Here is a 144,179-nt window from a genome sequence, read left to right as displayed (position 1 = left end):
CAACCGCTAGAATTGCAGGGCGCCAAATGCAAAAATATTACAAACAATATTTATAATCATGCAATCACAAGTGAAATATACCAAAACACAGCTTAGCTTGTTGTTAATCCACCTATCGTATCAGATTTTGAAAATATACTTTACAGCGAAAGAAATCCAAGCTTTTATGAGTGTAGCTTTCAATGCTACAACAGCTAGCCTTATATTAGCTTGGTTAGCTTGGTCACGAAAGTCAGAAAAGCAATAAAATTAATCGCTTACCTTTGATAATCTTCGGATGTTTCCACTCACGAGACTCCCAGTTACACAACAAATGTTCTTTTTGTTCGATAAATATTACTTCTACCACAAAAATATTACTTCTATCACATTTGGGTTGCGCATTATGTTGAGAAAACCAAAGCCGTGTTCCGTTCGACAAATTCCAAAAAGTATCCGTAATGGTCGTAGAAACATGTCAAATGTTTTTTATAATCAATCATCAGGTTGTTTTTAACAAACATAATCGATAATATTTCAACCGGACCATAACCTATTCTTTAAGAGACAAACGGAAAATGGAGAGCTCCTCTCGCGCGCGCAGGAACTATTCGGAGGACACCTGACTACTTATGAAACATCTCCCTKATTTTTCYAAATAAAAGCCTGAAACTATGTCTAAAGCCTGMTCACAGCCTGAGGAAGCCATTGGAAAAGAATCTGGTTGATACCCCTTTAAATGGAAGAAAGACGGGCCAGGAAACAGTTGTTGTTTTTTAATATCCCTTCCGGGTTATATTTTCTCAGGTTTTCGTCTGCAGAATACGTTTTGTTATACTCACAGACAATATTTTGACAGTTTTGGAAACTTTGGAGTGTTTTCTATCCTAATCTGTAAATTATATGCATATTCTACTATCTGGGCCAGAGAAAATGTCCGTTTACCTTGGGAACGATATTTTAAGAAGAAAAAAATGCTGACCCCTAGCGTCAAGAGGTTAAATAGTACCCGCAAAACACCAGTCTCAACGTCAACASTGAAGAGGCTATTCCGGGATGCTGGCCTTCTAGGCAGAGTTCCTCTGTCCAGTGTCTGTGTTCTTTTGCCCATCTTAATCTTTTATTTTAATTGGCCAATCTGAGATATGGCTTTTTCTTTGCACTTCTGCCTAGAAGGCCAGCATCCTGGAGTCGCCTCTTCACTGTTGATGTTGAGACTGGTGCAGAAGGCAGACGTTGTCTGTGCCCTCAACCAATTGTGTTTTTTTGTTCATTTATCTGCTTTGTTTGTATCTTATTTTTAAACTTATTTTGTACATAATGTTGCCGCTACCATCTCTTATGACCAAAAATAACTTCTAGACATCAGGACTGCGACTACTCACCACGTACTAGCAGAATCCTTTTTCTTCTTTCACGACTCTGATGAGCCCGAAGAGGAGGACATATGGCTCCCTCGGGAACAGGCCCCCGACCCCCGTGATCTGCGTGAAGAGGAGGCAGAGAAAGAGGGGCCGGAGTGCGGGCTGCCTTCTGAGAATTCGTAGGCGATCGAATAAACCCCAACTTCTCTCAATTCTGCTAGAAAACGTGCAATCTTTGGACAATAAAATCGTAGAGTTACGTGGAAGATTAAACTACCAACAGGACATTAAAAACTCTCACATCTTACGCTTCACGGAGTCGTGGCTGAACGTCGACAATATCAACATACAGCTGGCAGGTTATACAATGTACCGGCAGGATAGAACAGCGGCGTCAGGTAAGACAAGGGGCGGCAGACTATATATTTTTGTAAATAACAGCTGGTGCACTATATCTAAGGGAGTCTCTAGCTATTGCTCGCCTGAGGTAGAGTATCTCATGATAAGCTGTAGACCACACTACCTACCGAGAGAGTTCTCATCTGTATTCTTCGTAGCTATTTACATACCACCTCATTCAGAGGTTGGCACTAAGATAGCATTGAATGACCTGTATTCCACCATAAGCAAACAYGAAAACTCTCACCCAGAGGCGGCATTCCTAGTAGCCGGGGACTTTAATGCAGGGAAACTTAAATCAGTTTTAACAAATTTCTATCAGCATGGTAAATGTGTAACCAGAGGGAAAATAACTCTGGACCACCTATACTACACACACAGAGACGCATCAAAGCTCTCCCTCACCCTCTATTTGGCAAATCTGACCATAATTCCATCCTCTTGATTCCTGCTTACAAGCAAAAATTAAAGCAGAAAGCACCAGTGACTAGATCAATAAAAAAAGTGGTCAGATGAAGCTGATGCTAAGCTACAGGACTGTTTTGCTAGCACAGACTGGAATATGTTCTGGGATTCCTCCAATGGCATTGAGGAGTACACCACATCTGTCATTGGCTTCATCAATAAGTACATCTATGACGTCATCCCCACAGTYACGGTATGTACATAACCCAACCAGAAGCCATGGATTACAGGCAACGTCCGCACTGAGCTAACTTCTTCTATGCTTCAAGGCAAATAACACTGAAACGTGCACGAGAGCGTGATTTTGTGATCACGCTCTCCGCAGCCGATGTGAGTAAGACCTTAAGACAGATCAACATTCACAAGGCCGCAGTGCCAGACGGATTACCAGGACGTGTACTGGGCACATGCGCTGACCAACTGGCAAGTGTCTTCACTGACATTTTCAACCTCTCCCTGTCAGAGTCTGTAATACGAACATGTTTTAAGCAGACCACCATAGTGCCTGTGCCCAAGAACACTAAGGTAACCTGCCTAAATGACTACCAACCCGTAGCACTCATGGCTGTAGCCATGAAGTGCTTGGAAAGGCTGGTCATGGCTCACATCAATACCATCATCCCAGAAACCCTAGACCCACTCCAATTTGCATACCGCCCCAACAGATCCACAGATGATGCAATCTCTATTGCACTCCACACTGCCCTTTCCCAACTGGAGAAAAGGAACACCTATGTGAGAATGACTACATTGACTACAGCTCAGAGTTCAACACCATAGTACCTTCAAAGCTCACCAATAAGCTAAGGACCCTGGGAATAAACAACACACTGCAACTGGATCCTGGACTTCCTGATGGGCCGCCCCCAGATGGTAAGGGTAGGTAGCAACACATCCGCCACGTTGATCCTCAACACAGGGGGTCTTCAGGGGTGCGTGCTCAGCCACCTCCTGTACTCCCTGTTCACTCATGACTGCATGGCCAGGCACGATTCCAACACCATCATTCATTTTGACGACGACACAACAGTGGTAGGCCTGATCACCGACAACGACCAGACAGCATATATGGAGGAGGTCAGAGACCTGACCGTATGGTGCCAGGACAACAACCTCTACCTCAACATGATCAAGACAAAGGAGATGGTTGTGGACTATATTGTTATTTTTTTTACTGCTGCTATACTTGTTACTTTTATCTCTTATTCTTATCCGTATATATTTTTTAAACTGCACTGTTGGTTAGGGGCTTATAAGTAAGCATTTCACTGTAAGGTCTACACCTGTTTTATTCGACGCATGTGACTAATAAAATTTGATTTGATGCTCCAGATCCTCAACTAGTCGACAGAAGGCCAGTTGTATTCCTTCTTTAATCAGAACAACAGTTTTCAGCTGTGCTAACATAATTGCAAAATTATTTTCTAAAGATCAATTAGCCTTTTAAAATGGTAAACTTGGATTAGCTAACACAACGTGCCATTGGAACACAGGAGTGATGGTTGCTGATAATGGGCCTCTGTAAGCCGATGTAGATATTACATAAAAAATCTGCCGTTTCCAGCTACGATAGTCATTTACAACATTAACAATGTCTACAAAGTATTTCTGATCAATTTGGTGTTATTTTAATGGACTTTTTTTTATTATTTTTTTTACTTTTCTTTCAAAAACAAGGAAAGTTCTATGTGACCACAAACATATATATATATTTGCCGAAGGATATATGGGGGATTGGAAGTGATGCAGAAAATMACATTGATGGAAGCTACAATCTACCTGCAATATTAATATTGATCTTAGCCCTAAAAAATTGAAAATAAATCCCCCAAAAATCATTCAACATGTTGACAGATTATCACAGGAGCTACAGTGGGAGAATGTTGGGAGAACAGCGAACAGCTGTTTTAAACCTGCTATACTGGGGTGTTGAGAGAACAGCAATTTTTTACCTGCTATATCAAATCAAATCAAATTTATTTATATAGCCCTTCCTTACATAGCCGATATCTCAAAGTGCTGTACAGAAACCCAGCCTAAAACCCCAAACAGCAAGCAATGCAGGTGTAGAAGCACGGTGGCTAGGAAAAACTCCTAGAAAGGCCAAAACCTAGGAAGAAACCTAGAAGGAACCAGGCTATGAGGGGTGGCCAGTCCTCTTCTGGCTGTGCCGGGTGGAGATTATAACAGAACATGGACAAGATGTTCAAATGTTCATAAATGACAGCATGGTCAAATAATAATAATCACAGTAGTTGTCGAGGGTGCAACAGTCAGCACCTCAGAGTAAATGTCAGTTGGCTTTTCATGTCGATCATTAAGAGTATCTCTACCCCTCTGCTGTCTCTAGAGAGTTGAAAACAGCAGGTCTGGGACAGGTAGCCCGCCGGTGAACGGGTCAGTATTCCATAGCCGCAGGCAGAACAGTTGAAACTGGAGCAGCAGCGGCCGGTGGACTGGGAACGCAAGGAGTCATCATGCCAGGTAGTCCTGAGGCATGGTCCTAGGGCTCAGGTCCTCCGAGAGAGAGAAAGAGAGAATTAGAGGAGCATACTGAAATTCACACAGGACACCGGATAAGACAGGAGGTACTCCAGATATAACAAACTGACCCTAGCCCCCGATACATAAACTACTGCAGCATAAATACTGGGGCTGAGAACAGAGGGGTCAGGAGACACTGTGGCCCCATCCGATGATACCCCCGGACAGGGCCAAACAGGAAGGATATAACCCCACCACTTTGCCAAAGCACAGCCCCCACACCACTAGAGGGATATCTTCAACCACCAACTTACCATCCTGAGACAAGGCCGAGTATAGCCACAAAAGACTCTGCTACGGCACAACCCAAGGGGGGGCAACGCAGACAGGAAGAAGCACGTCAGTGACTCAACCCACTCAAGTGACGCATCCCCTCCTAGGAGACGGCATGGAAGAGCACCAGTAAGCCAGTGATTCAGCCCTGTAATAGGGTTAGAGCAGAGAATCCCAGTGGAGAGAGGGGGAACCGGCCAGGCAGAGACAGCAAGGGGGTTCATTTCTCCAGAGCCTTTCCGTTCACACTACTGGGCAGACTACACTCAATCATATGACCTACTGAAGAGATGAGTCTTCAGTAAAGACTTAAAGGTTGAGACCGAGTCTGCGTATCTCACATGGGTGTTGGAGGACAGCTTTTTTATACCTGCTATACGGGGTGTTGGGGAACAGCTTTTTTGACCTACTATACTGGGGTGTTGGGAGAACAGCTGTTCCTTGTTCATCATGACCTTAGTCTACGTATCCACTCCTGGTTCATCCCTGAATCCTAGCCTCACATCACTAGCAGATGTTCTGTGTTATTGTAGCAGCACAGGTTAGCCAGGTAGCTGAGGTGTTTTGGGCAGAGGTGACTAACATTTGGCCTGTGTCAGGCCTTGTTTCTGTGCAGTGGGGTTCTGAAATGTGCCGAGGGGTGTTAAAGAGGTGCCAGCCAGCAGGAGAGTAGGAGGGCAGGGGGTAGAGTGGGAGTTGTGATGGTGGTTTGTTGTTGTGTGTGTGTGTGTGTGTGTGTGTGTGTGTGTGTGTGTGTGTGTGTGTGTGTGTGTGTGTGTGTGTGTGTGTGTGTGGTGTGTGTGTGTGTGTGTGTGTGTGTGTGTGTGTGTGTGTGTGTGTGTGTGTGTGTGTGTGTGTGTGTGTGTGTGCGTGAGGTGGTGCAAGGGTTGGACTAGGGTGTGGTGAAGTGCAGGTTTGAAATGTTTTCAGGGCTTGGCCCGAGGCTGCATGTCTGGCGGATTTGGCCAGGTGAGCATCTAGAATGTGTGGGCGGGTGCTGGGAGCCAGAGGGTTGATGGAGCGCGGAGGAAAACAAACGGTGTCATGGACAGGCAGAGGGCTCTTGAAAAGGCTGGTGAGAGAGATGGAGGGAAGAGAGACGAGAGAGAGAGAGGAGAGAGGAGAGGAGAGGACAGAGAAGAGAGAGAAAGAGAGAGGAGAGCATTAGCCAGATGCAGTCCTGCACGGCCCCTTGCAGTTGAAGTCTTTAAACATGTTCCTCTGTGTGTATCTGAGCCAGCTTAAAGTAATATGTGAATGTAAGATAGGTAATCTTGACAGAATATAATAATTCATAATTGAAAAATGTCATATGGTTTGGAGGCAGTTGGGCTCTCCCCAAGTGTAACAGTTTCAGACCAGATGCTGATAAACACAAGCCCAAACAGTCCTCACACACACTCCACAACCACTCCACACACACACCCACACACACACACACACACACACACACACACACACAAACACACACAACACACACACACACACACACACACACACACAAACAACACACACACACAACACACACAACACACAAACACACACACAATACTGTACTTATCTATCTCCTGCCGCAGATATACCGCACATGCTTCCAGTGTTGACAGGCTACACGGTAGGGTTATATAACACATGGCCATGTCAAGAACTCTTATTTTTTCAGCTGATGACGTTGATCCACGCTAAATCATTTCAAAGCATGCAATGGGGACCGCGGTCTCGACTGGTGCATATTAATGTATTTTTAGCTTGTGGGAGCTGCGGTTAAAAAAACTGAGGCGGCTCCGGCCATCCTCTTGATAAAAATACTTGAAATATGATGTGTCCCTAATGCAAAACATACAGCCTGTCCCTCTGTACACACTCTCTTCCAGGAGAGAGAGTAAAAACATCTTCAATCTTTAAAACACAAACCCCTATTGATGCCTTCAACTTGGATCTCCAGTTAACTGCATTGAATATAACTTGGGTTCAATCTGCAGGCACAGAGTATTTATTAAGCCACATCTGCGATTGTCATCAATGCTGAGTCGGCGGCGGAGAGAGAGAGGGAGACGGAATGGGAAAGGACGTGTGGATGTGTGGCTGAGGGTTAAGAGGAAGAGTGGAGTTGGGGGACTGGGGATAGGAAAGATGGATCTGTCTTAGGTTAGACCTCTGCAGTACTGGCATGTGACAGAGAAACAGAGAGGACCCATCTGAATTCAGCGCTCTTATAGGGCAGAATTTGGTGATACTTTCCCAGAAGGTACAAATTGTTGTTGATCTGGCCCATATTAACACACCTGGTTAAACTCATCAGTAATTAACCTGGTACATAAACTACACACCCTGGTTCACCTATCCAGCTAATTAACCTGGCCCCATAATAACACACCTGTTTCAACAATCATCTAATTAACCTGGCCCATAATAACACATCTGGTTCAACTAATAAGCTATTTAACTGGCCCCATACAAAACACCTGCTTCAACTAATCATCTAATTAACCTGCTGCCCTTAATAACACACCTGGTTCAACAAATCATCTAATTAACCTGGCCATAATAACACACCTGGTTCAACTAATAAGCTATTTAACCTGGCCCCATACCAACACACCTGCTTCAACTAATCATCTAATTAACCTGGCCCCTTAATAACACACCTGGTTCAACTAATCATCTAATTAACCTGGCCCATAATAACACACCTGGTTCAACTAATAAGCTATTTAACCTGGCCCCTTAAAAACACACCTGGTTCAGCTAATCATCTAATTAACCTGGCCCCTTAATAACCACCTGGTTCACCTATCCAGCTAATTAACCTGGCCCCATAATAACACACCTGGTTCAACTAATAAGCTATTTAACCTGGCCCCATACCAACACACCTGCTTCAACTAATCATCTAATTAACCTGACCCCTTAATAACACACCTGGTTCAACTAATCATCTAATTAACCTGACCCCTTAATAACACACCTGGTTCAACTAATCAGCTAATTAACCTGGCCCCATCCTAACACACCTACTTCAACTAATCAGCTAATTAACAAGCCGTTAATCAGTTGATTCAGGTGTATTGATGCGCGGCAATAACAAAATGTGCAGTCCTATCCCAGGGTGAACGATGTGTTTAAGTCTTAGTAATACATTTGCTTTTTCCTCTGTGGTCCCTTCCTGAAACATCCCAGGTTCTTGGAGTTGGCCCAAGTCTGGAAGCGTCTCTCATGTCCACTGGTCATGTGATTCCAGGCTACAGAGAAGGAACAGGGTACACAAACATGCTGAAAGTGGCTCAGAGTACAAACCTATTTGTTTATATTTGCTGGGTACATTGTCAGACATTTCCGGTTGTTAACAATGCTTTTAGATTTTTTTTTATTTGACCATGAACTAGTGATTGGAATTTCCCAAAGAAGAGCACCGAAAGCAAGATTATGAAGTAGTAGAGGGAAGGAAGATCATACTGTTACACGACCAGATTACACCACTGGAATGAATAGACATAATGACGGTCCTTGTTAAATTAAACATATTTGTCAGTTCCACTGAAGACATCCATAAGTAACCATTGTCCAGAACTGTATGACTGCATTCAGGAGTCAGGAGATAAACTAGAAGCCAGGCAAACAGAGCTTAACCACACTCCAATATCAGTTTGACAGCAAGCCTGAGGGAATCCCCTCCTGGATCTTCGGATGGGACAGACGAGTTACAGTAGCTTTCTAAACAAGCAGGCAGGCGTGGCCCTGGCTGGTTCTGACCTTGTTAACGACAGCCCTGGACTCTTCGGAGATGTGTCACGTCGAGCTCCAGCCTTACTGGGCCAACTTTCTGTCAGCAGGAGCCAGGTTATGAGGACTGAGTCCGAAACCCTCTGGTCACCTCTCTGGGCCTCGCCTGGGACTCCCGGGACCTCCCTGGACAGTCAAGTGTGTTTGTGACTCTGTGTGTGTGTGTGTGTCGTGTGTGTGTGTGTGTGTGTGTGTGTGGGTGTGTGTGTTGTGTGTGTGTGTGTGTGTGTGTGTGTGTGTGGTGTGTTGTGTGTGTGGAGGTAAGTAGTCCATGCAGAACACATGTATATTGGTTTACCACACGCTATACAGTATGTGTGTGTCTGTGTGTTCATGTGTTGTTGATTGAACATACGTGTCATATTGTACATTGGGTTTCCCTGACTGTGAAGGGGATCAGTGGTTAGCTGTGAGGGAAAGATAGAGGACTCTTGGGTGTTATCAACTCAGGGAATGTTTCCATCATTCTGTCAGATGCTTCTCAGCCAAGTCCACTACTACTTCTTCCAACGTAATAATCGTTTAACCATGAAAAAGAGAAAACTTGCGCTCTCATTACAGAAAGTGTTATGGTTCCAATTACGTAAAACAGCAACATTTAATCATCTGCGGTGGCGGCGGCGTCAGCAGCATGGCRGTCTCTGGAGACCATAGATTTCTTGTGCCTTGGGGGTTGCACCTTGGTCCTCTTCTCCTTCTCCCGACGACGTTCATTACATTTACAAATGAAGCATGTGTGTTTAGTGAGTCTGTCAATTCAGAGGCAGTAGCGATGACCAGCGATGTTCGCTTGATAACTACGGGTATTGGACGATTTTCCTGTCATGCTAAGCATTCAAAATGTAACAAGTACTTTACCGTGTCAGGGAAAATGTATGGAGTAAAACATACATTATTTTCTTTACGAATGTAGTGAAAAATATAAATAGTAAAGTAAAGATACCCAAAAACCACTGGGTGTAATGCAATTTTCATGCGTCTGTCAAGCTAGTTCCCTTCATTGCAAAGAATGCAATGAAGGGAACGTGGGGAAGGGACACATTTACTACAGCCAATGAGTAATGTTCTGAATTGTAAAACCACATAGCTTTTATGATTTTTATTATTACCATGTATCTGCACTTCATTTTAACCACATAAAATGGTTATTTATGTACAGCCAAACCCCACTAAAATGCACATTTTAATATATTACATGTGTTTTCATAGAGAAGGAGAGAGAATGATTTTGGATGGTGTTCAAGATGCTTCTCGTGAGGTGTCAAAGTGCCTTACATTGTGACTCATTGAACTCATTTTATTCAACACCAATGTAACACCCACCAGAGTTTCTTCAAAACCCTTTCTGGCAGCAACTAGATACTCTGAGGGGGCCAACTTCCCATCTGGCCTAATACTGCTTTATTTCAGACAAAACCTAGCAGATAGATGGACGGTGGTAAGACTTCTGGCAGAAGAGAAACACTTTTCCAATTTGAGATTAGTGGAATAGATACCGACTGGAATGTGCTTTTAATCAATCAGAATTCAGGATTACACCCACCCGTTGTATAATGCATAATAAACTATTATCACTGGAAACATCAACCGTTTACATCATGTTTCCATTGCTTGTACTGAGCAGATTCCATGTGTTGCGACATACTTTGATCAGCGAAATACTTTACTGAGGTGAGATGAAATAAATATCTTCATCAAGCTTCAATGAAATGAAATGTTGAAATAAAAGATTCATGTAGGGATATACAGTTGAAGTCGGAAGTTTGCATACACTTAGATTGGAGTCATTAAAACTCGTTTTTCAACCACTCCACACATTTCTTGTTTACAAACTATAGTTTTGGCAAGTCAGTTAGGACATCTACTTTGTGCATGACACAAGTAATTTATCCAACAATTGTTTACAGACAGATTATTTCACTGTATCACAATTCCAGTGGGTCAGAAGCTAGGAAAATTCCAGAAAATGTCATGGATTTAGAAGCTTCTGATAGGCTAATTGACATAATTTGAGTCAATTGGAAGTGAACCTGTGGATGTATTTCAAGGCCTACCTTCAAACTCATTGCTTCTTTGCTTGAAATCATGGCAAAATCAAACAAAATCAGAAAGACCTCAGAAAAAAAATTGTAGACCTCCACCTCCAAGTCTGGTTCACCCTTGTGAGCAATTTACAAACGCCTGAAGGTACCACGTTCATCTGTACAAACAATAGTTTGCACGTATAAACACCATGGGACAACGGGATCCCAAATGGGATTGAGGTCAGGGCTTTGTGATGGCCACTCCAATACCTTGACTTTGTMGTCCTTAAGCCATTTTGCCACAATTTTGTAAGTATGCTTGGGGTCATTGTCCATTTGGAAGACCCATTTGATACCAAGCTTTAACTTCCTGACTGATGTCTTTAGATGTTGCTTCAATACATCCACATTGGGTTCTGGTCTATGACTGCCCACAACAAAATTTGTGGGCAGAACTGAAAAAGTGTGTGCGTGCAAGGAGGCCTACAAACCTGACTCAGTTACACCAGCTCTGTCAGGAGGAATGGGCCAAAWTTCACCCAACTTATTGTGGGAAGCTTGTGGAAGGCTACCCCAAACGTTTGACCCAAGTTTTTAAAAAATAAGGCAAAGCTACCAAATACTAATTGAGTGTATGTAAACTTATGACCGACCCACTGGGAATGTGATGAAAGAAAAATAGCTGAAATAAATCATTCTCTCTACTATTATTCTGACATTTCAAATTCTTAAAATAAAGTGGTGATCCTAACTGACCTAAGACAGGGAATTTTTACTAGGATTAAATGTCAGGAATMGTGAATGTACGACTAAGGTGTATGTAAACTCCCGACTTCAACTGTAAACACAGCATCCCATTGAACATTCTGTAAACTGGAYAGTTTGAACATTCTGTAAACTGGAGAGAGTGCGGTCACCATTATTATATTTTTTGAGGACAGTTTTGTGTAAGCTGTCGATTCCCACATGGTTTGCCTTTCCATGGCAGCCCATGGGTTCTGGTCTACGACTGGAGGGAATCTTTCCATGGCAGCCCACGGGTTCTGGTCTACGACTGGAGGAACTTCTCAATGGCAGCCCATGGGTTCTGGTCTACGACTGGAGGAACCTTTCTATGGCAGCCCATGGCGTTTCTGGTTCCATACCGACTGGAGGGAACCTTTCCATGCAGCCCATGGGTTCTGGTCTTGACTGGAGGAACATTTCTCATGGCAGCCCACGGGTTCTGGTCTACGACTGGAGAGAACCTTTCTCATGGCAGCCCACGGGTTCTGGTCTACGACTGGAGGGAACCTTCTCATGGCAGCCCACGGGTTCTGGTCTACGACTGGAGGGAACTCTCATGGCAGCCCACGGTTCTGTCTACGACTGGAGGGAACTTTCTCATGGCAGCCCATGGTTCTTGTCTACGACTGGAGGAACCTTTCTCATGGCAGCCCACGGGTTCTGGTCTACGACTGGAGGAAATCTTTCTCATGGCACCCAGGGTTCTGTCTACGACTGGAGGAACCTTTCTCATTGGCAGCCCACGGGTTCTGGTCTACGACTGGAGGAAATCTTTCTCATGGCAGCCCACGGGTTCTGGTCTACGACTGGAGGAACCTTTCTCATGGCAGCCACGGGTTCTGTCTACGACTGGAGGGAACCTTTCTCATGGCAGCCACGGGTTCTGGTCTACGACTGAGGAACTTTCTCATGGCAGCCCAGGGTTCTGGTCTACGACTGAGGGAACCTTTCTCATGGCAACCAGTTCTGGTCTACACTGGAGGAACCTTTCTCATGGAGCCCACGGGTTCTGGTCTACGACTGGAGGGAACCTTTCTCATGGCAGCCCACGGGTTCTGGTCTACGACTGGAGAACTTTTCCATTGGCAGCCCACGGTTCTGGTTATGACTGGAGGAACCTTTCTCATTTGGCAGCCCACGGGTTCTGGTCTACGACTGGAGGGAACCTTTCTCATGGCAGCCCATGGGTTCTGGTCTACGACTGGAGGGAACCTTTCTCATGGCAGCTCACAGGTTCTGTTCATGATCCTTATTATGTGCTTTAGCTCCCCGTAAGGTGTGAAAGATGTGTGGCCTTCAGCTCTACTTCAGCTCCACCCCTATCGCTAATCAAGTTACATATGCATTGTACACACAATAGACAGACACACCTTATCTACAGCACCTGTAACCTGCTGGTTTTACCTCTACCTCCCCATCTCCTCCTCTCTCCCCTTCCGCTCCACTTCATGCCATCCTGGATCCAAAATGGGGGCTTTGCTCTGCTCCAAAAATAACTCATTCAAGTTAATTGGCATTGTTTATTGCATACGTTCTGTTCTATATGAGCTGAGTTCAACATAGTGAGTTCATTTAGAAAGTTGGCTACCCAGGAGCCAAGGTGAAATTTGCTAAGTCTTACAACTCAGTACATATCCATGGATGCACTTAAATTCACCCCAAAACACATTTGTTTTTATATAAATTCATCGTCGTCCCAAATCCCAAAATTGGGGAAGCTATTAACAAGGTGAGAAAACTGGACGGGGAGCTGACTCAACACATATCTCAGAATGAATAAAGACAGCCTTCTCTTCTTAATAACTTGTTAACATTTCTATGAAGGACCGGGGACAGCGGGAGCAGTAAAAGGAAATTGAAAGATTTTTTGGCTTGGCAATTTTGGAGGTATTTGGCACAAACTATTACATGGAGGCAAGGGCATAAACACACTGGAAGCGATACAAAAATACAACCCCAACTTTCTCCTTGCCCTGATATAATGAGAAATTGATTACATTTTGAAATCTGTCTGTCTGTTGCCATGATACCATATCTGAAAACCACAAAAATAAAGACTTTGAAACCTTATGAACAATTTTACAACGTTCTATAACTGAGCTCCATTCACACCTGTCTTAATCCAAAACAAAGTCTACATTTCTACAAAACATAGGATCAGACAAAAAGTCCTAACTTCTTTTTTTCATATACCACTAAAGGGGACAGGAGGACCTGCTTCCAATGGAGAAGGTCCAGGACATGCAGCCATTGATGATGCCAGCAGCACTGTAGTCAATGGAGTCAGAGGAGCAGGAGCTGTCCCCACACATTCCTGTCACCTCTGTATTAGGACCTGCCCTTGGACATTAAAAGTGAAGCCTCTTCCCTAGTCATTGGAACCCTGTGCTGCAACTTCTACTCAACACTTTTACTTGTATTATACATAATTGTATTGCTGTTTTAGCCTAGTGGTTAGAGCATTGGGCCAGTAAACAAAAGGTTGCCAAATCGAATCCCCGAGCTGACAAGGTAAAAATATGTCGTTCTGCCACTGAACAAGGCAGTTAACCCACTGTTCCTAGGCCGCCATTGTAAGTAAGTATTTGTTCTGAACTGACTTGCCTAGTTAAATAAAGGTTAAATAAATGTTATTAGGCTACTTTTTCAGTTTTTAACACACTTAGTTGCCAAATTATGAAGGAAATAGTTGACTGTAACCTTAGGGCTTGATTCAATCCGTAGTGCTGAAGATCCGCGCTGTAGCACGATTGAAATTTAAAGCGACGTTCCACCATTCGCGGAGACTGCATTTACGGTAAACGGTTCATATGTTGGCTCAATCGGAAATTACTTTTACATTTCAATTGCGTGGATCTTCAGCTCTATGGGTTGAACCGAGCCCTTAGATTAAAGTCGGGCAGGTTTGAATCCTGGGCTGGAAGATGGTCATAACCTCATCACAGAATTCAGACTGTGGTATGTTTTGCACCGCTGACCCTGGCTCTCCTGGTTCTCTCACAAGCAGTGCTTATTTACATTTCAGTCCAACCCACAACGGTACTGGCACTGTGCACTTCTTGTGCCGCTGTTGTTCCTCCGTCCCTCCCCTCCTCCTCCTTCCCTCTCCTCCTTCTCATCCCCCATCCCCCATCCGCTGTCCTCTCTCTGCCTTGCCAGCAGTGTCTATCATTAGCTATGTCCTGGGAACCTGTAACACACAGTTGGCCTTGGCCCTCCAACGTCCCATGTCTAGACCCAGAACACCCCTTTCTCCCTCTTCCCCTGCCCACCTTTACCCTACCCTGGCTGGGACCCCGGCGGCGACTGTCTCCTTACGAGTCTGAACGGCTGGTAGGGAGGAACCACGCCCGAACCGTGATTTACGGCTCTTTCTCTGCACTCCTGACAAGCCCTCAGAGTGATCTCGGCGTGGGCTGAGCTGAATCCACCGGGCCCATTTGGTTTTGGTTTCCTCCCGCTGCCACCCGGGCCACACCTATAGCATGTTGGAGTCAATGAGAGCAGTGTGGCTCTGGGGCTTGGGAAAAGGCAGACACGCAATGCAGGCAGGCAGGCAGACACGCAGGCAGGCAGGAGGCCCTAGTCCCACTTTCTGTCTGTCAATTTGACTTTTAACCAGTCCTACACCCTTTCCTTTCCACCTTCTTTATATTAAGTGGTTCTAAAACCTTTATTGTGAGAAACAGTAGCGAGGCTATAAAAGTAGCGAGGCTATAAAAGTAGCGAGGCTACATACAGACACCGGTTAGTCAGGCTGATTGAGGTAGTATGTACATGTAGATATGMTTAAAGTGACTATGCATATACGATGAACAGAGAGTAGCAGTAGCATAAAAGAGGGGTTGGCAGGTGGCGGGACACAATGCAGATAGCCCGGTTAGCCAATGTGCCGGAGCACTGGTTGGTCGGGCTAATTGAGGTAGTATGTACATGATTGTATAGTTAAAGTGACGATGCATATATGATAAACAGAGAGCAGCAGCAGCGTAAAAGAGGGTTGGGGGGGGCACACAATGCAAATAGTCTGGGTAGCCATTTGATTACCTGTTCAGGAGTCTTATGGCTGGGGGTAAAGACTGAAGCCTTTTTGTTCTAGACTTGGCACTTCGGTACCGCTTGCCCTGCGGTAGTAGAGAGAACAGTCTATGACTGGGGTGGCTGGGGTCTTTGACAATTTTTAGGGCCTTCCTCTGACACRGCCTGGAATAGAGGTCCTGGATGGCAGGCAGCTTGGCCCTGGTGATATACTGGGCCGTTTGCACTACCCTCTGTAGTGCCTTGCGGTCGGAGGCCGAGCAATTGCCATACCAGGCAGTGATGCAACCAGTCAGGATGCTCTCGATGTTGCAGCTGTAGAATCTTTTGAGGATCTCAGAACCCATGCCAAATCATTTTAGTTTCCTGAGGGGGAATAGGCTTTGCTGTGCCCTCTTCATGACTGTCTTGGTGTGTTTGGACCATTCTAGTTTGTTGTTGATGTGGACACCAAGGAACTTGAAGCTCTCAACCTGCTCCACTACAGCCCCGTTGATGAGAATGGGGGTGTGCTCGGTCCTCCTTTTCGTCTTGGTGACGTTGAGAGATAGGTTGTTATTCTGGCACCACCCYGCCAGGTATCTGACCTCCTCCCTATAGGCTGTCTCGTCGTTGTCGGTGATCAGGCCTACCACTGTTGTGTCGTCTGCAGACTTAATGATGGTGTTGGAGTCGTGCCTGGCCTGGCCATGCAGTCGTGAGTGAACAGGGAGTACAGGAAGGGACTGAGCACGCACCCCTGAGGGGATCCAGTGTTGAGGATCAGCGTGGCAGATGTGTTGCTACCTAACTTCACCACCTGGAGGAGTCCCGTCAGGAAGTCCAGGATCCAGTTGCAGAGGGAGGTGTTTAGTCACAGGATCCTTAGCTTAGTGATGAGCTTTGAGGGTACTATGGCATTGAACGCTAAGCTGTAATCAATGAATAGCATTCTCACATAAGTGTTCCTTTTGTCAAGTTGGGAAAGGGCAGTGTGGAGTGCAATAGAGATTCCATCATCTGTGGATCTGTTTGGGCGGTATGCAAATTGGAGTGGGTCTAGTGTTTCTGGGATAATAGTGTTGATGTTAGCCATTACCAGCCTTTCAAAGCACTTCATGGCTACAGACGTGAGTGCTACGGGCCTGTAGTCATTTAGGCAGGTTGCCTTRGTGTTCTTGGGCACAGGGACTATGGTGGTCTGCTTGAAACATGTTGGTATTACAGACTCAATCAGGGACATGTTGAAAATGTCAGTGAAGACACCTGCCAGTTGGTCAGCACATGCCTGGAGTACACGTCCTGGTAATCCGTCTGACCCCGCAGTCTTGTGTATGTTGACCTGTTTAAAGGTCTTACTCACGTCGGCTACGGAGAGCGTGATCACACAGTCGTCCGTAACAGCTGATGTTCTCATGCATGCCTCAGTGTTGCTTGCCTCGAAGCGAGCATAGAAGTGATTTAGCTCGTCTGGTAGGCTCGTGTAACTGGGTACCGAAGTGCAGCTCGCAGCTATGCTTCCCTTTGTAGTCTGTAATAGTTTYCAAGCCCTGCCACATAAGACGAGCGTCGGAGCCGGTGTAGTATGATTCAATCTTAGCCCTGCATTGGCTCTTTGCCTGCTTGATGTTTTGTCGCAGGGCGTAGCAGTATTTCTTGTAAGCTTCTGGGTTAGAGTCCCGCACCTTGAAGGCGGCAGCTCTACCCTTTAGCTCAGTGCGAATGTTGCGTGTAATCCATGGCTTCTGGTTGTGGTATGTATGTACAGTCACTGTGGGGACGATGCACTTATTGATAAAGCCAGTGACTGATGTGGTGTACTCCTCAATGCCATCGGAAGAATCCCAGAACATATTCCAGTCTGTGATAGCAAAACAGTCCTGTAGTTTAGCATCTGCTTCATCTGACTACTTTTTTATAGACCGAGTCACTGGTGCTTCCTGCTTTAGTTTTTGCTTGTAAGCAGGAATCAGGAGGATAGAGTTGTGGTCGGATTTACCAAATGGAGGGCGAGGGAGAGCTTTGTACGCGTCTCTGTGTGTGGAGTACAGATGAGCTAGACTTTTTTCCCCTCTGGTTGCACATTTAACATATTGATAGAAATTTGGGAGAACTGATTTAAGTTTCCCTGCATTAAACTCTCCGGCCACTAGGAGCGCCACCTCTGGGTGAGTGGTTTCCTGTTTGCTTATTTCCTTATACAGCCGACTGAGTGCGGTCTTAGTGCCAGCATCTGTCTGTGGTGGTAATTAAACAGCCACGAAAAGTATAGCTGAAAACTCTCTAGGCAAGTAGTGTGGCCTGCAATTTATCACAATATTCTCTACTTCAGGCCAGCAAAATCTAGAGACTTCCTTAGATTTCATGCATCAGCTGTTGTTGACAAATATGCACAGACCGCCCCCCCTCGACTTACCGGAGTGTGCTGTTCTATCTTGCCGGTGCAGCGTATATCCTGCTAGCTGAATATCCATGTCATCATTCAGCCACAATTCCGTGAAACATAGGATATTACAGTTTTTGATGTCCCGTTGGTAGGATATTCGTGATCGTACCTCGTCTAATTTATTGTCCAATGATTACACGTTGTCGAGTAATATTGACGGTAAGCGAAGCTTTCCCACTCGCCTTCTGTGGGTCCTCATGAGGCATCCGGCTCTGTGTCCTCTGTATCTGTTCCTCTTCCTCTTGCAAATAATGGGGATGTCGGCCCTGTCTGGTGTTTGGAGAATGTCTTGTGCGTCCTGCTTGTTGTAGAAAAAATCTTTGTCTAATCCGAGGTCAGTGATCACTGTCCTTATATCCAGAAGCTCTTTTTTTGCCGTAAGATACGGTTGCGGAAACATTAAGTACAAAATAAGTTACAAAAAACTTGAAAAAAACACACAATAGCACAATTGGTTGGGCGCCCGTAAAACTGCTGCAATTTCTTCCGGTGCCATTTTCACTAACAACTCAAGCCAGTTGTGTTTGGGCAGGAGCATCCTCCTTGTCTGATTAGCTCAACACACATCAACACTCCACTGGAGATGGTCAGGCCATATTATCTCTCACCTGGGGCACACAGAAGAAATGATCAGTATTTTTGGATCTCCTTCATGTTCTCTCGGTTGCCCCTCAGGCTTGGTAATTCTGCAGTAACTGCTGATTTCCTCTTGAAATATATTATGCAAATACAATGTGTATGTGTGTGCATGTATGTGTGTGGCTCCCGCCACTGGCTGTTGGCATGGATTTGCTTGACAGAAGTTAAAACTTGACCCTGCCCCTCCGAGATACAGTATGTATACAAAAGCATGTGGACACCCCTTCTAATTAGTTGATTCAGCTATTTCAGCCACACCCGTTGCTCACAGGTGTATAAAATCAAGCACACAGTCATTCAATCTCCATAGACAAAAAAAATGTTGGTAAAGAACTTGACTGGCCTGCCACCGAGCCCTGACCTCAACCCAATCGATCACCTTTGGGATGAACTGGAACGCCGACTGCGAGCCTGGCCTAATGACCCAATCACAGTGCCCAACCTCACTAATGCTCTTGTGACTGAATGGAAGCAAGTCCCCGCAGCAATGTTCCAACATCTAGTGGAAAGCCTTCCCAGAAGAGTGGAGGCTGTTATAGAAGCAACTCCAACTCCATATTAAGTGCAATGATTTTAGAATGATATGTTTAGAATGAGGTGTCCACATACTCTTGGTCATGTCGTGTGTGAAATAATTTTCTCTGAGGGTCCATCCCCACAAGGTGGAGTGGTGGTGCTGTGGCTGTCCCGGAGGTCGAGATAATGCTCCCTGAAAGGCCCAAATTAAAATATACAGTCATGTACCGGAAGACRGGCTCGGGATAGAGCTTGATCTCAGGCACAGATCTAGAATCAGCTCACCTTCTGGGAATCTGATGTTCTGTGTGACGTTGTATGCATCAAATTGTATGTGTAGTAGACTTGACAGAAAAAGTAGTAAAAAGTGAATGTTGTACTTTTGTTGGACACATTCCACAAAAAAAGTTTGACTTCAGAATTCATTACACAGCATCTTAGTTCTATCACTCTTTTGCTTCTGAGAATTTTCCTGCACTGTAGGAAATGCAGATGAGCTTCACTGAAAACCCACACTAAAACACGGTTATATACACTTTTCATGTAGCCTGCATTTGACAAACTAATAGCCTAACCACCAATCAAACAACATTATGGACTAAACGTTCTAATCCCATTTCTGCAGGATTGTTTTGCTGTGAAAATACTGGTCAAATGAAGATCCTACACCTGTACTTCTCTAAGACTTAACCAGGCTGTTGGCTTGACTTGATTGGCAGTCCTCGGAGCATTACCTCTCACTTTGAGACTTTTGTCTGTCTCATTTTAAACAGAGCAGAAAATTCCTCAATGACAATATAATTAGGCCACTGTTTTAATTCACAACCTGAAGCAAAGTATCAACTATCCATTTATTTGAAATAGGTCACCCCTGTCGAGAAGAATAAACATTCTCTATAGGTTTGTTCTGTCATGGATATTAAACATTCTCTATAGGTTTGTTCTGTCATGGATAATAAACATTCTCTATAGGTTTGTTCTGTCATGGATAATGAACATTCTCTATAGGTTTGTTTCTGTCATGGATAATAAACATTCCCTATAGGTTTGTTCTGTCATGGATAATGAACAATTCTCTATAGGTTTGTTCTGTCATGGAAAATAAACATTCCCTATAGGTTTGTTCTGTCATGGGAAAAATGGAGAAGGTTGTATATATATAAAGATATTTTTCTGCTTTTATATTGTGTGTGTGTTTGTGTCTCTGTGTGGGTGTGTATGTGTTAGGTCTGTATGTTTACAGCAGGGTTGAGTCTTCATCCACGGGGCACACTTAGAAGGAGTTCTTGGTGTTCTGGAATGTCAGTAATCCGTTCTGCATGTGTGTTGTGGATGAGACTGTGAAGAGTATGACCCAGAAGAGTGCTTGTGAGAGTGAGACAGTTAGCGTGTGTGTGTGGTGTGTGTGTGTGTGTGTGTGTGTGTGTGTGTGTGTGTGTGTGTGTGTGTGTGTGTGTGTGTGTGTGTGTGTGTGTGTGTGTGTGTGTGTGTGTTGTGTTATGTGTGTCTGTGTGTGTGTGTGTGTGTGTGTGTGTTGTGTGTGTGTGTGTGTGGTGTGTGTATGCAGGTATGTATACATACAGACTGTCTGCGGCTGAGCTGTATGTCTGAAGTTGTGGGAGTGGTGGGGGTTGGTTTGGGGGGGGGGTAAGCACTGTACTGACACAACTTGTTTCGGGACGATTCCCAGTTAATCTCCTGCCTGACAGCTCCTGTCATCTCCCAGTCCACATCGCATCGGCACCTCAGAGACAGGTTTAGTGATGCCCAAGGCTGGGCCTGGATTACCATTAGTCAGGCTTTTCACTTAGGAAAAACCTTCAACCACACAAACAGGCACGTCGAGTGTACTTCCATATGTTTCTGTGTGTGTGTGTGTGTGTGTGTGCAGTGGTGATTGTAAATTTTGGTAGGGCAACAAAAAAAAAATCTGTGGGATGCATGACAGCAAAGCCATTGCGCAACACAAACTAAACAATACATGAATTGCACCATAACGGTGACAAAAGATGCCCACAAACTGTTAGGGCCTACATAAAGCCGTCCCAACACCTGGCGATCAGCGGAGCCTTGTCTGGCAGCGAAACAGTTCATTCAGCCTCATTTACGGCCTTTTAAAAAAACATAGCTGATATGGGTGATTGCTTAAGCTGTGGTTACTACTGACAATTGAGATGTACAAACTATGGCATAAGGGGACAACAAGCGGATAAGAGGCAATCGATAATTTTGATTAAGACATTAATGAGCGAATGTGGTTATGTTTTTTTAAAGGCAGTAAATGAGGCTGAATGAACTGTTTCTTTGCCAAACAAGGCTCCGCTGATCGCCAGGTGTAGCAGAGGTAAGGTGTTGGCCAATGACCTTGAGCCTTCTTGGATGGGCACTTCTAATGTAACACTATGGCAGCACACAGGGGGCTAGAATTTTCGAGGTCTAACCTTAGACTTGGCGGTGACGTAGTGTCCCCATGAGTGACAAAACACTAAGCCAATCACGGCGCAACACTCTGTATTTTCTGCTGGCTTGCCACACCACCACAGAAAGCACTGAGCTAGGCTGAAACATCTGCATTTTGGAGCTGCCTTACTCAAGAAAACAAAAAAGAGACAATATTTTTATGTAACTTTATTTACTTAATGATAAATATTATTTTTACATTGTTTGCAAACTGATATGTGACACGTATTAATGGCAAAATAACATGCAAAACAGGCAAGCCCACCTGTACTGAATGACGGGTCGCCACTGTGTGTGTGTGTGTGTGTGTGTGTGTGTGTGTGTGTGTGTGTGTGTGTGTGTGTGTGTGTGTGTGTGTGTGTGTGTGTGTGTGGTGTATGGGTGTGGTTGGTCCATCATACGGAATTAATGATACCAGAAAGTACGTTATGAGTCGGTTATCCATATAAAACCCAAAGCCACTGCATTTTTGTTCTCTGAAGTAGGTCAGACTTCCTGACGGGCCACCCCCAGGTGGTAAGGGTAGGGAACAACACATCCGCCACGCTGATCCTCAACATGGGGGCCTCTCAGGGGTGCGTGCTCAGCCCTCTCCTGTGCTCGCTGTTCACTCATGACTGCACGGCCAGGCACGACTCAAACACTATCATTAAGTTTGCTGATGACACAACAGGGATAGGCATGATCACCGACAATGATGAGACAGCCTATAGGGAGGAGGTCAGAGACCTGACCGTGTGGTGCAAGGACAACAACCTCTCCCTCAACGTGATCAAGACAAAGGAGATGATTGTGGACTACAGGAAAAGGAGGACCGAGAATTCCCCCATTCTCCTTGACGGGGCTGCAGTTGAGCAGTATGAGAGCTTCAAGTTCCTTGGCGTCCACATCACCAACAAACTATCATGGTCCAAGCACATCAAGACTGTCGTGAAGAGGGAACGCCAAAACCTACTCCCCCTCAGGAGACTGAAAAGCTTTGGCATGGGTCCTCAGATCCTCAAAAGGTTCTACAGCTGCACCATCGAGAGCATCCTGACTAGTTGCATAACTGCCTGGTATGGCAACTGCTCGGCCTCCGACCGCAAGGCACTACAGAGGGTAGTGCAAACGGCCCAGTACATCACCGGGGCCAAGCTTCCTGCCATCCAGGACCTCTACACCAGGCGGTGTCAGAGGAAGGCCCTAAAAATTGTCAAAGACTCTCAAGCAGTACTGGAGCACCAAGTCTAGTTCACCAAGTCCCCCCCAGAACGCTGCTGCTACTCTGTTATTGTCTATGCATAGTCACTTTAATAACTCTCCCTATATGTACATGTCACCTGCACATTGACATTGACTCTGCACCAGTAACCCCTGTATATAGCCCTGCTATTGTTATTTACTTCTGCTCTTTAATTATTTGTTATTCTTCTCTCTTACTTTTTTTTGTGGGTATTTTCTGAAAAATAGAATGTTGGTTAAGGGCTTGTCAGTAAGCATTTCACTGTAAGGTGTTGTATTCAGCGCATCTGACAAATAACATTTGATGTGATAAGGATAACTTAACTACCGCTTTCGAATACATTCACGTTTTGTTTTGTTTTAGTTTGAAGGGTAAGTTCCCATCTGATACAGAAAGAATTGATGCTCTGGTTTGTTCAGGTCAGCAAAAGCAGGGCTATAAAAAGCAGCAGCTCAGTGACCCTTGGTGTAGCCACAGCTCTGGCAGTCATCCCAATGCACAAGACATGAAGGGAAAGTACTTGTCTTTAGGAGGAAAGGACAACATTGGAGGCATGTTGTGCTTGAACGCTGTGCCAATGGAACAGAGGAGTTGAAATCTAAAAATACCACCGCAACACACTTGCGTTCCCAACACGCCAGTGCCCTTTGCCATGAAAGTCCTGAAACCTTGACTGCAATTACACAAAATGACTATATATTTTTGTATTTTTCARAATTTCCAGTCAACTTGTAATTCCTCAGTTTGTGTGTGTCAGCATCAAGCACGGCAGAAAGGGAAACGGGTAACGCCTTGTGCTATTTAAAGCCAAAGGTATTCCAGGTATACTTCCAGACTTTGCTTACTCTACCATGCCAAACATTTACCAAAAGCCTCAATGCTTGACACCTGTGACCAAGTCACGCCAGCCCATTAGTTTAAACCAAACATAGACCATAACAGTTACTCAATGGTACTAGTAAGGAGTAAAAACATTACATGACAATTAGAAAACTCTCCGAAAGAAAACATAATCAGTTTTTCCATAAACGTACTTAATGTGTGTSGAAAGATCGGTTCCATTTAAGTAAGGTTTTTTATGGTTTGAACTGGTTGTAATTTTAAAGTGAGCACAAATACCAGTGTACTGAAAAGCAGGCAGTTGTTTTGTGTCCAGAGAAACAGAGCAATTTATCAATGGTTATAAGGACAGAAATATATATGGACCCCACTGACCCCAATGTGGTTGTGTCTGAAATGACTTAAATGTGCATAAAAACGTGAGCACAGGAATTGTGCAGGCTAATGCCAAAGAAGTGCTGACAAGGCCAATATGTAGCAAAATTTGAAATCCAAAATACACCATGGTGAAATTCCATGTCTGAAGCGGACGTTCCCAAGCTTTGAAAGCAGATACAACAGTTAAGAAGAAATAACAGCACTTTAAAATATGGGATGGATTTTCAACCATCTGGATGGGAATCAGACATGGTTCACGAGACCATCCAGCTGACGACAACAGCACCCTGCAATGAAATGTAATCTAATTCAAAATTCTTGAAAGTGTTTCTGGTCAGCAGATCTATTCACTTTTCTCTCGTTCTTTCACTCTCTCAGACTCCTTGACTTCCTCTGGTGGCAAACACCAGACGGCTGACAGAGGGATCACTTTTGATTGTGGTGGACCAAAACCCAGACTGTCGACCGACAGATATTATGAACACTGACTAGAAGGCTCAGAGGTAAAGAGATGTTGAAGAATGGAAGTAGGCAGAGCCGTGTGGGCTGAGCTGGCAGCCACAAGAAAAGGTTGTGAAACACTTCCACAGGGGTAGAGCCAACTGAACTGGCTTCCGTCTACAATTCCATGGATCAAAACGAACCAGTTCGCCAAGCCTCCAAAAAACATGTAGCTGGAGGTGTACATATTTAGAAACTCTAACCAAGACTAACTAGACTATAAGATCATATTTAAAGAAGGTGTTTATTAAAGAAATGTGAATATATATTCAATTTCACAGCATACATATTGTTTGTGTTAATAAGAAAAAGCAGTGTGGTTTCATTTCTTTAATGGTCAATGGTGAAATCTGTAAGAGGGCACCATTAGAGGTAGTAGATAATAGACAGTCCATCATGTCTAGGAGTAACTTTTACTTCTAGCAGTGTCTTTCCTGTGTGCTCAAGCTCTGTCAGGTTGAAATGGGGAGCGTCGCTGCACAGCTATTTTCCGGTTCATGTCCGGGCTCTGGATGGGCCACTCAAGGACATTCAGAGACTTGTCCCGAAGCCACTCCCTGCGTTGTCTTAGCTGTGTGCTTAGGGTTGTGGTCCTGTTGGAAGGTGAACCTTCGCCCCAGTCGGAGGCCCTGAGCGCTCTGGAGCAGGTTTTCATCAAGGATCTCTCTGTACTTTGCTCCGTTCATCTTTCCCTTGATCCTGACTAGTCTCCCTTTCCCTGTCACTGAAGAACATCCCCACAGCATTATGCTGCCACCTCAATACTTCAAACGTAGCGATGGTGCCATGTTTCCTCCAGAAGTGACGCTTGGCATTCAGGCCAAAGAGTTCAATCTTGGTTTCATCAGACCAGAGAGTCAGTTAAATGTAACCTTTATTTAATAACTAGGAAGTCAGTTAACCTTCTTTAGGGCAGGGGACAGCATTTTTCACTTTCGGGAAAAATATCATGCCAAAATTCAACTGCTTGCTACTCATCCCCAGAATATAATATATGCATATTATTAGTAGATTTGGATAGAAACACTCTGAAGTTTCTAAAACAGTTTGAATCATGTCTGTGAGAATAACAGAACTTATGTAGCAGGCAAAACCCTGAGGACAAACCATTCAGAATTTGAATTTTTTTGATGTCACTGTCTTTTCAATGAAATTTTTTAGAGACCCGATTTCTAATGGACTTGCTTGCAGTTCCTACCGTTTCCACTGGATGTCACCAGTCCTTGGAAATCGGTTGAGGTTATTCCTTTGTGTAGTGAAGAAGTAGGACTTCGTAAATGAGGGTCACCTGAAGTAAATATTTTGAGAGAGTCACGTTACGAAAAAAGTTGCGTCAGATTGTTTTCTTTTTGTATTGAACCACAGATCATCCCGTCTTCAAATTGATCGTTATTAACGTTTAAAAATACCTAACGTTGTATTACCAAAGTAGTTTGAAATGTTTTGTAAAGTTTACATGTAACTTTTGATATATTTTGTAGTGACTTGGCGAAAGTTGGAAGCTGTGTTTTTCTGGATGAAACGGTCCAAATAAATTGACATTTTGGATATATATCGACGGAATTAATCGAACAAAAGGACCATTGGTGATGTTTATGGGACATATTGGAGTGCCAACAAAATAATTTCGTCAAAGGTGATTTATATATTTATATATGATTTATATTTTATTTCTGCGTTTTGTGTCGTGCTTGCAGTGATGAAATATGCTTCTCTCTTTGTTTACTTTTGTGCTATCATCAGATAATAGCATCTTATGCTTTCGCCGAAAAGCTTTTTTGAAATCTGACATGTTGGCTGGATTCACAACGAGTGTAGCTTTAATTTGGTATCTTACATGTGTGATTTAATGAAAGTTAGATTTTTATATCATGTTATTTGAATATGGCGCGCTGTATTTTCCCTGGCTATTGGCCGGTGGGACGTTTGCGTCCCACCTGCCCCAGAGAAGTTAAGGACAAATTCTTATTTATAATAGCCGAACCCGGACGACGCTGGGCCAATTGTGCGTTCCCCTATGGGACTCCCAATCATGGCCGGTTGTGATACAGCCTGGAATCACACCAGGGTGTCTGTAGTGATGCCTCAAGCACTGAGATACAATAACTTAGACTGTTGCAACACTCGGGAGCCCGAGTCCTTTAGGTGCCTTTTGGCAAACTCCAAGCGGGCTGTCATGTGCATTGTACTGAGGAGTGGCTTCCGTCTGGCCACTCTACCATAAAGGCCTGATTGGTGGAGTGCTGCAGAGATGGTTGTCCTTCTGGAATGTTCTCACATCTCCACAGAGGAACTCTGGAGTGATCATCGGGTTCTTGGTCACCTCCCTGACCAAGGCCCTTCTCCCCTGATTGCTCTGTTTGGCCGGGCGGCCAACTCTAGGAAGAGTCTTTGTGGTTCCAAATTGATGGAAGCCACTGTGTTCTTGGGTACCTTCAATGCTGCAGACATTTTTTTTACCCTTCCCCAGAACTCTGCCTCGACACAATCCTGTTTCTGAGCTCTTCAGACAATTTCTTCGACCTCATGGCTTGGTTTTTGCTATGACACACACTGTCAACTGTGAGAACTTATGTAGACAGGTGTGTGACTTTCCAAATCAAGTCCAATCAATTGAATTTACCACGGATGGACTCCAATAAAGTTGTAGAAATATCTCAAGGATTATCAATGGAAACAGGATGCACCTGAGCTCAATTTCGAGTCTCATAGCAAAGGGTCTGAATACATACAGTTGAAGTCGGAAGTTTACATACACTTAGGTTGGAGACATTATTAAAACTCGTTTTTCAACAACTCCACACATTTCTCGTAAACAAAATATAGTTTTGGGAAGATGATTAGGACATCTACTTTGTGCATGACACAATTATTTTTCCCAACAATTGTTTACAGACAGATTATTTCACTTATAATTCACTGTATCACAATTCCAGTGGGTCAGAAGTTTACATACACTAAATTGACTGTGCCTTTATACAGCTTGGAAAATTCCAGACAATTATGTCATGGCTTTAGAAGCTTCTGATAGGCTAATTGACATAATTTCAGTCAATTGGAGGTGTACCTGTGGATGCAATTCAATGCCTACCTTCAAACACAGTGCCTCTTTACTTGACATCATGTGAAAATCAAAAGAAATCAGCCAAGTCTGGTTCATCCTTGGGAGCAATTTACAAACGCCTGAAGGTTCCACGTTCATCTGTACAAACAATAGGACACAAGTATAAACACCATGGAACCACGCAGCTGTCATACCGTTCAAGAGGAGATGCGTTCTGTCTCCTAGAGATGAATGTACTTTGGTGGGAAAAGTGCACATCAATCCCAGAACAACAGCAAAGGACCTTGTGAAGATGCTGGAGGAAACAGGTACAAAATGATCTATATCCACAGTAAAACGAGTCCTATATCGGCATAACCTGAAAGGCCACTCAGCAAGGAAGAAGCCACTGCTCCAAAACCACCATAAAAAAAGCCAGACTACGGTGGGTGCAACTACACATGGAGACAGAGATCGTACTTTTTGGAGATATGTCCTTTGGTCTGATGAAAGAAAAATAAAACTGTTTGGCCATAATGACCATCATTATGTTTGGAGGAAAAAGGGGGTGTCTTGCAAGTCGAAGAACATCATCCCAACCGTGAAGCACGGGGGTGGCAGCATCATGTTCTGGGGGTGCTTTGCTGCAGGAGGGACTGGTGCACTTTACAAAATAGATGGCGGATCATGAGGAAGGAAAATGATGTGGAAATATTGAAGCAACATCTCAAGACATCAGTCAGGAAGTTAAAGCTTGGTCGCAAATGGGTTTTCCAAATGGACAATGACCCCAAGCACACTTCCAAAGTTGTGGCAAAAAAGGACAACAAAGTCAAGGTATTGGAGTGGCCATCACAAAGCCCTACCCTCAATCCCATAGAACATTTGTGGGCAGAACTGGAAAAGCGTGTGCGAGCAAGGAGGCCTACAGACCTGATTCAGTTACACCAGCTCTGTGAGGAGGAATGGGCTAAAATTCACCCAACTTTTTGTGGGAAGCTTGTGGAAGGCTACCCGAAACGTTTGACCCAAGTTAAACAATGTAAAGGCAATGCTACCAAATACTAATTGAGTATATGTAAACTTCTAAACCACTGGGAATGTGATGAAAGAAATAAAAGCTTAAATAAATAATTCTCTCTACTATTATTCTGACATTTCACATTCTTAAAATAAAGTGGTGATCCTAATTGACCTAAGAGGGACTTTTTACTAGGATTAACTGTCAGGAATTGGGAAAAACTGAGTATAAATGTATTTGGCTAAGGTGTATGTAAACTTCCGACTTCATCTGTATGTACTTATATTTCATGCATTTGCATAAAATGTCTAAAAACCTGTTTTCGCTTTGTCATTATGGGGTATTGTGTGTAGATTGATGATGAAAACAATTTAGAGGTCTGAATACTTTCCAAATTGACTGTATATACTGGTATTTGTGGCCAAYGCATTATTGGAGAAAAAATCGCAAACAGACCTTTTCAAAACTATTTCCTCATAGAGAATGATGTCATCTTCCTCAGCTGGCCAATCAGCGGTCTACTCACATAATTTTTCTTTATGACCTGTAGACGCCGACACCATTCTATTGTTGGGGTACACCCACACCATTCCATCACAGAAAATCTGCTTTTTAACATAATATCTATTTCACTCATAATGTAATTCATTATAGGTCATATTTCATAGAAATATGGATACACTGGACAGTAACTTTAAAGGTTGACTTTGGGCAAAAACACAAAACATAACAGCTTTAACCTGTATAACTGATCGATGCACCACCATACCAGGTCATTTAAGGCTAAAAAACTAAAATGGTGAAAAAGTGATTTGCTCAAAGAAGCAGCAACTCTTACAGTTTCATATCAGAGTTAGATATTCATGTTTCCCAAACATCAAATTTCGAAGTTGTTCCAAATGTCATATGTTTGTTTACTTCTCTGTATCATTCCAACGTTAAGTTTAGGCATTAATTCCAAATTCTTAAGGTTAGGCGATAACTCCGAATGGTTAAGGCAAACGTTAAAGTTTGGGATAGGCTTACATTTTWTTTTATATAAACATGCAATCTTTGGAACCAGAAGCAGATGCTTACACCCATCCATCATCCCTATCCACAAAGCCTACTTGAAGGTAACGGTGCTCACTGTTGGCCCTTGTTGCTGGGTTCCACGTCATCTCTGACTTGTATCTGACTTTCATCACGAGTGACCAGCCTGTATTAGAAGTTCCATTTCTTACAGATCTCCACAGCTTCCATCCYAAAACAAATCTTGTGAAATTCCATCAACAGATACTGGAGGTGTTACTGGCTAGCTAACAAGTGGCTATTTTATCTAACGAATGAGGAAAATTAAGAAAGATGAGGAAATTGACAGTTTTTGTGCCCAAAGTATACCGTTAAAGCTAATTTCCTGCTATTCTACAAATTTTGACATTGCTTATGACGTGMTCATATGTCATCTGGGGGGTGTWAGCTAACATATTTATGAACAAAAAAGAAAGCAGTTGTCTCATGCAAATCATTTTCCATCACTTGTTTAGATAACTGGGATCATGATCCTGTTGCTGTASCACGTGTGCTAAACTATGGGCGTGCATCATTTTACATTTTAGTAATTTAGCGATTTACAGGAGCAATTAGGATTAAGTGCCTTGCTCAAGCGCACATCAACACATTGTTCATCTAGTCGGACCGGGGATTCGAACCAGCAACATTTCAGTTACTGGTCCAACGCTAGGCTACCTCCTAACTGTGAATTAGCTTTGCACATACAGTATGGCAAAATCCTGTTTTGTCAGAAAATGGATATGCCTTCAAAATAGGTACTTTTCTAGAAAATACTGGTACATTCTAATACCTGGATCAATATTATGCATACCACTGCTGGCTTGCTTCTGAAGCTAAGCAGGGTTGGTCCTGGTCAGTCCCTGGATGGGAGACCAGATGCTGCTGGAAGTGGTGTTGGAGGGCCAGTAGGAGGCACTCTTTCCTCTGGTCTGAACAAAGATCCCAATGCCCCAGGGCAGTGATTGGGGACACTGCTCTGTGTAGGGTGCCGTCTTTCGGATGGGATGTTAAACGGGTGTCCTGACTCTCTGAGGTCATTAAAGATCCCATGGCACTTGTCGTAAGAGTAGGGGTGTTAACCCCGGTGTCCTGGCTAAATTCCCAATCTGGCCCTCAACCATCACGGTCACCTAATAATCCCCAGTTTACAATTGGCTCATTCATCCCCCTCCTCTCCCCTGTAACTGTCCCCAGGTCGTTGCTGCAAATGAGAACGTGTTCTCAGTCAACTTACCTGGTAAAATAACGGAAAAAAATAAATAAAAATAAAATAAAAATATTATATGTACTCATCCAAGATGGCACAGCAGTCTTTTGTCCTCGTCTTGTCGTGTTCCGTATATATACTGTATATATTTACACCTTTCTTCGCATCTTTTATATATTTTCTTTTCCAAAAACTCAACTTCAAAACACTTTCCTGCAATCCCGACTCACCAATTAAAAAAAATAAGTATTATTTACCTCAAATCTGAAATCCGCAATAGAAGCTAGCCAGAACCTAACCAGTAGCTAACCAGAACATAGCCAGAAGCTATCCAGAAGCTAGCCAGTTTACTGGCTAACGTTAGTATTTCAGCTAACCACGGTTTGTGGTCATCAGCTATTCCTTTAGCTCGAAAATCTATCGCCACTTTTGTACAACGCGACTCAGACCAGAACATACCGGACCTATTTCTCTCCATATCCCCGGATTTCAACCGCAAGCTCTGGACATTTACACCTGGATTTCGCAGCTAGCTAGCTGCTACCCGTCTGACTATTGGCTTACGTCGATCCCGGAGCAAGCATCAATTATTCCGGAGCTAGCCAGCTGAAGAGTTCCATCAGCCACTCCTGGGCAACAATCACCTATCCGGACCCGTTTTTTTACTGCCAATGCGGAYCCCCACCGGGCCTTCACGACTGGACTACCGACGTTATCTGCCCGAGGGAGTTATCCAACTGGCACCTCCGTCGTGACGTTACCTGAACGCCCATCTGCGGCCCGCTAATTGTTAGCTGTCTTATCGGCTGCTATCTGAATAAGTCTATCGGACAATTTTTCTTGGGTCACTATAACTATATCTATTTTGCCAATTGGATTGATCCCCTCTACCACACAGCACCCCACTAACCTACCGATGGAAACGCATGAGGTGGCTAAAAACAGACCTCCATCCTATGCTAGCTTGCTACCGATGGCCCGGCTAGCTGTTTGAATCGCCGTGCCACCAACCAACCTCTAGTCACTGGACCCTTATGATCACTTGACTAAGCAGGCCTCTCCTTAATGTCAATATGCCTTGTCCATTGATGTTCTGGTTAGTGTTTATTAGCTTATTTCACTGTAGAGCCTCTAGCCCTGCTCACTATACTTTATCCAACCTTTCAGTTCCACCACCCACACATGCGATGAGATCACCTGGTTTCAATGATGTTTCTAGAGACAATATCTCTCTCATCATCACTCAATACCTAGGTTTACCTCCACTGTATTCACATCCTACCATACCTTTGTCTGTACATTATTCCTTTAAACTATTTTATTGCCCCCAGAAACGTCCTTTTACTCTCGGTTCTAGACGTTCTAGACAACCAATTCTCATAGCTTTTAGCCGTACCCTTATCCTACTCCTCCTCTGTTCCTCTGGTGATGTAGAGGTTAATCCAGGCCCTGCAGGGCCTAGCTCCACTCCTATTCCCCAGGTGCTCTCTTTTGATGACCTCTGTAACTGTAATAGCCTTGGTTTCATGCATGTTAACATTAAAAGCCTCCTCTTTAAGTTTGTTTTATTCACTGCTTTAGCACACTCTGCCAACCCGGATGTTRTAGCCGTGTCTGAATCCTGGCTTAGYAAGACCACCAAAATATCTGAAATTTTCACCCCTAACTACAACATTTTCAGACAAGATAGAACGGCCAAAGGGGGCGGTGTTGCAATCTACTGCAAAGATAGCCTGCAGAGTTCTGTCCTACTATCCAGGTCTGTACCCAAACAATTTTAACTTCTACTTTTAAAAATGTACCTCTCTAAAAATAAGTCTCTCACCGTTGCCGCCRGCTATAGACCACCCTCTGCCCCCAGCTGTGCTCTGGACACCATATGTGAACTGATTGCCCCCCATCTATCTTCAGAGCTCGTGCTGCTAGGCGACCTAAACTGGAACATGCTTAACACCCCAGCCATCCTACAATCTAAGRTTGATGCCCTCAATCGCACACAAATTATCAATGAACCTACCAGGTATCACCCCAAAGCCGTAAACACGGGCACCCTCATAGATATCGTCCTAACCAACTTGTCCTCTAAATACAACCAAGARCTCAGCGATCACTGCCTCATTGCCTGCATCCGTAATGGGTCAGCGGTCAAACGACCTCCACTCACTGTCAAACGCTCCCTGAAACACTTCAGCGAGCAGGCCTTTCTAATCGACCTTGCCGGGGTATCKTGGAAGGATATTGATCTCATCCCGTCAGTASAGGATGCCTGGTTATTTAAAAAAAATGCCTTCCTCACCATCTTAAATAAGCATGCCCCATTCAAGAAATTTAGAACCAGGAACAGATATAGCCCTTGGTTCTCTCCWGACCTGACTGCCCTTAACCAACACAAAAACATCCTATGGCGTTCTGCATTAGCATCGAACAGCCCCCGTGATATGCAACTTTTCAGGGTAGCTAGAAACCAATATACACAGGCAGTTAGAAAAGCCAAGGCTAGCTTTTTCAAGCAGAAATTTGCTTCCTGCAACACAAACTCAAAAAAGTTCTGGGACACTGTAAAGTCCATGGAGAATAAGAACATCTCCTCCCAACTGCCCACTTCACTGAAGATAGGAAACACTGTCACCACCGACAAATCCACTATAATTGAGAATTTCAATAAGCATTTTTCTACGGCTGGCCATGCTTTCCACCTGGCTACCCCTACCCCGGTCAACAGCACTGCACCCCCCACAGCTACTCGCCCAAMCCTTCCCCATTTCTCCTTCTCCCAAATCCAGTCAGCTGATGTTCTGAAAGAGCTGCAAAATCTGGACCCCTGCAAATCAGCCGGGCTAGATAATCTGGACCCTTTCTTTCTAAAATTATCTGCTGAAATTGTTGCCACCCCTATTACTAGCCTGTTCCACCTCTCTTTAGTGTCGTCTGAGATTCCGATTTGGGAGCACGCTGCGGAAACATCCCCCTCTTCAAGGGGGGGCCACTCTTGACCAACTGCTACAGACTAATATCTCTATCCTACCCTGCCTTTCTAAGGTCTTCGAAAGCCAAGTCAAAAACAGATTACGCGACCATTTTCGAACCAGCCATACCTTCTCCGCTAATGCAATCTGGTTAGTAGCTGTCCCATGGGTGCACTTCAAGCCACGCTCAAGGTCCTAAAACGATATCTTAACCCGCATCCGATAAAGAAACGATACTGTGCAGCCGTATTCATGACCTGCCAAGGCTTTCGACTCTGGTCAAATCACACATCCTCATTGGCAGACTCGACAGCCTTGGTTTCTCAAAATGAATTGCATCGCCTGTTTCAGCCAACTAACTCTCTCTGATAGAGTAGTGTGTCAAATTGGAGGGTCTGTTGTCCGGGCCCTGGCAGTCTCATATGGGGTGCACAGGGTTCGAATTCTTGCACTGTAATACATCATGATGTTGCCTCTGTGCTGCTGGTGAGTCCCTGATCCACATCTACGCAGAGTGCCGATACCATTCTGTATCTTCTGGTCTTCTTTGGGACACGTGTGTTAACACCCTCCAGGGCGAGCTCATGCCATACCCACTTCTCCTTCCGTGGCTCCAATTGCTCTTAAATACAAGTAAAACTAAATGCATGCCTCTTCACCGATCCTGCCTGCAGCACTGCCCGCTGTCCAACATCATACTCTGGACGGATCTGAACTTAGAATATGTGGTCAACTACAAATACCTAGGCGTCTGGTTAGACTGTAAACTCTCCTTCCAGAGCTCACATCAAACATTCCAATCCAAAGTTAAATCTAGAGACTTGCTTCCTATTCCGCAACAAAGCAATCCTTTCACTCATGCTGCCGAAAATACCCTTGTAAAACTGACCATCCTACAATCCTCGACTTCGGGTGATGTTATTTACAAAATAGCTCCAATACCCTACTCTATAAATTGGAGTGCAGTCTATCAACAGTGCCATCTGTTTTTGTCACAAAGCCCCATATACTACGACCTGTACACTCTCGTTGGCTGGCCCTCGCTTCAAACTCGTTGCCAAACCACTGGCTCCAGGTCATCTACAAAACCCTGCTAGGTAAAGTCCCCCTTATCTCAGCTCGCTGGGTCACCATAGCAGCACCCACCTGTAGCACGCGCTCCAGCAGGTATAATCTCTCTGGTCACCCCAAAACCAATTTTCCTTTAGCCACCTCTCCTTCGAGTTCTCTGCTGCCAATGACTGGAACGAACTACAAAAATCTCTGAAACAGGGAACACTTATCTCCCTCACTAGCTTTAAGCACCAGCTGTTAGAGCAGCTCACAGATTACTGCACCTGTACATAGCCCATCTATAATTTATCCCAAACAACTACCTCTTTCCCTACGGTATTATTTATTTATTTATTTTGCTCCTTTGCACCCCATTATTTCTTCTCTACTTTGCACATTCTTCCATGCAAATCAACCATCATGTTTTACTTGCTCTATATTGTATTTACTTTGCCACCATGGCCTTTTTTTGTGCCTTCACCTCCCTTATCTCACCCCACTTGCTCACATTGTTATAGACTTATTTTTCTACTTTATTATTGACTGTTTGTTTTACTCCATGTGTAACTCTGGTTTGTTGTTGTATGTGTCGAACTGCTTTGCTTTATCTTGGCCAGGTCGCAATTGTAAATGAGAACTTGTTCTCAACTTGCCTACCTGGTTAAATAAAGGTGAAATAAAATAAATAAATAAAAAATATTGAGAACCAACTGCACAATATATGCATGAGTTAGCATCCAAACCATACACTTATACTTATAACAGCAAGGCACATATTCCTCTCTAGTATCAAAAACCAAGGCCTAGAAACTTTTGCACATGGCGAATGCTATCCACCAACATTTAGACAGCACTGCTTGCATGATTTACACCCAGATAATGTGCTCCACCTTGTGCTCCACCTTGTGCTCCACCTTGCCTAATACAGTGGATTGAGTCAGTCATATTTTGACGTAAGCTTTTAAAAAGGTTGAAACGCTGTATCTCAAGGTGACCTCAATGAATATCTACACAACAATATATAGTTCCTACAGAAAGTAGTCCCTTGACTTATTCCACAACTCTTTTGTGTTACTGCCTGAATTCAAAATGTATTTTTTTTCTCACCGATCTACACATAATACCCCATAATGACAAAGTGAAAACATGTTTTAATTTTCAAATTTATTTAGATATCTAATTTATATAAGTATTCACACCCCTGAGTCAATATTTTGTTGAAGCACCATTGCCAGCGAATACAGCTGTGAGTCTTTCTGGGTAAGTCTCTAAGAGCTTTGCACACCTGGATTGGGCCATATTTGCCGAGTATCCTTTTCAAAATTGCTGGACAACCATTTTCAGGTCTTGCCATTGATTTTCAAGTAGATTTAAGTCAAAACATTAACTCGGCCATTCACGAATATTCAATGTCTCATGATAAGCAACTCCAGTGTACATTTGGCCTTGTGTTTTAGGTTATTGTCCTGCTGAAAGGTGAACTACTCTCCTAGTGTCTGGTGGAAAGCAAACTGAACCAGGTTTTCCTCTAGGGTTTGCCCGTAATTTKTTTTATCCTGAAAAACTCCCCAGTCATTAATGATCATAAGCATACCCATAACATGATGCAGCCACRACTATGCTTGAAAATATGGTGAGTGGTACTCAGTAATATGTTGCACTGGATTTGCCAAAACCCAACACGTTGTATTCTGGACAAAAAGTAAATTGCTTTGCCACATTTTTTGCAGTATTASATTAGTGCCTTGTTGTAAACAGGATGCATGTTTTGGAATATTTTTTATTCTTTAAAGGCTTCCTTCTTTTCACTCTTGTCAATTAGGTTTTCATAATGGAGTAACTACAARGTTGTGGATCCATCCTCAGTTTCTCCTATCACAGTCATTAAACTCTGTAACTGTTCTAATGTCACCATTGGCCTCATGGTGAAATCCCTGAGCGGTTTCCTTCCTCTGAGGCAACTGAGTTAGGAAGAACGCCTGTATCTTTGTAGTGACTGGGTGTATTGATACACAATCCAAACTGTAATTAATAACTTCACCATGCTGAAAGGGATATTCAATGTCTGCCTTTTTACCCATCTACCAATAGGTGCCCTTCTTTGTGAGGCATTGGAAAACCTCCCTGGTCTTTGTGGTTGAATCTGTGGTTGAAATTCCCTGTTTGATTGAGGGACCTTACAGATAATTGTATGTGTGGGGTACAGAGATGAGTTAGTCATACAAAAATCATGTTAAACACTATTATTGCACACAGAGAGAGTCCATGCAAAATGATTATGTTACTTATTATGTTATTACGTTACACYATAGATACCTTCCCCTACCGCGGTTGAGATTTAATTAAGAGTGGCTCTGCGATGATGTCCATTTTTATGTACACAGGGACATGTTAGGAAGCAGTGTGGGAGGTGAGTCGGACATAACACCTTTGCCATCTCAAATACGAAGTAAACATTGAATTCCAGGCTTTGTGGTTCTAGTCCCCCACATGGTCAGAAAGATCTTTAGTTATGAACCTTTCAGTCGTTCAATTGTTTCCTTCTCCCCAATTCTTAGATTGGAATAGATGGGTAGTGATGAAATGTTAGCTAATATGTTGTGCACAGTCGCACCCAATATCTAATGATGTTCCAACGATGTGTAATGAAACGATGTGCTTAAATTCATACAAAAGCTTCCAAAGGCGATCAAATTCTGCATGACATAATAGATGCAATTTCTAAGCTTCTTCTTGGGAGAGATATTTTCACCCTTAACGGGTGGGAGTGCTGCTCTTAACACGAATAGTGAGCACACCCAAAATCAAATCAAATCTATTTTTATTWGTCACATACACATGGTTAGCAGATGTTAATGCGAGTGTAGCGAAATGCTTGTGCTTCTAGTTCCAACAATGCAGTAATAACCAACGAGTAATCTAACCTAACTGTTTCACAACAGCTACTTTATACACACAAGTGTAAAGGGATGAAGAATATGTACATAAAGATATATGAATGAGTGATGGTACAGAACGGCATAGACAAGATGCAGTTAGGTGGTAATAGAGTACAGTATATACATATGAGATGAGTTATGTAGGGTATTGTAAACATTATATTAAGTGGCATTGTTTAAAGTGGCTAGTGATACATGTTTTACTGTACATGTTGGCAGCAGCCACTCAATGTTAGTGGTGGTGTTCAACAGTCTGATGGCCTGAGATAGAAGTTGTTTTTCAGTCTCTCGTCCATGCTTTGATGCACCTGTACTGACCTCGCCTTTGGATGATAGCGGGGTGAACAGGCAGTGGCCTCGGGTGGTTGTTGTCCTTGATTATCTTTATGGCCTTCCTGTGACATCGGGTGGTTGTAGGTGTCCTGCGGGCAGGTAGTTTGCACCGGTGATGCGTTGTGCAGACGCTCACTACCCTCTGGAGAGCCTTACGGTTGTGGGCGGAGCAGTTGCGTACCAGGCTGTGATACAGCCCGACAAGATGCTCTCGATTGTGCGTCTTGTAAAAGTTTGTGAGTGCTTTTGATGACAAGCCAAATTTCTTCAGCTCCTGAGGTTGAAGAGGCGTTGCTGCGCCTTTTTTCACCACGCTGTCTATGTGTGGGTGGACCAATTCAGTTTGTCCGGAATGTGTACGCCGAGGAACTTAAAACTTTCTACCTCTCATACTGTCCCGTCGATGTGGATAGGGGGGTGCTCCCTCTGCTGTTTCCTGAAGTCCACGATCATCTCCTTTGTTTTGTGACGTTGATTGTGAGGTTATTTTCCTGACACCACACTCCGAGGGCCCTCACTCCCTCCCTGTAGGCCGTCTCGTCGTTGTTGGTAGTCAAGCCTACACTGTAGTGTCGTCTACAAACTTAATGATTGAGTTGGAGGCGTGCATGGCCACACAGTCTGGGTGAACAGGGAGTAAGGAGAGGGCTCAGAAGCGCACCCTTGTGGGGCCCAGTGTTGAGGATCAGCGGGGTGGAGATGTTGTTACCTACCCTCACCAACCTGGGGGCGGCCCGTCGGATGTCCAGTACCCAGTTGCACAGGGCGGGGTCGAGACCCAGGGTCTCGAGCTTGATGACGAGTTTGGAGGGTACTATGGTGTTTAATGCTGAGCTGTAGTCGATGAACACATTCTCACATAGGTAGTCCTCTTGTCCAGATGGGTTAGGGCAGTGTGCAGTGTGGTTGCGATTGCGTCGTCTATGGACCTATTGGGGCGGTAAGCAAATTGGAGTGGGTCTAGGTGTGCAGGTAGAGTGGAGGTGATATGGTCCTTGACTAGTCTCTCAAAGCACTTCATGATGAGCGGAAGTGAGTGTTACGGGCGATAGTCGTTTAGCTCAGTTTACATTAGCTTTCTTGGGAACAGGAACAATGGTGGCCCTCTTGAAGCATGTGGGAACAGCAGACTGGGATAAGGATTGATTGAATATGTCCGTAAACACACCAGCCAGCTGGTCTGCGCAAGCTCTGAGGATGCAGCTGGGGATGCCGTCTGGGCCTGCAGCCTTGCGAGGGTTAACACGTTTAAATGTTTTACTCACCTCGGCTGCAGTGAAGGAGAGTCTGCAGGTTTTGGTAGCGGGCCGTGTCAGTGGCACTGTATTGTCTTCAAAGCGAGCAAATAAGTTGTTTAGTCTGTCTGGGAGCAAGACACCCTGGTCCGCGACGGTGCTGGTTTTCCTTTTGTAATCCGTGATTGACTGTAGACCCTGCCACATACCTCTTGTGTCTGAGCCGTTGAATTGCGACTCTACTTTGTCTCTATACTGAGCTAACAAGCTTAGCTTGTTTGATTGCCTTGCGGAGGGAATAGCTACACTGTTTGTATTCGGTCATGTTTCCAGTCACCTTGCCCTGATTAAAAGCAGTGGTTCGTGCTTTCAGTTTCGCGCGAATGCTGCCATCAATCCACAGTTTCTGGCTGGGGAATATTTTAATAGTTGCTGTGGGTAAGACATCGCCAATGCACTTGCTAAAGAACTCGCTCACCGAATCAGCGTATTCGTCAATGTTGTTGTTTGACGCAATGCGGAACATATCCCAATCCCAATCTTGAAGCGTGGAATCAGATTGGACAGACCAGCGTTGAACAGCCCTGAGAGCGGGAGCTTTCTGTTTTAGTTTCTGTCTATAGGTTGGAAGCAACAAAATGGAGTCGTGGTCAGCTTTTCCGAAAGGAGGGCGGGGGKGGGCCTTATATGGGTCGCGGAAGTTAGAATAACAATGATRCAGGGTTTTACCAGCCTTGCTTGCGCAATCGATATGCTGATAGAATTTAGGGAGTCATGTTTTCAGATTAGCCTTGTTAAAATCCCCAGCTACAATGAATGCAGCCTCAGGATATGTGGTTTCCAGTTTACATAGAGTCAAATAAAGTTTGTTCAGGGCCATCGATGTGTCTGCTTTGGGGGGAATATATATGATTATAATTGAAGAGAATTCCCTTGGTAGATAATGCGGTCGACATTTGATTGTGAGGAATTCTAAGTCAGGTGAACAGAAGGACTTGAGTTCCTGTATGTTGTTATGATCACACCACGTCTCGTTAATCATAAGGCATACCCCCCGCCCCTCTTCTTACCAGAAAGATGTTTGTTTCTGTTGGCGCGATGCGTGAAGAAACCTGCTGGCTGTACCGACTCCGATAGCGTGTCTCGAGTGAGCCATGTTTCCGTGAAGCAAAGAACGTTACAGTCTCTGATGTCTCTCTGGAATGCTACCCTTGCTCGGATTTCATCAACCTTGTTGTCAAGAGACTGGACATTGGCGAGTAGTATGCTCTGGAGCGGTGCGCGATGTGCCCGTCTCCGGAGCCTGACCAGAAGACCGCTTCGTCTGCCCCTTTTACYGCGTCYTRGTAWTGGTTSGCCYGCTGGGAWCCGATCCATTGTCCCGGGTGGTGGGCAAAACACAGGATCCGCTTCGGGAAAGTCGTATTCCTGGTCGTAATGATGGTGAGTTGACGTTGCTCTTATATCCAGTAGTTCCTCCCGKCTGTATGTAATAAAACCTAAGATTATCTAGGGTACCAATGTAATAAATAACACCAAATTGACACGTGGATTGACGCAGTACATCTGCAATCTCTTTCACTTCATCAGCTTTGTTGAAACGCGTGGAGTTGCATTGCATAACCCAGTTGTCTGTAAAGCCTGATTGAAGACAGATGCAGGCAAGATGGCATCAGCTAAAAATGTCACCCAGGAAGACGTCCCAGATATGTGCGATAAGTAGAGTACCAGTCTCTCTGATCATTGGTATTTGCACCATAATTATTATTCCTCTCAGGGTCCAGGGCACCCATTATTATAGGTCAAAGGTCAAGAGTTGGACAGAATTGTGTTATGTTGATTTGGTCACACTATAACAAAATGTTTCACAACAGAACACACAAATGATGTAGATCAGTGTCACGAATACCACCGAAGGTGGCTCCCCTTCCTGTTCGGGTGGCGCTCGATGGTCGTCGTCGCCGCTCTACTAGCTGCTACCGATCCCTTTTTCCTTTTCGTTTGTTTTTGTCTAATTGTTTTCACCTGTTCCTGGGGTTTTGGGAGGGGTGTTATTTAAGTTTGTGTAGCCCGCTGGTGTTTGTGCGGGCGTGTTGTTGTTTTACGTTAGTGGTGTTTGTGCGGGCGTGTTGTTGTTTTACGTTAGTGGTGTTTGTGTACTTTTGGGTTTTCGCTGTCCGGTATTTTTGTAACTATGGTTTTGGGTTTGTTGCACCTGTGTTTTGGGCTTCACCCATATTTGTACTAGTTACTTTGCTAAAAGGACATTAAAGCGTTTTTTCCAGTTCACCTTCTGCTCTCTGCGTCTGACTCCACACCCATCACTCTCCAGACGMTACAATCAGATAGCTTCTCCCTGTTTTAGTCTGTTTCTGGACGTTTTTTTCTTTAGTTTTGTGCCTACTGAACATGATACAAGACTTGCACAAATGACCCCTGCTCTAACCGTTGACCAACGACATGGCCCAGTGTTGGTAAGACAGAAACTGTGACCAATGTGAAGGATATTGGTTAGGAGAGGGGAAGTGGTTGGATTTGTTCATTTGGCTGGTAGAGAAAGTTTGAAGAGTAATCAAGAAAAAGACACATCCTTTTTTTGGCGTTCCATTTCTATGTTCCGCATGATCTACATATATAATTAAAACACAGAATAAAACATTGTGCCAAAAGCAATATACATTTGTGGGAAAACATTATGACTACTTAACATGCAAGCATGGAAAGGGAAAAAAGTTGTCAGACATTGACATAACTAATCATTTTTTGGACTGTCTTTAGAATAAATCTTGTTTATTGCATTTTTGTATTCCCTGGGGTAAGAGGGCTGTGTCCTGATGCTGTCATCTAACTACAGCTGAGATAAAGTCATATAATATAGAATGTAGGGTACTACAGGGTACTACAGCCATAGATCTAATGGAAGTACTGCAAGTTCAACAAAGTCTCATTGTACCTCTGGAGGAGTGACATGATTTAAAGGAGGAACCACTGTATGTGCATTATGAGTCACGAGTCTTGGTTCTACTGTCATGTAGCATGCTGTGGTTAAAGTGTGGGACGGAGTAGGTTGAAGTGTAATATGGTTTAGACTGTTAAGTCTGCTGTGGTGTAGGGGTTTACCAATGCGTGGCATTGGGGCTGGCTAAGGTACAGGATGAATACATCTKTGGTCTAGTCAGATGTCAAGTCACAGGATCGAATTGGAGTTTCACAGTACCTTGAATTTGGAGAGAATGTAGTCATGAAAATGAAGCCTTCCAGTTAGAGGCAGCAACCAGGCTGCTGGTTCCAATCCGGGGACTGATTGCATGTCAACTGGTAACCTGAGTGACCTTGAGCAAGGCATTTAACCCCTAAAACTGAGAAAGCTTCAGAACTCATGGTACTGACAGACTAGCCTATAAATAGCTACAGTATCATAGCAGTCCATTTTATTSCATTAGTACGCTAGACAACTTTGGCTAGATGATCAGCATACCAACTAGCCAACCCCAATGACTGTGTTGTGACCGCGTGGCACGATTATTCCTCACTAACTTAGATCACTTGTTATGACTGCTCTGTGCTCGTGACGAGTTGTGCCAATCCCTATGGCAGCATAAACAAGCTTGTGTGCTGTGTTAACGGAATATCCACGTGCTGTGTCACTGCGTTTCTGTGCTTTAGGAGCTGACAGCAACTGGAGGGCCCTCACACCAACAACAGACACGCTCTTGTTTTGAGTCGCTACGTCGCGCTCCTCCGCCTCACCTCCAGTCGTCTGTTTGCTAGTGACCAGGATGTTTACGGGGGCACGGCACAATGTTTGGCCCCGACCAGGTGTTTACAAACCCAGGATATCACAGACAACATTTAGCTCTGACCTTTCATTGGTTCCCACGGTTACGAGGGGTAGGGGAAAGATCTGAATAGATTGGGTKCTGGTAGAACCTGTATGTATAATGACTCTGCAACTACTCCAGTGGATTTGTCTCTTGATACTCCAGGGCTTGGACAAGAATTTTGTCAACTGTTCCAAATGGCTGTTTACTGTACACTGTACAGCAGAAGACCCTGCATGGCATGATGTGGGTGGCCTTACCACACAGTGACCCTGACTTCCACTGAAAATACTGTAGTCACTCTGGAAACTGCACCCTGGGGCTCTTGAAATCTTCAAGTTCCTTAGCGTCCACATCACCAACAAGCTAACATGGTCCAAGCACATCAAGACAGCCATGAAGAGGGCACGACAAAACCTATTCCCCCTCAGGAGACTGAAAAGATGTGTCATGGGTCCTCAGATCCTCAAAAGGTTTTACAGCTGCACCATCGAGAGCATCCTGACTGGTTGCATCACTGCCTGGTATGGCAACTGCTCACACTCCCACCGCAAGGCACTACAGAGGGTAGTGCGTATGGCCCAGTACATCACCGTGGCCAAGCTTCCTGCCATCCAGGACCTCTACACCAGGCAGTGTCAGAGGAAGGCCCTAAAAATTGTCAAAGATTCCAGCCACCCTAGTCATAGACTTCTCTCTGCTACCGCATGGCAAGCGGTACTGGAGCACCAAGTCTAGGTCCAAGCCATAAGTCTCCTAAACAGCTAATCAAATGGCTACCCAGACTATTTGCACAACACCCCCCCCCCCCCCCCCCCCCCCCCCCCCCCTCACCCACGCTGCTGCTACTCTCTGTTATTATCTATGCATAGCCACTTTAATAACCCTACCTGCACCTAGATATTTACCTCAATTACCTCGACACCGGTGCCCGCACACATTGACACATTGACTCTGTACCGGTAACCACTGTATATAGCCACGCTATTGTTATTTATTGCTGCTCCTTAATTATTAGTTTTTCTCTCTTACTTTTTTTAATGTTTTTTTTTAAAACTGCATTGTTGTTTAAGGGCTTGTAAGTAAGCATTTCACTGTAAGGTCTACACCTGTTGCATTCGGCGCGTGTGACAAATAACATTTGATTTGATTTGATCTTGTCTTACCCACACCATTAAGCTCTTGTCTTACCCAGTCTCAGGGCCGAAACATCCTACCCTGCTCTCAATATTTACCCCACACAGTTAAAGTTAGAGCTTCTCCAGTTGTCAAACAAACAGAATACGTTTATTTAATTTGCACATCAGCTTGTCCCTGATTGAGGGAGTTACACACATGCCAAGGTTCTGCTGATTTTTAAATCAGCAACCAAAGCACTCGGCTGTGCAAATTAAAGAAGAGTGTGACATGTTGGCAATTAAGCTAACTGTTTTGTTCTAGACTTCCAGTCACTGCCCTAATGCTAGTTACAGTGCCTTGCAAAAGTATTCACCCCCTGTCAGGGTTTACTAGGAGTGGTGGGTAGGAGGCAGGCGCAGAGAGCAGAGGGTTCGGTGAAATGTAATATTTATTCTCCGGCACAGATGGTCACGCCAAATACAGGGCGCATAACACTGACCAGCCCAAACACAGGACAARKAGTCCGGAGAAAACAAAACGAAAACACATCCACAAACAACAGAGTAACAAATAATCCCGCACAAACCTAAGCGGGCCTAACAGGTTTAAGTAGACAAAAATCAAGAAACACAAAAAGGAACAGGTGCAACTAATAAGACTAAACCAACAGAAAAGGAAAAAGGGATCGGTGGCGGCTAGTAGACCGGCGACGACGACCGCCGAGCAKCGCCCGAACAGGCAGGGGAGCCACCTTCGGTGGGAGTCGTGACACCCCCCTTGGAGTTTTTCCTATTTTGTTGCATTACAACCTGTAATGTAAATGGATTTTATTTGGATTTCATGTAATGGACATACACAAAATAGTCCAAATTGGTGAAGTGAAATGAAAAAAATWGTTTTATAAAATTWAAAAAAATTTAAAACGGAAAAGTGGAGTCCCTAAGTAAGATCTGGTGCAACCAATTACCTTCAGAAGTCACATAATTAGTTAAATAAAGTCCACCTGTGTGCAATCTAAGTGTCACATGATCTGTCCCATGATCTCAGTATATATACACCTGTTCTGAAAGGCCCCAAAGTCTGCAACACCACTAAGCAAGGGGAACCACCAAGCAAGCGGCACTATGAAGACCAAGTTGCTCTCCAAACAGGTCAGGGACAAAGTTGTGGAGAAGTACAGATCAGGGTTGGGTTATAAAAAATATCAGAAACTGAACATCCCACAGAGCACCATTAAATCCATTATAAAAAAATGGAAAGAATATGGCACCACATCAAACCTGCCAAGAGAGGGCCACCCACCAAAKCTCACAGACCAGGCAAGGAGGGCATTAATCAGAGAGGCAACAAAGAGACCAAKGAGAACCCTGAAGGAGCTGCATAGCTCCACAGCAGAGATTGGAGTATGTGTCTATAGGACCACTTTAAGCCGTACACTCCACAGAGCTGGGCTTTACGGAAGAGTGTCCATAAAAAAGGTTATGTGGGAGACTCCCCAAACATATGGAAGAAGGTACTCTGGTCAGATGAGACTAAAATTTAGCTTTTTGGCCATCTAGGAAAATGCTATGTCTGGTGCAAACCCAACACCTCTCATCACCCAGAGAACACCTCCCCCACGGTGAAGCATGGTGGTGGCAGCATCATGCTGTGGGGATGTTTTTCATCGGCAGGGACTGGAAAACTGGTCAGAATTGAAGGAATGATGGATGGCACTAAATACTTGGACATTCTTGAGGGAAACCTGTTTCAGTTTTCCAGAGATTTGAGACTGGGGCGGAGGTTCACCTTCCAGCAGGACAATGACCCTAAGCATACAGCTAAAGCAACACTTGAGTTGTTTAAGGGGAAACCTTTAAATGTCTTGGAATGGCCTAGTCAAAGCCCAGACCTCAATCCAATTGAGAATCTGTTGTATGACTTAAAGATTGCTGTACATGAGCGGAACCCATCCAACTTGAAGGAGCTGGGGCAGTTTAGCCTTGAAGAATGGGCAAAAATCCCAGTGGCTAGATGTGCCAAGCTTAGAGACTTGCCAAGAGACTTGCAGCTGTAATTGCTGCAAAAGGTGGCTCTACAAAGTATTGACTTTGAGGGGGTGAATAGTTATGCACACTCAAGTTTTCAGTTTTTGTTTGTTTCACAATAAATAATATTTTGCATCTTCAGAGTGGTAGGCATGTTGTGTAAATCAAATGATACAAACCCCCCAAAAATCTATTTTAATTCCACGTTGTAAGGRAACAAAATRGGAAAAATGCCAAGGGGGGTGAATACTTTCGCAAGCCACTGTATTTTTTGATGTGTGTATTTTCTGTAATTTATGTATTTCAGGGCTCATCTGTAAAAGAGARCTTAGTCTCAGTTTGACTCCCTGATAAAATAAAGGTTAAATAAATTAAATAAAAATGGCTCGTAATTCTATCTTCAACCTTCTTCCAACTGCATGCAGAGAWACAAAAATGGTACCCATTAAGTCATTTCACACTATCCCATTAGACACACTTATGAAAATGCATTTCAGAAACATTGAATGTGGCTCCATTGAATTACAGCTCAAGTATCAATGTCTCAGMGTTATCTGTACTTTGCTGCTGGCTAATATGATTCTGAGGTATTTCTTAATAGGTGTTCTGAGGCTAGTCAATGCAGCCCCAGCCTAAAACTTTCAGGCCTGCAACCCGGACGTCGGGATCAATATGAACACAGCCACTGCAAGTGCAGGGCGCGAAATTCAAAATCTATTTTTGTAAAATATTTAACTTTCACACATTACAAGTCCAATACAGCATTTGAAAGATAAACATCTTGTCAATCCAGCCACATGTCCGATTTTTTAAATGTTTTACAGAGAAAACACCACATATATTATGTTAGCTCACCACCAAATAAAAAGGGACAGACATTTTCACAGCACAAGTAGGATGAAGTAGCATGCACAAGCCAACCTAACTAACCTAAAACCACCTAAAATACCCAGAAAAAACTACCTCAGATGACAGTCCATAACATGTTACACAATAAATCTATGTTTTGTTCAAAAAAAATGCATATTTTTATATAATCAGTTTTACATTACTGCTACCATCTTAGCACCATCATAGCTCCAGTCAGAAATCGCACGGCAGTAGCCAGAGAAAACAGACACCAACGTCAACTACTAATTTCACATCAGAAAAAGATTTCAGAGAAATATAATGGTGGATAGCTAATGAAAGAGAAGATCTTGTGAATACGACAATATTTCAGATTCTTTAAATGTTTTACAGCGAAAACACCACATATATTCATTGTTAGCACCACCAAATACAAAAAGAGAGACAGATATTTTTCACAGCACCGGTAGCATGCAGCTAGCATGCAGCTAGCATGCAAGCCAACCTAACTAACCTAGAACTAACCTATAACCAAGAAAAACTCCCTCAGATGACAGTCCTATAACATGTACACAATAAATCTATGTTTTGTTCGAAAAGTTGAATATTTTAGCTATAAATCAGTTTTACATTGCTACCATCTTAGCCACCATCATAGCTCCAGTCAGAAATCGCACGGCAGTAGCCAGAGAAAACGACCAACGTCAACACTAATTTCACATCAGAAAAGATTTCAGAAAAATATATGGTGGATAGCTAATGAAAGAGAAAGATCTTGTGAATACAGACAATATTTCCGATTTCTGAAGTGTTTTACAGCGAAACACAATATAATCGTTATATTAGCTTACTACATTAACACACAGAGCCATTGATTCTAGTCAAAACGCTAGCGATAGCACAGTTCGACAGATAATGAAAAAGCATCCCAAATTGGGTCCTTATCTTTGTGATTTCCATCAGAATGTTCTCCAAAGGTCCTTTGTTCAGAACCGTGTTCATTTGGACCTAGAACGAACGATTGTCCCTGTTGAATTAGCTGACACACTGGCCATGCCATGCTAACCTCTGTCTTGACAAAATTCTTGCGTCGCATCACGTCTAAAGTCCAGAATAAATTTCAATATATAATTAAAGTATATTGAAAAAACATACTTTAGGATGATTTTGGTGACATGTATCAAAGAAAATCGAAGCTGGAGTGTCAATTACCTATAACGAGTGTTTTCCAGGAGCGCAGTCCATTTCCTACCTCGCGCCAGAAAAATATATAAAGTGCGCACTTATCACACAAGAGGTTCCTTTAGTCCCTGACAGAGATAATCAAGTCATTTTTTCTCTCACTTCCGCATGACAACCAGGGAAGATGTGTGACGTGTTTGTACAGTCCAAGTGAACAGGCCTTTTATAGAGAGTATCTTGAAGAGAGACATAGCTTCTTGGAATTTCACTTTTTCCAGAAAATGGGCTGTAAAAAGAGTTATGTTTCACTTAGAGAATAATTAAACCTGTTTTAGAAACTAGAAGGTGTTTTATATCCAAAGGTAATAAATATATATCATATTGTACGAGCAAGAATTGAGTACGAGGCCGTTTGAAATGGCACCTTTTTTCTGGCTACTCAATAATTTCCCTTGCAGCCATAACGGTTATAAGGCCTGAGAGCAACATTGTCATTTTGCAACAGACAAGCAAAAGAACATGTAGCGTCAAGCTAACTTCACAGTACTTTCTTGACACCTCATGTCAATGTGTGTAAGGACATAATGAAATCAACTGATGAAACTATTTACACAGTTTTCACTTGACAGTTATATTTTTTTAATATTATGTCAGGTAGATGTGGTCAATCGGTCAGGTCAGTTGGTTTGATCAGTGCACTTGGCTTTAACTTTAAGTACAGCTAGCTATTCTTGTCTGCTGGTTGCTACTCGTTTCACCTGACACCTGACAGCTTACTGTGTTAGGTCTCATTTCCACAGCCCCCCCCCCCCAAAAAATCAAATTAAATGTATTTATATAGCCCTTCTTACATCAGCTGATATCTCAAAGTGCTTTACAGAAACCCAGCCTAAAACCCCAAACAGCAAGCAATGCAGGTGTAGAAGCACGGTGGCTAGGAAAAATCCCTAGAAAGGCTAAAACCTAGGAAGAAACCTAGAGAGGACCAGGCTATGAGGGGTGGCCAGTTCTCTACTGGTTGTGCCGGGTGGAGATTATAACAGAAACTGGATGTTCAAATGTTCATAAATGACCAGCATGGTCAAATAATAATAATACAGTAGTTGTCGAGGGTGCAGCAAGTCAGCACCTCAGGAGTAAATGTCAGTTGGCTTTTCATAGCCGATCATTAAGAGTATCTCTACCGCTCCTGCTGTCTCTAGAGAGTTGACAACAGCAGGTCTCGGACAGTAGCACGTCCGGTGAACAGGTAGGGTTCCGTAGCCGCAGGGAGAACAGTTGAAACTGGAGCAGCAGCACGGCCAGATGGACTGGGGACAGCAAGAAGTCATCATGCCAGGAGTCCTGAGGCACGGTCCTAGGGCTCAGGACCTCCAAGAGAGAGAAGAAAGAAAGAGCGAAAGAGAGAATAAGAGAGAGCATACTTAAATTCACACGGACACTGGATAAGACAGGAGAAGTACTCCAGATTAAAAACTGACCCTAGCCCCCGATACATAAACTACTGCAGCATAAATACTGGAGGCTGAGACAGGAGGGGTCAGGAGACACTGTGGCCCCATCCGATGATACCCCCGGACAGGGCCAAACAGGAAGGATATAACCCCACCCACTTTGCCAAAGCACAGACACCACTAGAGGGATATCTTCAACCAACTTACCATCCTGAGACAAGGCCGAGTATAGCCCAGAAAGATCTCCACCACGGCACAACCCAAGGGGGGGCCAACCAGACAGGAAGATCCCGTCAGGTGACTCACCCCACTCAAGTGACGCACCCCTCCTAGGGACGGCATGAAAGAGCACCAGTAAGCCAGTGACTCAGCCCCTGTAATAGGGTTAGAGGCAGAGAATCCCAGTGGAGAGAGGGGAACCGGCCAGGCAGAGACAGCAAGGGCGGTTTCGTTGCTCCAGAGCCTTTCCATTCACCTTCACACTCCTGGGCCAGACTACACTCAATCATATGACCCATGAGTCTTCAGTAAAGACTTAAAGGTTGAGACCGAGTCTGCGTCTCTCACATGGGTAGGCAGACCATTCCATAAAAATTGAGCTCTATAGGAGAAAGCCCTGTCTCCAGCTGTTTGCTTAGAAATTCTAGAGACAATTAGGAGGCCTGCGTCTTGTGACCGTAGCGTACGTGTAGGTATGTACGGCAGGACCAAATCAGAAAGATAGGTAGGAGCAAGCCCATGTAATGCTTTGTAGGTTAGCAGTAAAACCTTGAAATCAGCCGTTGCCTTAACAGGAAGCCAGTGTAGGGAGGCTAGCACTGGAGTAATATGATATTTTTMGGGGGTTCTAGTCAAGATTCTAGCGACCGTATTTAGCACTAACTGAAGTTTATTTAGGGCTTTATCCGGGTAGCCGGAAAATAGAGCATTGCAGTAATCTAACCTAGAAGTAACAAAAGCATGGATGAATTTTTCTGCATCATTTTTYGACAGAAAGTTTCTGATTTTTGCAATGTTACGTAGATGGAAAAAAGCTGTCCTTGAAAGAGTCTTGATATGTTCTTCAAAAGAGAGATCAGGGTCCAGAGTAACGCCGAGGTCCTTCACAGTTTTATTTGAGACGACTTTACAACCATCAAGATTAATTGTCAGATTCAACAGAAGATTTCTTTGTTTCTTGGGACCTAGAACAAGCATCTCTGTTTTGTCCGAGTTTAAAAGTTGAACGTTTTCATCCATCCACTTCCTTATGTCTGAAACACAGGCTTCTAGCGAGGGCAATTTTGGGGCTTCACCATGTTTCATTGAAATGTACAGCTGTGTGTCATCCGCATAGCAGTGAAAGTTAACATTATGTTTTCGAATGACATCCCCAAGTGGTAAAATATATAGTGAAAACAATAGTGGTCCTAAAACGGAACCTTGAGGAACACCGAAATTTACAGTTGATTTGTCAGAAAACAAACCATTCACAGAGACAAACTGATATCTTTCCGACAGATAAGATCTAAACCATGCCAGAACTTGTTCGTGTAGACCAATTTGGGTTTCCAATCTCTCCAAAAGAATGTGTTGATCGATGGTATCAAAAGCAGCACTAAGGTCTAGGAGCACGAGGACAGATGCAGAGCCTCGGTCTGACGCCATTAAAAGGTCATTTACCACCTTCACAATTACAGTCTCAGTGCTATGATGGGGTCTAAAACCAGACTGAAGCATTTCGTATACATTGTTTGTCTTCAGGAAGGCAGTGAGTTGCTGCGCAACAGCTTTTTCAAAAATTGTTGAGAGGAATGGAAGATTCGATATAGGCCGATAGTTTTTTAAATATTTTCTCGGTCAAGGTTTGGCTTTTTCAAGAGAGGGTTTATTACTGCCACTTTTAGTGAGTTTGGTACACATCTGGTGGATAGAGAGCCGTTTATTATGTTCAACATAGGAGGGCCAAGCACAGGAAGCAGCTCTTTCAMTAGTTTAGTTGGAATAGGGTCCATTATGCAGCTTGAAGGTTTAGAGGCCATGATTATTTTCATCATTGTGTCAAGAGATATAGTACTAAAACACTTAAGTGTCTCTCTTGATCCTAGGTCCTGGCAGAGTTGTGCAGACTCGGGACAACTGAGCTTTGGAGGAATACGCAGATTTAAAGAGGAGTCCGTAATTTGCTTTCTAATGATCATGATCTTTTCCTCAAAGAAGTTCATGAATTTATTACTGCTGAAGTGAAAGCCATCCTCACTTGGGGAATGCTGCTTTTTAGTRAGCTTTGCGGCAGTATCTTAAAGAAATTTCGGACTGTTCTTATTTTCCTGAATTAAGTTGGAAAAATAGGATGATCGAGCAGCAGTGAGGGCTCTTTGGTACTGCACGGTACTGTCTTTCCAAGCTAGTCGGAAGACTAGTCGGTGTGGTGCCATTTCCGTTCCAGTTTTCTGGAAGCTTGCTTTAGAGCTCGGGTATTTTCTGTATACCAGGGAGCTAGTTTCTTATGACAAATGTTTTTAGTTTTTAGGGGTGCAACTGCATCTAGGGTATTGCGCGAGGTTAAATTGAGTTCCTCAGTTAGGTGGTTAACTGATTTTTGTCCTCTGACGTCCTTGGGTAGGCAGAGGGAGTCTGGAAGGGCATCAAGGAATATTTGTGTTGTCTGAGAATTTATAGCACGACGTTTGATGCTCCTTGTTTGGGGTCTAAGCAGATTATTTGTTACGATTGCAAACGTAATAAAATGGTGGTCCGATAGTCCAGGATTATGAGGAAAAACATTAAGATCCACAACATTTATTCCATGGGACAAAACTAGGTCCAGAGTATGACTGTGACAGTGAGTAGGTCCAGAGACATGTTGGACAAAACCCACTGAGTCGATGATAGCTCCGAAAGCCTTTTGGAGTGGGTCTGTGGACTTTTCCATGTGAATATTAAAATCACCAAAAATTTGAATATTATCTGCTATGACTACAAGGTCCGATAGGAATTCAGGGAACTCAGTGAGGAACGCTGTATATGGCCCAGGAGGCCTATAAACAGTAGCTATAAAAAAAAGTGATTGAGTAGGCTGCATAGATTTCATGACTAGAAGCTCAAAAGACGAAAACGTCATTTTTTTTGTTGTACATTTAAATTTGCTATCGGAAATGTTAGCAACACCTCCGCCTTTGCGGGATGCACGGGGGATATGGTCACTAGTGTAACCAGGAGGTGAGGCCTCATTTAACACAGTAAATTCATCAGGCTTAAGCCATTTTTCAATCAGGCCAATCACATCAAGATTATGATCAGCGATTAGTTCATTGACTATAACTGCCTTTGAAGTGAGGGATCTAACATTAAGTAGCCCTATTTTGAGATGTGKGGTATCACGATCTCTTTCAATAATGGCAGGAATGGAGGAGATCTTTATCCTAGTGAGATTGCTAAGGCGAACACCGCCATGTTTAGTTTTGCCCAACCTAGGTTGAGGCACAGACACGGTCTCAATGGGGATAGCTGAGCTGACTACACTGACTGTGCTAGTGGCAGACTCCACTAAGCTGGCAGGCTGGCTGGCTAAAAGCCAAAATAAAATTATAACGAACTCAGTGACTCCAACCAGGAGGGCTGGATCTTGTTCATTAGGGCACACCGTAGCAAAAACATTTAAACAAAAACAAGCATTTCATGTTGGACAGGTTCAGATAGAACCTCCATGATTTGGGCCATTTTCTTCCATTCCGTACCTACTGAACATGACCCATGGATTGCGTGATGTATCACATGATCCTTGTCTACCAAGGCCAAGGTGTTCTGTTACCCAAGACACCCTCTTAATAACCTTTTACACAAAAGGTAGACACCTAAGCATTGGTGTCAATGTCAATTAACATTGAACTGTCTCACCTAGGCTTTACAGGCCTTCAATGACCACATCGCCACCTGAACAAAACAATATGTCATAGGTGCTGTGCTATGTTTCTATGGCCTGCCATGCATTTTGAATGGGCAGCCAGGAAACCTTTCCATTATGGATGAGACATGTTATACCCTGCGGGGCACAGTAAAGCTTACACCCTGTTTCCTTCTTGGTGATGTCTGTGTGGCGCTGTGTACTGGCAAAGCATGATGTTTTCAGATGTTTGCCTCAACATCTGTGTCCCCCATCAGCTCACACAACCACCTTCATCTCTGTACTCTGTTCCAAGAACCAATGTGGTATTTTACAATGTGGCAAAGTTATTTAGGTGGCCTGAATTGGTCTTATAAATACCTATTAAAGTTCCAAACTGAGGAACAAGAATCCCTGCTCTTTCTCACCGAGGTCTCAGCCAGCTCCTCTACCTTACTGCTCTGTCTGCACAAGGGAATGAGACTGAGTCACAAAGCATCATTGCATGTGTCCCAGTCCCTGCAATTCATTCATGTGTACTCTTTGAGTGACGGTCGGCATTAGCGATGTTTTCCTAAGATGCTGTAACAACTGTCAGAGAAGAGTAATTAGGCAGGGGAGTGACACGAGGGGGTGCATGCATGCACACCCTTTTCCATTCCCAAAATCCAATATCCCTTCCACAGAAGTCCTGTTTGTGAATCACTATATTTACATTTTAGTAATTTAGCACACACTGTTATCCAGAGTCACTTACAGGAGCAATAAGCGCCTTGCTCAAGGGCACATTGACATATTTTTCACCTAATTSGCTCGGGGATTAGAACCAGCAACCTTTCGGTTACTAGCTCAATGCCCTTAATCACTAGGCTACCTGCTGCCCATCATCACAACCTGTTAGCTGTTTGATGTGGTGTTGCATCTGCTCAGGCAGCCTCTTTGCCCAATCAGGCTTCTTCACTTCCTGTATGGGCTTAGCTTGGAGAGGTACATAGGCCCCTTTGGATGAACTGTTGCCTGGGAGAGGGTTTGGGGCGGTAGGTTTAGTGTGAAGGCAGTGGGATACATGCATCTCAATCCCCACATGTATAGACGGGTAGTCTGCCTTCCAGTCTCGCTGTACCCATTAGCGCTAATCTGGAGCTTCCGATGCATTCTTCTAAAGCTCTGTTGGGTGAGCTTGGTGATAAACTGCCAAGCAGTCTTCCTCTTGGGGGACATGGTGGTTTAGCAGACATACCATTTCCCATCGCACCAAATCATGACACATTCCACACAGGGAATTACTCATACCAAGGGTACAATTGATTTATTAGCATACTCTATTACTCAAATRACAGACAAAGTGAATTTGTGTATGGAGTGATAATAGTGCCAAAATAAATTTAATTTATTGGCATTTAAATCACTTCATACGTGTCATAGTGGAAGTCTAACAGTGATCTTGTGGAAAACACATGGAGAGAGATTTCACTTGGAGCATTCACAAATAGCTTCGCTTCCATCAGCATCTAGCTATGGCAATGCTAACAAGCTACTCCCTACCTCTGTTTGTTTGTAGAAGACACCCTGATAATGTTCTGCCCGACTCATTATATGAAATATGCAGGGAGAAAAATGCCTGGAATTAAATTCACATGACATAACGTGGCAGTCAGTCAGGTCTACTTCAGGCATCTWGGAGACAGAGGCTCTCTGTGTTGAATGGGTAAGTATAAACATGAAATTCATGGCAATATTAATGATTGTAATGATAAGAAGGAATGTTGGAGGGGGTAGTCAAAGTTGGAGTTGCCATTTTTCATTTCTAAAGGAGTCCGGTTATGTGAGTGTGTTTCACTGAACTATTAGAAGGATACTGGTGGTTGCAGAAATAGTAATGKCCCCCCAAAAAAATATTTAGTGCTTGTCTGGCCTAAGAATCAGAGAATACTCATTGCTTAATAAAGACTCAAATGCTAAAAACAAACAAGGCAAAGTTGTTGAAATGAACATCAACTGACACTTCTCAAGAGCTCTTTTCCCCAATATAATGTGTTTTTAAATTGTTAGGCAAACTAGATACAGGTGTGTGTGGCGTGGACAATTTGCTTTCTCCTGCCTCCACTCAACTTTCTTAAACGTATAGAGAGGTTAGGGGTTAATGGTTAGGAACGCCACCTTGACAATCTACTGGCTGCTTAACTACACCAGGAACGTTGAGTTCACGTTCCATTAGATTAGGTTTTTCTACTGCTACACCAGGAACGTTGAGTTCACGTTCACATTAGAATAGGTTTTTCTACTGCTACACCAGGAACGTTGAGTTCACGTTCCATTAGATATAGTTTTTCTACTGCTACACCAGGAACGTTGAGTTCACGTTCCATTAGAATAGGTTTTTCTACTGCTACACAGGAACGTTGAGTTCACGTTCCATTAGAATAGGTTTTTCTACTGCTACACCAGGAACGTTGAGTTCACGTTCCATTAGATTAGGTTTTTCTACTGCTACACCAGGAACGTTGAGTTCACGTTCCATTAAGATTAGTTTTCTACTGCTACACCAGGAACGTTGTGTTCACGTTCCATTAGAATAGGTTTTTCTACTGCTACACAGGAACGTTGATTCACGTTCCATTAGATTAGTTTTTTCTACTGCTACACCAGGAACGTTGAGTTCACGTTCCATTAGATTAGGTTTTTCTACTGCTACACCAGGAACGTTGAGTTCACGTTCCATTAGAATAGGCGTGTCTACTGCTACACCAGGAACGTTGAGTTCACGTTCCATTAAAATAGGTTTTTCTACTGCTACACCAGAGTTGTAGCGCAGAACTCAGAAGCTTAAACGACATTCAGGTGTGTATTAAGAGATGATAGTCTCTTCATAGGACATAGACTCAAAGCAGAGAATCACACTAATGATTTATAGAAACTATAATGGGAGTGTATCATTTGTGTCTCCCGTCCATCAACAGATACAGTATACAGCTGATGTAACATCCCCATAAATATCCTAAGGCATAGTACACTAAAAGGTTGTCATACCCATCAGTATTAGGTCGTATCATTCTCTAATATGAAGATGGCCTCATGAAACATTCTATCCTTCATATTTACTGTATCTATATACAGAGCAGGTCAGTTTATTTGTGATTCTTTAGCTTGTTTCCTCATGATATATCATGTGAGACAGTGGGATCTGACAGGGAATGTATATCATGGAGAAAGAAGAGGATAAAGTCCACCAGAAAAAAACACAATCTTTGTCCACCAGCTGTTGGACGACTTTCAAAAGTCTGGAGGGAAAAAATACAGCAGTGGTGCGGCTTTGACAACGTACCGTATGACAGCGGCCGTATGTCCATCCATTCCTTGGTGTTTCTTGACAGTCCAGGCTAACGACACCTCTAAAGGCTTGTCTGTATACAAGGCAGGAACACAACCTACTCAATTCCAACCTTAACAGGACAGGGGTGGACCGAGGGGAAATATGACATTTTAATATGGTCATGACTTATCATTTTTATAGTATTGTTAATTTAAAAAGTATCTGGAAGGGGCTTCTACGGGGAATCTATGTGCGGGTTGCGCCAGCGATGGCTCAATCTGTAGGGCGTGTGAGACCCCAATTCTAATCTGTAGGGCCTGTGAGACCCCAATTCTAATCTGTAGGGCCTGTGAGACCCCGATTCTAATCTGTAGGGCCTGTGAGACCCCGACTCTAATCTGTAGGGCCTGTGAGACCCCGATTCTAATCTGTAGGGCGTGTGAGACCCCGATTCCAACTCCCTGTGTCATCAGAAGGATGTCTCTAAAGGTGCTCACTACATGGCTTGGCTTTGCTGCAATGATAATTAATAATTATTATCATGTGATTTCTACTCAACCTGGACTCAGGGAAAGATGTAACATAGTTAAGGTAAATCCGAGACAATTAGTGTGATATGTTACATTTGCGTATGGTATATTTTATTTTGTCCATCATACATTTCATATGATATTTTACGAATTACAATTTGTATGATATGTTACAAATTTGCAAAACATATGATATGCTACAAATTTCAATTAGTTGTGTCTAACTTTAGCTAGGTTTCTCCGTGATTAACACTAAGGTTAGCTAAGATAGGAATTAGGGTTAAGGTTAGAGGAAGGGTTATCTAACATGCTGAGTAGTTGCAAAGTATCTTAAAAATAGAAAGTAGTTGCAATGTTGCTAATCAGCAAAAATTGTCTGTGATGAGATTCGAACACGCATCTTTTCGGTTGCTAGACGTTTGTGTTATACYCCTAACCATCCACCCCAACCAATCACCCTACTGTTGTTTATGCCTTAAGTAACCTTCTGTCTTATGTAACCATACCAAACGTAACATGTCAAACTTATTTGAGTGTCCCAGATTCACATGTACTATGTTATGTCTAGTCTATGAGATCAGGCTGTTTTGCTGTAAGGGCTTCTAAATGAGAGTTACAGTATATTGCTGCCTAAAACTCCCTATTATACTAGACATTGTGGATATGAAAATGTACATTTCCTCCATCATCATGTTTCTGTAGGACTACACAGGGACCCTCAAAACAGCATGGTTCTTGACTTTTCATTAAAGACCCACCTCAGGGGAAGTTGCCGAAACAATTACGTGTAATTCCTGTCCTAGAGCGGAAATGTTTGTTTAGGTTCCGCCTCGAAGACTGGGCTGTTAATAAATATTCAGGAATTGGGGGTGGGATTTCCATGTGTAGCAGAGAAAAAACAACAAATATGCCACTGACTAAGCCACTACAAACCGATGCTGGCACAAAGAARGCACTCAATGAGCTGTATAAGGCCATAAGAAAACAAGAACATGCTCATCCATCTGCGGCGCTCCTGGTGGCCGGGAACTTTAATGCAGGGAAACATCCGTTTTACTTCATTTCTACCAGCATGTTACATATCCAACAAGAGGGGAAACAAACTCTAGACCACATTTACTCCACAAACAGAGACGCACACAAAGCTCTCCCTCGCCCTCCATTTGGGAAATCTGACCATTACTCTATCCTCCTGATTCCTGCTTACAAGCCAAAACTAAAGCAGGAAGTACCAGTGACTTGCTCATGGTCAAACACGACTCCAACAACATCATTATGTTTACCGACGACACAACAGTGGTAGGCCTGATAACCGGCAATGATGAGACAGCCTATAGGGAGGAGGTCAGGGACCTGGCAGTGTGGTGCCAGGATAACAACCTCTCCCTCAACGTGATCAAGATAAAGGAGATGATCGTTGACTACAGAAAAAGGAGGGCCGAGCACGTCCCAATTCTCATCAACGGGACTGTAGTTGAGCAGGTTGAGCGCTTCAAGTTCCTTGATATCCATCATGGTCTATCATGGTCCAAAACACACCAAGACAGTTGTGAAGAGGGCACGACAATGCCTATTTCCCCTCAGTAGATTGAAAAGAGTTGGCATGGGTCCTCAGACACTCAAAAGTTATACAGCTGCACAATCGAGAGCATCCTGACTGGTTCCATCACTGCCTGGTATGGCAACTGCTCAGCCTCCGACTACAGAAGGTAGTGTGTACGGCCTAGCACATCACTGGGGGCAAGATTCCTGCCATCCAGGACCTCTATGCCAGGCGGTGTCAGAGGAAGGCCCTAAACATGTCCAAAGACTCCAGCCACCCTAGTCATAGACAAGTGTCAAGCAGTACCGGAGAGCCTAGGTCCTAAAGGCTTCTTAACATTTTCTAACCCCATGCCATAAGACTCCTGAACAGCTGAACAGCAAACGGCTACCCAGACTATTTGCATTGATGACAGCTTTGCACACTCTTGGCATTCTCTCAACCAACTTCACCTGGAAAGCTTTTCCAACAGTCTTGAAAGAGTTACCACATATACTGAGCACTTGTTGGCTGCTTTTCCTTCACTCTGCGGTCCAACTCATCCCAAACCATCTCATTTGGGTTGAGGTTGGGTAATTGTGGAGGCCAGGTCATCTGATGCAGCACTCCATCACTCTCCTTCTTGGTCAATTAGCCCTTACACAGCCTGGAAGTGTGTTGGGTCATTGTCCTGTTGAAAAACATATGATAGTCCCACTAAGCACAAACCAGATGGGATGGCGTATCGCTGCAGAATGCTGTGGTAGCCATGCTGGTTAAGTATGCCTTACATTCTAAATAAATCCCTGACATTGTCACCAGCTAAGCACCCCCACACCATTACACCTGCTCCTCCATGCTTCATGGTGGGAACCACACATCATCCGTTCACCAACTCTGCGTCTCACAAAGACACGGCGACTGAAACCAAAAATCTCAAATTTGGACTCATCAGAACAAAGGACAGATTTCCACCAGTCTAATATTCATTCCTCGAGTTTATTGGCCCAAGCAAGTCTCTTCTTCTTATTGGTGTCCTTTCGTAGTGGTTTCTTTCCAGCAATTCGACCATGAAGGCCCGATTCACGTAGTTTCCTCTGAACAGTTGATGTTGAGATGTGTCTGTTACCTGTACTCTGTGAAGCATTTATTTGGGCAGCAATCTGAGGTGCAGTTAACTCTAATGAACTTATCCTCTGCAGCAGAGGTAACTCTGGGTCTTCCTTTCCTGTGGTGGTCCTCATGAGAGCCAGTATCATCATACCGCTTGATGGTTTTTGCGACTGCACTTGAAGAAACTTTCAAAGTTCTTGAAATTTTCCAGATTGACTGACCTTCCTGTCTTCATGTAATTATGGACAGTCGTTTCTCTTTGCTTATTTCAGTTTTTCTTGACATAATATGGACTTGGTCTTTTATCAAATAGGGCTATCTCCTGTATACCGCCCCTACCTTGTCACGACACAATTGATTGGCCGCTTTAAGAGTGAAAGAAATTCCKCAAATTAACTTTTAACAAGGCACACCTGTTAATTGAAATGTATTCCAGGTGACTACCTCATGAAGCTGGTTGAGAGAATGCCAAGAGTGTGCAAAGCTGTCATCAAGGCAAAGTGTGGCTACTTTGAAGAATCTCAAGTATAAAATATATTTGATTTGTTTAACAGTTTTTTGGTTACTACATGATTCCATATGTGTTATTTCATAGTTTTTATGTCTTCACTATTATTCCACACTGTAGGAAAACCCTTGATTGAGTAGGTGTATCCAAACTTTTGACTGATACTGCATTTCACCCCATGTTTTTGGCATTAAACAGTCTCCATGAATACTTCCATACATTTTTWAAAAAWWWTCTATTTTTTCACCTCCAACTGATACCAGCGGAGGCCTGTAGGTGTCCTAGAGCAAAACAACATGTTTGTGAGAGTCTCTTTCCATAGAGGGATGATAATAGTTTGTAGGCCAAACCGATCGGACTCTACAGACGATTTAGTGAGAAGACAGATTTTCGGGAGGTCTTTATGATCTGACAAACATCGCTCTACCTCTGTCAGGTAGATGTGGAAATGTGACATTGTAGGATACGGTGGATTTGAGACGTATCCAATGCATACATCTCTAGCTTAAACTGGACGATTTTTATGGGGATTTTTWAATTATGCTAATTCGATTTCTCGATTTCTCGATTTCTCCACATCGACCTTAGGGGGCTAACATGATTTTTAGTGACTACCTCATCTCTGTACTCCACACATACAATTGTCTATAAGGTCCCTTAGTCAAGCAGTGAATTTGAAACCACAAAGACCAGGGAGGTATTCCAATGCCTCAAAAAATACACATATTGGTAGATGGGTAAAAATGAAAACAGCAGACATTGAAAATCCCTTTCAGCTTGGTGAAGTTATTAATTACACTATGGATGGTGTATCAATACACCCAGTCACTACAAAGACACCGTTGTCCTTCCCAACTCAGTTGCCGGAGAGGATTAAGTCTTTGAGACCAGTGGTGACTTTAAAACAATGGCTGTGATAGGAGAAAACTGAGGATGGATCAACAACAATGTAGTTACTCCACAATACTAAACTAAATAACAGAGTGAAACTGCAAAAAATGTGGCAAAGAAATACACTTTATGTCCTGAGTACAAAGCATTCTGTTTGGGGCAAATCCAACACAATACATCACTGAGTACAACTCTTCATATTTTCCAACATGGTGTTGGTTGCATCATGTTATGGGTATACTTGTCATCGGCAATGACAAGGGAGTTTTTTAGGATAAAAATACATGGAATAGAGCTAAGCGCAGGCAAAATCCTAGAGGAAAACCTGGTTCTGTCTGCTTTACAACAGACAATGGGAGACAAATTRCCCTTTCAGTAACCTAAAACACAAGGCCAAATATACACTGGAGTTGCTCACTAAGATGACATTGAATGTTCCTGAGTGGCCTAGTTACAGTTTTGAATTAAATTGTCTTGAAAATCTATGGCAAGACTTGAAAATGGCTGTCTAGCAATGACCAACAACCAACTTGACAGAGCTTGAAGAATTTAAAAAAGAATAATGGGCAAATATTGTACAATCCAGGTGTGCAATCCAAGCTCTTACAGACTTACCCAGAAAGACTCATTGCTGTAAATGCTGCCAAAGGTGATTCTAACACGTATTGACTCAGAGGTATGAATACTTATTTCAGCAAGACTAGCAGCCTACTTGTCAAGAGATGAGTCTCAGCTAAACCATGGCTATACTAGCTGTTGACATGTTGAGGGTTGACCTTTGACTCTTACCCTTTGTTAATTTCAATGAAACCGTGTCAGATTCCATTCGTAAATGAACATGCACACTGTTACGTCCGTCGTTCGAATGAGACCAAGGTGCAGCGTGGTAGGCGTACATTTTCTTTAATTATACATTTTCCACCAAAAACAATAAACAACTCAACYAACGTAAAGCTAGGAGTGTAAACACATGCAACACAAACAAGATAAGATCACACAACAGAAGGTGGGAAAAAGGGCTGCCTCTGATTGGGAACCATACTAGGCCAACAAAGAAATATAAACATAGATTTCCCACCCTAGTCACACCCTGACCTACCAAATAGAGAATTTAAAGAATCTCTAAGGTCAGGGCGTGACACACACGGACATGATCAAATAGCTATCATTTCTGTTCTCTTTTACCATTTCAGAAAGCTAGCTAACTATATATCAATGTATTATCTAAATTGTTGCTGCGAGTCCGCCGTAAAAATAGAATGACTATAAGCTCCGGTAATATGGATAGCCTAATGAAAGGTTTGTACGTGTATTGAAGCAATGTGCGAGTTCGATTTTGCATGGCCCGGTGCCCCGGGTGGTTGGAGATTTCTCTTTTGGATCAATGTAATGGTCGAAAATGAGCAAACCCTGCACACCAGGTGCACTGGGCCATGCAAAATTCAAACTTTAGTTTTAGACCAAACCTTTCATCTTGGGGTGACGGAGGGGTTCTAAAATGCAATCATACCACACAAATTTGCCATTTTATAAAATTGTATATATTTTTTCAATACAGACTTAAGTGAAACTTGACAAATTATAAAATGGATTATGATAATTTACTCATAAAAGAAGGGGAGGTGCAAAAACATTTAAAGCCCAAATATAGCATAATTTGACTAATGCATTTACTTTTTTGAGTTACATCGTTGCGCAACACCATGGTTAAGCTTTGGCCATCGTCTTTCAGCTCGAAGAAGTGGATTTATACCTTTGCGGACATTTAATCACTGTGAAACATGTACTGGTAGGAGCTCAATAACAGTGAAAGGAAATAGAGAGTGAAAGGTAGAAAAGGTACTGTGTCTAACCTTCTTATCTATTCTGTGTAAGGGAWTCCATTTTATGCAATGTAGCCATTAATCAGGTGAATCAAGGAAGGCTCCAAACAGGTGGACTATGTGCATATTGCAAATGGAGGCTGACACATTCAGCAGTTTGCTTTCCTGTTTCAATGCTAACACATCACTTTTTCAATGGGTATTCAAACTGGGACTCAAAGAGAGAGGGGCCAAATCAAGAGGATCAGAAGTACAACGTTTGGCAAGCTGCTCTGGAAATAAAAGAGACTGTCTCTTTAAACTTCTTAACGGGATGAGGGTGAAGAAAAAAGATGCACCGATTGTAAAAAAAAAACTACAAAATGTTCTCTCTGTGACACAGATCTAATCTGATCTCCGCAGGTCTGCTGGCTCTGGTGCACAATTTCACTGGACTTCAAAGTGCTCCACTGTCCCCTCCACAGAGGGAGCTGGGCTGAACTCCTGTCAAGTGTTGTCAAATAGCTATTGCTCCACCTCATCCATACTACAAATCACCAGCTGGGAACTCTCTTTGAGAACTCTCCTTGGGAACTCTCCTTGGGAACTCTCCTTGGGAACTCTCCTTGGGAACTCTACTTGGGAACTATACTTGGCTTCTGAAAATGTGTGATTCCAAATCAATTAAATAAAATGTTATTGTCACATGCTTTGTAACAACACGTGTAGACTAACAGTGAAATGCTTACTGACGGCCCTTCCTAACAATGCAGAGAGTAAAAAGAAACATTATAACACAAGGAATAAATACACATTGAGTAATGATATCTTGGTTATATACACAGGGTAACACTACTGAGTCGATGTGCAGGGGTACGAGGTAATTGAGGTAGATATGTACATATGGGTAGGGGTAAAGTGACTAGGCAACAGGATAGATAATAAACAGTAGCAGCAGCAAACTCAAAAGAGCTCAAAGGGGTCCATGCAGATAGTCCAGTTTTATGGCTTGGGGGTAGAAGCTGTTCAGGGTCCTGTTGGTACCAGAATTGGTTCCTTGATAGCGCCTGCCGTGCAGCAGCAGAGAGAACAGTCTTATGGCTTGGTGGTAGAAGCTGTTCAGGGTCCTGTTGGTTCCAGACTTGGTGCCTTGATACCGCCTGCCGTGCAGCAGCAGAGAGAACAGTATATAACTTGGGTGGCTGGAGTCTTTGACAATTTGTTGGATCTTCCTCTGACACCGCCTGGTATAGAGGTCCTTTAAGGCAGGGAGATAGGCCCCCGTGATGTACCGGGCCATGTGCACTACCCCCTCCGTAGCGTGTACTGTACAATAGGTATTACAGACAGAGTCAGGGAAAGGTTGAACATGTCCGTGAAAACACTTGCCAGCTGGTCAGCGTATGCTCCCAATGTGAATCTTAAGTGAACTGCACTTTTAAACCCAGGAAATTAGTTGTGTGATCATTCAGTGATCATTTAGGACTTTTTTACTTACTAAATATGTATCAGCTAACCATCTGCTAACTGAGGAGCAGATTATCAACATCCTAAAGACCAGTGCTGGTCCACGGACTGGAGGTTGAGAAACACTGTTGAGTACACACATCTAGGCAAAGCACTGTCAAGCGCCATGCACACACTAAGGCTTGAGCTCCAGTAATATTAATACAAACCTAATATAAACCTCTTTACTCCCAAGAGTTGTTACACTGGATGTGCATACAAGATAATAATATGCAGTATTGAAGGACATTAGTTGGTAATACACAGTTTTAACACAGTTCCACCATGGACAGCAAGCTGCTAGTTCTTAACAACGCTATGTCCCATATTACGAGTTTATACCATATTCCCATGGATGGATTAAAGACAACGAGTTACCGCCTTTTCACTCCTTTGCCAAGCAGCACCAGTATGCCAAAAGCACAAATATGATTGCACAGATAAACCAGACTCATGGGACGGACAGATGACAGGAAATCCAATGCAAATACCAATGTTTTTCTGCAATCTCCCATGTGAATGCAACCACATGATTTATTCAGAGGAAGAGGATAGATCTCAACCACATGATGTATTCAGAGGAAGAGGATAGATCTCGACATTGAGATCTCTTTAACGGTAAGCTTCTGGCGTGGATATATGCCATGCATTTCTACCCAAAGCCAATGCCAATAGGCCTGGAACTGAATCCAAGTCTCAAGCACTTCCTTTTCTCGTTTAAGTGGCTTTGATTCTAGGGTACATACAGTACATACTGTACAATCCATATCCTCCTTCATTCCTGCTCTCTTTATAATCACAGACTTGTATTTTGTCTGGCCGAAGCCTTAGCATTTCACCCGAGGTTGGGTCCCAGTCAATCCCAAGGTCTTGGGTTGTTCTTAACAAGAACCTTAAGGTTCTATTACCTCTACCGGCAGGCAGTCCTATCGGTCCCTTGATGTCTGCAGACTCAGCCAAGTGCACACGGTCCATGTAGCCTGCCCTACACCCTTCCTCTGCTCTCAATTCCGTCCATACCACCCCCTCCTTTCATTGAAATATTTAGGTTGGTAATTAAAGAAATGAGACGCAAAACAGTGTCTAAGATGAATGGTCTGATTTTGGTGTGTTAGGCTGTCATGAGCCAAGTCCATTTGCGTGAGAGCCTTGAGAAACTGGCATTGGAGGTAGAAAGGAAAGTAAAAGACCAGAGAAGTTCCCAACGGCAAGACAGACATTTTGGGCCCAGATGGAGGTACACTTGCTTTTTATTCCGTGCTGGGAACATGTAATCATTTGAAAGGAGATCGCGTTGAAGTGGGTACTTGAATGGAACCACACCTTATCTAAACAAAGTACCCCATTTAGACATTGGCATTTAAACACATTCCTAGCTGGAGAAAAAAGGGGAGTCTTGGAGTTTGAAGAGCCCCATCGTAAGAGCGCTTCGATGAAGCAGAAGAAAAACTGAAGAAGCAAAATGAAAAGATCTGGAAAATATGATGAACGTCACTCCAGTATCTGTGAATAATAAATAGCGAGTGATTGAGACAGAACCGAGACAAGTACACAGGACTATAAGGTTACAGAGTGCAGGGTCTGGCACATTTCAAATGAATACGGAGGGGGGAAGGTATGTCCTGTATGACTTGTTGAAGCCAACACTCTGCAACTGTTTATCTGTGTAGAGCATAAACAGAGATATACGTCCATAATGTGTCGCCAACGCCATTTGCATTTCAGCTTTGTCCCATGACTTTTTCCCCTCTCTCCAACTTCTGGAAAGATCCACAGTGAAACATGCAGTGTAGCAATAGGTTGTTGTGGCAGTTTCTCTCTACATGCCGGATCTACTAACAGAACAATACTGCATTAATTAGGTAGTATTTCCCATTTAAATATACAGTATTATAACATTTATATTGGGGACAGGGAGTACATCAGAGAAAAAACAAAGGGTAGGACTATATCAGCAATGGAGTGTGCCTCAACGTTTGGTTGGTTTATAAGGGTGTAGCAGGTGTCACACTAACGAGCTATCAGAGCTAACATGGCAACCCTCATAGAGAATGAATACTGTGGGCTACGGGCTATAACGTATAGTGTTGTCAGACATAGATCACATTCTGAGGAGATATGTTCATTTGAATGTGTTTTGTATCCAAGAACGGTGCTATTATTTCATTTGTTTGGACATTTGACTCGTTTGACTCATCCTTCTCAACCATTGTTATTTACTATTCTATCCCTTTCACATAGTTGGCTTATACTAGTATAGAGACTTCCCCTGTGAGTAGTGATCTTTTTATATAACAGAGGAAAAAAGAGAGGAAAATGGAGGTGAAATGCAAAGTGGGAGATGTGAAAAGACCCACACGGTTGAGCGTGACAGGCCCGAATATAATTGGCAAAATGTTAGCCATCGGCAAGGAGCAGACAAGTAGTAAAACCACAGTGTATCTGAATGGAAATCGGCACAGAGCCGTTTTAAACATTGCCTCGTCAGTAATTTATGGCTTTCTCCCCTCAGGATGATCCAACCTTGGCATACTCCACCTCTCTATCCATCTGCACAGCGTTATTTGAGGAGCAAAGACACAAACAATTACTTGTTCGTTTCTCAGGGTCAAATAAACATGGATAGAATTTCATCAGAGCAAGCAGATTTCTTGGAGATGGAGGAAGAGGTGGGAGGGTTGGAAGACAGCAAGAGATGGGAGGGTTGGAAGACAGCAAGAGATGAGAGGGTTGGAAGACAGCAAGAGGTGGGAGGGTTGGAAGACAGCAAGAGGTGGGAGGGTTGGAAGACAACAAGAGATGGGAGGTGTGGAGATCAGCAAAGAGGTGGGATGGTTGGAAGACAACAAGAGATGGGAGGGTTGGAAGACAACAAGAGATGGGAGGGTTGGAAGACAACAAGAGATGGAGAGGGTTGGAAGACAACAAGAGATGGGAGGGTTGGAAGACAACAAGAGATGGGAGGGATGGAAGACAACAAGAAGAATGGGAGGGTTTGGAAGACAACAAGAGATGGAGGGTTGGAAGACTACAAGAGATGGGATAGGGGTTGAAGACCAAGGGATTGGGAGGGTTGGAAGACAACAAGAGATTGGGAGGGTTGGAAGACAACAAGAGATGGGAGGGTTGGAAGACTACAAGAGATGGAGGGTTGGAAGACTACAAGAGATGGGAGGGTTGGAAGACAACAAGAGATGGGAGGGTTGGAAAAAAACAAGAGAGGTGGGAGGGTTTGGAAGAACAAATGGTAGGAGAGTTGGACAGACACAGGTGGAGGGTTAGGAAGAATAACAAGAAAGGATAGAGGGTTGGAAAGAACAAGGATGGGAGGGATGGAATACAACATAGTGTGGGACGGTTGGAAGAACAAACAAAGATGGGAGTTTGGAAAACAACAGTGGGAGGTTGGAAGACAACAGGTGGAGGGTTGGAAGACAACATGAGATGGGAGGGTGGAAGACAAGAAGAGATGGGAGTTAGGAGCTGTAGGGTTGGAAGACAAGAAATGAGATGGGAGGGTTGGAAGACAAATGAGATGGGAGGGTTGGAAACAAAAAGAGATGGGAAGGGTGGAAGACAACAAGAGGGTTGGAAGACAGGTGTGGAAGACAACAAGAGATGGGAGGTTGGAAGACAACAAGAGATGGAGGGTTGGAAGACAACAAGAGATGGGAGGGTTGGAAGACAACAAGAGAAATGGGAGGGTTGGAGACAACAAGAAGATGGAGGGTTGGAAGACTACAAGAGATGGGAGGGTTGGAAGACAACACGAGATGGGAGAGTTGAAGCAACAAGGTGGGGGGTTGGAAACAACAAAAGAGATGGGAGGGTTGAAGACTACAAGAGATGGGAGGGTGGATAGACGAAGGTGGAGGGTTGGAAACAAACAAGAGATGGGAGGGTATGGAAGACAACAAGCAGATGGGAGGTAGGAATAAACAGAGAAGTGGGACGGTTGAAGACAAACAAGAGTGGGAGGGTTGGAACACAACAAGAAGGGATGGTTGGCAAGACACAAAGAGATGAGGGTTGGAAGACAACAAGAGATGGGAGGGTTGGAAGACAACAAGAGATGGGAGGGTTGGAAGACAACAAGAGATGGGAGGGTTGGAAGACAACAGGTGGGAGGGTTGGAAGAAAACAAGAGATGGGAGGGTTGGAAGATAACAAGAGATGGGAAGGTTGGAAGATAACAAGAGATGGGAGGGTTGGAAGATAACAAGAGATGGGAGGGTTGGAAGATAACAAGAGATGGGAGGGTTGGAAGAACGTTTTGATGGTGAACATGCTTGGTTTTTAGTGGAGCACCACTCCATATGGCCAATTGAATCAGTTTATTCCTGGCTTTGCCATGGTGATTATTTAAAAAGGCAGTGAAGATGATGACTGCACAGCTTTGATCCTCCAATTTCACCTTTCTATTATCTGTAATCAGACGGATATTGTATCGACCAGGCGGCTATTGTACAGTATTAAAGTCACCATCCTTAATTTATTTTCACAAAAACAGCAGCCCCGCTACTTAGTTTTCAGTCAAGTTGAAAATCAAAAATATATWTTTTTTTATTGGTCACATACACATGGTTAGCAGATGTTATTGCGAGTGTAGCTTAATGCTTGTAAAGTTGAGGGATGCGACCGTAACTATGGAGTGGTAAAGGTTGTCCTCAGTTATAGTCTTGAAAAATAAATGGGTTATATGATTAAGCTAAATAACCACTGAACAACAGCAACTTTCAGATGGTARCTTGAAGTCCATCTCAACATGCTTAGGGGCCTAACAGTTCGGTTTCACGCTCTCATCATTATTAGTCTTTGTGGTCTGCCAGTCACAGGATACTTCCTCACGTCACACGACACAGTGATTCATCTCCAAAGATAAAAAMAAATCTGATATTTAATTCGCTGGGCTTTGAAGTCAACTGGCTTTTATTCCTTATAGTTAATCCATACATGGGTCTGGTGGAAGCGGCCAGGACAGTAAAAGCTGTCATATTGATTTAGAGTATTATCTCTGATGAGCTCTGGAAGAGGAGTCCGGAGGAGCTTCATGCCAGGGCCCYTTTTCTCCACATCCCGGAGGGAGGGGGAGGGGGAGGAGCGGGGTGACGGGTAAGGGCCTGGATGGGATGGGCGGCTGGCTCAGGGTGAAGTGGTAACCAGTGTTGTGGAGCCCAAACAGAGAAGCAGCAGCAGGAGGTGAGTATCTGTTTTCATAATGGGATCACTATAAAGACAAGTGTACATCATTTTGAGAAACATTAGTGCAGCTTTCCAGTAGTGCAAGAGTGATTGAATGTGGCCCACAGTCATAATAACCCTGTGTAGAAAACCTTGTTGGCAGTGAGGGCCAGAGGGTGCACCTGTTTTTAATCTCTTTATGGAGTATGAAACAGGCTGAAAACAGATTGGCGTTTTAACTGTGGATACGCCCGTACTCTCCTTTAATGCCTGCCAAGGAGTGGGCAGGGTGTGTTAACCGGGTCTGGCTCTTTACATCTCACCCTCTATCCCTGATGCCTGTCATAATATGGTTGGCAGACACTGCTTTTCTAATGTGAGCCTAAGACTAACCTGTCCTGAAGCATTTACCCAAGAGAAAGAGATCAAGGGTTTGTGAGAAATCGATGAATATCCAATCTAAAGAAATCCATAAAACAATCGCTTTCATTTATAACATTTTGTCTACTCTTGGCCCCTGACTTTACAGCATCAAGACCTATCCAGTCACCTCTGCTGTCCTTTAGGTAAATACAAGTCTACATGGACCTTTGCTAAAGTTTGATGTTCTCTCTGGTACCAGAGTGCCAAGTCTAGGACAAAAAGGCTTCTCAACAGTTTTTGCCCCCAAGCCATAAGACTCCTGAACAGGTAATCAAATGGCTACCCGGACTATTTGCATTGTGTGCCCCTCCCCAACCCCCCCAACCCCTCTTTTACGCTGCTGCTACTCTCTGTTTATCATATATGGATAGTCACTTTAACTATACATTCGTGTACATACTACCTCAAATGGGCCGACCAACCAGTGCTCCCGCAAATTGGCTAACCGGGCTATCTGCATTGTGTCCCGCCACCCGCCACCCACCACCCGCCAACCCCCTCTTTTACGCTACTGCTACTCTCTGTTCACAAGAGGTACATGCATAGTTACTTTAACCATATCTACATGTACATACTACCTCAATCAGCCTGACTAACCGGTGTCTGTATGTAGCCACGCTAATTTTATAGCCTCACTACTGTATATAGCCTGTCTTTTTACTGTTGTTTTTTTTCTTTACCAACCTATTGCTCYCCTAATAKWTTTTTTGTACTATTGGTRAGAGCCTGTAAGTAAGCATTTCACTGTAAGGTCTACACCTGTTGTATTCGGCYCACATGAAAAATAAACTTTGATTTGATTTGATGGTGTCTCCTTCCTCCCCACATTTTAAGATGCTGGCAGTGATACACATCTATTCTGAACTGCTGTACTGGGTTCAGGCCATAAGAAGGCTTTCAGCCAAGATATGTCTGCGAGCAAAAAAGCTGTTAAAAGCTTGTTAAAAAACACATTTTTCAAAGTACTCTCTGAACTGAAGTTATTCTCCCACCATTAGAATATTGATCTAATGTATGACTTTTGTTTTGGAAACTGTTGCATGCCCACACAAAGTGCATTTATGACTAAGGAAAATTGCACAACAATAGATTATCAAATAGTTTTTTTTTGTTTGCCTGTGAGACCGAGTGTCTTCGAACTCAGTTCCCTTGCTTGCTAAGAAGCTGTCTTAACCACTGAGCTAAACCCTAGGGGTAGCTGCAGATGTAGGATCTTCATTTGATCACCATGTTGCAGAACTTTTCTGCAACGCAGGAAATCATTTGAAATGTGTAGTAGTGAATTTGAGGTTTAAAAACTATTTGGAACTTTGTAATTTACATTTAGAAATGTCAGACTTAAGTTTCCCTTACGACAAATGTATCAAACCCCTACAAATAATCCCCTTATAATCCACATAATAATTCACATTTCCTGTTGCTGCAGGATTATTTTCCTGCTGTATCAAACTGTCTCAAATGAAGATCCTACGTCTGTAGTGAAAGTGTACAGGTTATTTATCATGTCAGTGTAGTAACATAACAGTGCTAGGTTAGTGCCATAAGTACAAATGGTTTTCACCATCACAAAAAGGTATGGAGGCCCTACTGGCCCAAATGTAGAAAACCTGACAAATTATTTTGGGAAAAGGTTTTAAACATGTGTGCTGCTTTTCCATGGAGCAGTGTACGACATGGATAATGTKCTGTACACCCTTAATCCCTATGGTGTTTCAGAGAAGTACAGAGAATAACATAAGCTGTGGCAGGGAAACTATGGAGTGGACGAGAGWAGGGACTGTACATCAAAGGGAGACTGGCATGGGTGCAAAGTGGACCTCTGATTGGTAATCGTTTGCACATGCCTAAATMGGTCCACTGGGCAGGAACTGAGGATGGAGGAGAACTTTGATCAGACAGTGAAAAAAGCACCACTGCAAAAACCAGCAATGACAAGAGCATAGCCACTGAACATTAAGAAATGGGTGGTAGCACTTTGATTAATGTTTGACTGGTAAATAACCTGAGGTAAAGGCTATGTGATCTATCATGTAGCCGGACATCAACGCAGCAGTGGTGTAGCAGGTGAGTGCTGTGGTAAAACCTTGATAGTATATAGTAGATCAAGTTTTGCCYTTTTTGAAAAAACAAAAACATATCTTTCCCATTATGTTCATGGATTTAATAAGTAACAAAACAGGAGTAAAGAACACATATTGTACAGGCTATCTGCCTGAAATACTATGAGATAACTTTCAATATCAGAGAACTTTGACAGTGGAGACATCTGTTTTATCGAACTCAATGGACATGAAAGCCATTGGGTGGGATTCCATAAGCTTTAAACTTTGTTCTAGAACCATAGAGATCCATGTGATGCATTAGAACAAATACCCACATATGGACTAACAGTCGGACATCAAACAGTCCTTTTGAGAATTGCCCAAGATCTCTTGGCTCTGTTCAGATCCCAGACACACATACACACACACATATATTCACTCTCAAACACACTTGCCACACAAAAAGTAAGTAGTGTGCACATACATTTGCACACACACACACATACTCATTGTCATGGCAACTAATTTCCTAACAACATGAGGTCAACTCTTCTGTGTCACCAGTGTGTGATTGTAACTGAGTTAACCTTAATCCTCCATCCCGTTCAACGGCATGCGCTCTCCGGCCATACTTGTGTGATTTTGGGAGGGGGAGGAACTGTCAACTTTCCCTTCCGACTCTCCACAGCTGGACACAGCGTTCCCAGTAGGACGATGCTGTGGCCGTGAGCCAACCAGACACCTGCGTCTGACAGCTAAACACTGTGTGCAGCGATACGGAGAGGATGGAAGGATGCTACCAACTACGTGGAGTAGGAGGGAGAGAGAGAGAGAGAGAGAGAGAGAGAGAGAGAGAGAGAGAGAGAGAGAGAGAGAGAGAGAGAGAAGAGAGAGAGAGAAGAGAGAGGAGAGAGAGAAGAAGAAAGGAGGAGAGAGAGAGGAGGAAGAGAGAGAGAAGGAGAGAGAAGAGGAGAGAGAGAAGAGAGAGAGAGAGAGAGAGAGAGAGAGAGAGAGAGAGAGGAGAGAGAGAGGAAGAGAGAGAGAGAGAGAGAGACGAGAGAGAGAGAGGAGAGAGAAGAGAGAGAGAGAGAGAGAGAAGAGAGAGAGAGAGAGAAGAGAGAGAGAGAGAGAGAGAGAGAAGGAAAACAGGGGTCCCTGTTACAGTAAACCATTTCCAATCAGAATGTGTCACCACAATGTTTGACTTCTGAATTGTTTCTGTATTCTATCATAATTGCACATGGTCATTTGAGGCCATATTTAAATATGTTCTATTCCTCAAATGTCTGCCATCATGTGGCACTCCATAGTCTGTTTGTAGGTACCCTCCATCAGGCTTTGCCACGCGGAGGCATTTCTTTACTGTAAACCCAATCAGTGAGGTGACTCGGTAAAAAGTGAGGAACCCTCAATATGAAACACATGCATTGGCCTTGAGGTGTAATTAGTGTTTGCTACAGTTAATAACAGTGAGTGCATAGGTAGTACACAACAAATTATTTCATATAATAACTACAGTGTCCCACCTAAATAACTGATTTTGTCTATTTGTCCTGTGATCCTTTATGTGGCAATGGTACTTAAACAGGACTTTATTTGAAAAGGGYTAATGGTGTTCCTCATTTATTGCCTGGGTGAATTTGCAATATAAAACGCCTGAACTGCAGCTAGCCTTGGCGAAGCTAATCGTTTCTACCATCGACAAACCCTTTCTCTTCTTTCCTCCCCCAAGTTCAAGTGATTCGAGGATCCTGCTTTACAGTGCATTACCACGTCAGTTCATAACCGTAACACAATGACACACCTTCCATAGATCAAGCAACCAGTCCATTCTGCCACTCCTCAGTGGCATTGATATCCCATGCCTTGCTTTAATTAAAGTTTCTCCCGGCAGCTCACAAATCTTATATGGTTTCTCATATATTCCAAAGCCTGTTGCAATACTGTGGTTTCACAACATCATTCAAGTCTCGTTGGTGAATTTAAAGAGCACTGTCAATGTCAGTGTTGTGTAAGTTTAGAATTTAAAGTTTAAATATGTTGAAGCATTTTATGAATTAATATCTTTTTAATATGGTATATGGCTACAGTATGTGACTATTAAAGGATTTGCGTCTTCCACTGTATATTGCATCTACTGTATCATACACACTMTTATTATCTTAGACATAGTAGAGAATTGTACTGGTACAAGGGAACGTTAAAATTAATTGGCATGCTAAGGGTTAAAGGTCGAATGCAGCTCTTTTTATCTCAATATCAAATCATTTCTGGGAAACCATTAAGTACCTTACTGTGATTCCTGACAATTAAATGGTAAAAAATAAACAAAACAGCTTCTTAGCAAAGACCAATTTCTCAAGCAAGAATTTTACAATGACTGTCTTGGCTACATGATATCATAGGAAAATGTCATCATGGTCTATTTTTGCAAAAAGGTACAAATGTCACAGTAGAAGCGTTGCCCTCCCTCCTCTCTAGCCTGATTCCTCCCTCCCTACACCCTCCCTACGCTCTCCCTCCTCTCTTACTCCTGCCTCCCTTATCTCTCCCTTCTCTCTCCCTCCCCTCTACATCCTCCCTCCCTCCTCTCTCCCTCATCTATACCTCAACTGTCCCTCCTCTCTCCCTCCTCCCACTCTCCTCTCTCCCTAATCCATCACTCCTCTCTCCCTCCTCTCTGCCTCCCTCCCTCCTCTTTCGCTCCTCCTTCTCTCATCTCTCCCTAATCCCTCTGTCCCTCCGCGCTCCATCATCTCTCCCTCCTCCCCCTCTCCTCTCCCTCCTCTCTCCCTCCCTCCTCCCTCTCTCCTCTCTCTCTTATCCCTCCTCTCTCCGCCCTCTCTCCCTCCATCTCTCCTCCCTCCCTCCCTCCCTTCCAACTGATTGGCAAACGTACTGCAAATTAAGAAATCATGTGATTAACCTATAATAAACTATACTATGAAACAAAGATAAATTGTATAAAGAATGATAGTTAAAAGCCAACTCGGCTCCATCATTCATTGAATCAGATGGCTCATTTATCACAAAACCCACTAATATTGTCAACTACTTTAATGACTTTTTAGTTGGCAAGATAATCAAACTTAGGGATGATATGCCAGAAACAAACGCTGACACTACACATCCAAGTATATCTGGCCAAATTATGAAAGACAAAAATTGTACTTTTGAATTCCGTAAAGTCAGTGTGGAAGAGGTGAACATTTTTTTGTTGTTGTCTAACAAGAATGACAAGCCACTGGGGTCTGACAATCTGGATGGAAAATTACTGAGGATAATAGCAAACGATGTTGCCACTCCTATTTGCCACATCTTCAATTTAAGCCTACTAGAAAGTGTGTGCCCTCAGGCCTGGAGGGAAGCTGAAAGTCATTCCGCTACCCAAGSATAGTAAAGCCCCCTTTACTGGCTCAAATAGCCAACCAATCAGCCTGTTACCAACCCTAAGTAAACTTCTGGAAAAAATMGTGTTTGACCAGATACAATGCTATTTCACAGTAAACAAATTGACAACAGATTTTCAGCCAAGCATGTAGAGAAGGACACTCAACAAGCACAGCACTTACACAAATTACTGATGATTGGCTGAGAGAAATTGATGATAKAATGATTGTGGGGGCTGTTTTGTTAGACTTCAGTGCAGCTTTTGACAATTTCGATCATAGTCTGCTGCTGMAAAAACGGATATGTTATGGTTTTACACCCCCTGCTATATTGTGGATAAAGAGTTACRTGTCTAACAGAACACAGAGGGTGTTCTTTAATGGAAGCCTCTCCAACATAATCCAATCAAATCAAAGTTTATTCGTCACGTGCACCGAATACAACAGGTGTAGACCTTACAGTGAAATGCTTACTTATAGGCCCTAACCAACAGTGCAATTTTTAAGTAAAAAATAAGTATTAGTTGAACAATAGATAAGTAAGGAAATAAAAAACAACAGTAAAAAGACAGTGAAAAATAACAGTAGCGAGGCTATATAAACAGTAGCGAGGCTATATACAGTAGCGAGGCTATAACAGTAGCGAGGCTATATACAGTAGCGAGGCTACATACAGGCACCGGTTAGTCGGGCTAATTGAGGTAGTATGTACATATAGGTATGGTTAAAGTGACAATGCATATATGATAAACAGAGAGTAGCAGAAGCATAAAAGAGGGGTTGGCGGGTGGTGGGTGGCGGGACACAATGCAGATAGTCCAGGTAGCCAATGTGCGGGGGCACCGTTTAGTCGGGCTACTTGAGGTAGTATGTACATGAATGTATAATTAAAATGACTATGCATATATGATAAATAGAGAGTAGCAGCAACATAAAAGAGGGGTTGGGGGGGACACAATGCAAATAGTCCGGGTAGCCATTTGATTACGTGTTCTGGAGTTGTATGGCTTTGAGTAAAAGCTGTTGAGAAGCCTAATGGTCATAGACTTGGCGCTCCGGTACTGCTTGCCATGTGGTAGTAGAGAGAACAGTCTATGACTGGGGTGGCTGAGGTCTTTGACACTTTTTAGGGCCTTCCTCTGACACCGCCTGGTGTAGAAGTTCTGGATGGCAGACAGCTTGGCTCCGGTGATGTACTGGGCCGTARGCARTACCCTCTGTAGCCCGAGCAGTTGCCGTACCAGGCYGTGATGCAACCAGTTAGGATGCTCTCGATGMTGCAGCTGTAGAACCTTTTGAGGATCTGAGGACCCATGCCAAATTGTTTTAGTTTCCTGAGGGGGAATAGACTTTGTCGTGCCCTCTTTACGATGGTCTTGGTGTGTTTGMACCAAGCTCTCAACCTGCTACACTACAGCCCCGTCAATGAGAATGGGGTCGTGCTCGGTTCTCCTTTTCCTGTAGTCCACAATCATCTCCTTAGCCTTGGTTATGTTGAGGCATGGGTTGTTATTCTGGCACCACACGGCCATGTCTCTGTCTTGTCGTTGTCAGGTATCAGGCCTACCACTGTTGTGTCGTCTGCAAACTTAATGATGGTGTTGGAGTCGTGCCTGGCCACGCAGTCATGGGTGAACAGGGAGAACAGCAGGGGACTGAGCACGCACCCCTGAGGGGCTCCAGTGTTGAGGATCGGCATTGCAGATGTGTTGCTAACTACCCTCACTGCCTGGGGGCGCCCCTCAGGAAGTCCAGTTGCAGAGGGAGGTGTTTAGTTCCAGGATCCTTAGCTTAGTGATGAGTTTTGAAGGTGCCATGGTGTTGAAAGCTTAGCTGTAGTCAATGSATAGCATTCTCACGTAGGTGTACCTTTAGTCCAGGTGGTAAAGGGGAGTTTGGAGTGCAATAGAGATTGCATCATCTGTGGATCTGRTTGGGCGGTATGCAAATTGGAGTGGGTCTAGGGTTTCTGCGATAATGGTTTTGATGTGAGCCATTACCAGCCTTTCAAAGCACTTCATGGCTACAGACGTGAGTGCTACGGGTCTGTAGTCATTTTGGCAGGTTGGCTTTGTGTTCTTGGGCACAGGTACTATGGTGGTCTGCTTGAAACATGTTGGTATTACAGACTCAATCAGGGACATGTTGAAAATGTCAGTGAAAACATCTGCCAGTTGGTCAGCTCATGGCCAGGAGCACACGTCCTGGTAATCCGTCTGGCCCCCCGGCCTTGTGAATGTTGACCTGTTTTAAGGTCTTACTCACGTCGGCTACGGAGAGCGTGAACACACCGCTGTCCGGAACAGCTGATGCTCTCATGCATGCCTCCGTGTTGCTTGCCTCGAAGCGAGCATAGAAGTGCTTTAGCTCGTCTGGTAGGCCCGTGTCACTGGGCAGCCTGCCTGCCTGTGTCTGTGAGTTTATATGTCTGTCTGTCTGCCTGCCTGCCTGCCTGCCTGCCTGCCTGCCTGCCTGCCTGCCTGCCTGCCTGCCTGCCTGCCTGCCTGCCTGTCCGTCTGTCTGTGAGTGGATATGTCTATCTGTCTGTGAGTGGATATGTCTGCCTGTCTGTCTGTCGGTCCGTGAGTGGATATGTCTGTCTGTCTGTGAATTTACAGTATATGTCGGCCTGCCTGTCTGCCTGTCTCTCTCTCTCTCTCTTTCTGTTTGTAAGTTGATATGTCTGTCTGTCTGAGTCTTTCACCAATTTACCCATTGCAGCTCTAACACCAACTTATTTTTCTTAAATGCAATGTATTGAGTTGTGCGTCAATATCCTTGAGGCTTGTCAATATCCTGRCTGTGGAGGAAAGTGGAGAGAGAGGTGGAGGTGGGAGAGACTATTGTGATAAACGTCAACCCTGTAAAACTCATATTTTCCTATTGACTGCAATGTATTGAGAAAATGTCAACCCTGTGACACTCAGCTTTTCCCATTGACTGCAATGTATTGAGAAAATGTCAACCCWGTGACACTCAGKTTTTCCCATTGACTGCAATYTATTGAGAAAAACATCAGCTACTGGGACATTTGACCTTTTTGCAAAAACGTGCCGGGATTACATTTTCAGGCTGATAATGGCCAGGACTGGGAGTGGACTGAATGGGAAGGGGAAACCGAATGGCAGAGAGGTGTCGAACTCTCTTTCTTAACTATTAACTACTTTACTGCCTGGTGATGTCACCAGGTATGCCACATCTCCATCCCAGCAAAACAGGCTGAGATTTATTTTCAAACAGCTCTTACACGAAAAGACAATTATGATAATTCACCAATTCCACAGTATTATTGCAACCTCATAGAATATATATACAGTACCAGTCAAAAGTTTGTACACACCTACTCATTCCAGGGATTTTCTTTATTTTTACTATTTTCTACATTGAAATGAATTCCAGGTGACTACCTCATGAAGCTGGTTGAGAGAATGCCAAGAGTGTGCAAAGTTGTCATCAAGGCAAAAGGTGGCTACTTTGAAGATACTCAAATATAAAATATATTTTGATATGTTTAACACTTTCTTGGTTTCTACATGTGTTATTTCATAGTTTTGATGTCTTCACTATTACTCTACAATGTAGAAAATAGTAAAAAAAAATAAGAACAACCCTTGAATGAGTAGGTGTGTCCAAACTTTTGACTGGCTGAGCCTTTTGACTGGCTGACTACCGGCAGCCTAGATGAATATGTATGAACTTTCCAATTTGTAAGTCGCTCTGGATAAGAGCGTCTGCTAAATGACTTAAATGTAAAATGTAAATGTGGTAGCGTATATATAAAGGGAAATTACATTTTTGACTGCACTGGGCCTTTAATACGAGAGACAAATGTTACCACTGCTGAAACCGCAGCATAGGGGCGGGATGAAAGCCAGAGGTGAGGACATGCTGTCATTAGTAAGATTCTGGCCCTCTTTTCCCCAATCGATCTAATCGGGCTGTAAACACAGCTGCTGTCAAGGAATGTTGCTCATACAAAACATAAGCTGGCTGTGTGAAACAACGTTTGACCCAGTGGGGACCTGCCCCTGTGAGAAACATACACAATAAGCACAGACCGACGCTGACGTCTCTTGGATGTCTTTTGTTTTGTCCGGACTGGCCTTGATTTCAACATCCACGGACAGAACCAAATCTGAACCAATCGTAGACATTTATGTTTGGTTCAGATTTATTCCGGTCTGGACTGGCCTTGATTTAACCAAACATAGATGTCTATGATTGGTACAGATGTGGTCTGGTCTGGTCTGAACCAATCATAGACATCTATGTTTCACATGTTTGGACAGCACAGTACAGTAGAGCACAGTATTGGACAGTACAATACAGTACAGTGCATTCAAGTAATGAAAAGTATAGTAGAGTATAGTACAGCATAATGTACTATATTGCATCCTACTTTACTATAATGTACTCTACTGAACTAAACTGTAGTGTACTGTACTATATTGTACTGTACTGAGGGTTGAAATAGATTATCATGGCAGGGTATAGACTATCATGTGGAGAGAGGAGGGGTGTTGTTGGAAGGCAACGAGTCGAAGGTTGACTACCGGCAGCCTATTCAGTACACAACATGCCTCATCGGTGGAAGCTGCTAGTGAAATATTAATATTCTCTCTGCRCCCACAGTATGGCACCTAAATCAAACCAAAGGGCCATCGGGTGCTGCAGCAGAGTGTTGAGTGAACATCAAAAGCCATTAGGCAGAGAAGAAGTAGGGCTCTGAAATGTTAAAGAGGCCTCGCTGCTTTTTAGTACCAAGTCCACCACGGGTGAGTGCCTCCAATCAGGGGACAGGGTACTTTCAGCGGCGTGAAATAGGATGACATCATCCCAATGATTCATTGGTTTAGAAGGGGGCCACGGTGTCCCCTTTAGAAATAGGAGACATGCTCAGACTTGAGTTGCTTACTTGTCTGATCATTGACAGTGTGACTTGCTGATGGAGAAATTGCTGTGAAAGAGGGAATAAGATGGGCATGATGAGATCAGATTAAAGAAAGAAGATAAGTATCAACAAAAGGAAGAGAAGAAGATGACAAGACAAGAGGATGAGAGAGTCAGTGAGGGTAGACGACAAGCATTGAGATGACGGGAAAGACGGTGAGAACGTTCTCTTGTGAAGCTGCAGTGTCTTGAATGTCTAAAGCCCTCCGTGAGCGAGGGGCAAGCAGTGTTACAAACTGTGGGTAGATCAAAGCATGGGCCTGCATATCCAAACAGAACAACTAAAGCAGGAAATCCAAAACAAATCGACTGTTGACTGTAGGACCCTACCTCAAGTCTTTCTAGTGGGGGTGGTGGGTAGAGGGAGAGCTAGAGAGAGAGAGAGAAAGAGAGAGGTAAAGTGACAGCAATTCCCTTGTTTTAGCACGGTGAAGCATCTGTCAATGTTTTCATTGGATGTATTTAGCTAAGAGCTAGTCTGTTGAGCCAAAGACGTTTGTTTGTTCTGTTGTTTCTTATTGTTTGTGGAGGACCATGCTTGACTACCGCCGAGTTACATCTAAAGAGCAGCAATATTTTCTAGGAAATAGAATAATGTGCCACACTGTGTACCAGAACCTTCAGTTGACTTTGAGATGAAGGCATCATTGCCAACAGAAGGGCTATACTCTGGATGAATAAATACAGGGTTTTAATTAGCTAAGTCAAGCAATGATCTAAAAAATCCACCTTTCTCACTGCCCAGAGAAAAGAACTGGAGTGTTGCCCACCCAGTTGGAAGAATAACACTCAACGAAACGGTGTAAGTTCACAGACTATAATCGCTATGGTTACGACACAGGAAAAGKAAAGTGATCCGAGGAATGGAGCAAAAAATTTGAACACTGTATTTTAAGGAGCCTGTGAGAAGCCTGCTTATTCCAGTCCATGGGATTCGGGATCAGCATGTGCGAGTACTGGGTGAGGCGAGCGGTTGGAAGGCGGTGGGAAGATCTGTCATCTGTTTTCACTGCTCTAGTATGTGCTGCTGCCTTCTCTAACCCATGCTTAGCTTGGAGGAGAACGGAGTGGGAAAGCCATCCAAGTGTCAGTTCTCCCCGGACTGGGACTCTCCTCTAGGTCTCTGCTGCTGCTGTCCTCTGATCTCCAGCAACTCCAGGCAAGCCCAAGCATTTCCATTCCCATGCAAGTTCAGCACTTAGCTCCTCTGATGATGAGGAWGGGAGGGAGGAAAGGATGGGGGATAGAGAAATAAATAGACTTTGAGCTGATGCACTGACATGATGATCAGCCTGTGTGCAAACAATAACCCCATGGTTCTACATACCAAGGTACTCAATGTCCCATTCCATACCAAACACACTAACATCACATTCTTTTAGCATACTAGCATTTCAAACTCTACACCACACCCTTTCAACAGAGCCTTTGGCCTAGATATATGTTCGTTTTTATAGTCTTATGTCACTTTTGAATGCTGACATCAATATTAATGACAAACACTCAGTTTTAAGAGGAAGATGTGAAATTRAAACAGAGCACTGCTGTAAAGTTCACTGGTTCCATGCATGAGAGCAGCAATGGCGAGACGTTCCCTCTTCATTTACCCAACAWCCACCTGTCTACATTTAACTACCCATAGAGGGTCATATTCAGCCGCTGTCCAAGCCAGCTGTGGGAAAAGTGCAGCTGAACCATTAAAGTCAAACGTGCTGGAGGTCCCGGCGTCTGAGCGAAAGGAATTGTTTGGGCTGAATGGTCCCATGATTTATGCATATACTGTACAGTACACTTCATGAGCACATCCAAGGAAACTCATATCTCCGGAATGCTAGTGAGAACTCAGTTGGATGGGCCAAGAGAACACTCAATGGGCCAGGAATTCTCCGGAGCCACGTAGACTAGAGCCACATGCTGATCATACCTGGAACGGCGGTCAAACTTTCATCATGGCCCAGTCAGTTTCACAATCCAAATCACTCAACACAGCAGTAAAACGAAAAACACTGTGCCTTCGGACAAGAAAGGTCAACATGGGAGAAAAATAGGGCAGAGGCTCGCAAAAACAATAGGGCAGAGGCTCGCAAAAACAATAGGGAAGGGGCTCGCAAAAACAATAGGGCAGGGGCTCGCAAAAACAATAGGCAGGGGCTCGCAAAAACAACAGGGCAGGGGCTCGCAAAAACAATAGGGAAGGGGCTCGCAAAAACAACAGGGCAGGGGCTCGCAAAAACAATAGGGCAGGGCTACAGCACTCGCAAAAACAATAGGCAGGGGCTCGCAAAAACAATAACAGGGCAGGGCTCGCAAAAACAATAGCAAGAGGCTCGCAAAAACAATAGGGCAGGGGCTCGCAAAACAATAGGGAAGAGGCTCGCAAAAACAATAGGCAGGGGCTCGCAAAACAATAGGGCAGGGGCTCGCAAAACAATAGGGCAGGAGGCTCGCAAAAACAATAGGGCAGGGGCTCGCAAAAACAATAGGGCAGGGGCTCGCAAAACAATAGGGCAGGGGCGCGCAAAAACAATAGGGCAGGGGCTCGCAAAAACAATAGGGCAGGGGCTCGCAAAAACAATAGGGCAGGGGCTCGCAAAACAATAGGGAAGGGCTCGCAAAAACATAGGCAGGGGCTCGCAAAAAACAATAGGGCAGGGGCTCGCAAAAACAATAGGGCAGGGCTCGCAAAAACAATAGGGCAGGGAGCTCGCAAAACAATAGGGCAGGGGCCGCAAAACAATAGGAAGGGGCTCGCAAAAACAATAGGGCAGGGGCTCGCAAAAACAATAGGGCAGGGGCTCGCAAAAACAATAGGGCAGGGGCTCGCAAAAACAATAGGGCAGGGGCTCGCAAAAACAATAGGGAAGGGGCTCGCAAAAACAATAGGGCAGGGGCTCGCAAAAACAATAGGGAAGGGGCTCGCAATTAAACTGACAAATGTGAAATTCATAGGGGGCCCCAAGGGTTCGGCCCTAAGGTGAACCCTTGATTTCTAAGCTATTGACTAAATGAACAGTTACTAATTCAGAGCTGGGGCTACAGAGATATCCCAGCTAGCACATAAGGTTCTGAGAACCATATGTTTCTCAGATCTTGGTAAGAGCGTTGTTGTCCTGTGGTTATTTTGCACACAACCATCCCACAGCTTTCTGGGAATAGTGTAGGACAGTTGCTTGGTACATARCTTTTTCTTTACTTTAACAGAACGTTTGGTAAATTTAATTTGAATTGGTTACTGAAACTGGTTTAAAATTGGCAATGTTCAYAGAATATTGAGGAACAACATTCTTCTGTAGGAAGAATTTCAGTACATAATGTTTATTACAGGTTTACTCATGGTTACAATTAAAGTAATGTTCTCAAATTATTCTGAGAACGTTAAGAAACAACGTTCTTCTGTTGGAATTTCAGTATCTTCAGCYTAACATTTCCTACGGGGTTCCTCATGGTTCTATTTAATGTCATGTTCTCAAATTGTTTCGTGGACATTAAGAAACAGCGTTCTTCAGTGGGAATTTCAGTTATTCCACAGATCATTCCACCCAAGTTCCCATGTGCTTCTATTTAACTCTTTAGAACCCATAAAGGCGGTCGACAGCCTTTCTGTAAATGACAATAGCGTCCCTAGAACAACCTTGTTTTTCTAACAATAAAATCTGTGTCAATATCGCAAAATGTACTTGATAACAACCTGCTGTGGCATTCATGTGTCTGTTGTCATCAACCAGAAACCAGAAACAGGGTAGGCTGTCATTTTGACTTTTTAAAGTTTTTTTTTACTTCATTACTCAAAATGACGACGCCTAGGTGGACACGACTTGTCACTGTAAAATAGGCTGTGTCTATGTTGGTAGGTGATACGGATTTGGACAAGTCCTTGCACTTTGAAAAGTGATGKTGTCGAGGTAGGTGAAATAAGTGAACAGCAGAAGCATTAATAATGCTTCCATAGTGTTTTAGTCATTTCATATGTATACACTGTATTCTACAGTATTCTAGTCATATGTATACACCGTATTCTACAGTATTCTAGTCATATGTATACACTGTATTCTACAGTATTCTAGTCATATGTATACACTGTATTCTACAGTATTCTAGTCATATGTATTACACTGTATTCTACAGTATTCTAGTCATATGTATACACTGTATTCTACAGTATTCTAGTCATATGTATACACTGTATTCTACAGTATTCTAGTCAATGCAACGCCTACATTGCTCGTCCTAATATTTATATTTTTCATAATTCCATTCTTTTACTTTTAGATTTGTGTGTATTTGTGTGTCACTTTAACTCTACCTACATGTACATATTACCTCAATTACCATGACTAACCGGTGCCCCCGCACATTGACTCTGTACCGGTACCCCCAATATATAGCCTCGCTACTGTTATTTTACTGCTGCTGTTTAATTATTTGTTACTGTTATTTTTTTATTTGAAACATATTTTTTTCTTAACCTTTACTTAATATCCATCCCGGATCCGGGATCCTCCTCATCAAAAAAACTGACTAGCATAGCCTAGCCTAACGGGACAGGGATATCATATCATATAATTTTCATGAAATCACAAGTCCAATACAGCAAATGAAAGATAAACATCTTGTGAATCCAGCCATKATTTCCGATTTTTAAAATGTTTTACAGCGAAAACACAATATGTATTTCTATTAGCTAACCACAATAGCCAAAGACTCAACCACATATTTTCACCATGTTTCTACCGCATAGGTAGCTATCACAAAACCGACCAAATAGAGATATAATTAGTCACTAACTAAGAAACAACTTCATCAGATGACAGTCTTATAACATGTTATACAATAAATGTATGTTTTGTTCGAAAATGTGCATATTTGAGGTATAAATCATAGTTTTACATTGCAGCTACCATCAAAAATATCACCAAAGCAGCCAGAATAATTACAGAGAGCAACGTGAAATACCTAAATACTCATCATAAAACATTTATGAAAAATACATGGTGTACAGCAAATGAAAGATAAACATCTTGTGAATCCGGCCAATATTTCCGATTTTTTAAGTGTTTTACAGCGAATACACAATATAGCATTATATTAGCTTACCACAATAGCCAAACACACAAACGCATTTATTCACCGCATAGATAGCATTCGCAAAAACCAGCAAAATATATAAAWTMAATCACTAACCTTGAACAACTTCATCAGATGACAGTCTTATAACARCAGGTTARACAATACACTTATGTTTTGTTRGAAAATGTGCATATTTAGAGCTGCAAACCMTGGTMATACATTGTGAAAATGTAGCAACATTTCKCCAGAATGTCAGGAGCTATTTTGGACACTCACCTAATCTGACCAAAGAACTCATCATAAACTTTACWAAAAAATACATGTTGTACAGCAAATGAAAGATACACTGGTTCTTAATGCAACTGCCGTGTTAGATTTTTCAAAATAACTTTACCATAACAAACAGCTTGCGTTATTGCAAGACAGCGCCCGCCAAAACGGCGGAGAATAGAACTAACATTTTCCACAGAAATACGAAATAACATCATAAATTGTTCTTACTTTTGCTGAGCTTCCATCAGAATCTTGTACAAGGAGTCCTTGGTCCAGAATAAATCGTTGTTTGGTTTTAGAATGTCCATTTCTTCTGTCGAATTAGCAACCTTAGCTAGCCATGTGGCGCGAACATGCCCATCTTCTCTTGACGCAAAGAATGGAAAATTCCAAAAGTCCCAATAAACGTTGAATAAACTGATAAAACTCGGTTGAAAAAACCTACTTTATGATGGTATTATCACATTTATCAAATAAAATCAGAGCCGGAGATATCCGCCYTGTATACCGAACGCTTATCAGAAGACAATGTCGACGTACTTCGTGTGCCAGAGAAGACAAAGAAATTTCCAGACCTGTCACTCCAAAGCTCTTGTTCGGCCTCAGATCAAGCTAGACACCCCATTCCACCTTCCACTGCCTGTTGACATCTAGTGGAAGGCGTATGAAGTGCATGCATATCGATAAATATAATGCAATTGAATAGGCAGGCCCTGGAACAGAGCATCGTTTTCAGATTTTTCACTTCCTGTATGGAAGTTTGCTGCAAAATGAGTTCTGTTTTACTCACAGATATAATTCAAACAGTTTTAGAAACTTGAGAGTGTTTTCTATCCAATAGTAATAATAATATGCATATTGTATGATCTAGAATAGAGTACGAGGCAGTTTAATTTGGGCACGATTTTTTCCAAAGTGAAAACAGCGCCCCCCTATTGACAAGAAGTTTTAAAACTGCCTTGTTGGTTAAGGGCTTGTAAGTAAGCATTTCACTGTAAGGTCTACACCTTTTGTATTCGGCGCGTGTGACAAATACAATTTGATTTGATTAGATGTTGTTGTAAATTTCTAGATACTAATGCGCTGTTGGAGCACTCCTCTCTCTACACCCACAATTACATCTGCTAAATATGTGTATGTGACCTATGCAATTTGATTTGATTTACCTACATTTTGAAATGGTCTCTGAAAAGTTGTTTACATTGTTACAGAAGTAGGAATCATTGTCAATCAAATAGGCTACTTTGTGTGGGATTTGAAATACTTTCTGAATATTGTCCTCTGGTCACATTTTGGATAATGTATTTATTTATGTGTAAATAATATTTATAAGTATAATATATTATACTTGGTATATTTTGAGTGAGTAATTTAGTCAAATTTACTACAATGTAAATAGTCTAGTTTTTTGTTGTTGTGTTGACTGTTAGTTGTTTTTTGATAGTGAGTGTCTTTACACAATGGAGTACAAAATGAGTGTTATTCCTATTGATATGGATGTGGTGTCATATTAAAGAAGAGATTGTGCTCTTAAGTTAACTTGTAATTGTTATTTGTCCTTTGTTTTTGAGCTATGTCTGTTTTAAATCTGTGAGAAAATTAACTTTATCTTTATCTATTCTACAGCAGCATTCTAGAATTCTATTGGGGTCTTAAGGGTTTATGTCATATTTTTACTACATTTTGGAAGGCTTAAGAAATGTTCTCGGAATGATCAGATAATGTATGGTTGTCGTTTCTGTAATTTCTTGGCAATATTCTGGCAAAAAAAAAAAAAATTGTACACATTAATTTCAATAAGCTCTAAATTCCATTCTCAGAACATTCCATACTCTGAGTCCATATTCACATAATAATAAGCAATTCCCCTTGACCACGCCCACATTTTGGGAAAACAAACATTATTTCCCATTGACCCCGATTGTAAAATAGCCAACTTTGTAGGATTTGTTTTGATATACAGAAATAACAAAACATACCAAATAGCTGCTGTGTTGTTCAATGTACATGTAACCAGGTCAAAACTCCTGACCTACGGGTTGCAATGCTCCCACGTAGGGAAATAGAGCCTGCGAGAAGAGCCCTGTAGCTTCAGGCTATTTGGCGTGGGAGAGTGGGAATTCTGGGGACCCAGTGTCCAAATAGGCTACACGTAGCTATGTGTGTGGAAAATATTTCATCACAGGAAAGACATTAAACTTGTTTAGTATAGTCCATTTGTAACTCAACWCACTAATTGTAGCTGTGTAGTCAGTTTGTTAGTTTTGTTGGTCTTGGGCTTACTTAATGTTCCAGTCGGTAGCTAGCTAGCTACCCGTCAAGAAGAGGCTTCATTGATTTTATTTAACCGTTACTTAACTAGGCAAGTCAGTTAAGAAAACATATCTTATTTACAATGACGGCCTACCAGGGAACAGTGGGTTAACTGCCTTGTTGAGGGGCAAAAAGACAGATTTTTACCATGTCAGCTCAGGGATTTGATCCAACAACCTTTCGGTAACTGGCCCAACACTCTACCTACTAGGCTACCTGCCGCCCCAAGGAAAACCATACATTATTATGTTTTTCTAAGAAGTGAGAACCCTTGGTAGCAGGAAATTTTGAAAATTAATCTTTAGACACGTTGTACTTTTTTAGAATGTAGTTTTATATTTGACTAAAACAAGCAGACAACAAGAAAACAAGGTAAAGTTTTTGCTGTAAGTCAATGGAGAAACCTTTCCCACAGGTGGGCGACGATGCGACGTTCTATCTAATACCGACTGGGACAATAAAAAAAACACTTCAGAGAATGTTCTAAGAATGTTATTTGAAACATATACATTCCGTTCTCACCATCAACAGAACTCTATCTTCTATCTTGTTAAGTGTGTTCAGGTGTGTTGGCCGCCGCCACTAATTGGCCACACCTGATCTTAATGAGTTCTTGTTTCCCTTTGAAATTGGTTCTGTTTGATTAGACTAAAATTACCAGATTTGTATGCGTAAAAACCATGGCCTGCCTGCTACATCCTGGTGGAGCAGTGGACTACTTCAAATCTCAATGAAGCCATGTCACAGTAAAACAAACAAAATATGTGTTCGCATGAATATATTTCTATCTGTGCTTGGAGTTCAAAAAGTTAACCCAAAATAAGCTAGCAGTGTTATTAAAAGTCTTATTGAAAACATTCTGTGAAAGTTTTAAGGAGGTTATTCAAAAACCTCCAAATAACCTATATTTCTTTTCTCCGGGTTAATAAAACCTCCCAGTATAATGCTCCTAGAATCTCCCTGCAACCTAAAGATAAACGTTCCCCCGGAAAGGCAAAATGTTACTTCTTCAAAACAAAAACATACAGTTCCACAACTTCCAAGGAACCAAATGTTCTAGCTGGGAATAGACTCAATGGTGAAACACTATATACATTATTTTATTTTAGCAGCTGACAAGAATAGGGGCAATGAGGGTTTGAATGCCTGAGTGATTCTGGGCAGAGATTAGAGCCAAGGCTCTAGGTATATCTGATCCAGCTTGTAAATTACTCTGGCTCCAACATAATGGGGTTTTGTGTGATTGCTCAATGTTGGGTTGGCTGAATGGTGAGGGGACAGGTGTTTTCTGAAGGCTTGCAGCGTGTGGTTTGTGGCAAGGCGGAGGGGAGGGAGACAATCTGATTGCGCCGGATCTGCATTTCTCAACGTAAACTTCTGGTTTAAAGTAAGGTGAGAAGGGTTTCTTAATTCAAACCCTCCAACACACATGCAGTTCCCAAATTAGCCTACATTTACTATTCTCATTAAAACCCTTCCTAATTGGGGTTTTCATTACTTTCTCTCTCCAGATTGGTTGGTTGTATTCCAGTTAATCGTGTGCTGTTGGGAGTTATTAGGACCTCTCATTATCCCAAGGTAAGTAGGGCTCATAAACAGGCAATAATGATGCTTCTATCGATAGTCTGAGAACCTTGTGCAGCAAGGTACTTAGCTCCAATTACAAACAAGTGATGTAATCTGACTAATACCTTGAACTTGTGAGTTTCCACAGCGAACATACTGTATTGAACATGCAGTTATTTTCGGGAGTAAGATCAGAGACGTCAGATCTTCAAAAATACTATCACAACAACTTAGAACAACAATTTAGTACAATTTAATTTGTTGAACACATATTTGGGTTCATCATACAGATTGTGGCCTGACAAAGTTTATGTAAATTCTCAGAAACACAATGCTGTCATTTGACCACTGGAATCTAAGCCATGCTAGTCATGCTAGTTTCAGAACAGAATTGTCTCTCTTTTGTCCAGTTTATATCTTTGTCTCCTACCACAGCATCTCTCTGATCTAGGGCTCAGATTTAATATCCTGATTGTACCCTCTCTTCTTATACGTTTTTGAAGAATGCTAGCCCAGGTGTTGTGGTCTGGGCAAGACAGATTTTGTCTCAACCTAACTTTGAGTTTGGTAGTTAGGTACACACTATACCTGTGTAAATGAGGCTCACTGCCAGGTTCAGTACCAACTTGCTCATACATTTGCAGGCATTGGAGTACAACCTCGCTGTCTGCTTTGAAATAATATCTTGGCTGAATCGTGGGACCTCTCTCTGTATCCCATTCATGTCTCTTGGCTTCAAACAAGCCATGTGTCTTAAATCAAGAGCAAACATGGGTAGACTTGCAAAACACTATGTATCAAAGGGGATATAGAGGGTGCTGGTGGAAGCCTTGTAAAGGCAGGTCTCATCCAGAATTGGCCTAAGCCCGTTGTTATAACCACAGTTAAACCTCTGCTAGGTATGCCAGGTCAAAGGATACAATATATTTCCTGGATCTGATGTCCAAGCCCATAAGTAATCTCCCCTGTGCAGTCACGCAGGAGTATATTCACTTGTCTTATGGGAGTAAAGAAACTTTACTGAAGGATATTTAATGCCTTTGACTTGCAACAACATAAGACAGCCTTAGACATCCTGTGATTCCATATAATACAGTCTGGGCAGACAATGGCGTAAGTTTGGGTACCAACCGTTAAATTGTTGCAAGTCATGTAACTCCAAGCTATATAGTACATGATATGAGCCTATCAATTTAACAAAGTAAAAATTGAATGAGCCATTCTATTCAATAGTCATAGTTGCGGAAATATACTTTTCCAATTACATTCGAAATATAACATAAAAAAATAAGAAATCGCCATACAGAAAGATCACTTTAGATAAATGTTAAACATGATAATTCGTAATATCCAGACAATACAACTTTAAAGGGGACAGTAGTTTCTTAGGTTGAGAAAAGGAAGGGCCAGTTGAAATTTGCAGTTGTCTTTAATCTGAATACGGCAGGCCGAAATCCAATATGCCCTTTCCTTTTCAGCACATCCCATTATAGCAACCCAAACTGTATATGTAATCTCAAAGTCCACAGAACCCGACCAAAGAGAGACATGGACTGGACTCTCATCAAAACCCCTGACAGAACCCGACCAATGAGAGACATGGGCTGGACTCTCATCAAAACCCCTAACAGAACCCGACCAATGAGAGACATGGGCTGGACTCTCATCAAAACCCCTAACAGAACCCGACCAAAGAGAGACATGGGCTGGACTCTCATCAAAACCCCTAACAGAACCCGACCAAAGAGAGATATGGGCTGGACTCTCATCAAAACCCCTAACAGAACCCGACCAAAGAGAGACATGGGCTGGACTCTCATCAAAACCCCAACAAGAAAGTCCCAGGCATATCAAAGCATCCAGAGGAGTGTTCTATTCTCTTTTAAAAAAACTAGAGAAAATAACCCACTCTCCCACTTTCTTTCTCCCTCCCTTCCTGCACTGTCTGTTTGTGTTTTCAGTCCTCCCCCCTCGCTCTCTCTCTCCCTCCCCCTCTTTCCCTGCTGTTTGTCTTTTCAATTGTTTGCCAGCTGACCTGAAAGCTGAAAGGAGCAGGCTCATGGCGGGTGACATTGTGATGACATCATGYTGGGAAAAGACAYGGATGWGCAMGCTGRGAGYGGAAGTGAAGCCGCCTACTCCCAGGGTTCGAGGCCATGGAGGGCCAGTGTAAGATGTCATCATTACAATGGGTGTTTCTCGCTTTCTCAATTAAACATTTTCAATTTAAGGGTCTCTCTCTCTCTCTCTCTCTCTCTCTCTCTCTCTCTCTCTCTCTTCCCATCTCTCCCTCCCTCTGTCTCTCACTCTCTCTCTCTCTCTCAATCAGGTTGAAGAGGTGTGAAAGACTGGGATAGACCTGCTTGTCTAACACCATGCCCAGGTGACGTCTGTAGGATATAAGGCCAGGGGGCTATTTGTACGCTTCCATTCTCGTTGACTGATGTAATGCTTGAAGTTACATGTTTTAGTGTGTGGAAGGTGCCTTACACCAATAACTTTATTGACAGATATGTTTCATTTCGGGACATGACATCAACATACTGTATGTTTAGATTATAAGTAATTCACAGAGCATTATAGGAGGGGGTCTGGTTTCATATGCTTGACTACACTAACGGTACACCCACCCGGAAAAAAAACTTTTACTGACAGTGTCATACCCCGCATCGTTAAAGTCTGGTAAAAGTCTGATAGCCATTAAAAAATAATTCACAGAGTCAGCTAATAATTGTGGTCTTACATCCCCTCCAAAGGAACTGTGGGCCTCGATTTAATATGAAACGTTTATAAATGCCAGGGAGGTAGTCACAGTACATGGATGTCAGGGGTTGAAATAATTACATTTGTGTATTTTGGATCGCAAGACAACGAAAGCTTCATTTTGTATTTCGCCCATGGTGACAAGACCTTGAGAACCTCTGCACAAACATGACAAAACTCTGTAATGTCTTCTGTTATAGATAATACATTTACAGCCTGGCTCCCTTCACTTCAAGGAAGACTTGACTCGTCTCCAAGAATGGCGGGATACTGGTCCCACTGGACCTTTGATGGAAATTGATCTTGGCGCAGGTTTTGAGAGACTTGCTATGTGATGGCTGCTCAGGGGAAGTGTCATTTTCACACGTGCTCTCAGTCTGTCTGTATGAACACAGTGTTTGTCTGTCTGTCCACATGGTTCACAGGCCTGGGAAAGTGGGAGAGAGTTTGTCTTGTTTCTCACCCTACTAATCCATGGGAAGAAAAGGTTCCAGCAATTCCAATGAGTTATTTTCGTTAAGATTGACATTATTATGTTGTTGATCGTAGGGCCTTTAGTAAATGGGCTTGGTATTTTGTTATTTGTTATATACATTTTAAAAGTCTGGGCCTCATTAGCTGGTATAACATTGATTTGGGAAAACCACTCAGGAAAGAATCTGATCCAATGGGAGTTCCTCTGTTCCTTAGTTGGTTAGAAACCTGTTTGTGGTGTCTAAGCTGACAGCCTCCAGGATTTTCCAGGGTCCGTCAAATATTATCGCCCGACACCACTGGTATGTCCGGAATCCATGTATGGGCGCGCCACTTGGCTCCGTCCTCGGCACCCTGTCATTGTGTCATACTAATTAAATGTGCACTCTGAAATAAACGAAGGGATTCTGTTTCACAGAGGAAAAGTCTACTGTAACAACTTCTTGGAGCACCTCCACCACACACAGGGGAGGTGAGAAACTATCCGCCCTGAACATTTAAAGCCAGTTCTCACTCTTTTCTCCAGGAACTGCGCTGGTCAGTCTCCACCAGCTGTCCTGCTAGTGTCTGACGGCTGGACTACAGCCTGGTGCATCCAAGACAAACGTTAGACAAAAGAAGCACTCCCTTCTACCTCCTCCCAGGAGTTATGACCTATGACTCAGAAGAGTGTAGAGTGCGTAACCCAAAACACACCCCGTTGAGGCCAGTCGGGGCCAGTTCCTCGTCTACACGTCAGACCAGGCATGTGTGTGTCTGTGTGTGTGTGTGTGTGTGTGTGTGTGTGTGTGTGTGTGTGAGTGTGAGAGAGAGACTTCTTCCACCCATTAGCACTGAGACTTGACTCTAAACACGCAGCGTAATGATTCATACGTGAGAGCATGTACTGCATTGTAACACGGAGCACGAACACAGAGGCTCTGGTCCGTGTGGAATAAGTGCTGCATCCAGGACTCAAACACACATACTTTTGATTGATTATGATGACAATCCATTAAAAAAAAAAAAAAATTCAAATCAACTAGATGGAACGAGACACTGTCTGAATTGCAGGTCAAACCATTATCAAAGAAAATATGTTCTATGCTTCCAAAAAGCCTGTTTCTGTGAATCAGTCAGGAAAACATTTTGAGATTCAGCTACCACATTGACTTATTGCATTTGCCAAAGTGAAAGCAGACCAACTCAAACAATGAGCGGCCATAGTGCAGTACAGCAGTCTCAGAGACACTTGTCTTCACACAAAGAGTAAAACCAAACCAATACGGTTGAAGTTATGTCCGAGTAACAGTGTCTACCTAATGAATGGCTCCATTCTCAGGGGTGACACACGTGCTCTGGCTCTTTCATGTGTGAGAAACCATAGTGCCTATAACTCGTCAAAAAGCCAGCCAGAATGAGTTCCATGAGTGTCTATCGTATCATGACAGCGTATGAATCACCAACCAGAGGCACCTCTTTGAAGTCAAACTTTCAACAATGGTTGAGGGGGGTTAGTCGCATCAGAGGAACAGTCTGATTTATGTCACAGTGCCTCGTTTTTTTTCTTCACCCCTGAACAGTACATTTTAACTACATAGCGAAGGACTGGGACTACAGAGAAAACATTGACCAAAAGGTAGAACATTCTGAGAAGACAATTGGGTTGTAAAAGGAACAACCTCATTCTGCATGTAGTCTACAGGTGTTTAATGTATTGCGTTGTTCTCCTGAAGAATTTGTACAATCGTCAAATTCATGTTGTGCTCCCATGTGAAAGTTTTGCCGATGCATCCTTGGAGCAGAAAATGAGTTTACCCCAACATTTATTGGCTTTTGTTTTTCAGAGAAATCTGTCATTTTCACTGCTTGTTTCATTTTAACTGAGAGCCTGTCGGACTCAACAGCAGTCATTGCAAATAAAATACAATTCGCTGTGGCCAATTTCAATTTCAGCCTACGATTGTGTAGCTAATGCTTTCAAGACAAATAGATTCACTATGTCCAATTGGAATACCCACAATCCAACTGGGGCCCAGGCCCAGATCTTTCCAAAATGCTGCTATTTAAGAAATGTGATTGATTTGCAGACAAAGTGGCTGACTCCAGAAGACATATGGTTTAGGCAGAACGCCAACACCCACAGATGAAAGGACAGATAAATCTTCCACTTCGACTGTATTCTGTGTGTCCGGTCTAAGTAATGCCCCTGTCCCAGGGTAGTCAGTTGGCGAACCACAGCTGTACAGTAGGTGTCCAGTCCATCCACCACATCCCAACCATAACCACTACCACTGAAGGGACGAATGACCATGATAAGGCGGTAGTTGAAGACCTGGTGTTAACAAGAGGCCTGAGGGGTAGAGACCTCATGATTAACACCTTCTTACACAATCCCTCACTCTGTTAAAAGGGCTGTTTACCGAGCAAAGATGGATTGCTGAGAGGAGGAGGTGAAAGCCTTCATAGCCCTTCCACTATGTCTTCCCTGTGTGTGTGTGTGTGTGTGTGTGTGTGTGTGTGTGTGTGTGTGTGTGTGTGTGTGTGTGTGTGTGTGTGTGTGTGTGTGTGTGTGTGGTGGTGTGTGTGTGTGTGTGTGTGTGTGTGTGGGTGCTGTGTGTGTATGAGGAGCCGTCAGTAGTCATCCCCCTTGGAATAAGGCTAAACGGTTTCAGGTGTGTGTGTGTGTGCGTGCGTGTGTGTGTGTGAAGTATGCGTAACAGGGGTCACGTGGAAAGGCTGCTCTCTTTGTAGACAGCTGCACTGCCTTGCTGATTGCTACAATATACTGGCGTTTCTCAATGTCAACTACTTTGCTACAATATACTGGCCTATAACTCAATCCTAATCCTAATAAAATACCAAATACCAAACTACTGAGTGTTTCAAAATATTAAGAACACCTTTTCCATGACATAAACTGACCAGGTGAATCCAGGTGAAAGATACGATCCCTCATTGATGTCACCGGTTAAATCCACTTCAATCAGCGTAGGAGACAGGTTAAATAATGATTGTTAAGCCTCGAGAAAAATGAGACATGGAATGTGTATGTGTGCCATTCAGAGGGTGAATGGGCAAGACAAACTTTGCTGGGTTTTTCACACTGAACAGTTTCCCGTGTGTATCAAGAATGGTCCACCACCCAAAGGACTTACAGCCAATTTGACACAACTGTGGAAAGCACTGGAGTCAACATGGGCCAGCATCCCTATGGAATGCTTTTGACACCTTGTAGAGTCCATTCCCTAACGAATTGAAGCTGTTTTCAGGGCAAAAGGGAAGGAAGGAGGGGGTGCTAAATTAATATTAGTAAGGTGTTCTTAATGTTTGGTATACTCATCGTACTATGCAACAGCTGATGGTTCATTAACCACATTCATGACTGCTGTTGACTTGATGTTTGGTTGTTTATTTTTTGTTCATTTATTCAAGGTTGTAATGGAAAGGGACTACTGACGACAGTTTGATCGTGTTAGGCTTTTGTTAGACAGAACGCTAAAGCAATGATAGTATTTGTCACGCCCTGGCCTTAGTATTATTTGTTTTATTTATTATTTTAGTTAGGTCAGGGTGTGACATGGGGTATGTGTGTATTTTGGGGGTATTATTGGTAGTTTTATATGTATGTTATGTATATGTATATGTTGGTTGTAGTTTATGGTTTTGTGTTGAGTGTATGTATCTAGCTGTGTCTATGGGTGTGTAGTTTACTAGGAAAGTCTATGGTGGCGAATGGGTTCTCAATTAGAGACAGCTGTTTCTGTTGTCTTTAATTGGGAGCCATATTTAAGGCTGCCATAGGCTTTAGCTGTTTGTGGGTCATTGTACATGTCGACGTAAGTAGTTTGTGTGTGCACTTGCGTTTTAGATTTCACGATCGTTTGTTGTTTGGTTAGTGTGTTAAGTGTTACGTGTCCATCTTCGTCGTTATAATTAAAGAAGATGTATTCAAGTCATGTTGCGCCTTGGTCCTCTCTTTCACGTCAACACGATCGTGAACAGAATGACCCACCAATCTACGACCAAGCAACATGACCAGCGGCAACAGGAGCAGCGCAAGGAGAAATGGACTTGGGAGGAGATCCTGGACGGTAAAGGACCTGGGCTCAGCCAGGGGAATATCGCCGTCCAAGGCGGAGCTGGAGGCAGCGCGGCGACGCGGTTGGGAGCCCGAGAGTCAGACCCAAAAATGTCTTGGGGGGGGGGCACACGAGGAGTGTGGCAAAGCCGGGTAGGATACCTGAGCCAACTCCCCGTGCTTACCGTGGAGTGAGAGAGCGTTGTACTGGTCAGACACCGTGTTTGGGTAAAGCGCACAGGTGTCCCCAGTACGCGTGCTTAGCCCAGTGCGGGCTATTCCACCTTGCCGCACTGGAGGGTAGGTTGGGCATCGAGCCAGATGTCATGAAGCCGGCCCAACGTATCTGGTCTCCAGTAGTCTCCTCGGGCCGGCATACATGGCACCAGCCTTAGAATGGTGTCCCCGGTTCGCCAGCATAGCCCAGTGCGGGCTATTCCACCTCGCCGCACTGGCAGGGCTACGGGCACCATTCAACTGGTAAGGTTGGGCAGGCTCGGTGCTCAAGAGCACGTGTCCTCCTTCACGGTCGTATACCCGGTGCCACCTCCAAGTACCAGTCCACCGGTGGCAGCCCCGCACCAGGCTGTCTCTCCGGGTTCTCTCTCCAGCTGCTCCCACCTGTCCAGAGCTTTCCTCTCTCCAGCGCAGCCAGTGCCTATACCACGCACCAGGCCTACTGTGCGCCTCAGCAGGGCAGAGTCGGCCGTCTGCCCAACGCCTGCTGCACTGCCTGTCTGCCCAGCGCCGTTCTGAGCCATCCGTCTGCCCAGCGGCGCCTGACTGCCGTCTGCCCAGCGGCGGCCTGAACTGCCGTTGCCAGCGGCGCTGAACTGCCCGTCTGCCCAGCGGGCGCTGAACTGCCCGTCTGCCATGAGCCTGCAAAGCTGCCCGTCTGCCATGAGCCTGCAAAGCCGCCCGTCTGCAAGAGCCTACAGAGCCTTCCGCCAGACCGGATCAGCCAGAGCCGTCCAGCCAGGACCTGCCAGAGTCCCTCAGCCAGGACCTGCGAGTCCTCAGCCAGGACCTGCCAGAGTCCCTCAGCGCAGAGACTCAGCCAGGACTGCAGGTCCTCAGCCAGGACTGCCAGAGTCCCTCAGCCAGGACCTGCAGAGTCCCTCAGCCAGGACCTGCCAGAGTCTCAGCCGACTGCCAGAGTCCTAGCAGGACCTGCCAGAGTCCTCAGCCAGGGGACCTGCCAGAGTCCTCAGCCAGGACCTGCCAGAGTCCCTCATCCCGGTGCTGCCTCACTCATCGGTGCTGCCCCTCATCCCGGTGCTGCCCCTTATCCCGGTGCTGCCTTATCGGGTGCCTGCCCCTTATGACTATGGTGGGGTGGGGACCACGACCAGTGCCGGAGCCGCCGCCGTGGAAGGAAGCCCACCAGACCCTCCCCTAGACTATGTGCTGGTGCGCCCGGAGTTCGCACCTTAAGGGGGGGTTATGTCACGCCTGGCCTTAGTATTATTTGTTTTTATTTATTATTTAGTTAGGTCAGGGTGTGACATGGGATGTGTGTATTTTGGGGTATTATATGGTAGAGGGGTGGTTTGGTTGTAGTTTATGGTTTTGTGTTGAGTGTATGTATCTAGCTGTGTCTGGGTGTGTAGTTTACTAGGAAAGTCATGGTGGCCGAATGGGTTCTCAATTAGAGACAGCTGATTTCTGTTGTCTCTAATTGGGAGCCATATTTAAGGCTGCCATAGGCTTTAGCTGTTTGTGGGTCATTGTACATGTCGACGTAAGTAGTTTGTGTGTGCACTTGCGTTTTAGGTTTCACGATCGTTTGTTTGGTTAGTGTGTTAAGTGTTACGTGTTTATCTTCGTCGTTATAATTAAAGAAGATGTATTCAAGTCATGTTGCGCCTTGGTCTCTCTTTTCACGTCAACAGATCGTGACAGTATTTCGCAACTACAAGCAAGTACAAACAAAATGTTAATAGCCCTAAAATATCCTGGCAAACCTTGACGTAGCAAAACATTCAGTATATTAAATACACTTTTGTTAGCTTCAATTGAAAAGACATTAAGTGCATAACTGGAGTGGTGTCCTTAGTTGCTTTGATACCATGCGGAGTAATACAAACTCTGTAAGCTACAAATATCTATGTATCTGTCACGCCCTTACCTTAGTTCCTTGTTTGCTCTATATTTGGTTTGGTCAGGGTGTGAGTTGGGGTGGGCATTCTATGTTTTGTTCTATGTTTTGGCTTTTCTATGTGTTTGGCCTGGTATGGTTCCCAATCAGAGGCAGCTGTCAATCGTTGTCTCTGATTGAGACCATACTTAGGTAGCCTGTTCCACCTGTGTTTGTGGGTATGTTTTCTGTTTAGTGTTTTTTCACCTTTCAGGACTGTTTCGGTTATTCCTTCTGTTATTTTTGTATTTAGTGTTAAGTGTCATTAAACAAACATGAACCACGCTGCGCTTTGGTCCTCACTTCTTCCACCGACAGCCGTTACAGTATCTCCACTTCCATATGGTTTTACTAGCTCTAACTGTCAGGGTTGGGATGTACTTTTCTGAGTGTATGGTTTTATGGTTTTACTTACTGTTAGGCAGCAGATATAACTAGGTATGCTGACTAGTGCAAACATGTCAAGATAATATATTATTAGCAATGATGAGGTTTGAGGTGAAGGTGTAACTCCTAGGCCTTACAGAATACAGTGGTGCTGATTGTTTACATACAACAAAATATGTCTAATGTCTGCTTGGTCTAAATCAGGGGCCATGCAGAATTTGATCCCATACGGTTAGCTATAACACACTGTCAACCGCACTGTTATCAATCGAAAACTGTTGACAGTTATGACGGACTTGTGCATCCCTTACATCAGGGGTGTCAAAGTCAATGGACGGAGGGCAAATAAAAAATGTAGCTACAAGCCGAGGGCCGGACTGTTCGAATGTTCATTGAAAATTTTTTAAATGACGCATATAGTCTAGTGACCTAATTGAACCTACTGAAACCTAACAAATATATTCCAATATGATCAGATAAATAAAGCAATATTTTCTTATGGCTCTGTCAGTATCTTTTAATTTTCAACAGACACAAAAGACAAATTTCCTTTATATAAAAATCCCCATAACATGAACATTAAATGAAAGAAACGGTATTCAAGGCACATCAGTAGCCTATATTTTCTATTTTAGCAAAAGTGGGCTAAATTTACTTCAAAGAAAAAACAATAATAGCAATTTTCTATCATCCACTCAACTGAATATTTTTAAAATATAATTGGATTGAAATACAATAAAATAAAGTGCAAAAATCTATTAATCAAAAACAACACTTTGTTTAAGGAGAAGTAACATGCAGTGAAAACAATATTAAACTTTACTTTTAAACTTGAACTGAGTAAAAACTCTAAATATGTGATTGCACAGTAATGTTCATTTGTTTGAGGTTGAGGGTGATACTTGGTGGTGTCCCATCTTTTCCACAAGTTCATCAATGTTCGGGGTAAGGCTCTGAGCTGAGGAAATCCTCAGAATTGAGTGGAGGTGTTCAGCAGTAAGTGACTTCTGTGTGATGTTTTGTTCAGGTTCATCAAAGAAACAGTTGTTCACACAGGTATGTGCTGCCAAACATAGACAACGTTTGAGCAGCCTGGATGCGCAGCTGGGGCATTGTGTCGGGGAGGAACGGGCGAACTCCGCAGCACCCACTGCCGCATATTTTGCCCTCAGTGCATCATTGCATTGGAGGTCAATCAACTCCATTTGGAGGTTTGGTGGTGAGCTTTCCACGTCAACAGCAAATGGGTTACCGAGCAGTTCAAACTGCTTTTTTGTGCTTCAAAGTCAGCAAATCGCGTCGAAAGTCAGCGGCAAGCATACTATTTTATCAGCCAACTGTGCGCTCGGAACGCACTGGTAGAGAGCTTCTCTTTCATGGTCTGGCAGCTGGGAAAGTGGCTCAAATTTTCTTTCCGCATCTGCGTCTCCCCAGAGTCAGTTTGGTTTTAAATGCCTTCACTGTACTGTACATATCAGAGATGACATGATCCCGACCCTGCAGCTGCAAGTTCATTGCATTCAGATGACTCGTAATGTCACACAGAAAAGCCATTTCAAACAGAAACTTTCGTCTCGGAGTTGTGTTGTGTCTTTCCCTTTGCTGTCCAGAACAGACAAATCTCCTCACGAAGCTCGAAACATCTTTGAAGCACCTTTCCCTGGCTTAGCCATCGCACCTCTGTGTGATAAGGCAAATCACCATGCTCCGTTTCTAACTCCGTCAGAAATGCCTTGAACTGGCGGTGATTCAAACCTTTGGCTCTGATAAAGTTAACTGTGCGCGTGATGATGCTCATTACATGCTCCATTTTCAAGGCTTTACCGCACAACGCTTCCTGGTGTATGATACAATGATAAGCTGTCAGCTCACCTGTCGGTTTTCCTCTTGCATCTTTTCCCGTATCTTCGCCACCAGTCCGCTCCTGTGTCCACACATCGCAGGTGCTCCGTCGGTTGTCAACCCCACGAGTTTTTCCCAAGGCAGCTCCATCTCATTTACACATCTTGACACTCTTTCATACAAATCATCGCCGTAGTTGTGCCATGCATAGGACGTAAAGCCAAAACTCCTCTGTCACGCTTAGGCTGGAGTCCACTCGCGGATGAAAATTGACAACTGGGCAATGTCAGAAATGTCGGTGCTCTCATCACACGCCGGAATATGCAATGAAATCGTTTCCCTTTTTCACAAGCTGCTCTTTTAGATTGATGGACAACTGGTCTACTCTCTCGGCAATGGTGTTTCTGCTCAGACTCACATTTAAAAAGAGTTGCCTTTTTTCTGGGCAAACTTCGTCACAAACTTTAATCATGCAGTTTTTGATGAAATCCCTCCGTAAATGGCCGGGCTGATTTAGCGATCTCTTCTGCCAAAATAAAACTGGCCTTGACAGCAGCCTGGCCTTGTGATTTGGTTTTTTTGAACAGAGCCTGTCGAGATTTGAGGCCTCGTTTTATTCCTCTGCCTTTTGTAGCCTTTGTTCCATGTCCATATTCTTGTTTTTGTCCGCGTGTTTCGTTTCATAATGTCGTCTCAGATTATACTCTTTCAGTACCGCCACACTTTCTCCACACAGAGACACACAGGTTTTCCAGCTACTCCGTGAACATATTACTCGACTCCCACCTTGTTTGAAACCCCCGGTTCTCAGTGTCCACCTTCCGTTTTGCCATTTTTGATGGGTATCTGAAAGTTAATTTTACTGTGATGCTGACGACTGCTGTGCCAATAAATATTGAAATGAAGCAGCCTACTGCTCGGTGCGTCACCGTTGCATTGTGGGAAATGTAGTATTGGTGCGTGTAAAAGATCTGCGGGCTGCCGGCTTGCTGCGGTCTGCGGGCCGGTTCTAATAATAAATCAAGATCATCCCAGGGGCCGTAAAAAACCTTCTCGCGGGCCGGATGTGGCCCGCGGGCCTTGACTCTGACATATGTGCCTTACATTATAAACCCACAGAGATCATCTGCAGTCCGCATCGGCGAAGCAGTATTAAAGGCTTTGAAAATAGAATCATATTTTGACCTCTTTCACATCGCCACTTTTATTTACACTTTACCATTTGTGTACTGTGAAAATAAGCCCATACTTTGTTATGTGTACTCACATTTCAATGTAAACACTCCATGCTGATAATCCAATCATAGATTGAAGAGATAAATCCCTCACAAAATCAATCACACGTACATCAACAGCGGATATAATCAAGATTACGATCATTACATCACCCACCTAACTCTTTGTGTTCGTGTCCACGTTGTGCACAGTAGTCATTTAGTCATCCAGTACCAGCATGCACCTCATTCATGTAAGGTTGGCCTTGGGTGTGAAAGAGGCATGGCGGTTGATGATACCCCTCAATATTTGCTTACTTTACGCACACTAATTACTCTTTGAATTTACCAAGTGTGAGAAATGTAAAGTTGTATTTGCTTGTGTTGAGCTGCAGGCTATATGCTACACATGATTGCATTCATTTCGCCTCACTTGTCTAGGCAGACAGGTGTATTTAGTGTAGTCTAGATGGGTGTCCATTTCTCAATTGGAAGCGATCTCACCATTATAATATTTCTGTTCTACAGTTCAGACTTGGTGACCATGTCTAAACACAACTCCAACAATATGAAAAAAAAGCTAATGCAGGAACTTGTCTTGATCCTAATCCCACACACCTATTGTTTTAGCTTTGATGACACATTTAAGTTGTGATTAGCATTTCCTGTGTTCATACAGTCTAGACTAGTAAATAACTAAATGGAAAAGATCTGGAAAGGTGTGTATGGAATGGTACTTATTGTAAGAGTAAGGGTGTGAGAGTGTGTGCATACCATGAAAAGCTACAAGAACAAAAGACTGATTGACATCAGACACCCAGGTTACATGTTTGTGTGTTGTTAAAATATACTGTTACAATTTGCCTGCTCCCAAGAACATCATGATGGTTCTACATTTAGATGCCATGGCTTCCAGAAATAGTTTCTGTCTCTCTGGGACTCTTTAAAAATCTACAGCATTCAAACTCAAAGTTTTGTCCAATGGGGCAGCAGGTAGCCTAGTGGTTAGTGCATTGGGCCAGTAACCTGACCTGACATGGTAAAAATATGTTGTTCTGCCCCTGAGCAAGGCAGTTAACCCACTGTTCCCCCGGCGCCGTTGATGTTGATTAAGGTATCCCCCCGCACCTCTCTGATTTAGAGGGATTGGCTTAAATACGGAAGACACATTTCAGTTGAATGCATTCAGTTGTACAATTGACTAGGTATCCCCTTTCCTTTCCAATGATGAATAATGGTAATATCTATGGCAACTAGGGAATGCACCACTTTAAGACACCCACAGGACAGCACAATGGCTGGCGGTACCTGACCTTGTGTTTGAGACTGATGAGAAATAACTATCAAATTAAAGAAATAAAATAATATGTGTTCCCTATTTGTTTCTACTGGCACTATCTTTTGTTAATTTACAGTAAAACAGGTTTAGAAACTGGCAGTGCGGAGGCATGGTCCACTCAGTTCTTATGGCAAACCTGGCTGAGAATTCACCCAGCGCACGCAACAACATAAACAACTTTTAAATGTATCATCTTCCTCCTTGTGAGACGTGCTGCTGTAAAAATCAAATGTACTTCTGAAAGCAGTACCCGGAAACTCCCCTATTTGCAAATGAATAAATACCGGCCTGAGATTTGATTGGTTCATGCATCTTATTCAGGATGTTAACTAAAACAGCTGGTAGATAATATTCACTCCAAATGAAAACAAATATCTGTTTAACTTCTTATGGCTGCAGGGGCAGTATTGAGTAGCTTGGATGAAAGGTGCACAGAGGTGCCCATAGTAAACTGCCTGCTCCTCAGTCCCAGTTGATAATATATGCATATTATTATTCATATTAGATAGAAAACACTATGAAGTTTCTAAAACTGTTTGAATTATGTCTGTGAGTATAACATAACTCATATGGCAGGCAAAAACCTGAGAAGTTCCACTTCCTGTTTGGATTTTTTCTGAGGTGGCAGATTTTCAACCAAGCTCTCATTGAAATTACAGCGAGATATTGATGAGTTTTCACTTCCTACGGCTTCCACTAGATGTCAACAGTCAATAGAACTCTGTCTGATGACTCTAATGTGAAGGGGGGCCGAAGGAGACAGGAATTAGTCACCACTGCCACAAGCTGACCATGCTTTCACCATGCACGTTCACATGAGGAGGACCTCCGTTCCACCGCTCATCTGAAGTCAATCTAATTCTCCGGTTGGAACGTTATTCAAGATGTATGTTAACAACATTCTAAAGATTGATTCAGTACATCGTTTGACATGTTTCTYCTGACTGTTACGGAACTTTTGGACATTTCGTCACGTTATAGTGGACGCGCTTTGTGACTTTGGAATTGTTTACCAAACGCGCTAACCAAAGTAGCTAATTGGACATAAATAACAAACATTATCGAACAAATCAAGCATTTATTGTGGACCTGGGATTCCTAGGACTGCATTCTGATGAAGTTCATCAAAGGTAAGGAAAAATGTATCTTCTGGTTTCTGATGACTCCAAAATGGCGGCTAATTTTATTATATTTCTGAGCGCTGTCTCAGAATATTGCATGGGTTGCTTTTTCCGTAAAGTTTTTTTGAAATCTGACACAGCGGTTGCATTAAGGAGAGGTATATCTATAATTACACGTGTATAACTTGTATTATCATCTACATTTATGATGTGTATTTCTGTTGAAACGATGTGGCTATGCAAAATCACTAGATTTTTTGGGAACTAGTGAATGTAACACGCCAATGTAAACTCAGATTTTTTCATATAAATATGAACTTTATCAAACAAAACATGCATGTATTGTGTAACATAAAGTCCTATGAGTGTCTTCTGATGAAGATAATCAAAGGTTAGTGATTCATTTTATCTCTATTTCTGCATTTTGTGACTGCTATATTTCGCTGGAAAAAATGGCTGTGTTTATTGTGGTTTGGTGGTGACCTAACATAATCTTTTGTAGTGCTTTCTCTGAAAAGCATATTTGAAATCGGACATCAGCTCAAGAAACATGGGACCAACACTTTACTTGCTTATATATAAAAAAAAATGTTCAGTGTACCTGTATTTACATGGCTTTCTTCTATTGATTCCCAGCATTCTGAACCATTCTCTCCATATATTCTAGTGAGTCTGTCAAGAAAATTCAAATTAAAAAAGGTACACCAAATTTAATGTGATGGGATAAATGCACTGAAAACCCAATTGAATGAAAAATGCCACAAGAAAATCTGTTTGCCAGAAAGTGGGATTGTTTTCAGCCGATTAATTCAATTTATTCAGCACACACAAGGGAAGCACGCCTTCCAAGCCCAGAAGGTTAGTCTGAATGTCATCTGCCGAGAAGTGCAAAGGAAAGGCGTGTGTAGGAAAGGCGTAACTTTCCTAAGTCTGAATCTGGCCATAACTGCACAGCTGTTTATATTGACAGGACAAACATACTTGGTGATTTTGTCCAGAAACGAAATGTTTTATGTCCAAGAGAAGTATCAACAGTACATTTGAAACGTCCGTTATAGACACTGAACTCAAATATACCCCGGTGGGTCATATTCATTTAAGCATGTACATAAGTGTAGATACATTAACATACTTTTACAATAGTTGTGGAATGGAACATTTTAAAACAATATCAAAACGTGAATTTAAGAGTTTTTCAGTGCCCCTTGACAATGATTTAATTCTTCCATTTACCTTCATGTCTTTTATGGGGTTTTCTTTTCTGATGTAAAGTATGTCTTTCCTGAATGCAAGAGCCAACCTCACAGGAATAGTTTGACAAAATCAGTTTTGTTATTAATTAATCATAATATTTACACCAATAAACACAGATGGAAACCATTGTGGGTGAACTGGAACTCCCATTATCAACCTGATGATGTACTGACGTATTATGTGTGTGTGAGGGGGGGGGGGCTGGGTTAGTGTGTCAGTGTATTCGTTTATTCCTCACAGATTTCAGAAGATATCAATCACTCATGAAAGCATTTTACTGAATGTATGATTGATGTGTCACTGATCTGAATTATTTTGCATTTCCACAATAGTATTTCAAAGAATGGTTTGTGTTGAAAATTATGCCATTCTTAGTTCTCAGAATGGTAGTTCCTTTTGAGCAATACTTGGCTTCACACAAACATTTAAATAATACAGTGTGTTCAGAAAGGAACATTTGAGGACTTCAGTGAAACTTAGTTCAAGCATTCATCACTCTAGATTAGGAGATACTGAGAAACGAAACATGTATATTTTCCCCAGAACCCGCCAACATTCCCATAAAGTGTATTTATAGAGAACAGTAATAACATCCTAATTCCACTCACAGAATATGGGTCATATTAGCTGTATGTCTCGAGAGCCCAATCATTTCAACCGTTTGTGTTGAAACCTAAATGGTGCCTATCTCCACCTCCATTCATAGTCCAATAAAATCAACAGCATTGAAAGACCAGATGTAAAAAAAGTTATAATAAAAAATATATTTATTTAACAACTAAAGATAACTTCTGCCCGAACCAAAACATGTCAGCGGTAAGCTTTTGTCATTGAGTGTGTGGTTTCTTAAAAATCAGTAGGCTGCTGCTGCTATGGAGGCTGGCCAGGTCCACAGTATGTGTGTGTGTGTGTTTGTGCGTGTGCACACATGTAGACGCACGTTGGCCAGGTGTCAACTACCTAACATACGTACCTCAATTGCAGTTTCACCTGATGAATCACTGAGCAACAGTAGACATTGAACAATCCGGCATTTAATAGTTTCACACCCTGATCTGTTTCACCTGTCTTTGTGCTTGTCTCCACCCCCTTCCAGGGTCGCTCATCTTCCCCATTATCCCCAGTGTATTTATACCTGTGTTCTATGTATTGTCTGTTACCATTTCGTTTTGTTCGTCAAGCCTACCACGTTTTTCCCTTTGCTCCTGTCTTGTTCCTGTTTTTTAGTTTTCCCGGTTATGGCCATTCTGCCTGCCCCGACCATGAGCCTGCCTGCCATTCTGTACCTTATGGACTCTGATCTGGAGGACTAACCTCTGCCCTTGACCTGTCATTTTACCTGACCCCTGTTCTAGTAATAATCTTTTGTTACTTTGATATTGTCTGCATCTGGGTCTTCCCTGAAATGTGATAAAGAGATGATTTAATAGTAGTATCAGTAGACATAGAACATTCCAGCATGTAATAGTACTATTAATAGTAGTATTTAACAGTAGACATAGATGTGTATTAGTTCATGCTCAAAAATGACTGTATGAACTAATATTTTATGCTTGTGTCACATCGCCATTTGGCAATTGACACATTTAACGAAAATTACAATTATGATTACAATTATTCCTCCGGTGCACTGTGCAGTGCACACAACATACAAAGAATGATAAATATCAACATTATAATATATATATGTTATCCAAGAAATAACAATAACCTTCAAGCATCAAAAATAAATAAATACAGATGAATAAACACAAATAAATGACAAGGGGGAAAAAAGGCATTTCAACGAGGTCGTGCCCCAAGAAAGAATTTAGGTGTGTAAGACATATGGGACCGACCGGCTCGATCTTATGTAGCAAAATTTTACATTTTGTTTTTTACCTTGAATGAAAGTAAATGACTCAGAGCTAGAAAAGTGTATGTCATATCTTCTTGGAACTACAGGGGGTGCTGTTCCGCATTAGCATATTTGGGTCTCCAAATTAAACTGCCTCGTGCTAAATTCTTGATCGTACAATATGCATATTATTGTTATTATTGGATAGAAAACACCTTCTAAGTTCTTATTAGTGAAGTTGGAATTTGTCTCTGAGTGGTACAGAACAATTTCTACAGCACTTTTCATGACAGGGTTCAGATTTCAGAAATTTTTTACCTCTGATCTGGAGTCTGTTTTAAGGCGACAGTGAATCTTGAAGAAACCGAACTGCCTACGTCTTCCTCTGGGTGTCTGTACGTCATCACGTTTTGAATGAAATCGATGGACATTCACAGCCATTATAAAAGACCAAAATGTATAGGGACCGCCCTTTCTCGTCGTGCGCCTGAAGCGTGAAGGCCATCGGACTTGCCTCGTTCCAAAATCGTTGTCTAACCAGCAAATTTCTCCGGTCATGTTTTCAGTCGTTATAGTTGTTAAAAACATCATAATGTAGTTAATTTGAACCGTTTTATAGCAATTATATATCCGTTTAGTGCGATTTTGAGGAATTTATTTTTGTGCACTCTGAAACTTTGGACACGTTTTGGGGTGTCGGTCGTTGGTGGTGGACATTTCGAAGGACAGAGGACATCTATCGACCAAAGACGTTTTATAACATAGAAGGGATACATTGCCCAAGAATCTGATGGAAGAACAGCTCAAAGTAAGCAATATATATGATAAATCGTGTTTCTGTCGAAATATTTTAACGCATATTTCGCCATTTTGTTTGGTATAGCTTCACTTGGCGAACCCTGTATTGAAAAGTAAGGATAATTTTAAAAATGTAAATCAGCGTTGCATTAAGAACTAATTTGTCTTTCGATTCCTGTCAACCCTGTATTTTTTAGTCAAGTATGATTAGCTTTCAATTAAACTAGATCACTCTGATAGATGACGTCAGACATATTGAGGCTTGATTTCCTAGTATTTTTATTGTGTAACCACGGTTTTGTATGCTAAATATGCACCTTTTCGAACAAACTGTATATGTATATTGTAAAAATGATGTTACAGGAGTGTCATCGGAAGAATTCTGAGAAGGTTAGTGAAAAAATTAATATATTTGGCGGTGATTACGTTATAGCGCTCTTTGCTGGAATCGATGCTCTGGTAACGTTTGCACATGTGGTATGCTAACTTATCGATTTATTGTGTTTTCGCTGAAAAACGCTTAGAAATCTGAAATATGGTCTGAAATCACAAGAACTGGGTCTTTCCATTGCTATGCTTTGTCTATTTTTATGAAATGTTTATTGATGAGTAATTGGTCATACACGTTGCTCTCTAGTAATTCTAGTCGATTTGTGATGGTCGGTGCAATTGTAAACTGTGATTTCTACCTGAAATATGCACTTTTTTCTAACAAAAACTATCCTATACCATGAATATGTTATCAGACTGTCATCTGAAGAGGTTTTTTCTTGGTTAGTGGAGCTATCAATTCTTAGTTGAGCCGAATTGGTGATAGCACCTGAAGGAGTAAGAAACTGATGGAGTTAGAAAAGTGGTGTATTTTGCTAACGTGTTTAGCTAATAGATTTACATATTTTGTCTCCCTGTAAAACATTTTAAAAAATCTGAAATGGTGGCTTTATTCACAAGACTGTATCTTTCATCTGGTGTCTTGGACTTGTGATTTAATGATATTTAGATGCTACTATCTACTTGTGAAGCTATGCTAGCTATGCTAATCAGTGTGTGGGGGGATGGGGTGCTCCCGGACCCGGGTAGAGGCTCGTTAGAGGTTAAACGTGCCTTCTTCCACGTAAGCCGACAGCGTCTGATGAACCTCAGAGGCTGAAGGCACTCTGACTTCTGCCTCCTGGTCCGGGAACAATAGAGGCGCAATGCCAAACTGACACTCATGCGGGGATATACCAGTGGGGAGGAGCACAAGGTGTTGTGCGCGTACTCGGCCCAAACAATGAATGATGACCATGTGGACGGGTTGTTGGAAACCATGCATCTGAGGGTGGTTTCCGCTCCTGATTCATTCTCAGTTTGGCCATTGGACTCCGGATGGTACCCTGAAGATAACTGGCCGTGGCCCCTATGAGTTGGCAGAAGGCCTTCCAAAACCTTGAGGCGAACTGGGACCTCTGTCAGAAACCATATCTTGCGGAATCCCAAAGACTCGAACACATGGGTTAATCACCAACTCAGCTGTTTCCTTGGCAGAAGTATTTGGTCAAGGAACAAACCTGGCCGCCTTAGAAAACCTGTCGATGTGACTTGGATCGTAGTATTACCATGGACGGAGAAAGGCCAGTAATAAAGTCCAACGAGATATGGGACCAGGGTCGGTGGGGAATAGATAGAGGGTGAAGGAGTCCTTGAGGCGGAGTGAGAAGATTTGCCCTGCAGCACACGGAACAGGCCTTGACGAAGTGGCAACGTCTTCTTTTATGGTGGGCCACCAGAACTTACGCTGGATGAACTCCAAGGTGCGACCTACGCCCGGGGTGACAGGTGAGGCGAGAGGATGCCCCCACAGAAGGACTTGGGACCTTGCTGCCTTGGGAACAAACAACCGATTTAGCAGGACCTCCTCCAGGGCCCGGTTCGATGCTTGAGCTTGTTTCACGGTATCCCTCCCTACTGCCACGAGATCAGAGCCACGATCTTAGCGGCCGGAAGGACAGTCATGTCAGTATCTTTCTCGAATGGCAGAGAGTAATTCGTGACAAGGCGTCCGGTTTGAGATTCTTCGACCCGGGTCTATAGGTGAGGATAAACTGAAATCGGCTGAAGAAAAGAGACCATCGAGCTTGTCTGGATTCAACCGCTTCGCCTTGCTGGATATACTCCAGATTTTTGTGGTCCGTAAGCACTTGAAACGGTTGAGAAGCCCCCTCGAGCCAGTGTCTCCATTCCTTCAATGCATCTTAACGCTAGGAGTTCACGATCCCCCCCATCGTAATTCCTCTCGGCCGGGGTAAGCGGTGAGAGAAGAAGGCGCAAGGATGAAGCTTCTTGTCTTCACCCTTCTGAGACAGGACAGCTCCAACCCCAACCTCTGATGCGTCCGCCACCCAAAAAGGTTCATCCGCCGTTGGTAGTGTCAGGATGGGAGCAGAGAGGATGCGCTGCTTGAGTCCTTGGAAGGCCGTCTCAGCTTCTCTTCCCCACAGAAACCTTGTTTGCCACCCTTGTTACAGCTGAGAGAGGGGCTGCCACCAAGCTGAAGTTCTTGATGAACTTGCGGTAAAAGTTGGTGAAGCCCAGGAAACGCTGAACTTCCTTTACGGACTTGGGGGTGGGCCAATCCGCTACCGCCCCTACCTTCTTGGGGTCCATCTGGACTCGACCGGGTTCCACTATAAATCCAGGAATTGTACTCGAGAGGAATGGAATTCACACTTTTCCGGCTTAACGTACAAATGGCTGTCTAGGAGGCGTTTGAGCACTTGTCTGACATGCTTAGTGTGTTCTTGAAGGGACTCGAAAAGATGAGGATGTCATCCAAGTAAACAAACACGAAGATGTTAAGCATATCCCTAAGCACATCGTTTATGAGCGCTTGGAACACAGCCGGAGCGTTGGTCAGGCCGAAGGGCATCACCGAGTATTCGTAGTGACCAGTAGGCGTGTTGAAAGCGGTCTTCCACTCGTCCCCGGGTTTGATCCGCACAAGATGGTATGCGTTCCGCAGGTCAAGCTTAGTGAAGACAACTGCTTCCTGGAGCAGCTCAAAGGCTGTGGCCATAAGGGGTAGCGGGTAGCGGTTACGGACGGTTATGGCATTGAGTCCCCGGTAGTCGATGCAAGGTCGTAATCCACCGTCTTCTTGGCCACAAAGAAAAACCCTGCTCCCGCCGGCGAGGTAGATGGACGCATGAGGCCTGCTGCAGAGCGTCCTTGATGTAGGTATCCATAGCAGCTCGTTCGGGAGAAGAAGGGAAAAGATCCGACCCCTGGGAGGGCAGGTCCCCGGAAACAGGTCGATGGTGCAATCGTAAGGTCTATGGGTGGTAGTTTGGTGGCCCTCTGTTTGCTAATACCAGTTTGAGGTCATGGTAACACTCGGGAACTCGGGACAGGTCGATGGATTCTAGAGACTCGGAAGGGAAATCTGGAAACTCGGGAAGATACAAGTGGCTTGGCACGTAGGACCCCACTGCTTGATAGTGCCCACAGACCAGTCGATGTGAGGGTTATGGCTGTGAAGCCAGGGATAACCAAGGACGAGAGGAACTCGGAACAGGAGATCAGATGAAAGTTCATCACTTCCTGGTGTTGGGAAACTGAAAGTCGCAAGGGGGTAGTGGCACGAGTAACAAGTCCAGATCCCAAAGGCTTCTATCCAACGTAGTAACCCTTATGGGGTCACTCAGAGGTTCAGAAGGAACGCCATTCTCTTTCGCCCAGACCCCATCCATGAAGTTACCTGCGGCTCCAGAGTCTACCAAGCTTGAAGAGAAAACTCGTGGTCGTCCAGGAAAGGGTAACTGGAATGAGCAGGGGGAGTTGGATGGATGGGAGGAGGAGTTTTCCCGTTACAGTCCTCCCAGGCCTGCACGGGAGAGTGCGTTTCCCTGGAGCCCGGGACACGTGGAGCGGAAATGGCCCGGTTTGCCGCAATATAGACAGCATCGCTCCCTCATCCGGCGGTCTCTCTCAGCCTGGGAGATGCGTCCAACCTGCATGGGTTCTGGTGGAGCAGCGAGGATAAAGGTGGAGACTCGGAGCTGGAACCGATAGGAGCTAGGGTGAGCGGTCTACGGTTGAGTTCTCTCTCTCTCAGACGCTGGTCTATGCGTGAAGCCAACTTGATAAGGGACTCGAGGTTGTCCGGTGGTTCCGAGTGGCCAGTTCATCTTGGATGGTGTCAGAAAGACCCTTCAAAAAACACACTGTGAGCGCCTCGTCGTTCCAGCCACTTGCTGCTGCCACAGTGCGGAACTGGATGGCATAGTCCGTCACGCTGCGCCGACCTTGGCGGAGAGTCAGGAGCTGTTTGGCTGAGTCAGTGCCATTGGTGGACCTTGAAACACTCGCTTGAATTCTTCAGCAAAGGTAGAGTAGCTGGCACAGCAGGGACTTTGGGCATCCCACACAGCAGTAGCCCAGGCTAGGGCTTTTCCCGACAGCAAGGTGATGATATATGCTATCTTGGACCGGTTGGGTGGAAACGACGAGGTTGCAGCTCAAAGGAGAGAGAACATTGGGTGAAAAACCCCTTACACTCGGATCCCCTGAGAACCGTTGGGGAGGCGGTAGACGGAGTTCAGCCAGGGGGTTAACTGCCAGGGGCACTTGAATCTGATGAACTGGAGCAGAAGCGGTTGCCGGGGAAAGTCGATCCGAAATCTGCTTTATGGAAGTCAGCATCTCTGACAGAAGTTGAGAATGTCTAGCCATTAAGGCCTCTTGCTGAACCAGAGCAGCTTCGTGGCGTTGGACAGTCCCTCGTGGTGGGACAGCATGGAAAAAAGATCCTGGGTACTGGCTGCCTTGGGTTCATAATAATGGCTCAGTGTTTCTGTCAGGACCCGGTGCGAGAAACAGTCACTAATAATCGTCAGAACCCAGAAGATGAGGCAGACACAGCAGTACTAGAGATGGTGGTTTAATTAAAGAACAAAATCTTCAGGCAAAGAAACTAAATCCACAATGTCCAAAAATAAAGCCAAAAGGCACAAAATGGAAATCCTCCAAAATACAAAAGAAACTCCACAAAGTGGTAAAAAACAGCAGGGAAAAACAAACCTCAAAAGACTACTCAAATAATACACAAGAACTAAACCAGAGAACCTTGGAAAATCCAACAAGAGAAATATCTGAATAAAACAAGGCTTGGGCTGGGGCTGGGTGCTAACTTAAACACTGAGCAAGGAACAGAGGAACACACAGGGTTTAAATACTAAACAAGGGAATGACCTACAGGTGCAAACAATAATTAGAGCAAGAAAAACAAAAGGTACAAAAAAGGTGCAATGGGGACATCTAGTGACCAAAACCCGAACAATCTTGGCCAAAACCTGACAACAGGGACATTTGAGGGAAACTTGTTTCAGTCTTCCAGAGATTTGAGGGACGGAGGTTCACCTTCCAGCAGGACAATGACCCTAAGCATACTGCTAAAGCAACCATCGACACTTACTAACCAAACAGGTTAAATTTTAGCTAGCTAACGTTTAGCTATAAACTAATATGGCAAATGGCTCTGAGATACGAATAATATTACTACGCAGATCAACATGTACTGTTAATTAGCTAGGCAGCCACTTTAACTTGAAATGTAGCTAGCTGGACTCGCTTACCCGTATACATGTATGGACACTTCTCCCTTTCTGTCATGGGTGCCATGGTTGCCCTTGGTTTGGGTAATCCGGAGCCTTATTGTGTATTCTCTTTTCGACTCCGTCTGCATTGTTGCAATCAAACACCAGAATTGTTGTCACGTACGCCGTATGAATCGGACCAAGGCGCAGCATGGTATGCATACATTCTTTATTAATTAAGAATGACCACTGAACAAACTAACCAAAACAACAAACCGACACGTGACACTATACAAATGAGTGCTGACATGCAACTACACATAGACAAGAACCCCCAAACACCAAAGGGCAAATGGCTACCTAAATATGATCCCAATCAGAAGACAACGATAAACAGCTGCCTCTGATTGGGAACCATATCAGGCCACCATAAACATACAAATACCTAGACCTACAAAACTCTAGACATACAAAACCCTAGACAATACAAAACCCCTAGACAATACAAAACCCCTAGACAATACAAAAACTAGCGTTATCCACCCTAGTCACACCCTGACCTAACCAAAATACAAAGAAAACAGAGATATCTCAGGTCAGGGTGTGACAATCTCCTTAGCTATCATACTCTAATTCCACTGATTATAAAACTCGGTCCTCCAGAAAGTGGAGAGCAACACTTGTGCATTTCTACATCGTGATATTATTGAAAAAAGCCGTGTTAGAAAAGATTACCTACACATACTAGCTCATATTATAAACAAAAGCCTGTTACATGTCAGACCAATCAGAACTCATCTCTCGGCATGTCCAGCCCACTCATTATCTCAGCCAATCATGGCTAGCAGGAAGGTTGATGGCTTTTTTCATGGCTAAACCAACTTGGATCTTAATTTAACAATTGTATTCGTCTTTACAGATGTCAAACAAGTTTGTTATTTGTTATACATGTTTAAAAAAATGCATTTTGATAAAAAAATTATGAACTTCATATGATGCTTCTGTGAAGTAGTGGCCCACGACATACGCCTAGTTTCCTGAAACTAGTCACATCTATCAATCTATATATACAGTTGAAGTCGGAAGTTTACATACACTTAGGTTGGAGTCATTAAAACTCGTTTTTCAACCACTCCACAAATTTCTTGTTAAAAAAACATAGTTTTGGCAAGTCGGTGAGGACATCTACTTCGTGTATGACACAAGTAATTTTTCCAACAATTGTTTACAGACAGATTATTTCATTTATAATTCACTGCATCACAATTCCAGTGGGTCAGAAGTTTACATACACTAAGTTCACTGTGCCTTTAAACAGCTTGGAAAACTCCAGAAAATTATGTCATGGTTTTAGAAGCTTCTGATAGGCTAATTGACATAATTTGAGTCAATTGGAGGTGGACCTGTGGATGTGTTTCAAGGTCTACCTTCAAATTCAGTGCCTCTTTGCTTGACATCATGGGAAAATCAAAAGAAATCCGTCAAGACCTCATAAAAAAAATGGAGACCTGCACAAGTCTGGTTCATCCTTGGGAGCAATTTCCAAATGCCTGAAGGTACAACAATCATCTGTACAAACAATAATATGCAAGTATAAACACCATGAGACCACGCAGCCGTCATACCGCTCAGGAAGGAAACGCGTTCTGTCTCCTAGAGATGAACGTACTTTGGTGAAAAAGTGTAAATCAATCCCAGAACAACAGCAAAGGACCTTGTGAAGATGCCGGAGAAAACAGGTACACAAGTATCTATATCCACAGTAAAACGAGTCCTATATCGACATAACCTGAAAGGCCACTCAGCAAGGAAGAAGCCACTGCTCCAAAACCGCCTTAAAAAAGCCAGTCTACGGTTTGCAACTGCACATGGGGACAAAGATCGTACTTTTTCGAGAAACGTCCTCTGTTCTGATGAAACAAAAATAGAACTGTTTGGCCATAATGACCATTGTTATGTTTGGAGGAAAAAGGGGGATGCTTGCAAGCCGAAGAACACCATCCCAACCGTAAAGCACGTACTTGGCAGCATCATGCTGTGGGGGTGCTTTGCTGCAGGAGGGGCTGGTGCACTTCACAAAATAGATGGCATCATGAGGCAGGAAAATGATGTTGCTATATTGATGCAACATGTCAAGACAATGCATTGTGATATGTTTTGTTTATGTTTTGTTTATGATGTAGACTATTGATTTGTTGTGATGTGTTGTTTTGTTTATGATGTAGAATATTGTTTTGTTGTGATGTGTTGTTTTGTTTATGATGTTTTGTTGCGATGTCTTGTTTTGTTTATGATGTAGACTGTTGTTTTGTTGTGAAGTGTTGTTTGATGTGTTGTTTTGTTGTGATATGTTGTTTTGTTTTTGATGTAGTCTATTGTTTTGTTGTGATGTTTTGTTTATGTGTTGTTTTGTTGTGATATGTTGTTTTGTTTCTGATGTAGGCTATTGTTTTGTTTTGTTGTTTTGTTTATGATGTGTTGTTTTGTTTATGATGTAGACTATTGTTTTGTTGTGATGTGTTGTTTTGTTTATGATGTAGAATATTGTTTTGTTGTTTTGTTTATGATGTTTTGTTTACGATGTAGACTATTGTTTTCTTGTGATGTGTTCTTTTGTTTATGATGTTTTGTTTATGATGTAGACTCTTGTTTGCTTGTGAAGTGTTGTTTTGTTCCTGTTTGGAGTAGCGGCTGCCTTGGCAAGTTGGATCCTATTACAATACTAAATAGTGTACTAGATGTTGGCCTGTAAGTACTGTCATCTTCAGTGTGTATATGTGTGCATCCCTTATATTTCTAGAGCAGTGTCTCTGTGGATACTTGGCAAGCTGCAGATACCGCCACTGTGTCATTACTCAAATCAACCATGCCTTGGCCACAGCAAAACCCCAGTGTGTAATAGGGATGACAGCATTAGTGTGAGTGTGTGAGTGTGTGTGTGTATGTGTGTGTACATGTGTGTGCGGTACCAGACCCCAAGCTGTCAACCCCCACCAACACCAGCCTGATATGGACTAGAACTCAAACACTCCTGTTCCCATGAATTAAAAGTTAAGTAAAGCTTCAACTCAAAGTCTGCTGTGAAATTATTAGGGATCTGGTGAATTTAACAAGGTGTGGCATACATGAAAGCCTTTTTTCTGTAATTCTGTTTATGGACTACGGACAAACAAGTCCATCCAGACAGCACTGGTTAGTGGAGGCACTTATGTACTGAGCAATACATTTTTAATGAAGGACATGTCTTTTAACCACAAACATGAGGCCTTTATAAGAAATAACAATGTCATAATGTTATGCAACAGAAACTTCTTTTAAACTGGAGAAGAATTAAAAAAGTGACTAGTCATAATTCTGAAACAGAAAATGCCAACCTTCAACCAACAGAGTTTATGAAGTGTGAAAAAGTGCAGAATCCAAATCAAAATGGTCGTGTGTTCGATTCTGTTTCCACTTCAGATTTGCTGTAACCTTGGTTTAGGATGAAACCAAGATGAATTCAACCAAATGTCTTACAATGAAACCACATACTTCAACCAAGATCAAATTCATAAAATTATGATCCCATGATATATTCATGGCATGTGGAGGATTGCCTTTCATTTTCTTAAAAAAAAATAAGTGTATAGACTAGACAAACAAAACTCACCAAAAAAATAAACGTCCCTTTTTAAGGACCCTGTCTTCCAAAGATAATTCGTAAAAATCCAAATTACTTCACAGATCTTCAGTGTAAAGGGATTAAACACTGTTTCCCATGCTTGTTCAATGAACCATAAACAATTAATGAACATGCACCTGTTGAACGGTCATTAAGACACAAACAGCTTACAGAAGGTAGGCAATTAAGGTCAAAGTTATGAAAACTTAGGACACTAAAGAAGCCTTTCAACTGACTCTGAAAAACACCAAAAGAAAGATGCCCAGGGTCCCTGCTCATCTGTGTGAACGTGCCTTAGGGATGCTGCAAGGAGGCATGAGGACTGCAGATGTGGCCAGGGCAATAAATTGCAATGTCCGTACTGTGAGACGCCTAAGACAGCGCTACAGGGAGACAGCTGATCGTCCTCGCAGTTGCAGACCACGTGTAACAACAGCTGCACAGGATCGGTACCTCTGAACATCACACCTGCGTGACAGATACAGGATGCAACAACAACTGCCCAAGTTCCACCAGGAATGCACAATCCCTCCATCAGTGCTCAGACTGTCCATAATAAGCTGAGAGAGGCTGGACTGAGGGCTTGTAGGCCTGTTGTAAGGCCCTCAGCAGACATCACTGGCAACAACGTCACCTATGGGCACAAACCCACCGTCGCTGGACCAGACAGGACTGGTAAAAAGTGCTCTTCACTGACGAGTCGCGGTTTTGTCTCACCAGGGTTGATGGTCAGATTCACGTTTATCGTCGAAGGAATGATCGTTATACCGAGGCCTGTACTCTGGAGCGGGATCAATTTGGAGGTGGAGGGTCCGTCATGGTCTGGGGTGGTGTGTCACAGCATTTTTGGACTGAGTTTGTTGTCATTGCAGGCAGTCTCAACGCTGTGCGTTACAGGGAAGACATTCTCCTCCCTCATGTGGTACCCTTCCTGCAGGCTCATCCTGACATGACCCTCCAGCATGACAATGTCACCAGCCATACTGCTCGTTTTGTATGTGATTTCCTGCAAGACAGGAATGTCAGTGTTCTGCCATGGCCAGCGAAGATCCTGGATCTCAATCCCATTGAACATGTCTGGGACCTGTCGGATCGGAGTGTGAGGGCTAGGGCCAGGGCCATTCCCCCCAGAAATGTCTGCGAACTTGCAGGGGTCTTGGTGGAAGAGTGGGGTAACATCTCACAGCAAGAACTGGCAAATCTGGTGCAGTCCATGAGGAGGAGATGCACTGCAGTCCTTAATGCAGCTGGTTGCGACACCGGATACTGACTGTTACTTTTGATATTGACCCCCCCCCCCTTTGGTCAGGGACACATTATTCAATTTTTGTTAGTCATATGTCTGTGTAACTTGTTCAGTTTATGTCTCAGTTGTTGAATCTTGTTATTTTCATACACATATTTACACATGTTAAGTTTGCTAAAAATAAACGCAGTTGACAGTGAGAGGACATTTCTTTTTTTGCTGAGTTTAGTTCTTCAGTGATGTTGATCTCTTTGAGCCACAAGCTGTCAAAGTCGGCACATCCAATATATTCCTACTGTTGTCATTAACCTTTGTCAAAGGGTGGATGAGGGATATCTTCCTCACGTAAAACAACTTGGTCCATATCAGTGAATCCATGAGTACCAAATCGGACATGCATTCACATGTAGCCCAGATCACCTTGTTAGCCTTTGTGTGGACACTGGAGACCCAGTTCAAAGCTTCCATGACCACTCAATGGACAACAGACTGTTCAGCTCCAACTGGGACTCTTACCATGTCCATGGAGGTAGGAAAGGAAAATTGATGTCGAAAGGCTCTCCCAAGCACCCACTATACCATGGAAGTATTAACATACTAAACTAGTGTGAAACATAAAGAAACCAGATGAATTCCACTTGTTTATAACTACGACATGTTTTTCACTCATGCTCTTTCACTGTTCCACTGGTGAGATATTGAACAACAAGACAGGACTTCATAATGCTTGGGTGCCATTTCACTGAGCTGCCATTTTACCATGCCACAATTTGAATACTACAAATTGGAACCCGCACTTGCCTTATTAATTACAAGTAAGGCACTCTCGAAGCCCTTTCCGAAACTCAAGTGCTGAAAAGTATGCTGTTATGAAGCCACAAGGCATGCAGACTGTTTGTTCTCGGCCTACGGTGTGCCTGTGCTCCGGTTTCGGGCCTGAGCCAAGCTATCAGTGCCGACTTGTTGGTTTTTGGAGAGCCACGTAGAAGCAATGTCATTTTTTAAAGGAGCGAGGGGATATGTAAGTGGGGGAGGGAGTGGGGACAGGGATTTGGGAGAGACCGTTGAACTGTACAGAGTGCCAGTATCTGCCATGCACATTCTGTGAGGGAGTGGAATTCACACACACACACACACACACACACACACACACACACACACACACACACACACACACACACACCAACACCACAATAAACAGACCACCGGGTTTTAAATTTGCCACCCAAAACTCTGAGACGAGAGATAAGCATGCACACCCTGGCCGTGACCCCACTCTCCGACGGTGTCTCAGGAGGAGTTGGGATTTTTTAAGGTCATTGCTCGGGCTCCAAAAATGACAAATAGACTGTCTAGGTTGATTCAGGGCTTAACTACTGATATATATATATAATTTGGTCAGTATGTAGACCATCTCGACAATATATATATGCCATTGGAACATGGTACACTGACTTTTGGGTTCGGAAGCCGACTTGCTATGATCATATATGGCAAATGGACATAACATCCTGATTTAGTAATTGCAATACTTATATAGGTCATTTGGACATTTCCCATGTCATTTGGACATGTTTCTGTGACTTTATAGTTCAGAACCTGTCTTCCTATGATCATATATTGCAAATGGACAAAACATAGGCCTTATGGACAAACTCACATAAAATAAGACAAATCTATGTCCATACGGTTACTACATATGTATAATTGACAACAACAACAAAAAACAATCCAAAACACACTTTGTACGAGGTTTTAAAATGTAGGAAAAAATGATCAGATTTTGAAGATTTCACCCTTGAGACCGGACTTTCTGACCATTTCACATGTGGATTGTTGGTTTATTACACCCGGCATTTGACATGTTCCACTTGCAATATGTTCTTGATGAACTACCGCCCAATTGAGTGGTATTTGTGATTGTATATATGGTTGGCCCAAAACCAATAAGATGCCATTCATTTTTGGCCATTTCATGGGGGTCTTCACTTACCAGTCAAAAGTTTGGACACGCCTACTCATTCAAGGGCTGTTCTTAATTTTTACTATTTTCTACATTGTAGAATATTAGTGAAGATATTAGTGAAGACATCAAAACTATGAAATAACACATATGGAATCATGTAGTAACAAAAAAAGTGTTAAAGAAATCAAAATATATTTTAAATTTGAGATTCTTCATAGTAGCCACAATTTGCATTGATGACAGCTTTGCATATTAAGTTCTGCTTTTCTGATGTATCAAATACTTATGTCATGCAATAAAATGCAAATGAATTACTTAAAAATCATACAATGTGATTTTCTGGATTTTTGTTTTAGATTCCTTCTCTCACAGTTGAAGTGTACCTATGATAAAAATTACAGACCTCTACATGCTTTGTAAGTAGGAAAACCTGCAAAATCGGCAGTGTTTCAAATAATAGTGTTTCAAAAAATGTTCTCCCCACTGTATATATATATATATATATACACACACATTGGGGCAAAAAAGTATTTAGTCAGCCACCAATTGTGCAAGTTCTCCCACTTAAAAAGATGAGAGAGGCCTGTAATTTTCATCATAGGTACACTTCAACTATGACAGACAAAATGAGAAAATCACATTTTGCAGGATTTTTTATTAATTTATTTGCAAATTATGGTGGAAAACAAGTATTTGGTCACCTACAAACAAGCAAGATTTCTGGCTCTCACAGATCTGTAACTTCTTCTTTAAAAGAGGCTCCTCTGTCCTCCACTCGTTACCTGTATTAATGGCACCTGTTTGAACTTGTTATCAATATAAAAGACACCTGTCCACAACCTCAAACAGTCACACTCCAAAKTCCACTATGGCCAAGACCAAAGAGCTGTCAAAGGACAACCGTTTTTACATCAGCAGTTGTCACAAAGTGCTTATACAGAAACACAGCCTAAAACCCCAACTGCCCCAAAGAGGAAGCAATGCAGATGTAGAAGCACAGTAGCTAGGAAAAAATACATAGAAATGCAGGAACCTAGGAAGAAACCTAGAGATGACCCAGGCTCTGAGGGGTGGCAAGTGAGTGAGTGAGTGAATACTTAAGATCACACAGGACACCAGATAAGACAGGATAATTAAACCAGATAGGGCAGACTGAACCTAGCCCCCCACACATAGACTATTGCAGCATAGATACTGCGGACTGAGACAGAGGGGGTTGTGGGAGACTTTGGCCCTGTCCAAAGTTACCCCCATGACAGGGCCAACCAGGTAGGGTATAACCCCACCCACTTTGTCAAAGCACAACCCCTACACAACACCAAAGGGATATCAACAGACAACTAACTTACTACACAAGGCTGAGTATAGCCCACGAAGATCTCCCCCACCTCACGAGCCAGAGGGGGTGCAAAACCGAACAGGAAGATAATGTCAGTGACACAACCCACTCACATTGAGTATAACGAAAAAATCTGGGCATGACATGATGCACCTCTCCTAGGGACGGCAAGGGAGAGCGCGAGCAAGTCAGTGACCCAGTCTCCGTAATAAGGTCAGTGGCAGAGAATCCCAGTGGAGAGGGGAGCCGGCCAGGCAGATACAGCAAGGGTGGTTGGTCACACTCGTGCCATGCCATTCACCTTCGCACCCTTGCGCCAGACTACCCTCAATCATAGGATCTACAGAAGAGATGAGTCTTCAGTAAAGACTTAAAGGTCGAGATCAAGTCTGCATCTCTCACATGGATAGGCAGACCATTCCATAAAAATGTAGCTCTGTAGGAGAAAGCCCTGCCTCCAGCTGTTTGCATAGGAACAATAAGGAGGCCTGCGTCTTGTGACCGTAGCGTACGTGTAGGTGTGTACAGCAGGACCAAATCAGAGCGATAAGTAGGAGCAAGTCCATGTAATGCTTTGAAGGTCAGCAGTAAAACCTTGAAATCAGTACTAGCCTTAACAGGAAGCCAGTGTAGAGAGACTAGCACTGAAGTAATATGATAAATTTTTTGGTTCTAGTCAAGATTCTAGCATCCCTATTTAGCACTAGCTGAAGTTTATTTAGTGCCTTATCCAGGTATCCGGAAAGTAGAGCATTGCAGTAGTCCAATATTGACGTGACAAAAACATGGATTAGCTTTTCTGATTCATTTTTGGTCAAAACGTTTTAGATTTCTGCAATGTTACAAAGATGGGGGGAAAAGCTGCTCTTGAAATATATATTTTTTTCATTTGCGCATGGCTGCAGAAGCCAATAGATTGAAATTTGGAAAACCATCAACGAATAGCTGCAGAATAGCATTATCGTGCTTAAATTCAAGGTGTAGAGAGAAAAGTGGATGAAAAAATAATTAGGTTCCATTTACGCATGCTTAATTTGAGTCAGAGTTTCCCCCTTAGTGACCAACTTAAAACAGTTTTCCTGGAAAGCAAAGGTGAATCATAATTTCCTCAGACTGGATCCTGTAGAGAGCACACTCCAGTGGCATGGGCACCTAGACGCCTTACATCAGTCTAAGTGAGGCCAAACACCCCAAATATTTCATGAGATTCCCCCGCAACATTAGACAGATGCTATGAAACGGGCATAAATTATTGAACAGAGGTGGCTTCGTAGCTCATAACCTACTTCAGGAGCGATGACATCACAGTGGCTCAGTTTATTTTAGACGTTTTGCAACAACCCCAAATGCCATAGAAGTGTCTGGTGGTGCAAGTCCAGGGAATGGACAGATCTTCCAATTGCATGTTTGTATCCTCAGAACCCCACTAGAAGCTTCCCACAAAGCCTTGTAAAAGACTACAGACAGAAGATTAATTCCGCTCACTACCAACTTGAGGGCCACATTGAGTTTCACTTAAAGAAGAATGGTAGGAGTGTGGTTGTGAGGGACACAGTGATTGACTCTTGGTGTTCTGCATTCTCTCTCTGACAGATGGCCCTACCATCCAGACTCAAGTAGACTGCTGAAGGTCCATTACACTTCAGGACCACTTCCTCCATCAAAATCCTGGTCACTTCTTCTCCATAATCGAAATAGAGGCTGAAAAGAGAATGTACAGGAAGGCATTTTTAGAAGGCAACAAGGGGTTTCCCAAAGTCAAATATACATGTTTTTTATTGATAGCAGGTGACTTTCAATGTAAGTTAGATGGTCCATAGGAGACACGTCCTCCTAACACAACTGTAATGTAAATATGTTAGGTTTTTATTCATCATGGACTCTGCAGATTTAAACAAATGAACATTCCACAGTTTGCTTTTGGCCAATGCAGTTTAAAATACCCAAATCAACCAACCAAACAGAAAGGGGCACAAGAAGTGGTGCAGCCCAGGAGGCAAGTGTCCATTTGGTCATGTTCTCCACAGCTCAGGAGATCCAATATCCATGTGCTCTCAACAAATGCCGCCATTAGCTTTCTGCACACAAGGAACCACCATGCCTCCTGACTGCACTCACTTCCTGTGGATGGCCACCTAGAACACAGAAAGAGGGGAGTTTAAATACACATATTAAAGTCACATGATCAGTTCAATTGTCTAATGAAAACACTTGCTGCATTTTATGATACTTCCGGGCTAGTCCAGCACCAGGTAATTTAATTGCACCTTTACATCCTGCAAGGCCGAAAATATATTACTGCTATAATGGCCTCTTCTATGTCACGACAGATATTACTCCTATAATGGCCTCTTCTAAGTCACGACAGATATTACTCCTATAATGTCCTCTTCTAAGTCACGACAGATATTACTCCTATAATGGCATCTTCTAAGTCACAACAGATATTACTCCTATAACGGCCTCTTCTACTGTAAGTCACGACAGGTATTACTCCTATAATGGCATCTTCTAAGTCATGACAGATATTAATCCTATTATGGCCTCTTCTAAGTCATGGTATTATCATGGCTAGAGGGCTAGCTACAGACCCCATGGGCTCTATAGGATGTTGCATATTGTCAAATGTCCCTGTAACACTTCCTGACATGTAGTCTATATAAAAAGTCAGTTAAGAACAAAGTCTTGTTTACAATGACGGCCTACACCGGCCGAACTCAGATGACGCTGGTCCAATTGTGTGCTGCCCTATGGGAGTCCCACTCACAGCCAGTTGTGATACAGCCTGAATTCAAACCAGGGTGTATGTAGTGATGCCTCTAGCACGGAGATGCAGTGCCTTAGACCGCTGCACCACTCGGGAGCCCAGTCATAACAATGAATGGTACTACACTATATCAAATTACATAGCAAATTCCATGACAATGCATGACAAGGTAAACAACCAAGACAAAATATCAAAGATTAGGCATTCACATAAATTCATATGGACCATTTCTTGTCTCATACCTTTATGTCAATTCACTTTTGGCAAAGGTTGTTTTCTTTAAACTCCTCCTCATATACATTCAGTGACATTTCAAAGACACATTTTTCCATTCTTACAGCAGAGTTCTGTTAGCTTTGACAGAAGGCCTTATGTGAGGAGTTTCACTCAGCTCTACCCTGGAAACAGTGTCGACTCTGGCGCAGAGTCATGGTCCCTTTCATCTCACACGTGGAAGAACAGGCCCTGCCGGACGGCCCCGCTCCACCCATCGGCCCTGCTCTCATCGACAGGAAGACCCTGAGACGGCTGGGAGGGAAAAAAAGCATCGCTGGAGACGCCACAGCCTCACCCCGATGTGACCACACAGTTGGAAGAGAAGAGAGGGCCGGAGAGTATTAGACAATGAACAAAAAGAAGCCAACTAACCGCAGTCTGGCTCCCAGAGTAACACCACCAGCACCAGCCCTCTGTGTAACACCATCTCCCCATAAAAGAGAGAGAGCCACTCTGGATGGCCTTTCGCAGATGCAACAGCTTGCCACTGCCTCAGAGAGCTATTCCCAATTTGCTCTCTGGACTGTAAGTGGGCTGAACTACACGGCGGACCGCCTGCCCCAGATTGTGCTGGAGTCGGACACACACGCATGCAAACACAGACACATACACACAAAATGATACAGTTGATGTCAGCGGCTTGAACATGACCGAAGGAAGTCCCAATGTGACGGAATATTTAACAATATGGTGTCTGTGTAATGCTCTGATGTTGAGGCCACAGTATAACAGAGACAAAAGGAGGGAGAAAAACACATGAGCATTCCTCTTTTCATCCTCGTCAGTAAAGCAGGCCTGAAGCGTGGCCTGCAATTCTCATCCTTTTAACAGATTGGAATAATGGCTGGGACAAATTGTTCCCAGGCACTCCAGCCCTGCCGAAGGACGACAGAGATCCAACATGGATTCGGGGAAGTAAATAATCAGATTTTTCTTGCCTTTATCTCCACGGAGAAGCGAGGGGGCTTTGAAATGATTTCTTGTCACAACATCTTTGTTTACGCCCTCCTTTCCGCAGACCTGGCCTTTAGACGCCGTCCCCTTTCCAAGGGGCTGGCTGGCTGGCACAGCCTGAAATAAAGCTGCTTGAAATGCCAGCCCTGTTATATATTTTCCTCTCCTTTTTTCCTTCTTCTTTCCAAAATTTTATCAGCCGTTGGACTCTCCCGAAATGAGGAGTCCCTCATGGTCATGTGTAGTTCACACGGAGGTTGGTGGAAATTCACCAGGTCTTAACAAAACATGTGGTGAAAACAACATAACAATTCTCAAGGTCGATCAATTGGATACCAGCCATCATGGGCTTACCTACGGCCGTGGCGGTCATGAAATTTTGTCAGCTGGTTATTGTCATGCGAAAGACTGCTGGTCTCATGGCAATTGACTGTTAATTAGCATGAACACGTTTAGCTTCTCCAGGCATCCACGCGTAAACGCCACTGATGTACGCCTTTGGAACATCTACATTATTTATTTTAGTCTGAAGAAGCATTATAATATTTGGAACATGTATTTCAGAAGAACAGAATATGAGTTGGCCTACTGTATCTGGCTACGCGCAATGCCATAGTCTTTAGGCTTGTTCATTTAGCTGACAAGATTTAATCAGAAGTCCTGTGCCATTATTTTATATTATATGATTTTATAGTATGAAGAATATAATTGAACTTAGCTGAATAAAATATAAAGGATATTTTCCCCATTCCGGAGCGGGAGTGCGTATAAGAAGTTGCTAGGTTGAGCTTAAAATGTAATAATTTCAAACAGGTCCTAAATGCTAGATTTAGAGTTATTTGTCAACTTTAGTTGTGAATGATACTAACCTTAGAATGTCTTGTAAATCAAAACATATACGGGCTGCACGATGAGACTATAGGCTATTAATGATTTAACTTCTTATGGCTGCAGGGGCAGTATTGAGTAGCTTGGATGAAAGGTGCACAGAGGTGCCCAGAGTAAACGGCCTGCTCCTCAGTCATAGTTGCTAATATATGCATGTTATTATTAATATTGGATAGGAAACACTCTGAAGTTTCTAAAACTGTTTGAATGATGTCTGTGAGTATAACAGAACTCATATGGCAGGCAAAAACCTGAGAAAAAAAATCCAAACAGGAAGTGGGAATTCTGAGGCTGGTCGATTTTCAACCAAGATCCTATTGAATTCACAGCGAGATATGGATGAGTTTGCACTTCCTACGGCTTCCACTAGATCTCAGCAGTCTGTAGAACCTTGTCTGATGCCTCTACTGTGAGGGGGGGCCGAACGAGAGGGAAATTAGTCAGGTCTGCCATGACCTGAACGTGAATTTACTTCATGTGACCCTCATTTACGATAGCCCTACTACGATAGCACTACACAAAGGAATAACCTCAACCGATTTCCAAGGACTGGTGACATCCAGTGGAAGCGGTAGGAACTGCAAGCAAGTCCATTAGAAATCTGTTGTCTCTAAAAAAAGTTAATTGAAAAGACAGTGACATCAAAAAAATACAAATTCTGAATGGTTTGTCCTGAGGATTTTGCCTGCTACATAAGTTTTGTTATTCTCACAGACATGATTCAAACAGTTTTAGAAACAGAGTGTTTTCTATCCAAATCTACTAGTAATATGCATATCTTATATTCTGGGGATGAGTAGCAAGCAGTTGAATTTTGGCATTCTATTTTTCCCGAAAGTGAAAATGCTGCCCCCTGCCCTCAAGACGTTTTAACTAATATGTGAACAAAAACAATCAATTTAGAATGGTCCATTATCAAATGGCACAAAAAAAGATGTCGGTATGCACTCCTATAGCGAATGGAGGCCGCTTTCCCGCCGGTTTGCTTTTTAAGCCAGGTAGACTATTTTGATTTTGCAGGGGAGCATGTGTTTATATGAGCAGCTGAGAAATACATATAAGAAGACTTATTTCACTCCATGCATCAACCAGTTTGAGGAGCACGTTCTCGCTGGGCAACAGGTGATGTTCCGCCCAAACTCTGTATGCAATGGGCTCTCCAACCCTGTTCCTGCAACTACCCAGTGCTTCATTTGGGAAACCAAGTGAAATGTGTTCGGGAACATATTTAATTAAACTCTACGCGCTCGAGAAAGGAATGAAGGAGAGAGAGAGGAGGAAATGGAAACGCACGGTGTTGAGATATTCTGTAGCCAAAGGTAATGTGTCAGCTTAATAGTTATGAAAATATAAAAAATGCCCTATTACCAGGCTATTCAATATCAAATACAAATTCCAGAACAATCAATGAACCAACAGCATTGCCCAGGAGTGTAACATAAAGTAACCAGTCCATCCAGAATGCATTGTAATACAGTCCAGACTAAGGTGATTACTATAATTTGTATTGGCTAGATCAATTATGTACCCAAGACATCTGAAATCAGTTTTGTTCATTGTTTGTGTAATATGCGGTAGGCTATAATGCCACAATCATTATTTTAATTCCGTTTTTTTGCGGGGGCTCTAACCTCTAATATGCATAAGGGTGTTAATTAATTATCTCCTTAGAAAAAGCTGTCCATTTCGTTGTGTTGGTCGTTGTGGGTGTTTCAAAGCCTATGTTTTCCACTCAGTTTCAACCTGTAGTTGAACTTCTCTCTTCAAATTGATCATCACAGTGAGGTGAGTTTTAAAAGCATGATACTGTTTTGATGATAAGTGTTTGATGTGATTTTCGATTCCATTTGCATTGTTTAGAGAGACAATAGAGCGCTGAGTACGAGGCCATTAGTGACCTGATTAATGGTCGTTAGCGAGTTGGGTACTACCAACACATGTCTGGAGTGCATGAAAGGAGATTACTGTGACTCACCGTCACGTGGAATTTTTGAATTTTATTGCGGTCATGACTGCCGGTGGTAAGCACTTCTAGTGCCTGCGTGCTATTGGGTCTCGTCATGACATCTCCTTGGCAAGGGCCATGCCAGCTTTCTCTACAAAGACAAATTGTGCATGGTGGAATTTCCTGGAGAGTATTCAAAAGTCCAGAACGCTCCAATTGTTTGCCTGTGCTCTGTGGGGACATGAATTTGTTTAGTTTTTTTGTTTAACTTTTATTTAGTCAGAGGAGCCCATTGAGACCAGGGTCTCATTTCAATGTTGCCCTGAGGACAACAATTGCAACACATTCACCACAAACATTCCAATAAAAGATAAATAAAAACTACAGGTTACAATTTAAAAAAACTAACATTTCAACACCACAGTAAATGTTTAACTTTAATTAAAACAAATGGAATCTCATTTAAAACACTTTACATTAGACTCCTAATATGCCCTAGCAGCACCAGGGAGTTCTGCAGGTTTAAAAAAAGAAATGGGGGCATACTTGAGTCCTTCTCCAGGAAACAAGTGAAATTCAGTGACAGCCCTTCCTTCATGGAACAATTTTTGGGGCTGTTCAGACAACAATTTGCAAAAGTTTCCCGATTAGCAGGAGGGATGGGGGCAACTTCTTGACATGGTTTCCAACCAGGGGTACCAGGAGCCCTAAGGCAGTGGTTTCCAACCAGGGGTACCAGGAGCCCTAAGGCAGTGGTTTCCAACCAGGGGTACCAAGAGCCCTTAAAGGGCATGTTCACGGGGTAGCCTGGCAGTGGTTTCCAACCAGGGTACCAGGAGCCCTAAGGCAGTGGTTTTCCAACCAGGGGTACCAGGAGCCCTAAGGCAGTGGTTTCCAACCAGGGGACCAGGAGCCCTAAGGCAGTGTTTCCAACCAGGGGTACCAAGGACCCCTAAGGCAGTGGTTTCCAACCAGGGGTACCAGGGAGCCCTAAGGCAGTGGTTTCCAACCAGGGGTACCAGGAGCCCTAAGGCAAGTGGTTTCCAACCAGGGGTACCAGGAGCCCTAAGGCATGGTTTCAACCAGGGGTACCAGGAGCCCTAAGGCAGTGGTTTCCAACACCAGGGGTACCAGGAGCCCTAAGGCAGTGGTTTCCAACCAGGGGTACCAGGAGCCCTAAGGCAGTGGTTTCCAACCAGAGGAACCAGGAGCCCTAGGCAGTGGTTTTCCAACCAGGGATACTAGAGTAGCCCTAAGGCAGTGGTTTCCAACCAGGGTAACCAGGAGCCCTATGGCAGTGGTTTCCAACCAGGGATACTAGGAGTCCTAAGGCAGTGGTTTCCAACCAGGGTACTAGGAGCCCTAAGGAAGTGGTTTCCAACCAGGGGTACCAGGAGCCCTAAGGCAGTGTTTCCAACCAGGGGTACCAGGAGCCCTAAGGCAGTGGTTTCCACCAGGGGTACTAGGAGCCCTATGGCAGTGGTTTCCAAACCCGGGGATACTAGGATCCCTAAGGCAGTGGTTTCCAACCAGGGATACTAGGAGCCCTGGGGGTACTTGACCTGTCCACAGGGGGTACTTGAGAAGACTCATGAGCCCATTGGCCCACTGGTAAAATGCACGAGGGGGTACCTCAGGGGTACTCTGGGCAGAGCAAAATTAAGTTGGTGGTACAGTAACCCGAAAAAGGTTGGGAACCACTGCCTTAAGGTGCTCATGATCTGGTATGTAATGTTTTAACCAGGGGTTGGAACCGGTTCAGGGAACAGTACCGAAAACCGAAAAATAAATAACATTTTTGAGGAACGGAAACAGAACCGGGAACCAAAGTTATTTTCAAATATTGAGAGCTGGTTAATCATGTATTATTATTCTTCAAATCTGTGGCGGTCTGAAGATTGGAATTGATGAGAGTTGGAATAAATTTATACGCAAATATACAGTATAAATGTTTGAGGTCATCCAATCAAGGGTGAGGGTGGGGATGGGATTATTGTCTGCTTTGTGTTTCGCTATTTTTGGGGGGGTTTCATGCTGTGAGCGGTGTGTCTGCTGGTCCGGGTAGGTATGGGTGTGGCCGGGCATCGGGCTTAGTTCTTCCTGCCCTCGGAAAGTTCCTAATGTCTAGTATATATTTTGGGACCCCCGAGTGGCAGAGCGGTCTAAGGCACTGCATCTCAGTGCAAGAGGTGTCACTGCAGTCCCTGGTTTGAATCCAGGCTGCTTCACATCCAGCTGTGATTGGGAGTCCCATAGGGCGGAGCACAATTGGTCCAGCATCGTCTGGGTTTGGCCGGGGTAGGCCGTCATTGTAAATAATAATTTGTTCTTAACTGACTTGCCTAGTAAAATAAAGGTTAAATGTAAAAATGTACTTATAATTCTGTAATTTGGGGAAGTTATAATGCTGGTCATAGCCTAAACACATTCCAACTCGCGTCATGTCATAATGTTCAGCGCTTCGAGCCAAGCCCCCTCCATGTCCACCCATCTTTCACTCTCTCCCCAACAGTGAAATTCCAGTCTCATCTCGCGCCTGTACAACTAGTTTACACGTTCCATAGCAAGCTTCCCTATCCATGCTCATGGGTCAAGTAAATGAATGAGCTATTTTGTAAAAAAAATATGTTGATTTCACAGGATTTAAAAAAATTATGAAAAGGGACGGTAAGAACTTTAATTTCTAGTCGGAAACACTGGAACGGAATGAACAAAAAAATACAGGTTCTGTTTGTAACAGAACAATTGGAAAATCATTTTGGTTCCAACCCCTTGTTGTTAACGTTATGTTAAACCCATGTGTTGATGGTTGGGTGTTGTGGGAGTCTCGGAGTATCTAACTCACACTGCACCTGCCTGCCAACTTCACAATCCCTCCCTTGGCTGTAGTCCTTATTTCTCCATTACATTCCTAAACAATCAATGGCTATACTGTAAATCATACATAAAAATGACCTTTGAACAGCAGGAAATATCCCACATTATTAACCATCATGGGGTAAAAGTTCAAATAGATTACTGTCTAAGTAATCAGATGATCAACTTGTCCCATAGTCTCAAAGTGTGGTACTTGACAAAAAGGAGAAAAGAGAAACTCACAGCCCAGAGAATAAAAGACAAAAGCCCAGGTGAATTCCAGCCCATAACGTGATGAAATATGAATGTGTTTCTGGGTAATCTGATGGTTTGAGCCAAAAGCTTAAAAGCATCCATTTGGTTCAAATAAAGGAAATTCTGTGTCCAAGATGATACTTAATGTTGTTTGGCAGATGAGGGGAAAGAAATGGGATTGTCTTGCAATAGAGTGTCTGAATCACAGATCCAGGCAAAAACAATATTGAGCGACGTTTCCAGCACGGCTGTACGATGACCGAAGAACCCATGACGCAGCTCACAAGGCTCACACTCTCACGCAGGATACATTTGATGCATCCCGCTGGTCTTCAAAGTGAGTTAGACCACATCACAGGCCTTGGAGGATGACTCAGGGAGTTGAGCAAATGGTCCATGAATCAAGTATTCCAAATAGACCATCCAGTCTGGGTCCACTTCGGGTTCCAGAAATGAGAGCAGTACTTTTCTGTTTATGAGTAAAGAGGCCTCAGGTCCCTCGAACGAGTCTTTTGTCTTATATTGTCTAGCGTATGTCATTCTGACCAATATGCATGAGGTCATACACAGGTAACTTTCACATGTCCTCCCTGTATTACAGAGTGCGCCTGGAACTCATAACCTTTTGCACAACGTCACACGCCACTCAAAGCCAACCGCCTATAGTCTTTCACCTCAGTTGGCTTTCAGATCTCAGGGAAGGTGCCGTCACAGATGTACTCCAGCCAACATGATGCGGGTGAGTTTCACATCCACACACACCTGAATGGAATATGGTTCATCTGACTCCATTGGGAATGGTTCATTGAGCCAGAAGAGCAGGGTAACATGTTGTAAAGCTAAGGTATAATGGGTGTCATGGTGGTGTGAGCTATTCATCCCTCATAGCTGCAGTGGGTGGTCCTTATCTCCCTGATATTTGACCTTCTCTTGTGACCTTGATCCCAATGTGGAGTTTTATTGCCTTTTCCCTCTTTCTCCTCCTTCTCAATGTTTCTCCCTCTCCACCGTCCCTTCTCCCTCCTTTTCGGTTTCTCCCAGTCCACTGTCTCTGATCCCCCTCCTCTCTGTTTCTCCCTCTACTGTCTCTTCAACCTCCTCTCTGTACATTATTTATCCCTCTTGTACGTATAATTTTGGCCAGGCATTGACCAGGACACTACCACCCCCTACCTCCATCTTTTTCTCTTTCGTTCCTCTCTCCCTCCTTTTTGCCTTTTGGCAGCCTCAATCCCACAGCAACCCCATCATCTTGGTCTCTCTTGAGCATCGTGACCTGCTGTTGGAAACGGATATCCAAACAAAGCACAAGCTATCATCTTTACATCAGGCTAATGGGAGCATCAGAGCACAAGCTACCATCTTTACATCAGGCTAATGGGAGCATCAGAGCACAAGCTATCATCTTTACATCAGGCTAATGGGAGCATCAGAGGGGTGTTTCCAATAACAGCACCACGACACCGGGCAGCCACATGGTTCAGCCCTGGGTCGGATAGACCGCAGACAGAGAGAGAAACATAGAGAGAAACAGAGAGATAAACTGCCTGAATAGAGGAAGCAAAGGGAGACACTGAGATCCACAGAGAGCTGGAGGCAGACAACACTGTCTGCTCCTCCCTAACCTAGCCTGTACAAACCCCCTGATTAACTTGAGGGAATGATAGTTCACAGACTGTGCTAATGACTGGAGCTTATGGAGAGCTGCCACAGAAGTTTGATCATGTTGAGTGAGAGAAACAAACTTCCTAAAACGACTGTGTGTTCAGGAAAACAGCCTACTCCACGACGCCAAGGGATGAGGGCTTCAATCATACCAACTAAAATGCATTATTGACTCCAGGTAACTGCTTGCTTTGGTTAAGTGCACGTATGGTTGACAGACTTTGGATTTTTTATTTCACCTTTATTTAACCAGGTAGGCCAGTTGAGAACAAGTTCTCATTTACAACTGCGACCTGGCCAAGATAAAGCAAAGCAGTGCGACAAAAACAACAGAGTTACACATAAACAAAAGTACAGTCAATAACACAATATAAAAATAATCTATGTACAGTGTGTGCAAATGTAGAAGATTAGGGGGGTAAGGCAAAAAATAGGCCATTGAGGCGAAATAATTACAATTAAGCATTAACACTGGAGTGAAAGACGTGCAAGTAGAGATACTGGAGTGCAAATGAGCAAGAGGATAAATAACAATATGGGGATGATTTAGTTGGGTGTGCTATTTACAGATTGGCTGTGTACAGGTACAGTGATCGGTAAGCTACTCTGACAGCTGATGCTTAAATTTAGAGATGGAGATAAGTCTCCAGCTTCAGTGATTTTTGCGATTCGTTCCAGTCATCAGCAGCAGAGAACTGGAAAGAAAGGCGGCCAAAGGAAGTGTTGGTTTTGGGGATGACCAGTGAAATATACCTGCTGGAGCACGTGCTACGGTTGGGTGGTGCTATGGTGACCAGTGAGCTGAGATAAGGTGGGGCTTTACCTAGCATAGACTTATAGATGACCTGGAGCCAGTGAGTTTGGCGACGAATATGTAGCGAGGGCCAGCCAACCAGAGCATACAGGTCGCAATGGTGGATAGTATATGGGGCTTTGGTGACAAAACGGATGGCACTGATAGTCTACATCGAGTTTGTTGAGTAGAGTTTTGGAGACTATTTTGTAAATGACATCGCCGAAGTCAAGGATCGGTAGGATGGTCAGTTTTACGAGGGTATGTTTGGCAGCATGAGTGAAGGATGCTTTGTTGCAAAATAGGAAGCCGATTCTAGATTTAATTTTGGATTGGAGATGCTTCATGTGAGTCTGGGAGGAGAGTTTACAGTCTAACCAGACACCTAGGTATTTGTAGTTGTCCACATATTCTAAGTCAGAACCGTCCAGAGTAGTGATGCTGGACGGGCGGGCAGGTGTGGGCAGCGATCAGTTGAAGAGCATGCCCTTAGTTTTACTAGCATTTAAAAGCATTTGGAAAACCTCGGAAGGAGTGATGTATGGTATTGAAGCTCGTTTGGAGGTCTGTTAGCACAGTGTCCAAAGAAGGGTCAGATGTATAGGGAATGGTGTCGTCTCCATAGAGGTGGATCAGAGAATCACCAGCAGCAAGAGCGATACCATTGAAATATACAGAGAAAAGAGTCAGCCTCAAGAATTGAACCCTGTGGCACCCCCATAGAGACTGTCAGAGGTCCGGACAACAGGCCCTCCGATTTGACACACTGAACTCTATCGGAAAAGTAGTTGGTGAACCAGGCGAGGCAGTCATTTGAGAAGCCAAGGCTATTGAGCCTGCCGATAAGAATCTGGTGATTGACAGAGTCGAAAGCCTTGGTCAGGTTTCCAATCTTTGGTTACAGCATTACATGTTCCTATGATTGTTCGTCTCCAGTACAAAGACACTTGTGTGTGACATTTCCTGTTTGAGAAAGAGAAACAAAACAGCATGATTCCATCCAGTATAACCTACCATCTGGAGATGTGTGCTAGTCCTGGGAGAAACGTCACCATTACGTCAATGATAGTGTTTCTCTACTTACCCTCTCTCCCTCCTCCCTCACCACAAAATGTGTGGGCTGGATTGGCACTTCTTTGGTTTTCCTCCATGCCTGTGAAGGGCGGTGACAGTTTGGGTTTCTTGAGTGCTTGCCCCTATGATCTCTCTTTACTGATGCAGGTCGTATTCACCGGAAGTATATAACCTTTCAGAGGACTCACCTTTTCACATGGTGAACAAGAAAGACAGAGGGAAGGAGGAGAGGGAGAGAGGGAAAGAAAGAAGGATCAATTCACTCAGCTGGAGGTAAGGCAAGTGGAGCTGGATCAGGAGGTGAACACTCTAGTCAGCACAAATAAATAGTCCAGCTTAACAACACCCGGAGAGCATGAGGTGGAGAGAGATACAGTGGATTGCGAAAGTATTCACCCCCCTTGGCATTTTGTTGCCTTACAACATGGAATTAAAATATATTTTTTGGGGGGTTTGCATCATTTGATTTACACAACATGCCTACCTAACTTCCGGCGCCGATAGAGATGGCAGCCTCGCTTCGCGTTCCTTGGAAAATATGCAGTATTTTGTTTTTTTACGTGTTATTTCTTACATCGGTACCCCGGGTAATCTTAGGTTTCATTACATACAGTCGGGAGGAACTACTGAATATACGATTAACGTCAACTCACCATCGTTCCTACCAGGAATATGACTTTCCCGAAACGGATCCAGTGTTRTGCCTTCCACACAATACAATGGATCTGATCCCAGCCGGCGACCCTGMGCGACGCCGYAAAAGGGGAAAACGTGGCGGTCTCGTGGTCAGGCTTCGGAGAAGGGCACATCGCGCTCCACTCCCTAGCATACTACTCGCCAATGTCCAGTCTCTTGACAATAAGGTTGATGAAATCCGAGCACGGGTAGCATTCCAGAGAGACATCAGGGATTGCAACGTGCTCTGCTTCACGGAAACATGGCTAACTCAAGGGACGCTAACGGAGTCGGTGCAGCCAGCTGGTTTCTTCATTGCTATCGCCCGACAGAAACAAACATCTTTCCGGTAAGAAGAGGGCGGGGGGGTATGCCTTATGATTAACGAGAGTGGTGTGACTCATAATAACACACAAAGAACTCAAGTCTTCTGTTCACCTGATCTAAGAACTCCTCACAATCAAATGTCGACCGCATTATCTACCAAGGGAATTCTCGTCAATCATAATCACCAGCCGTATAATTCCCCCCCAAGCGCAGACACACGATGGCCCTGAACGAACTTTATCTGACTCTTTGTAAACTGAAACCACACACCCTGAGGCTGCATTCATCGTAGCTGGGGTTTTAACAAGGCTAATCTAAAAACAAACTCCCTAAATTCTATCAGCATATCGATTGTGCTACCAGGGCTGGAAAAACACTGGAGCATTGCTTACTAATTTCCGCGACGCTAAAGGCCCTCCCCGCCCCCCTTTCGGAAAAGCTGACCACGACTCCATTTTGTTGATTCCTGCCTACAAACAGAAACTCAAACAACAAGCTCCCGCGCTCAGGTCTGTTCTAACGCTGGTCCGACCAATCTGAATCCACGCTCAGATGCTTCGATCACGCGGATTGGATATGTTCCGCATGCGTCCACACAACAATAATGTACGAATATGCTGATTCGGTGAGCGAGTTCATTAGGGAAGTGCATTGACGATGTCGTACTCCAGCAGACGATAAAAACATTCCCAAACCAGAACCGTGGATTGACCGGCAGCATCGCGTGAAACTGAGAAGCGCAGAACCACTGCTTTTAACCAGGGCAAGGTGACCGGAAAGCATGTGACGAATACAAACAGTGTAGCTATTTCTCTCCGCAAGGCAATCAAACAGGCTAAGTCCAGTACAGAGACAAATCGAGTCGAATTCAACAGCCAGACACAAGAGGTATGTGGCAGGGTCTACAGTCAATCACGGATTACAAAAAGAAAACCAGCCCCGTTCGCGGACCAGATGTCTTGCTCCCAGACAGGCTAAACAACTTTTTTGCCCGCTTTGAGGACAATACAGTTGCCACTGACACGGCCCCCTACCAAAACCTGCGGCTCTCCTTCACTGCAGCCGAAGTGAGTAAAACATTTAAACGTGTTAACCCTCGCAAGGCTGCAGGCCAGACGGCATTCCCAGCCGCGTCCTCAGGCATGCGCAGACCAGCTGTGCTGGTGTGTTTACGGACATATTCAATCAATCTTATCCCACGTTGCTGTTCCCACATGCTTCAAGAGGGCCACCATTGTTCCTGTTCCCAAGAAAAGCTACTAGGTAACTGAGCTAAACGACTATCGCCCCGTAGCACTCACTTCCTGTCTTCCATCAATGAATGCTTTGAGAGACTGATCAAGGACATATCATCCTCCACCCTACCGGGACACCCTAGACCCACTCCAATTTGCTTACCGACCACATGTCCACAGACGTGACGCGAATCGCACCACACTGCACACTGCTCCTAACCCATCTGGACAAGAGAGATACCCAACTGTGAGAATGCTGCTGTCTCATCGATACTACGCTCAGCATTTAACACCATTGTACCCTCCAAACTGCGTCATCAAGCTCGAGGACCCTGGGTTCCGACCCCGCCCTGTGCAACTGGTCCTGGACTTCCTGACGGGCCGCCCCCAGGTGGTGAGGGTAGGCACAACATCTCCACCCCGCTGATCCTCAACACTGGGGCCCCACCAAGGGTGGCGTGTCTGAGCCCTCCCTGTACTCCCTGTTCACCCACGACTGCTGTGGCCATGCACGCCTCCAACTCACATTCAAGTTTGCGGATGACACTACAGTGGTAGGCTTGATCACCAACAACGACGAGACGGCCTACGAGGAGGAGGTGAGGGCCCTCGGAAGTGTGGTTGTCAGGAAAATAACCTCAACTCAACGTCAACAAAACAAGGAGGAGATGATTGTGGACTTCAGCGGAACAGCAGAGGGAGCCCCCCCTATCCACCATCGACGGGTCAGTAGTGGAGAAGTGGAAAAATTTTAAGTTCCTCGTGTACTACATCGACGGACAAACTGAATTGGTCCACCACACAGACAGCGTTGTGAAGAAGGCGCAGCAGCGCCTCTTCAACCTCTAGGAGGCTGAAGAAATTCGGCTTGTTTCACCAAAAGCACTCACAAACTTCGTACCAGATGCCACAAAGGAGAGCACTCTGTGGGCTGTATACACGCCTGGTACGGCAACTGGCTTCCGCCACAACGTAAGGCTCTCCAGAGCGGTAGTGAGGTCTGGCTCAGACACGCATCACCAGGAGCGCAAACTACCTGCCCTCCAGGACAACCTACACCACCCGATGTCACAGGAAGGCATAAAAGATCATCAAGGACAACAACCACGCCAAGCCACTGCCTGTTCACGCCCGCTATCATGCCAGAAGGCGAGGTCAGTACAGGTGCATCAAAGCAGGGACCGAAGACTGAAAAACAGCTTCTATCTCAAGGCATCAGACTGTTAAACAGCCACCACTAACAATTTAGCGGCCGCTGCCAACATACTGACTCAACTCCAGCCACTTTAAAAATGGGAAATTGATGGAAATTATAAGTAAAAATGTACCACTAGCCACTTTAAGCAATGCCACTTAATACATGTTTTACATACCCTAATTACCCATCTCATATGTATATACTGTACTCTATATCATCTACTGCATCTTGCCATCTTTATGCAATACATGTACCACTAGCCACCTTTAAACTATTGCCAGCTTTATATTGTTACATTACTCACTACAGTACTCATGCTCATTATGTAATCATACCGTACCTCTGCGGTATTACTTCATCTACTTGCATTCTCCCTGCCATGCCGTTCTGTACCACCACTCATCCATATATCTTTATGTACATATTCTTTATCCCTTCACACTTGTGTGTGTGTGTAAGGTAGTAGCGTGGAATTGTTAGGTTAGATTACTGTTGGTTATTACTGCATTGTCGGAACTAGAAGCACAAGCATTTCGCTACACTCGCATTAACATCTGCTAACCATGTGTATGTGACTAATAAAATTTGATTTGATTTGATTTGATTCTTTAAAGATGCTAAATATTTTTTGGGGTGAAACAAACAAGAAATAAGAAAAAAGAACTGAAAACTTGAGCGTGCATAACTATTCACCCCCTCAAAGTCAATACTTTGTAGAGCCACCTTTTGCAGCAATTAACACTGCAAGTCTCTTGGGGTATGTCTCTGTAAGCTTGGCACATCTAGCCACTGGGATTTTGGCCCATTCTTTAAGGCAAAACTGCTCCAGCTCCTTCAAGTTGGATGGGTTCCGCTGGTGTACAGGAATATTTAAGTCATACCACAGATTCTCAATTGGATTGATGTCTGGGCTTTGACTAGGCCATTTAAAGACATTTAAATGTTTCCCGTTAAACCACTCGAGTGTTGCTTTAGCAGTATACTTAGGGTCATTGTCCTGCTGGAAGGTGAACTTCCATCCCCGTCTCAAATCTCTGGAAGACTGAAACAGGTTTCCCTCAAGAATTTCCCTATATTTAGCGCCATCCATCACTCCTTCAATTTTGATCAGTTTCCCAGTACCTGCCGATGAAACAAATCCCCACAGCATGATGCTGCCACCACCATGCTTCACTGCGGGGATGGTGTTTGGGGTGATGAGAGGAGTTGGGTTTGCGCCAGACATAGTGTTTTCCTTGATGGCCAAAAATATAGATTCTAGTCTCATCTGACCAGAGTACCTTCTTCCATATATTTGGAGAGTCTCCCTCATGCTTTTTGGCGAACACCAAACATGTTTGCTTATTTTTTTCTGGCCACTTTTCCATTAAGCCCAGCGGAGTGTACGGCTTAAAGTGGTCCTATGGACAGATACTCAAATCTCTGCTGTGGAGCTTTGCAGCTCCTTCAGGGTTATCTTTGGTCTCTTTGTTGTCTCTCTGATTATTGTCCTCCTTGCCTGGTCTGTGAGTTTTGGTGGGCAGCCCTCTCTTGGCAGGTTTGTTGTGGTGGCATATTCTTTCCATTTTTTAATATGGATTTAATGGTGTTCAAAGTTTCAAATATTTTTTATATCCCAACCCTGATCTGTTCTTGTCCACAACTTTGTTCCTGACCTGTTTGGAGAGCTCCTTGGTCTTCATGGTGCCGCTTGCTTGGTGGTGCAGCTTGCTTAGTGGTGTTGCAGACTCTGTGGTCTTCAGAACAGGTGTATATATACTGAGATCTTGTGACAGATCATGTGACACTTAGATTACACACAGGTGGACTTTATTTTACTAATTGTCTGACTTCTGAAGGTAATTGATTGCACCAGATCTTATTTGGGGGCTTCATAAGAAAGTATGTGAATACATATGCACCCACCACTTAAAGAAAATATAATAATAATTTTTTGAAACAAGTAATTTTTTTTCATTTTACTTCACCAATTTGGACTATTTTGTGTATGTCCATTACATGAAATCCAAATAAAAATACATTTATATTACAGTTTGTAATGCAACAAAATAGAAAAAATGCCAATTGGAATGAGTACTTTTGCAAGGCACTGTGTCTGCACTCTGGACTGTGGTGAGACAACATCAACAGGAGAAAGAGCAGGAGCAGGAGAAGAGCAGAGCACTACAGGAGAGTATCAGAGTGCTGGAGGAGAGGGTGAGGGGGATGATGTGTGACCCATTAGAGAGCTGGCCACCCCTGCAGAGAAGCCAGCAGAACAGCCCACCTCAGCCCCGACAAAAATCTTGACACCATAGCAGAACAGTCCACCCTGGCCAAATCGTCGACATCACAGCAGGACAGACTGAGCACCCCCTCTGATTACCCCCCTATCAGCCACCCTGATAGCCCTCCTGACACCCCCCCCCCCACACCCACTGAGGACATACAAAAGCCACAGATTGTACTCCTTATGGACAAAAACGGGAAATATATGTAAGAAAATAAACTTTTTTCCAAACACAGTGTCTAAACTCTGGTGTCCAAACACCCAACGCGCCTTAGACCTTCTGTACTGAGGACCAACTAGGGTCACCCAGCCACATAATAGTACACACAGGCACAAACGACCTGAGAGCACAGCAGTAAAGTGTGGCCACAGCACTCAAGGGAGTGATTGAAAAAGCTTCTTCTACGTTCCCCAACGCACATGTGGTTATCGCCACCTTGCTACCATGAAAAGACTTCCACCATTATTCTATCAGTTAAATTGACTGAGAACACATTGTCATTTACAGCAACATCCTGGGGAATAGTTACAGAAGGGGGATGAATGAGCCAATTGTAAGGTGGGGGATGATTAGGTGACTGTGATGGTATGAGGAACAGATTGGGAATTTAGCCAAGACGCCAGGGTTAACACCCCTACTCTTACAGTAAGTGCCATGGGATCTTTAGTGACCACAGAGAGTCAGGAAACCTGCTTAACATCTCATCTGAAAGACATCACCCTACACAGGGCAATGTCCTCAATGACTGCCCTGGGGAATTGGGATATTATTTTTAGACCAGAGGAAAGGTTGCCTCCTACTGGCCCTCCAACACCACTTCCAGCAGCATCTGGTCTCCCATCTAGGGATCAACCAGGACAAACACTGCTTAGCTTCAGAAGCAAGCTAGCAGTGGGACACAGGTTGGTATACTGCTGGCTTACAGCAGGTAAATGCAAGTATTTCCCATGACTGTGCCTCAAAACCAAATGTTTACCTGGCCCACAATTTCACCCTGAACTGAACTTGAACAGTCTTTACGACCAGGTCCACCTATACAAGGCAGCAGTGCCCACCTTCTCCTGGACCCAAAAGGACATCGCTCTCAAACGCAGCCCCAACACTTCACACAGGAGCAACAGATCAATAGAGACCCTGCCCAGACCAGCAAGACAAGTATCCAGTATTTAACAGTTTCTAGTATATATATAGTGTCCACTATATAGATAGTGTCCAGTATATAGAAACTATCCAGTGTATAGATAGTATCTAGTATATTGATAGTGTCCAGTATATAGATAGTATCTAGAATATAGAAAGTATCCAGTTTATAGATATAATCTAGTATATTGATAGTGTCCAGTATGTAAATAGTGCCCAGTATATAGATAGTATCCAGTATATCTAGTCTGTTTTTCTTTGTGACGAGCATATTCAACATTACCCTGCTGCCTGAGGAATTCTCTAGTAATCGAAACGTGTTGCAGTTGTTCGTCCTGATGTACTGTGCTGACTGGTCCCATAGGTATTATTTAATAATTATATTCTGTTAATAATTCACTAAAGTTTATTGCTATGTACTGGCCGACCTACTCTTGTTCTTTCTTTGCATTACCTTGCTTGGAATGTCTTACTAAAATGTAACATGTTCTTTATTTGCTTATTGTTGCTCCCATGCTATTTAATTGTTATGCTGAAGGAGTGTGCTTGCTCAAGAGGATTGAGTAAGTGGAGAAAGCATCTCAAACAAATATCCACATGGTGCAATGTGTTCTGGGTTGGTGGGAGGAGGAGGAGGGGGGATCACAACAGATGT

The sequence above is a fragment of the Salvelinus sp. IW2-2015 genome, linkage group LG2, assembly GCF_002910315.2.
Source record: "Salvelinus sp. IW2-2015 linkage group LG2, ASM291031v2, whole genome shotgun sequence".
NCBI classification, from domain to species: domain Eukaryota; kingdom Metazoa; phylum Chordata; class Actinopteri; order Salmoniformes; family Salmonidae; genus Salvelinus; species Salvelinus sp. IW2-2015.
This window is presented reverse-complemented; position numbering follows the sequence as displayed.